The 126,032-nt window shown below is 38.3% G+C and overlaps 2 protein-coding genes and 1 pseudogene across 3 annotated transcripts; all 3 read left to right on the top strand.

The window, feature by feature from the left end:
- The first annotated feature begins 14,701 nt into the window (after positions 1-14,701).
- LOC120525077 (C-type lectin domain family 10 member A-like) lies at positions 14,702-38,637 on the top strand. The gene is made up of 11 exons (XM_039747053.1): positions 14,702-14,802; positions 15,102-15,183; positions 15,434-15,556; positions 20,242-20,313; positions 20,410-20,493; positions 26,406-26,516; positions 28,730-28,828; positions 28,908-29,056; positions 33,054-33,163; positions 36,427-36,479; positions 37,466-38,637. Exons 2-11 carry the CDS (start codon positions 15,117-15,119, stop codon positions 37,477-37,479), a joined length of 882 nt encoding a protein of 293 aa, XP_039602987.1. The 5' UTR covers positions 14,702-14,802; positions 15,102-15,116; the 3' UTR covers positions 37,480-38,637.
- Positions 38,638-44,790: 6,153 nt separating this feature from the next.
- On the top strand, positions 44,791-80,755 carry LOC120525078 (C-type lectin domain family 10 member A-like). 2 transcript variants are annotated; one of them, XM_039747054.1, is made up of 9 exons: positions 44,791-45,267; positions 58,042-58,123; positions 58,402-58,518; positions 61,066-61,146; positions 74,181-74,300; positions 74,450-74,545; positions 74,650-74,792; positions 79,362-79,474; positions 80,276-80,755. In XM_039747054.1, exons 2-9 carry the CDS (start codon positions 58,057-58,059, stop codon positions 80,412-80,414), a joined length of 876 nt encoding a protein of 291 aa, XP_039602988.1. In that variant the 5' UTR covers positions 44,791-45,267; positions 58,042-58,056; the 3' UTR covers positions 80,415-80,755. The 2 variants fall into 2 exon arrangements, with proteins under 2 accessions (XP_039602988.1, XP_039602989.1); XM_039747055.1 differs by lacking the exon at positions 58,042-58,123 and having other exon boundaries at positions 44,801-45,267.
- A 24,102-nt stretch (positions 80,756-104,857) lies between these two features.
- LOC120525074 lies at positions 104,858-107,429 on the top strand (annotated as a pseudogene).
- The last annotated feature ends 18,603 nt before the right edge of the window (positions 107,430-126,032 follow it).

Genomic DNA, 126,032 nt, shown 5'->3' with positions numbered 1-126,032 from the left:
ATCACTCTTAATCAGTACTTAAGTGGCTAGGGTCTGTGTGTTTGTTAAGCTTAAGGTGCAAGAGTAGGCCAACCTATAGCTATTTTGTCATGGAATGCTTAACAGAAAAATATTTAAATAAGGGACAAAAAAAAAAAGACACGAGCCAAAAGACAATTAAAGACTACTGGGAAGTCAAATATACACTGTTGTCAAGCCAAAAAACAAAACCCTGCATGGTTGCCATGTTTTTGTTATTTCCCTGTAAACCCAGATGAATAAGATGTGCATGTGGTGAACTTTAAACTCACAGAGTGATGATGTCACTGGTCACACACTTCTGCATCAATTACCCGTAAATGCACAACAACCGCCCTCTATAAACAAAATGGCAACAAAAGTGATTCAAAGTAATTCAACTATGTTAAATAAATTCTATTTTAATTAATAATGGATGATTTGAAATCCTCCTATTCTAAAAGACCAGACCAAAAGTTTGATCAAAAAACAAAAGCTAAGCAATAAAATATTAAAATTGTAACCATGTAAAGTAATAATAATAACAAAATGTATTAGTTCCATTGTTGTAAGAACCAATCTTAGAAAGGTAAAGCTTTGAGTTAAACTCATTTTAATGTTTTCTTCATTTGAATAGAATATAATTTTCTTTCATAGTCATAGACAATGGTATAGCCTTTTCTCCCTGTAAGTTAGTATGAGATAGAACTTTCTTGCTATAACTAAGATACAATGTGTTAATTGAATCAATTGTTGAGACAAAGACAAAAAAGACTGGCCACGGAACATCTTGTAGGGACTGTAAACATGAGACTTGGTGCCAAGAGATTGTCCCAGGGCCGTCTCGCGTAGACATGGAACATGAGATTCTTGAAAGACACGTCCTTCTTATCAAATAAGAGCACAGCCAGCACACACAGATCCTGTGCTCTCAGCAAAGAAGAAAGAGCAGCACGGAGAAAAGAGACCTTTGGGAGAGAAAAAAGGCAGATAAAAGATTATGAAAGCAGTGGAATTATAAAGGCTCAAACAAACGATGGCGCGATAAACATGCAGAGAAAGGTACAGAATATGAAAGCAGTAAAATTCGAAAGTATTGTAGTGTCCCTGCCAAGTTGAAGCCTTTTTTGGTTTAAGTCACTGATAGGTCTGATTGATGGAGGGCAGAATACGGCATGGAAGACTGATAGTGGGGTACTGATTGATGCGGTAGGGGGCGGGTGCTAGAAAGTTGTGTTTGGGGTTACGAAGACGCCGATTGTTCAAGTAGAACTTTTGCGACACTTTATTACGTCAGTCGCTACAGTATCAAATAAAAGATATTAGAGATCGCATTAGCGCAAAGGTAATTAATCATCAGAAACAGGTGTGATTGAAAAAATAGCAGGACAAATTGAGGTCAGAAATAAAAGGAAAAGAGTGGAAAACAATGTCTTTTCACATTTGCATCATTCAATGCATAAAATGTGGATTTACACAATAATGGACCATACTCTATGAGAATCTGTGCTCCCGCACAAGTCAAAGCAACAACATTTTTCATTTCAAGGAACACACAATTTGGTCAGGTGTATATTTATGATCACGGAGAAGCAATGTAAATTTTAACAGGCGACAAGAAAGGTAATGTATATATTCCACGAATAACAATAGACACCAAGGGAGATTGTGATATGACATTCGTATAAAATGTTTACAGTTTACAGTAAAAATAGCTTTTGCTATGACAATTAACAAATCACAGGAACAAACATTAGAAAAAGTCAGATTATTTATTAGAGAAACAGAAACAATATTCACTCACGTGCAGTTATATGTTGCGATGTCACAATTTGTCTCCAAAGACAGAGTCAAAATTCAATGCGATATGGAAGAAAAGGTAATTCCAAAGTATTGTTTTTAATGAAGCTTTAAAGTAAAAGCAGCAAACTTCGAAAGTATTGTAGCATCCCAGCCAAGTTCAAGCCTTTTTTGTTTTAAGTGACTGTTACGTCCGATTGAGGGAGGGCGGAGTACAGCACGGAAGACTGATAACGGGGTATTGATTGATGCGGTAAGGGGGTGCGAGACCCGGGGAGGAGGGGTTGGAGAGGGTGCTAGAAAGATGTGTTTGGGGTTACGAAGTCGGCTATTATTCAAGTGGAACTTTTGTGACACTTTATTACGTCAGTCGCTACAGTATCAAAACAAAAGATAGTAAAGATTGCATTAGTGCAAACAAAAGGTAATTAATCATCAGAACCAGGTGTAATTGAAAAAATAGCAGGACAAAGCGACATCAGAAATAAAAGGCAAAGAGCACAAAACAAAGTCTTTTTGCCTTTTCATCATTCAGTGCACAAAATGTAGATTTACACAATTATGGACCATACGCTATGAGATTCTGTGGTCCCGCAACAGTTAAAGCAACGATTCCAAAGAAGAAAAAAAAAAGCTTTTAAAATTGTATATCCGATTAAACAAACACAGGGGTTGGAGAGCGAAGCGAGCAGGGGGTGGAGCCCCCTAGTTTCTTAAAAAGAACTTTTCTTTTTTTTGCTATTTTAATCTTCTCTTTTTTGTGTAAACTGTTTTACTTTTAACTAAAACTTTTAAAAACGAAGATATTTTGTCTGTGGAATCATTTCAGCGTGTCAGGCTTTTGTTGAATCCCATTTTTATGCTAGAGCTGCTGAACTTTTGTAATTTTGGATAAATGCATCTACATTTTCATATATGATGTAACTAATATATTCCATGTATGCGGTCAGCTATTTTAAAGCTAAGGTGTGTGCTTTTTTAGCACACAGAACAATTAAATAATCTACTAAATGTTTATTACTCAGTATTGTTGATGTTATTTCTGATGCTAAAGCATCAAGCAATTATTGCTTTATTCTTTCTAATGTAAAAGAAAACAAGGGAGAAGCTAATGAGTTGGGACTCACAGTTTCACAGTGACTACCCCATTTAATGATAAGATAAAAAAATAACTGGGAGTGGGATTCAAAGTGAAATGAATGGACTGAAGGGGCCTGAAATTTAGAAACAATCACTTCTGATGAGTAGATGTGTAGTTTTAGAGCGGAGGAACCAGAAGAGGTGGGACCTTCCACAATCATAGAGGATGCAGCATCATTGCTCTCCTGCTGAATCCTGGTCATGTCTATGTGCAAAATGGGAGAAGAAATCAGCAATTTTGCCCCCTCTCAGTCAGGAGTATGTATGGCACTATCAGCATAATACTTCATTTACCCATAATCACGCATGTGTGACACTAAATTATTATGTGTTTTTTTTACCGAAGATAGTATTTTTTTAAGAAGGAACAACCCACATCTTTGCAATGCTTGAGGAATTTTCAGATAATGTAGTATGTGTCGAGTTTGTAACTGACCAATACATAGGCCTTAAAGCTCTCAGAAAAAAAGTCTCTCAAGTTTTTCAAAATTGAGGGAGATTATTAATTTGCCCTATCTCAGTTTGTTCTAGGCCTTGCTTTCCTTTATAACTTCACAAGAATCAATGTTGATTTTACTTGGTTCATAATCATCCAAGCTTTCTTCTTAAAATCTTGAGCATGGTACAGTCACCTAGGTTGCTTTCTTACTTGTGGATTGTATTTCATCATCCTGAAACAAATCAACAATTATAATTTAATCTAATTTTAAACCACTCACTCACTATTGATACCTGATAAGTGGCATTTAGAGGAAGGTTTTCCATTTGAATAAGACAATGTAGAAAGTAAGTCACCAGATGGGCCAGCCTCCAAAATGCCTCTGTCATAGCTTCACAACAGTTCTTAGAAGTTTAATTTAACCTTTTTAAAATTTTTTGTTTGTCAATGTAGTTTTAAATATGCATCTCTTACCCCTCCTCCCTATAAGGTAACACACTCCTTCCCCAACTATCACAAATCACTGCAGATGATCTTTAATTTTCTCTTTTTTCCCCACAGTTATGTTTGCAGAGCATGTCTGCCAGATTTCTTCTCTCCACTACAATTGCAGGTCTCTGGACCTCTCTGGAGTCACTCCATAAAAGCTTTCTACCTTAAGCCCTCCTAAAGTCAATAAGTGACAGCCAATGGCTTTCCTGGGTATTCTTCTCACCATTGCAGGTGCAAGCTAAAAAGACATAATGGACAGCTCAGCTGTATTCTTCTTCAAGGCACGCTGTCTTTTTAATGGAATCATCCTGTCTAACCACATACACATAGTATGCTAAAGCATTAAAAACAATACCATGTAACTGTCCATATGGTGTAGAGAATAGCACTCTGCCAAGCTAAAATGCAACACTGCACTGAAAATGTCCGGAGGAGAACACTGGTGTTAACAGCAAAGCATAACGGTAAAGATTCAGTCAAGGTGGCTGACCCAGCCTCAGGAACCCCAATGCATCTGCCTCACCTGAACTGCCTTTAGTTACATTACTGGTCCTATTTACTTTGATCTACCTGAGACTGTTCACAACTTAAAGTGTGAGATCTTTTCTGAATTTGCTGAAAACACGCAATACCTAAAAGTTCTTGTTTTCATCATTTTCTTTCCAATAGACTTCTGTCTGCTGTTATTAAAAGGTAGTATAAGCAATCAGTACAAAAGAACTGGCACCATGGCTGAATCATGACATATTCAATTCAATTTGTTTATTTTTGCGTAACACTCCTCACTGAGTGCTGACTCAGATCATTGTAACAAGCACACTATTAAAATGCAATTACAGTTTTACAGATTACTAATTACATAATGAATATGTATAAAGATGCACATTTGTTTAAATACAATATACAACAATATCTGCCTATTAATTAATTTTTAAACTACGGCCATTTGGCAACATTAGAACTTTAGAAAAATTTAGATGAGAACATTTAGCCCAACAAAGCTCAAGAGTCCTACCCACTTAATTCCTCTAAAATAACATCAAGTCTACTTCTGAATGTACCTAGAGTCTTACTGTCTACCACATTGGTTGGTTACTTATTCCATATATTCCAATAGTTTACATTTACTTACATTAAATTTTATCTGACACAAATTTTCCCAAACCTATATGCTGGGAAAATACCTACCTGTATATACTATATCCCAAGCCCCTGAAATGATTCAATGAATTCTAAATTGTGTAGCAATCCACCTAGTTTGGCATCATCTCCAGACTTAGCCAGCTTGTTTTTTATATTCCTATCCAAATCATTTATGTATATTAATAACAGCAGTGGCCTCCAGCACTGACCCCTAAAGGACACCACTGTTAAAAATCACCCAATTTTGTCCCTTGCACCATATCTTTTAGTTTCCTGTGTTTTAGCTAATTTTGTACCTATCTACATACTACATCCTGTACACCCATTTCTTTTACCTTGAAGTCCATCCTCTCGTGTAATAATGCTTTTTGAAAGTCGAAATAATTAACATCATATGCACAACTTTGATTGTATCCTTTTATTGCTTCCTTTTAGAATTCCGACATGTTAGTAAAATGTCTGAACCCATGCTGAGTATTCAGCAAAATGCCTGATCTTACCAAGTGTTGTTCAATTATTTTCTTAATAATTCCTTCAATTAATTTACTTGTGATATATGTTACTCTAACTGGCCTATAGTTACTTGGATCTGCTCAATCATCATTTTATATAACAGGATAATATTTGCCATTTTCCTGTCCACTGGAATTTTCCCATTTTCCCCAGTGTGTAGTGACTCCCTAAAATATGGGCAAAGGGATTATAAATGGACTCATTAACTTCCATAAGCACTCAAGAATAAATATTATTTGGTCCTGGAGCCTCATTTATAAATGGTGTATACACACAAAAATGCTCTGTACACCCGTTTCCACGCTCACATCATGATGTATAAAAACTAAACTTGGCATAAAGCCACTCACATTTTCATGCCAGTTCAATCCCTTGCATACGCAAGTTCTCCGCTCGGTTTTGCAAACTGGCGGCACCCAGCGTCAAAGCAGTGCTACTGTTCCCATGTGGTTTCCCTTTCATGTTTAGATCCACAACTTTGATGCAGCTTTACCAAATGCACTGAAATTAACCACATATCGTTTATTAGTTTAAGGCATCTGATTGTAATCAACTCGTAGCTATACAATGGTGGGCAGAATGGCCAAAGTATTCAAAATACCATTGCTGCTTTAGTGTTGCACCACTCAGAGTATTTAATCCACTGTATCTGAATGTGGAATCACAGCTCTACAGCAGCTGATCGGATTATTGGGATCTAGCACACGCTGCCTCAGCCATACACAGAGTCTATCTGAACTTATTCCATACAGTACGGCAAACTCTTTAGATCCTTTCCTGTAGGGACCTTGCAATTCAGAAACAGTTTCATCCAAAGTGCTCTAAACACACTCAATCAATCCATCAAGTGTTCCTGGTAGAACTGGTTGTACATGTAAGTACAATCACCTCACTGTAAACTTGCACTACAGTTATAATATTACACAACCTGAGCCACTTTATAAAGCATGTACTTACATATGATGATGAATGGCTTGTAAGTCGATTTAGATTTCCAAGCACTATCTTCTTCGAGCTCTTGATACAATTTTTAAGATGAAATTCTGTAAAGTATGTATGCTACATTAGACAGATACATTTTTAACTTAATTTTAATAATGTATATTGTTAATAATTAAGCATGTGAGGACAACGAGTTGGCGCCCTGTTCAGGGATTGTTCCTGCCTTGTGCTGTATGCTTACTGGGATTGGCGCGACCCTGGATGGATAGATGGATGGAATAATTAGACATGCACTATGAAGATAACTCAATGTTCCATAGAAGTTTTGAAGAATCTGCGTTCTAAGCTTAAAGATGGCTTGACATCTATTACAGAGCTGATTGTGTGTCAGTTTGTTACTTGGGGAAAGAAAAGGAAGGACAGGAATTGTGGGTTAGTACGTTTGAGAGAGACAGTACTGCTGCAATATATTATATCGAAGGTCGTGCATAGCGCATCAAGTATCTTAATGGAGGCAAGAACAATCTCTAGACAGGGCACCAGCTTGTCGCTACCACTACTCCATCATGTCCTCATGTTAAACACATGACTTAATACCTATCATTATGAAAATGATATCAAGTATACATCTTAGTATTTAAATTATTCAGAGAGCTGCAATATCATGAATGTAATGTATTCTGTGTCCTGTCACCAGAAGAGAAAGCCCATTGAAGAAGCACATGGTGATTCACACACATAGAATATATAGAAGAACACATAGAATACCAAGTATTTAACATGCTACTTTAGTTAAGATGGGATTTGAGAAACTAGTAAATTAAACAATTTTAAGATGAAGTTTATAACGTTCCGCTGTAATGACAAAATAAACTATGAGATTAAAGTGGAAATTTCGAGATTAAAGTTGACATTTTTACATTTTTTGGATTGAACTTGAACTTTTGAGTTTCTCCACCACTCTGTCACTCGATCATCTTCCATTTGTTGTTCGTATCACTGCATAAGCCAACAAATAGTACGTTTTTCCTTTCCTCTACTTGGTATTCGCTGAAATTCTTCTTTTCCCCTTGTGTTTTTGCCATTGTCTTTTCACAGAACCCAAAACATAAGGGGATATTTATATTGATATGAATATTCAAAGAGACATAATTCTGGAATGAGTCTGGGTGGGGTGACAGATGCACGCACAAGCGATTTATGGAGCTGAAGAACATAGAAGTTGACATACGCACAGATTTATCTGGATTTTTTTTTGCATACACACATTTCCACTTTTGTCCATACGCCATGTTTTAGTGTGAAATCTATGCCTGGCGTTATGCATGAGGCCCCTGGTGATTTGTTTGATTTTAATGCAGTATAAGCCACTGCCTTGACTCAGGACACCCCACTTCCAGTCCCAGCACCAAGAACGACATCACTTCCCCCAGACTTCCTATAAAACCTCACACCTTTTCACTGGAATTCAGTTCTGTTTTAGACTCAGTCTTGTAAACCTGACTAAAACTAAAAAGCATTCACTTTTGCAGCCAGGAAACTGAATTATACGGGTGACTGCCCCAAACCTTGCCATGTCTCTTGTCCCTTCATATTACACTATCTATCTATCTATGTAGACCAATTTGCAATGACCTGTTTTGACTTTGACATTAAAAACTATTTTTTTCTGTTTATCAGTGTCAAAATGCGAAATTATATCCACTCTGATTTAATGTTGTACAAAAATAAAATGAGACAACATCCAAGAAGGTGAATACTATTTTCGGCACTGCATGTCATGTATCTCATTGATCATGATAACTGCATGGAGTACTTTTTGACCTCTCTTTGCTTCATCTTCATTCTATCTCACAAATTATATTTGTCTTAGTGTCAGTCACAACGAAAATTGCCTTTGCTTCTCTCTGGGAATCTTCTAGTATATTTTCTGTCTCTGTCTGTAAATTTTCCTCTTTCTTCCTCTTTCCTCCCCCTTCAGAACTCTCAGCAGTAAGGACAATAGGGCATATGGGTAATACATTGATCACTGGTCAAACAGTTCACGTTTAGAATGTGTGTGGGTGCCCAGTGTTCTTCACTACAGTTCTGATCCTTTGCTTTTTACCTCCTTAGGAGGACTGGAGGAGAGCTGCTCCTCACTTGTGACTCCACTCATTCTCCATTCTGATGCTTGCCAGGTACAGGGGTTGTTAAATGTTGATGCTTAAAACTTGATTTTGCTTTCTCTAGGATGTTGGCACTTTGTGTCTTTACATAAAGATTTGATCAAAAACAACAATTTTGCTTTGGATACAAGCACACTGTGAAAAACAATCAAATCACACCAATATTTTAAGCTCAGCTCTTAATTTAACAGGCTTATTTCTGTAGTGTTGGAGGATCACAGACCATCTAAGAGATCTGAATGGAAACAGAAAAAAAGACAACAAGAACAATGACAACTGTGTAGTTACTGTGTCACTCAACAGTAGGTACTGTACAAGACACTGGTAAGAAACAGGAAATCCTTAGATCACTTAAAGCATGTGTCTATTTGTGGTTGGTGTCAGAGAGATATTTTGATCAAACTCCCATACTTCAGGTCACATGTAAATGTCCTGAGCAGAAACATTTGCTAGTTAATTTAACTCATAACTACTTTAAGAAGATCTTTATGCTTTTGTGAGATTGTTGCATTAATGATGAAGATATTTTAAATTAATGATATTTCATGAGGTGTAGTTTGTAAGGTGATAACCCAGCCACAGGGGAAGATGGATGAGTTTAAATACTTGGGATCAACATTATAGAGTAATGGGGATTGTGGAAAAGAGGTGAAAAAGAGAGTGCAGGCAGGGTGGAATGGGTGAAGAAGAGTGTCAGGAGTAATTTGTGACAGACGAGTATCAGCAAAGAGTGAAAGGGAAGGTCTACAGGACGGTAGTGAGACCAGCTATGTTATATGGGTTGGAGACAGTGGCACTGACCTGAAAGCAGGATACAGAGCTGGAGGTGGCAGAGTTAAAGATGTAATGATTTGCATTGGGTGTGACGAGAATGGACAGGATTAGAAATGAGTACATTAGAGGGTCAGCTCAAGTTGGATGGTTTGGAGATAAAGTCAGAGAGGCGAGATTGCGTTGGTTTGGACATGTGCAGAGGAGAGATGCTGGGTATATTGGGAGAAGGATGTTAAAGATAGAGCTGCTAGGTAAGAGGGAAAGAGGAAGGTCTAAGAGAAGGTTTCTGGATGCGGTGAGAGTGGACATGCAGGTGGTGGGTGTCACAGAGCAAGATGCAGAGGACAGAAAGATATTTGAAGAAGATGATCCGTTGTGGCAACCCCTAACAGGAGCAGCCAAAAGAAGAAGAAAAAGTGGGTAAGGTAACGTTGGAAGGTGAATATATTATTATTTAGGGACAAACGTGGATCAAAGGGCAAACTCTTTGACCCTGCAGAAGTAGGAAATTTCAAGAACACTTTGTCAAGGACTGCACAGAAATAGATACTGTTGTGGTATTATGGTCCAGAATCCCCTGTGATTGTCCAGGGGAATGACATGTTGTGACAAAATAAATGTTGTGGTGCCAACCCAGCTGTCCCCATTTACTTCCAAAATAATATTAGAAATAAAAACACAATGGTGATAGGATACCAACAAAGGATAGCCTCCTTATTAATCAGGGCAAAGTAATCTTGTTTCAAGTGATAAAGGAGCCCCTTTCTAGTCGGTTGCTCGGTAATGAATTGACACATCTTTCTGAGTGGTCATGCTTTATGGCTCAAAGGCCGGAAGGAGCTGAGTCAGTTGCCCTCACTGGGGTTGTTTGTTGGTATTATGGAGGAAAAGGAAGATAACATAGTTGGGAGGCTTGGGTTCAAACAACATACTTGTGAGGAACTCGAAGGGAGGCCCTCTGACACGCATGTGTGACACCTACACCAGTAAGTAGTTTTATGAATAAAGAAGTGCATAGAACACAAGCTATTATCTGCTGAGCAGTGGAAAAAGGTAATCTGATTAGACAAGTCATCCTTCACCTTTTTCTTAACAATCACTGTTGTGGTAGACACTAAGTCTATAGACCCAAGTGCTTGCGTCTCATAGTGAAAGGTTATGGTGACTATCCAATGGTTTTGGGTGGACTGTTTATATTTACTTGTTCTCAATATAAATGACAATGAAAACAAAACAGTTTTGAATAATCACTTGAAGTCAATGGTGAAGTCCTAATGGTAGTAGAATTTTCAAGAATGCTAAGAGACACAAGGGGTCAATGAATAGTTCGAAAAGCACGTTAACAGTGTAACCCATATACCATTACTACATTAATTCAGGGTTTCTACTTGTGGGGTCGGGTGTGGTTTGGTCTGGGCACTAGTCCACCAAAGGGCTCACTCAACACATAATCAGATTTATGCTAAAAGAGGGGCTGAAATATAATCTTCTTTCAACCTAACTTTTAAGTGTTTGGTGGTGTGGGAAGAAGTGCTATTGGAAAACCGAGACAGACATAGAGAGAATGTGCCAACTCCACCTGGACAACAGCTGGGTGCAAGATTCAAATTCTGAATGCTGGCTCTCTTAAGCATGACTGGGTGTGTTCCTGCCCAGATCATAATTAATGACTTAGAGTCTAGTGTGTCAGTTAAACTGTGTTTTCTTCATCCCTGTGCCCATCCTTTCCCACTCATAACCTCTTATCTACACATTTGCTCTAACATTGCCTCCCAGCAGTGTTATTCATTTAATACATTGACGGCTGACTACAGCTTGGGAAACTCTACTGTTCTATTTGCCAGTTTTTTCAAATTTTAAAGAACACACATTTCTTATTGTGTGTTTTGCTCAATAACAAAATTCATTTTATCAGTATATTAAAATAACATCCAAATTTTATATTGACATCAGGAACAAATTGTCACTATTGCCGTCAATGTGTTAAGGGAATTTCCACTATTTTAAGGCTTGCATACCAAGCAAAGGCACTTTCTACACCTCTTTTGCTAATGCAGAGTTATAAGTAGTTGCTATCTATCCTGGATTGAACTGGCAAAAGTAGAGGTTATGTTAATATAGATATGGCATTCTCATTGTGTGTTGTGACCTCCCTCCCATGCTTGTATCTGCTCTACTGCCATGTTTTTATAGATCTCTTTGCTGCAGATTGATACTGTGTACTGGTACTCTGATATTCTCTGCTGTCTTTTCTGGTTCTTTTGCGATGGCGATTTGTGCCACCACCACCTGATCAAGGCAGCATGAAGCCCCCTGAAATAATGGAATTAAGGCGGATGTCTCAGCCGTCCACAAGGCCAACTTCAACATATGAAGCATGAAAACAAAAAAGACTGATTTTGCAACTTTCATGTTAGGTAGAATGCCCAGTGGAGCCCAGCTAGGTGGTCTTTTGACCTTGGAACACCTGCAGATTTTTTCTGGATTTTTTTTTCTGTTCTCCCAGGCCGTGTGACGTTACCTTGTTTTGTTGTTAGTTATTCTTTAATATTATTGATTAATCTTAATTGTTTTTCTTTTCTTGTAACTTTATCTTTGTTATCTTGGAAAACACTTTGAGCTACATCATTGTATAAAATTATGCTATATAAATAAATCTTGTTGTTGTATGTTCACACACCCCCATGAAAGAGGTATACTCTAGACAACATAAACCTCCCATGTTGTGTGTTTGTTCTCGATCGACATGCTCCAAAGCACTCTAGGCAAGCACTGTATATCATCTGGGACAGTGGAAAGTCCTGGGTACAGTGCAGGAGCCAAGATTGTATGTCACTGGACAGTGGGGTCAGTTATTTGACCAATTATCTCCTTAATTGAATCAAAATAAAAGCCATATCGATGAACCTTCCCAATTAGTGAAGCCACTGAAGCAAATACACATTTAGTGGGGACAACAAGTAGGAATGTTTCGTCATGATATTTATTCTGGCACACAATCACCTATACAATTATAGTTAACCATAATAATAACCATACCTTAATGTATCAAATAATATATGTAAAACCATTTCAAAGCAAATTTAGTAGACTATACTATGCCCTCAAAATAATTTTGTCCACTCTGGGGTTTACACCCCTGTATCAAATCCAGTCCTAAGGAGGGCCTATGCAGAATTAATCCAAGCAGCACAGGATCTACGACAGGATCCAATAGTGGACAAAGTGCTAAATGATACGTGTTTTACTTTATTGAAGTTTTCATTCAGGTTCAGAACTAACTGCATGAGCTTGTATCAAACTATATGAAAAGTTACAACATAAAAGGGAAATAGTACAAAAATATTTCCTGTTTTTGTAAATAAATACAAGCTCAGCTTCTTTAATATTATATGTCATTTAGCATGAAACAGACAGAAGAAACATAAAGAGAAGTGCTCTTTGTAATAACAATTTATTAGCTGTTCAAGATGGCAACAAGTGAGAGAATCATTGCACATTTTAGGAAAAGCACAGCACAATCTCCTCTGTAAAAAGTAATGAATTGAATTGAATCTATTCTGCATTTTACTGAGATTTAAAAATCTAATTTCTCAGTAAAATATAGAAGACTAGGGGGCTTCACCCCCTGCTCGCTTCACTCAGCAACCCAGGACCTGTGCTATGTGCCACCCACTTCACGTCTCTGCCACTCGCATATGTGGATTTTACTTTCACTAAACAACAAATCTTTTAATTCTCGTGGATACGCCTCTTCATTGGGAAGAAACACTACTTTTCCCTGATGGCAACACGAATTGGACGATCTAGAAGTCTACAGGTTCTACAAGTTAAATCCAAACAATATATTTAAACTCTTTTCACTGTTCCGTTATTTCACCAAATAATAATTTCCATTTGTTTGCGCTAATGTGATCTTTAATATCGTTTTTTTGAGACTTTCGAATTTTAGTACTTTCATAATCTCTAACCTGCTCTGCATGTGTATCATGCCAACATTTTAAAATTCTTTACGATGTTCTACTTTGTAATCTACTCTTAGACTTTTATTTCTGGCCCCGGGCAGGGTTAAATCTCTTGGCACAAAGTCTCGTCTCGCGGGATGTGAAAGTATCTCTCTGAAAAAGTCACGTCTCGTCCCAGGTTAAAAAGTCTTGTCTCATCCCAGGATTTTTTTATTATAATAGGAAGACATTGAAGAGCTATACATGCTCTTGGTGCGCTCAATTGTCGAGTGCAACTTAAGATTCCTCAAATGCAGGTGGCAGAGTCTCTTTTGTGTCAGATGAGGGGCTGTTCTACCAGCCAATCAGGTTTTACAGCATTATGGCTGCCTATGCATGAGGTTGGTCAGCATGATCCATAAATGGATGTTTTAGACCGGCGTTTGAGGTGTGTTCATATGTGCACATTTACAAGGTAACTGATTTATGAAAGTTAAAATTCCATAGAAATGTACATATGCCAGGTTTTACTAATCTGATTTTATTTTTGTTTCTGTATTCACCTCTTCATTTGGAATGCAGATATTTGTATGCTTGAATCCACATAAGGTTTGATAAATGAGGCCTCAGGAGACAAAACAGAAAGGGGTGGTGATCTCAAGATCAAACATGCTAGTTAGACCCCTGTAGGTCCTAAGAGTCTTAGGCTAGTTGGATAGCTGTTTAATCACCTCAGTACTGCCCTCACCACTCCACAGAAGAATCACCCTGTGACAAATCCACTCCCTTGACCCCTGAGACTGCCATGGGTCCTACTCAATAGTTCTGATAGTTCTGTCTCTTATGTGTTTCCTTAATCTGATCTCAGTCTGATGAGTGGTGGTTTAGAAGATTCCACATATCCATTAATTTCTTGAGCTCACTGAACACATTGTACCATTTCCTCTGCTAGTGTTTTAAAGGCAAAAAGGATGAACTGTGTGAAAAAAGGCAATATTATATACTGTAACCCATATGGCATTACTGGAGAGAGCGCTGCAGTTGTACAGTCATTACAATGTGAAGATATTCCATTCAGCAGGACACTCTCACAAAAAATAAATGTGCTAAATAACCAGTGGCCATTACAGGGAGCATTGTTATCCATGTAGCAAATCCATGGTCTTGAATTACTTGTTATTCCACATAATAATCCACAAGGATTATGTTAAAACATGCAAATCTGGATGCCAAAATGACAGAGTATTAAATAAACGGGTGGGCATGAAGTAAATGTTTAGCTCCAAGTCCATTGTCTGTAAAATGAAATTCAGCAAAAATAAAGAAATTTCAGTATCTACAGGGGAAAACAGGAAAAAGAGGAACTTTGCCAGCTGAATTAAAAAAGACTGTCTGTTCTTTACAGCCAGACACTCACGACTTTCCCATCCTTCACGAGAGGACACCACAGGTCTGGCTGGTCTTTTCTTTTTATTTCTGGGGGAATGATTATTGAAAATAATATGCTGTAACATAGAAGACCAAGTAGGGGCACAGTGATGGTTTTGTGGCCATCATGTGTGTGCTGGTATAAGAAAACTGCAAACCTCGAAGGACAACCCGTCTACATTTTATATAGCACCTTAAATAATAACCGATATTACCAACAAAAATAGAAAAGATTCTCATTATATCAGTTGGGTTAATCAAAAATGAGAGAGTGGGGGGCATATTTGATTAATTCCTTATTTCTACAAAAAATTGTTTTAGGAATCCTGTCATAATATGGATCAAGAGCATCATGAACAGTTTCCACTGGATGTTGAAGACGAAAGAGTTTTCAAAACTAAAGGTATATGTTTAATTCCTTTTTATATTGTGAGACATAAAAAATTGCTTTATGAATTGCCCACACTTCACTAAACTGTAAATTAAATGGATTCAAGATGACGGGACAATCTTATCTGCATTATTTGCCACATGTAAATCAACCTGAATTTATTCATACTGATCATGCTAAAGGAAGGAAGCCTAAAGAAAACAGAATCTTCTAAATGTTAATTAAAGTGTGGACATGAAATTTGAATCAATTGTTTTTTCAGCATGGATACCAAGCAGGAGATTTTTCAAGACAGAATCTAGAAGAGGGATTAAAGGCCATTGGCTTTTTATGGGTTTCTGTGTCCTTCTCACTGGAATTATTGCTGTCACTTTGGTGCATCACTGTGAGTCCCTCTTTTGTTTATTATATATTCAATAATTTTTTTTTCTATGTGGTAGTCTATAGCTTGAAAGAAAAATGTATTGTAGTGGACTTGTCACTGTCCATATTCATATAATGTACCGAGGCTAATAAGATGTTGTGATACACATCAAATCAAATCAAAGTTATACACAGTATGTCCAATAGAGTATGTTGTAAAATTCTTAGGTGCTCGACTCCAAGAATATAAAAATGCAATAAATAAATATACAACTACTATATATAAAAACTATAATAATACATATTAACATATACTGTACAAAGATAGGAGTTGTATGTATTTTATTAATAATGTAAAAATGTATAATACATAAATTAATTATTTCATTAATATAAGAATACACATGGCAAATGAGAGAACTGATGATAGAGAATCATGTAGCTCTAGACACCATCCTTGTCTGGGATGCAAATGTACTGTGGGCAAAAGTTGCTCCACAGTCTCTCTGAACTGGTCTTCAGGCACCACAGGACAGAGAAGTGGCCATTTTTGCAATTGGAATGGCTGATATCTCTGAAAATTTTTGTTTTCCTGGTCCAACATCACTTGGCATAGTGGAAGTTAGAAAGTGTATACCAAGTGATGCTTTCAGATGACTGTAAATCTCCATGTAATCCCTTGTGGCCCTGCTGCATGATGTTTCCAAACCAGGCCTGATACTTCCTGTGAGGATACCGTCAATGGTGGATTTGTAGAATTGTTTTTGTATCACGAAGAGCAGCCAAAAATCCCTCATGCATCAGGTGTGGTAAACATGATTGTGAACCAATGTGTCAATGTGATGGACCATATTAGGTCCACTGTGTCCTCTCTGTGTTTACACCAACGTGTCTGAAGACAAGCACCTTCTCCATCTGGGTGCTGATAATACTGAGAGTGCTTCTTCTGTTTTCTCCCAAACTCTGTAATCAGCTTTTTTGTCTTGTTGACATTCCAGAGGAGACTTTTGTCCTGACACCAGTGTGACATAATCCACTGAATTGCTAATTTCCCAGCCTCACATATGCAGTAAATGTTGTGGACTTTCTTAAGCAGATGATATTTACGTGGCCATGCCTCTTAGGGTTCCACCCACAAAACACAAGGAATACAAGAACACGTAAGGACACAGAACATAAATATTAGATAGTAACAGAAACTGTGTGAAATACAATGCCAAACCAACAAGAAAAAAACTGCACACAGGCCAGGGACTGAACTCTGGCTGTAACATAACAGTTAGGTCTGAGAGAAACCTGACTTGGTTAAGATGGTTTTCTCAAGCAACTATTGCATGTGACTTGTTATAGTAAATTGGTAGTGCTACATCCATTTAGGTCTAATAAAGTGAAGCTGTTGTGAGTTCAGGGCTGCACCAGTCTGTGAAGTCAGGTTGTGGTCAAGGGTCCGCTTCCAGGTGGGAATATAAGAAACAGTTTCTAATTCTAACCACTACTCCTTCCTATGCCCATTTTAAATCTGTCTTCATCAACCCAGTGGACTGATCACATTCATGTTCGTCTTTTTGGCTATATCTAAGATATGCCTTCAAACTTTTGTCCAAAGTGATTAATATTTACAATACCTTTAATTTACCACTAAAGGCATTCCAATGAAAACACAAGCCTCAATAAATAGATTACATGTTTGAGATGGGTTTTAAAGGTAGAATTTAATTAATTTGTTATTATAAATTAATTTAGTAATGAGAGTTTCCTTTCTAAACAAAGTAATAGTTGAAAATGTAAAATGCAATTGATTTTAATGTCTCAGAGGAACATTTGTATGCTGCAGTAGTGTATAAACATAAATCACTGTTCCACGGATACATATTCTTATATAATACGCTACCATGGCTGTCCATTTGTCTGTCCAGGATTTTAAATTACCTGTAGTTCAGAGACTGTTTGACCTACTGACCTGAAATTTGGTACACATATACTACAGTGCATCCGGAAAGTATTCACAGTGCATCACTTTTTTCACATTTTGTTATGTTACAGCCTTTATTCCAAAATGTATTAAATTCATTTTATTCCTCAGAATTCTACACACAACACCCCATAATGACAACATGAAAAAAGTTTACTTGAGATTTTTAATTTAGAAATTTATTAAAAATAAAACAATTCAAAAAGCGCATGTATTCACAGCCTTTGCTCAATACTTTGTCGATGCACCTTTGGCAGCAGTTACAGCCTCACGTCTTTTTGAATATGATGCCACAAGCTTGGCACACCTATCCTTGGCCAGTTTCGCCCATTCCTCTTTGCAGCACCTCTCAAGCTCCATCAGGTTGGATGGGAAGCGTCGGTGCACAGCCATTTTAAGATCTCTCCAGAGATGTTCAATCGGAGTCAAGTCTGGGCTCTGGCTGGGCCACTCAAGGACATTCACAGAGTTGTCCTGAAGCCACTCCTTTGATATCTTGGCTGTTTGCTTAGGGTCATTGTCCTGCTGAAAGATGAACCGTCGCCCCAGTCTGAGGTCAAGAGCGCTCTGGAGCAGGTTTTCATCCAGGATGTCTCTGTACATTGCTGCAGTCATCTTTCCCTTTATCCTGACTAGTCTCCCAGTTCCTGCCGCTGAAAACATCCCCACAGCATGATGCTGCCACCACCATGCTTCACTGTAGGGATGGTATTGGCCTGGTGATGAGCGGTGCCTGGTTTCCACCAATGTATTGGTATTATTTTCATGATGATTGGAATGAAAGCATGTTATTAAACATGGAAACACAATGGCACAGTGATTGTTCATGTCTCACACAAGATGCTGCTGTGCCATGCGCGACCTATGATGAAATAATTTATTGTAGCAGTACTGTCTCTTTCAAACGTACTAACCTGCAATTCCTGTCCTTACTTTTCTTTCCCCAAATACCCAATCGCCACACAATCAGCTCTGTAATAGACATTAAGCCATATGTACGCTTACAATGATGATTCTTCAAAACTTTTAAGTAACATTGAATTATCTTCATAGTATGTTTTTAATTATTCTATCCATCTATCCTTCCAGTGTCGCACCAGCCTCAGCAAATATACAGTGCAAGGCAGGAACAATACGTGAACTTGCTAGCGCTGCGGCACCGTGTCCTCATATATTTAATTATTAACAATACAGATTATTTAAATGTTGGCACCCTGCCCGGGATTGGTTCCTGCCTTGTGCCCTGTGTTGGCTGGGATTGGCTCCAGCAGACCCCCGTGACCCTGTGTTCAGATTCAGCGGGTTGGAAAATGGATGGATGGATTATTTAAATGAAGTTAAAGTTTTATCTGTATAATATAATCAACATATTGTAGTTTGCTGCATTTCATCTTACAAATGATACCGTCATCATATGTAAATACGCGCTTTATAAAGTAACGCAGGTTGTGTGATATTATAACTGTAGTGCAAGTTTACAGTGGGGTAATTGTACTTATAAGTACAAACAGTTCTACAAGGAGCAATTGATTGAGTGCGTTTAAAGTTCTTGGGATGAAACTGTTTCTGAACCGTGAGGTCCGTACAGGAAAGGCTTTGAAATGTTTTGCCGTGGATGAGGCAGCATTGGCTTGATGCTGTATACTGATATTTCTCTTTCCAATCAGCTGGTGCTGTGATTCCCCACTCAGATACAGTGATATAAATACTCTGAGTGGTGCAGTGAGAGTAATATGGAAAAAGATGATCCACTGTGGCAACCCTTAAAGGGAGCAGCTGAAAGAAGAAAAAGAAGAAGAAGAAGATGGTGCAGTGAGAGTAACAATGCTAAAACAGTTATGGTATTTGGAATACTATGGTTATTCCCTGGACCATTATATTGTTACAAGTTAATTACAATCAGATGTATTACACTAATTAACAATATGCGGTTAGTTTCAGTGTAGTTATAAAGTCGCGTCAGGAAAATAAGGAGTAACCACACAGGAACAGTAGCACTGCTTTGACGCTGGGTGCCGCCAGTCTGCAAAACCGAGTGGAGAACTTGCGTACGACAGGGAATGAGGTACCGTGGAAAAGTGCGTGGCTTTACGCCAAGTGTAGGTTTTATACATCGCGATTTGAACGTGGAAACGTTCTTACACAACATTTCTGTGCGTATGCACCGTTTATGCATGAGGCCCCTGGAGTGTTATATTTATAGTCAGACGTGTACAGAGTAAAGAGAAAAGAAGACAGGCCTGTCCCTTGTGATGTTGCAATGTTGCCCACATATGTATCAGAAATACAGTCCTTATGTTTAACAAAAATACAGTCTGCCTGACAGATACTCCATCATCCAGGACACTAAAGGCTTGTCCACCAGCATATCTCTGAGCTTACCTTTTAACAGGGATGGTCAGATGGCAATGAAGGCACTGGAGAAATCAAAAAGCACAATCCTCAAAGTACTGCCAGCTCAGTCCAGTTAAGAATAAGCCTTGTGGAGCAGACAGATAATGGCATCCTCCACTCCAGTCTTAGTCTAATAGGCAGACAGCTAGTCTGCTTTACTTAGATCCTTCATATGCAGCTGCCCTCTTTGGACACTTAACATTAAAGAGAGAAATTAACTAAGTACCGATCTGCATTCATCATATTATTATGTGGTAATCAGTACCGGTCCTTTTTTTTTTATTGTTTTTTTTCTGTTTCTCACACCAGCATTTCAATTTTGCCTTTTATTTTCTTTGCAGCCCTGTGGATGAGCCGTGAACTGAAGACAACCCAAGAGTATGTCAGGACCCTGAACATCTCATTAACCTCAAGTCAGTCACAAGTTTCCAAATAAATCATTAAAAAAAGAAGTTGTCAAACCTGCTTTCTTGTCTAAAATCCCAAATTATGACAATTTGTGTCTGCAGACATGGCTGCAAACAGAAATGGATTACAAGAAAAGGAAGAATTTGCTAAACTCATATCCCACCAGCAAACTTCAAAGGAGAATGGTAAGATTTCAGCAATTACGTGTTTACTCAATATATTGGCAGAAATTGGATTTAGCATTCTGTTTTTGGCGCTTTCACTGTCAAGTGTAAGCGAGCACCTTTCTGTTGGGTGAGCCTTTCTCAGGGATATTGAGGGTGCACCACAATAACTAGCCATCTCATTTACAGCTCCCACTGGCAAACTCTACAGAAAAAAACTGGACATTCTTTGTAGCTTTAAAATTTTTTCTCCAAAAAAATGACTTTGAATTCAAAAGACTATGATGATATCAAAGAATTTGCTCAAGCATAAAAGAGAGAAGTGTCTTACAAATCTCAATTGGCTCGGCAACACAGTCACCCCGTACTAGGCTGACCCGGCTTTTAAGGCAACTGACTTTGAAGTTGACCACTTCTTAAGGCAATTCAATATGTATATCAATTTGATTTGATATTTTAAACAAACTCATTAATTTGGTTATATTGCATTTGAGCGGTATTACTTTAATACTCGTAGTTTCTGTTATTTTTGTGATGAAATTTAAACTTTTTTTCTATATTGAGGTCGCCCTTTGACCCCCTGATATTTACTACGCGGTGAGGCATTTGTACTCCATCAACATTAATTATTTCCAGAGACATAATTTTGTCTATTTTTCTAGCACTTCACGCACAAAAGCAAGGGAACTATGGGAGCACCAGAACTCTGCTCACATCATGTCGTTCGTACCGCAAGCTGCAAGTAGTAAGTCTGTGATAAGCGGAATACCGCTATGCTTTCTACTCACGGGACGGAAGGACAATCCCGACCACTTTTATATAGTAAGAAAGAAGAAGAAGATATCGCACAGTCTGGAGTAGAAAATCATCTTTTACCTGGAAAAACGAAACTACGAATCCCATCGTGCATTGCAAAATGGACAGGGCGTGTGTGAAACTCTGCGTCTGCGTAGCGCTCACGGGATGGAAGGACAATCCCGACCGCTTTTATATAGAAGGATTCTACACTTACTTATGTAAAATTACCCACTCCTCCTGTATTGTTTTGTTGTCATAGTTATTGTCTAAAAACTGGCAAATGTACGTTTATACCACTGTCTAATGTACCAAGGTATGCATACAGATGCTATGACGACAAAACCCACTTGACCTGACTTGACTTTTAACTCCATGTCTGCCTCCCATCAGGTATGCAGACATGCCCTACTATTACTAATGCAAATGTTTTCTCTATCCAAGTGGCCCATATTTGATCCTCTCAATTACCTTTAATTTGCCCTTAGTGCATTTGATTCCAGAGAAGCAATTCCTTACAAATATATAGATGCATGTGTATAGATCAGAAATATTAAAATGGATATAGACTGCATTATATAAAAGTTATGACAACCTTGCTGTGGCATGGTGCTTATTGTTGTTACTACATTGATTCAGTGTCCAGTGGATTTAAATCCTATACCCACTCATTGTCCATGTGGTATCAAAACATCTCCCTGTGTTGATGTGTTTTTTTTCTCTGAGGACTGTGATTTCCTTCTATACCCCCAAAGGTGTATTGGATAGATTAACTGGCAATGCCAAATTGGTCCCAATGGAATGTGAATGTGGTCATGTGCATGTTCTGGAGCCATTTCCAAGTTTGGCTCATTTTATTCAATTCTGATATGCTAGGCTGAAACCCCCATGACCCTGATTTATATTAAATATTATTATACTGTCACTAGCTGTGTAAGCCCATGCTGCAAAAAGCCCGGGGTACTAGAAACTATTGAAATCGTCTGAAAAAAAATTGAAATGTAGAGATAGATGTCAAGTAATTGAAAAGAACTACTCTGGGCAGCTCTCTCCTAGGTTTCACTTTGCTGACGTGCTTGCCTCGTGTATTAGCGGTGGGAGGAAAAGTAAAAGGGATACCATTTTGCCGATGTGCTTGTCTTGCTCGTGTAAGAGTTTCTCTCTTTTCTCTGTGGTTTTACTTTGGCAACAGAATCGCTTTCTTCTTCCGACTCGTTAACTTGGGGCCACCTTGCTAGCTCTCTGAGCTTCATGCTGTAGTAGCCTCTCAATTCCGGGCCAGACAGACAGACACACACACACACTTCCATGCGTAGACATTTAGTTTTCTGTTTCCTCAGTGGTGGAGCCTTTACCCCGACTCCACTTCTCACTTCCAGGGCAGACAGAAACACACATTTCCACGCATAGACATTTATATATAAGATGTTATGCTATAAACATCCATCCATCCATTATCCAACCCATTATATCCTAACTACAGGGTCATGGAGGTCTGCAGGATCCAATCCCAGCCAACACAGGGTGCAAGGCAGGAAACAAACCCAAGGCAGGGCACCAGCCCACTGCAGGGCACACACACACATACACACACTCATACACTAAGCACACACTAGGAACAATTTAGGATTGCCAATGCACCTAACCTGCATGTCTTTGGACTGTGGGAGGAAACCGAAGTACCCGGAGGAAATCCACACAGACACAGGGAGAACATGCAAACTCCACGCAGGGAGGATCCGGGAAGCGAACCCGGGTCTTGCTATAAACATTCTATGTGTAAATTATGTAGAAAGGTAACAGATGGAATAAAAGGAATAGTAATAATAATCAAGTAATAAAGTTAGTTAGCAACTCAGTAATCTTTTCATAGGCCAGTATTGCTCAGAAATTGAGCATTCTTCTTGAATACAATACAAAATATTTAAAGGTATCAGTTGTAGAGAGGGATGAAAAATCTTCCTCCCATAAACCCAAGCATGCCTCACCTAGCAAAAAATCACAATGCCGCATTAAATATTTTTGGTGAAAGGTTTGGCTTATTAGCTGAGCAGTGAAGCCCACAGCTTCTCAGCAAAAGGCCAAATGCATCTAGTGATGCAACTTCTGCAAAGGCAGTGGCATTGTCTGCTAACTTAAGCCGATGTCACTTTACAGGTGTTTTAGTCTTTACTAACTGCAGTCGCTGATCTTGTCACTGCAGAACATGTCAGTTTAAATGACAGATAAACACTGTGTGTGTCTAATTTACTGACTGCTTGGTTATTTTTGTGATAGACAATCATGTGCTGAATGACAGAGCTGCCACTGTACGAAGGGGTAACAGTTACAGCAAGTTCAGTCACAGTCTCTGCCCTTATTTTTCTTTTATCGATTCTATCATGGTACATAAAACACAAGACATGAGACAGATAAGTTTCTCTTTTGTTTTGGAGGTCCAAAACATGAATGTTCTTTATTCCTCTTTACTGCATTCTATGCATTGTACTTCTGGATGAGCATTGATTGGCTGTCAGCTCTCATGTACACAGAGCCACCCAACAATATCAAAAATTGATTTTGTTGGGGTAAGTTGTGGGCTAGTTAGAGTGACAATCTGGGCATGTTAGAGTACAGGACTGATTTCATGAGAACACACCTCCATTTCACTAAACTTATATAATGGCTACGAATGAAAATTGCTGGAAAAGTCACTCAATGTGATATGACCTTTAGTCCTACTAAACCTGTAGAAAATGGATCTCAGGTTACAAATGATACAACACCACATATTTCTGAACCTAATAGATAAAACTGGCTTTTGTCTTTTCATCATGCTCATGCACACCTTGCCAGGCTTCGTTGGACTCCTGAGTCAGGTGGCCAGAGGTGAGATTTCTCTGTTGTGTAGAGCCACTGCCAAGTCTGCAATGTTAGCATGAGCTGAAGTTTTTCCAACTTCTTCCATCCCTCTTTTGGGTTTGAAATAAAGTCGGGAGATAAACTATGCATATACTGTATATGCTAATTTGATATTCCCAAAATACAGCAAAATTTGAATATTTAAAATTCTACATACATAAAGTTAAATCTGGGCAACACAATGACACGATGAGGTTAATAATATTTCATCAGCATGATTCATGTTATATGCTTTATGATTATCTCTCAATTATAAAATAATTGTGGATCAGGTTGATTAACTACTCTGAATTGTGTGAGTGAGCAAGGGTGTCCCGTGTGGTAGAAATCAACATATGAATTAAAAAAAGAACCTTATCTTGTACCAGGACAAGTTTGATAAAAACCTTTTTGAGTCACTAATCAGGCACGAGAAAGCTTGTCCATATGTGTCATTTATTTACTCTTGCAAAACCATGCTGAAGAGGGAGCATTCATCACAGCAGTCTGTTACAACATGGTCAGAAAAGTCAAAAACTACAGGTAGGTGGTTATATTTATGGACAATTAAATTTGCATAACACTGCTGAATTAATGCTTACATATCATACTCTGATTGACAAAAAGACACGAGGTGTTTTAACATCAGTGTAAAATAAAAGTCTTTCTCTATTATATCTATGTTCTTCAATATCTCTTAAATCCAGCTCTTCTTTTGTTATGAAAGTCTGAAAGAACAATATATCAAAGCCAGCTTTTTGAACCATCCCTCTGGAACATTCTGCTTGTTTACTTGGCCATTTAAGCATGACATTTTCTTCATGACATTAGAAAAACAAATGCTATGCAGGTAGTCCCCAGGTTACGGACATCCAACCTACGACTATACGAACGGGGCCACAGCTGTGATGCATGCTCCTCAGTAACTGCTGCTCCGTCTTCTTCTGCCTGGGGACGCTGCGTGCGGTGGCTGGACGGAGGCTGGAGGGGGGCGATTTCGCTGCTGGTGCAGAGTAGTGTCCCTCGGGTGGCTCCCGGTGGCAAGCGGTTTCATTAATCGGCCACTGAGTACAAACAGGGCAGCCATGTGTGGTAATGCTGCAAGCAGTGACCCGGTTGTGGCTGAATGGAGGCCATTGAGGCTGAATGGAGCAGCTTGGGGGTAACATTGTAGTGTGCCTCGGATGGCTGCCTGTTGAATGGGGTCGGTGGCGGGCGATTCACTACCCGCGTATGGCCGCACCATCTTCGTTCTCGGTTAGCAGACACTGCAGGCAGCATACTCTAGTGGAGGTGACTATGAGGTGGGCTGGTGATGAACCGCCCCTCGCCTCCCCTATTCATTCTCAATAGCAAGCCTGCTTGTGCTGTTACGCACATAGCAGGAAGTTGTCTCTTGTCAGTACATCAGACATTTTGACGACGGGTGCCATCCTGCTGTGATAGCGTGTACAGTGCTGTGCAGAAGAGCTCATCTTAATCGTTTGTCTTCACCCTTCAAGAATGTCTCTGAAACACAAATCTGATGGAAGTGCCGGTGATACAGTAAAGAAGAGAAAAATCATCACTATTTAAAATAAAGTAGAAATATTAAAAAGGTCACAGAGAGGTGAAACTCCATCATTCATTGGCAGAGCACTTGGTTACAGTTGGTCAACAATAGCATTTATTAAAATAATGTACCTGTTCCGACTTACATACAAATTCAACTTAAGTACAAACCTACAGTCCCCATCTAGTACGTAACCCGGGGACTGTCTGTATTTCAATATGCATTGCAAACAAAAATGCGTAACTACTGTTACACCTAAATTATTCGCTTACGTCTGTGATGGACTTGTCCCATGATGGACTTGTTCCTGGAGTGGGTCCTACCCAATGCTGCTGAGACAGGCTGTGGCCTCTTGTGATCATGAACTGGAAATAGCAAGCTCATTAAATTAACAGAGAGAAATCTGTTAAACATGATGTGATCATTAAGATGTAAAGTTAAAAATATTCAAAATTTAGTTTGTGTCTCAGTTGACTTTATGTTTTAAATGTTTAAATGTATTTTACGTACTGTGTGTCACATAATAAAAATGACTGGTAATTTCTGCTTAGGTGAGGCAAATCAACATTCAATATGAGGCCTGGGTTGAAAAGGCTGGTCTTTGCATAGTCTTTCCTTGAATTCCATAATTCAAATGTTTCTGTGTGAAAAGTGTCTTTATACATATTTCTAAACAAGATATTTTTGTTTCTCCTTATAACATTAGATTTTAGGCAGAAATTTGAAACATTTGAGCTGCTGGTGAGAAACTCTAGCACTGAAGAGAAAGACCACTACATGAAACTTCATACTGAATTGCAAGCCTTAGAAGAAAAGGGTAAATCTAGTTACCAATACTAATAGTTTTGTTAAATATTAAGTAAATCACTTATACTTTTAGAAGTAAAAATTGCTTATTGATGTCTGTAATGGTGATCTGAGGTAACAGAACATGAGAGAGCTCAGCAAACATTAATTTAATTCAGTTCAGTCAGTCTCATTTTTCAACCCATTATATCCTAACACAGGTCACGGGGGTCTGCTGGAGCCAATCCCAGCCAGCACAGGGCTCAAAGCAGGAACAAATCCCGGGCAGGGTGCTAGCTCTCTGCAGGACACACACACACCCACACCAAGTACACACTAGGGACAATTTAGAATCGCCAATGCACCTAACCTGCATGTCTTTGGACTGTGGGAGGAAACCGGAGCACCTGGGGGAAACCCACATAGACATGGGAGAACAAGGAAGTGTACCCAGGTCTCCTAACTGTGAGGTAGCAGCACTACAATTGCGCCACCATGCTGCCCTAATTCAGTTCAGTTATTTATTTAGTTACTAGGGGGCTAAAGTTTAAAGCTGAACAATAACTACAAACTTCTATCATATCACCTATGTCCATATATTCAATCTCTTTTTGTTGTTCCGTTATTTAACCCAGTAATAATTTCCGTTTGTTTGCGCTATTGCGATCTTTGCTATAATTGTTTTTGAGACTTTCAAATTTTAGTACTTTTATTATCTCTAACCTGCTCAGCATGTGTATCGCGCCAACATTTTTGAATTGATGATGTGATGTAACAAGTTCACAAGAGAAAAAACAATGACATACTTTATAAATTATTATTTAAGTAATGCATGCATTGTAAGAAAGACCAAGACAAGGCATAAAGGGTTGGGGCACATATAATTACAAATAAAGAAAATCATGATAAACAGTGATTAAATGTCTCTCTAGATGGGAGCCCAAGGTCAGACTGACACGATGCAGTGTGCCAGGGTTCTATATGGGATCTAGGCAGGAAGGGGCCGGTCCAGGAAGGTGTATGAGGTGGAACAGGAAACAACCTTCTGTCCTCTAAAGGGAGGAGATGGAAAGGCAACAGAGCCTAACCCTGATTTGGAGCAGACTTACAGTCGCCCTTCAGCTGTCCCCGAAACACATTCATGTGACAACATATACAGATATGCAGTAGATTACTTTACGTATAAACACTCAGTGAAACAAAGGAGTTCCAAACTGATTAATGTGAATAAATCCTAACAATGTCTGTCCACTAACTGACTGATGAATTATGGCCAGTTGACAATGGAAGCGGGGAAACCCAAAACTCCATTTAGCAGCATCCCTGAAGAAATTCTACTTTTGAGGGGTTGGTTATAGCACAAAGACAATGTCAGACAGAGTCACAGTCTTAGAGGCATAGAGAACAGTCCTGATTAATCTTGGCAAAAGACAAAAACATTGAAGAGGCCAAAGGAGGAAGAAGAAGAAAGATGGTGGAGGAGTGTAGTGATGACAGTGGTTATTGCCTGGCAAGGCACTTTTAAAACTAACACTTACAAATTAGAAAGATGCGTTCCAGATGGAAACAATAAACAAAATGAATTACTATTAAGAGAGTTCCTCAAACCATCTACATGAAAGAAAGCATCAACTGTCAATGAAGTAAATTACGCTCACTTTACATAATTCTTTTTGCATAGGGAGTATTGTTGTACAGGTACAATACATGAAGACATCAATTATGATGTTGCACAGATAAAAGATAAATAAACAAGTGTAGGCATTATTTAATGATTTGAGCTCATTAGGAAGTTCTGACTGAGGGTCATGGATCTCTAGTCACCAAGGGTGAGAATTTGAAGGTAAGGCTATAATTTTCCCAAAACAGGCAAAAAAAATAATGCAATAATAATGCAAACATGGCAAAAATAATTGAAAATTTACCAGGAAATCTATGATTATTAATATATATATAATCTATTTGAACAAGTACAGTAAGTTTATTTTTGTTTCATAAATAATCAGCATACTGTGCTAAATGTGCATAATTTCTGGACTTAACATTTATACTGTCTATTTTTTTTTTTTACGTAATTAAGCAAAAAAGCTGTCAAATTGATTTCATTGGCACCTTAGCATTTTTATTTATTCAAGGAATATGGCAGGCCATTTCAGATAACAGCAGACCGGATATTTTCAGAATTTTTGCCTTCCGCTTTAATGTCACATTAAATGAAATTGAATTTTAACCTTTCACCTCCAGTATTTGAACATTTGAAACAAGTCCGATCCTCACTGGATGTCTTGACCACCGAAATCAAGATCCTAAGTAGGAAAGAAGGGAGCCGTGAAGGAAGCGCAGGTGAGACAACCCTAATCAGCCAGCACCTTACATTTTACTTTTTTATCTGGGTTAAGATAATATTTAAACTGTTTTTCAGAGCCCACTGCTGACTGCCCCCTAAACTGGCAGAAATTCCAGAAGAGCTGTTATTATGTCTCCTTGATTCAAAAGAGTTGGAATGACTCTCGGGCCTTTTGCTTTGATATGCAGTCTGACCTTGTAGTGATCAACAATAAAAGAGAAAATGTAAGTATGAGAAGGAATTGATTTATTTGGCATTAAAACAGAAGTTGGTTCAGTCAATGTACAGTCATTGCATGGTTGGACTTGTTATGACTGGCACATCTTGGGCAATTTCCAATACTAATAATGCCAGTATAATCTCTATCTCCGAGACTCCATGTAATGGAAAACATGGGATAAAAAATTAACAGTTGAACAATTTAATAGTAGAAGAAAACCGACAAAAATATGAGGAAAGCATGCAAACTTCACAAAGATAGTGGCTGGTGGAATCAGAATCTTGGTGCTTTAAAGCAACAATTATTCAGCACAATAATAATAATTAGTCAGTCAGTTATTTTCCAACCCGCAATATTCTAACACAGGGTCACGGGGGACTGCTGGAGCCAATCCCAGCCAAAACAGGGCGCAAGGCAGGAACAAATCCCGGGCAGGGCGCCAGCCCACCACAGGACACACACACACACCCACAAACCAAGCACACACTAGGGACAATTTAGGATCACCAATGCACCTAACCTGCATGTCTTTGGACTGTGGGAGGAAACCCATGCAGACACGGGAAGAACATGCAAACTCCACACAGGGAGAAAACAGGAAGCGAACCCAGGAATAGTAATAATAATTATTATTATTCTTATGGTATGAGTGGAGCTCTAATCTCACATCCTAAACTTCACACACACAGTAAGAAACTTGCAAACAAACTACAGCATGAACAACGACCTTATAATCTAGATCTAAGTTTACCTTGTTCTGCAAGAATGTTGTAGACAATGAGATACTTTCAAAGTGTCTCTGGATTTAACCCAAAGGCTGTTACACCTTGGTCCCTTAGAAAAACCTAGATGCATCTGTTCTTTCTGTCAAAAATCCAAGTTGTCTTCCATACCTCTTAATATTACACTCATTAATTGGCTAGCTGTCATGGTGATGGTTGGCTCTTCCCAAAACTTTCGATCCTTGTACTTATCTGTGGAATCTCTTGCTGTACCCCAGTCTTTTACTTTTAAGTTTAAAATTATCTGATTATTTTAAACTAAGACAACCATAAATTACTTAGACAGCAAGAAAGGATGAATGCAGATATAGTTCAGTAAATTGCCTTCAAGGATCTCGTAAGTTACCTTTGTAAATTGTCAATTGTCTTCTTTAGTTTATCACAGTTCATTTGAAAAAAAATTAAACCGTATAATAAAGGCAAAATCATATCATATACTTTGCTTATTCATTGTCTGTGTAGAATTTGCATTTTCTTGATGTATCCACATGTGTTTCTCCGAACATCTAACAGATCAGTGAGGTACACTGTTTGGCATTTATTAATTGGTCCTACATGATTGTGAGTGTGAACTTGATTGGGTCCTTTGATGGGCTTGTGCCACATCCAGCCTTGCCTCCACACGAGCACCCAATGCTACCCAGATACTCCCTTAATGCACATGACCTTGAATTGGATTAAACAAGTTTGGAGATGTTGAATAAATGACTGGGTTCTAAGTATATTCTGAAATTTGTAGATCATTTTCTTTTATTTTTTAATTTTATATAACAAGTGATTAATTTTGAAATGCTTACTGTAAAAATAAAGCATTATTCTCATATTTCACAACAATACCAAATGCTGCACAAAACAAGGGAGGTGGAGACACATACTGTTCTGAATTGGTTTTGTTTGATTTTATTCTCTTTTTGTTAAATTTTATTTGGGTATTTATGCATGCAAGAATAGGTTTTGCAGTTGCTGAATCCATTTGTGGTGGGGTTTTTATTTAGTTTCAGTAGTTTCTGTGGACAGTGAGGGTCAGGAACGACAGGAGACCGTTGGATTGAAAGAAGCTTTTTCATTCTTGGTGAGCAGGGAGTTTCTCTCTTTTATACTAGATCTGTTTACATGTTCAAAGCAGGACTTATAGCAAGCTTTAGTGATCAATACCTTATTGTGCTTAGTTATGCAATGTCTTTGCAAAACAGCCGGGAGGAATTAGCTACACATCCAAATCATTAGCAATATGCTCAAAATAGTTTAAGCAAGAATTCAGAAACCGGTCACAGCTGATTTCGTAATACCACAGGGTGTTCTGCTATTATCAAGAAGTCAGCAGTTTCGTATAAAAGCAAGCAAGTTAGTTCCTTACTTCTGTGTACAAGCTTATATTTTTCTGCATAAATGAGGAACAAATCATATAGAAGTAATAAATCATATAGCTCTTTGCAGCATAATTAACACAACATATAGTCCTTGGTATTGTGAGTTAAATACTTGTATTATTAACTGTAACTAATCATAACAGTTAATAATGTTTCTTTCTCATTTCAAACACATTTTACAAGATCTGTAAATATTTTGCATCTCTTCTAATGCCATGACCAGGGATGACCAGAGGTCTCAACCTGTGATGTCATCAGATTAACTGTATAAAGGTCAGCCTCACTCACTTATTGATCCAGAGTGTTGATAGTGTGTGTGCTTTGCTTCATTTTTGACCTTAAATAACAGACCTCTGAACTTTGTTTTTCTGCCCAGGGTTTTTGTTTAACATTTTAGCTTCGATGAAAGATAGGACTGATTTTGGATTTAGACTTGGCATACCTACTTTCTCTTTTCTCCTGGTGCCATCATATACATTTCTGTGTCTCTTTTATATTGTTAAGTTTGTGTATTTTTGTTATTCATTTTTGTAATTTTCTTGTTATTTTATAATATTTATGTTTTTTCTTGGTATTTAATATTTTATAGGCTCTAACTTGTTATGATTAACAATTTTTATAAAATTTTGCATTGTTTTTATAGATTAATGAAAGCTAAAAGGCACTTCTGAGAAACCTTTAGACATTTGCTTTGCATTTTGCTTTTGTTTCTTGTATTTTGACATTTTTATTTTGCCAGCTTCTGCTCAGTTCTGTCATCTGCTTATTTTTCTTACCAGTCCAGGCCACACACATTCTCTAAGTGTCATTAACAAAAGTAAGACCAAAAAATAATCCTTCAAATAAAATATAAAAACAGAAGTACAGCATTTGAACTAATTATGTCATTTTTTACAACAAATGGAAAGTCTTAGATTTATGCAAAAAACTTAAAAATGGAAAGGTGAAATTAAATTCTGGCACTCAATGTTATGATTTAATCCAAATAGGAAAGGCCAAAAACAGTCGAACTTCCTCAGCCTAAAGCTTTAATTATTCAAATGAATTTATTAATTACATTTAAAAAGAAGAACTCCAATTGCAAGCACTTATTTCCAAAATACACATTTGAAATATAAAACAGTAACAAAAAATAAAAGTTGCTGAGTACAAATTTTTTTTAAAACGAAGAGCTAGCAAATAAGTGGAATTTAATAGACAAGAATGAGAGCCAAAACTATTACTCCAAAAATCCAATAAACGATACAAAAATTAAAAAGGCAGAAGAACCGAACATCTAAATATTCAGAGACCTACAAAGCTTACAAAGAAAATCACAGAGCAGAGCTACTTAGAGCTAATGCCACAGCAATGTGTTTAAGGCAGCAGGTGCCCTGCGTAGGATTATTTGGTAATTGAAAAAAGCCTAATTGAAAACCTGACAGCTCTAAGCAAGTAATTCTGAAGAAAGGGACAGGGAAAAAATCATAATTTTACAAAGAAAAGAAAAGAAAAAGAAAAGGCAGGTAGATGGCAAACAAGGGAGCTCTGGAAAATAACAGAAACAACTAAAAATAAAGACTAAAAAGAGAAACCCAGTCCTACCATTAGAACTCAATGGGATTTTACCAGTAGTTCTTAAACAAATGAAAATCATTAGTATAGTTTCTGAGTCAATTCCAGCAGTCATTGCCATTCAAGATGAAATTAAAGACCATCAGTCCTATTTAACATATTACTCATTTTTTTTCCAAGAAAGATTTAATGTTATCCCCATCCTTTACTCAGCTGTGCTCCTGACAGAGTCATTGATGTGAACACAGTTATGATAATCAATAAGAGATTTTGTTTGTTTGTTTTATTTTTTCAGGATTTCATCAAGCAGAACAACTTAATGGGTGCCTTCTGGATGGGCCTAGCTGAAACAGACAAAGATAATTGGAAGTGGGTGGATGGCACCGACTACCAAACTAACTTCAAGTAAGGCATCCCTTTTTTAAAATCATAGTTTGTTAAACTGGCATGAACTGCTAAGGTGTACCATGATATTTTGCTTATAGATATGCTTTATTAAGAAGTCTTTGCTTCTATCATTTTCCAAGATATTGTGCTAGTGGTGTGAAGGAAGCTTTGTGCAAAACAAGAGGCACCTCATGAATGGTCAAAAATCCATGACAAGATTCTTTTATGCACAACTGTATACTCACTTGGAGTGGGCTCATTTATGGGCACAAACTAACCTCAGATGTACGCCTTTCGGAAATGAGAAAAACTGGAAACAACAAACGTAATTTACAAAAAGCTCACCGCAAAGTAGCATTCTTGAGTTTTAATCCATGCTTCAGCAGGTGTTAGACAACAACACTAACTGCTGAAACACTGTGTGGTTTGAATGCACAAGTAGGTAGGGAATTCCATTTTTTGTATAATTAGATTTCATTGTATTAGATGCTTTTTGACTTTATTATTTAGAAAAAAGAAAGGAAATAAGGTAACATCTTCAGTTAATAGCATAATATTTAAATTGGTTAAATACTGTATGCACTTTTGCTGCTCTAGGCTAATGTTGTACCCTCCAGTTCCAGACCCGCTAAGCCAAATTGAGAGTTCTAGGATAGAGAGTTGTGTTTAGGCTGCAATGATCCCAAAGCAGGAGCCGATCGTGAAGGGGACATTATCACATGAAAATTCTGATAATTTAATAACAATTATCTAGATCCTTGATATGACGCTGTTCATTCTGTAAATATAAACTATAAATCAATCAGTCAAAATTTAAAATTCAAAATATGGTATCTTTTAGTACAATTTCATAAAATAATCATTTTTGACTCACTAATTGATGTACTATTAATCATCTTCTTCTTCTTTTGGCTGCTCCCATTAGAGGTTGCCACAGTGGATCATCTTCTTCCATTTCTTTCTGTCCTCTACATCTTGCTCTGTCATACCCATCACCTGCATGTCCTCTCTCACCACATCCATAAACCTTTGCTTAGGCCTTCCTCTTCTCCTCTTCCCTGGCAGCTCTGTCCTTAGCATCCTTCCCCCAATATACACAGCATCTCTCCTCTACACATGTCCAAACCAATGCAATTTCGCCTCTCTGACTTTGTCTCCTAATCTTCCAACCTGAGCTGACCCTCTAATGTACCCATTTCTAATCCTATCCATCCTATTCACACCTAGTGCAAGTCTTAGCATCTTTAACTCTGCCACATCCAGCTCTGTCTCCTGCTTTCAGGTCAGTGCCACTGTTCCAGCTCATATAACATACAGTATATGGTGTCTGTCGCTCTCAGTTATGATACCATCACAGTCAATGTGAGGCTGAAATGAATGTTTGCAGCTATGTTTGCAAAAAGATTAACTGTAAAATTTTAACTAAATAGTGTGCTGTCACACAGAAGGAAATAGGAGATGAAAAGAACTGCTGGTAAGCTAGTTTGTTAAAGAAGAACCACAGCAGATGTCATTTTCAGTCTTCAGTACACCCAAAAACAGTCAATCCACCAAACGGCACTGACACCACTCCAGAAGGACCACAGATGAGGCTGCACAGTACCCAACAACTCACTACATGTCTAAATGAATGTCTAAAGTAAGGTAACATCACTGCCTAATTGGGAATGGCAAACTCGCCATATATATAAAGAAAAAAAGAAACGTCCTCTGACTTTCAACTGTTTTTACTTTCAGTAAACTTAATGTGTAAATATTTGTATGAACACTAAAAGAGTCAACACCATAAGACATAAACTAAAAATGTTTCACAATGTGTCCCTGAATGAAGGGAGGCTCAAAATCAAAAGTACCAGTCAGTATCTGGTGTGGCCACCAGCTGCTTGAAGTACTGCAGTGCATCTCCTCCTCATGGACTGGACCAGATTTGTCAGTTCTTGCTGTGAGATGTTACCCCACTCTTCCACCAAGTCACCTGCAAGTTCCTGGACATTTCTGGGGGGAATGGCCCTAGCCCACACCCTGCGATCCAATAGGTTCCAGACGTGCTCAATTCCTTCGACAATAAACACGAATCCGTCCATCACCCCTGGTGAGACAAAACCGTGACTCATCAGTGAAGAGCACTTTTTGCCACTCCTGTCTGGTCCAGCGAAGGTGGGTTTGTGCCCATAGGCGGCGTTGTTGCTGGTGATGTCTGGTAAGGACCTGCCTTACAACAGGCCTACAAGCCCTCAGTCCAGCCTCTCTCAGCCTATTGCGGACAGTCTGAGCACTGATGGAGGGATTGTGTGATCCTGGTGTGACTTGGGCAGTTGTTGTGGCCATCCTGTACCTGTCACGCAGGTGTGATATTCGGATGTACCGATCCTGTGCAGGTGTTGTTACACGTGGTCTTCCACTGCGAGGATGATCAGCTGTCCTTCCTGTCTCCCTGTAGCGCTGTCTTAGGCGTCTCACAGTGCGGACATGGCAATTTATTGCCCCAGCCACATCAGCAGTCCTCATGCCTCCCTGCAGCATGCCTAATGCACGTTCACGCAGATGAGCAGGGACCCTGGGCATCTTTCTTTGGGTGTTTTTCACAGTCGGTTGACAAGTCTCTTTAGTGTCCTGCGTTTTTAGAACTGTGACCTTAAATGTCTACTTTCTGTAAGCTGTTAAGGTTTTAACGACCATTCCACAGGTGCATGTTAATTAATTGATTATGGTTAATTGAACATGCATGGAAAACATTGTTTAAACTCTTTACAATGATCTGTAAAGTTATTTGGATTTTTAAAACATTATTTTTGAAATACACAGTCCTGAAAAAGGGATGTTTCTTTTTTTGCTGAGTATATATATATATTGTGACAGATAGGGGGCGCTCTCGCTCCCTTGAACCCTGTCCACGACTCCAAACCCCAGGTAAAAGTCCAATACTTGACTTTATTAAATCCCCACAGTGCACAAAGCACCCACTCCTCCACTATACTCATATAATCACAATAATACAAACAATAAGCCAATCCTCCACTCCCAGACGCGTTGCCACCCTTACACCCAGCTCAGCTCACCGTCTGGGAGCTCCCATAGTCCTTTTATATTCCCTGACCCGGAAGTGTTCTCAATCCCCAGTCCATGTGATCTTGTATTACTTCCGGGTCAGGTAAAAAGTCCTCTTCTTCACCCCGGAAGCATTCATTTGAACTTTGATTATTTATTCATTCTGAAAATATTACATTATCTTCAGTCTGATTTAGACTCTTTACCTTGTTATGTTCTCTCTTGGGGTACAGATTGTGGGATGAAGGACAACCAGACAACTGGAAAGGACACCGTCTGCTTGGAGGTGAGGACTGTGTGTCACAAGTGTGGAATGGACAATGGAATGATGATCACTGCAACAGACTGTACTATTTCACTTGTGAGAAGAAGGCTGGGAATTAGTCTTAGTTACAAAAGAAATGGCTCCTGATTAAAACAAAAAATATAAAAAAAGAGCACTTAAATTTGGGATATACAGTAGACATAATATGTTCTCAATGTATTATTCATTCAGTGTTGAATTCATTTAATCCAATGCAAACTTTTGAGGCAAAATGAGGACTAATGCAAAAACCAAACCTCCAACCAACTTGCATGCTACTTAGAGTCACCAACCTTTGCAAGTTATTACCAGGATTCATCTTGGTTTAATAATAGCTTTACAACACTAAGAATAAAAATGGTAGATCTGGGCTTTAGGACTAGATATCAAACAAACCTATGCTCCTGCTACTTACACATCGGGCTGGAGCTCTTTGGATATACTCTCTTATGTTATTTTCTTTTTTATTTCTGGGAATATTTTATGCATACTAATCTTTGCATGACATGCTCATCTTTTCTCGGTGTGCTGGTTGAGAAGATCATTTTCAATTTGCAATATTTATCTTTAAAATTTTTTGTAATGGAGTCTAGGAGCTGGATGCTATTTTGATCTTGCTTTGTGAATTACCTTATATAATGCTGTTGTTTCAAAAGCTGTTCTTTTTAATCTTGAAATAATTATTCTTATTTTAACAAAGTATAAAGAAACAAATTACCATTAACCAGTATTATTTTAACATAAAATGGTGGTGGACCCCATGGACCTGGCAAAGAGACAATGTCAGAAAAAAGGGGGTCATCCTGAAAAAATACCTATTAAAGGGTCCCATGCAGAAGGGTTGTATGCATGTCTCACGGATAGTTGAGAGAGAGATGATTAAGCACTTCAACAGCAGCACTTATGAGCCTTTCTCCTCTGCTTAAATCCTTTGGCATGGGTACTTGGTCACCTGCTGTCTTGAGAAGGTTCCTGGCTTTGATCGACTCAAGGAGTTGTTCCATCTGACCACAAGTGAGTGTTGTGAGAGGAAGTCAACATCATGAATGTGCAGGCAGTGAATGTGGCAGAGAAAAAATCATTGGAGCCACTTGGAAAGAGACATGGAAGATTGGAGTGGCTTTGAAGGCAGCCAAGAAAGGAGATGACCTCTAATAAACCTCACATGAATGAGCAAGGGAGTGTTGCTACATTTTATAATGTGTTGGGCTACCAGCATCAGTGATAATAATATGTCAGCAGAATAATGCAATAAAAAAAATCTCACAAAATGAAGATCTAGCAACATTTTGTCATGTGATACAGTAAAAATATTAGAGGACAGTATTAAGGGTATATGTCCTCATCCTGCCAGATTTCTTCTCTGCCTTTGACATGGTCAGCCACCAAATCCTCCTCCCAACACTTACTGGCTTTGGCATCAAAAGGGACTGCCTTCAGGTGGGTTTCAGTCATATATCTTTGATGGATCCTAACATATGTCCTGTCTTGGAAAGATTTAAAAGATTCAGCAGGCAAGCACTGGGGATCATAAGTACACAACTTGATAGTTTATTCCAGTGTCCCACAACTCTTTGCCTAAGGAAGTGTTTCTCAGATCTTAAATGCATTTCCCATTAATTTCCACTGATGTCCTCAAATATGTGATTCACCCATAAGCTGAAAGAATGATGTTGTATCCACTTTATCAGTGCCTTTGAGGATTATAAATGTATGGATTAGGTCCCCACACAGTCTCCTCTTCTCCAGACTAATCAGGTTTAACCGTTCCTTGTATGTACCTGTTTGCTCTCCTCTGCACAGCTTCCAGTGCTGTTATGTCTTTCTTGTGCTGTGGTGACCAGACCTGCACACAGTACTCCAGATGCAGTCTTACTAGTGCATTATATAGTTTGAGCATAATATCCCTTAACTTAAATTCAACAGTTCTTATGATATAACCAACATTTTATTTGCCTTTTTAATCATTACTGTACATAGCTTAGTCAATGAAAAAGTTGTGTCAACATAAACCCCTAAATCGTTTTCATATGTTGCTTCTTGCAGACAGTGTCTCCCATCTTGTGTGTATAATTGATGTTCCTTTTCCCTACATGTAACACTTTTGTACATTAAACTGCAATTTGCAGGTGTTCACCCAGTTATTTGTTCAAGTCTTTTTCAATTCTTTTTGCCACCTCTTCAGTGTCTGCCATCCCACCAATTTTAACATCATCTGCAAATTTAACAAGTTTACTAACTACACCAAAATCAATGACAACATAAATGAGAAAAAGTAATGGTCCAAGGACAAACCCTTGGTTTGCTCCATTGATGACATTCCTCCATGTGGATCATTCTCCTCTTGCCTGTACTCTTTGTCTCCAGTTTTGTAGATTACCACTGAAGCCTAAAGCACCTAGTTTCAGAATTAATCTTTGGTGTGGGACTGAATCAAATACTTTTAATAGTGTAAGCAAATTAAGTTCAATCAATCAATCAATCAACATTTATTTATATAGCACATATTCATACAAAAAAATGTAGCTCAAAGTGCTTTACAAAATGAATAGAAAAATAGAAGACACAATAAAAAATAAACATAAGTCAACATTAATTAACATAGAATAAGTGAGGTCCGATGGCCAGGGTGGACAGAAAAAACAAACAAAAAAAACTCCAAGAGCTGGAGAAAAAAATAAAATCTGTAGGGGTTCCAGACCAAGAGACCGCCCAGTCCCCTCTGGGCAATCTACCTAACATAAGTCAAACAGTCCTCTTTGTATTTAGGGTTTTCATGGAAGGACCTGATGATGATGGTCACGTAGACTTCTGGCTTTCAGTCCATCAATGTTGGTGCATCATGATGCTTTGAGTAGGTGGTGGTGGCGCAGGCCGCCACCACAAAGAAACCGGAAAATGAAACAGAAGAGAGAGTAGGGGTCAGTACGGATTTTAGAGCCACCATGAATAGTTATTATGATGAATTGAACATACAGAGTATCAGAATTTAGTTAAAGTGAAGTTATAAAAAGGCCATGTTAAAGTAATGTGTTTTCAGCAGTGTTTTAAAGTGCTCTACTGTATTTGCCTGGCGAATTCCTATTGGCAGGCTATTCCAGATTTTGGGTGCATAACAGCAGAAGGCCGTCTCACCACTTCTTTTAAGTTTAGCTTTTGGAATTCTAAGGAGACACTCATTTGAAGACCTAAGGTTACGATTTGGAATATAAGGTGTCAGGCATTCCGATATATAAGATGGAGCGAGATTATTTAAGGCTTTATAAACCATAAGCAGTATTTTAAAGTCAATCCTGAATGACACAGGTAACCAGTGTAGTGACATCAAAACTGGAGAAATGTGTTCGGATTTTCTTTTCCCAGTTAGGATTCTAGCAGCCTCATTTTGCACTCGTTGCAAATGATTTATGTCTTTTTTGGGTAGTCCTGAGAGGAGTGCGTTACAGTAATCTAGTCCACTGAAAACAAAAGCGTGAATTAATTTCTCCGCATCTTTCAATGATATAAGAGGTCTAACTTTTGCTATGTTTCCTAAGTGAAAAAATGCTGTCCTAGTGGTCTGATTAATATGCGATTTAAAAGTTGAATGCTTTGTTTATGTCAACTATTCTGGTTGTTTCTTCAAAAAAATCTAAAAGATTGGTTCAGCAGGACTTTCATCTCATTAACATATGCCAGCTGTAATTTAGAATACTAGTTCCATCCATCCATTATCCAACCCGCTATATCCTAACTGCAGGGTCACGGGGGTCTGCTGGAGCCAGTCCCAGCCAACACAGGGCGCAAGGCATGAAAAAATTCCTGGGCAGGGTGCCAGCCCACCGCAGGGCAAACACACACACATCAAGCACACACTAGGAACAATTTCGAATCGCCAATGCACCTAACCTGTATGTATTTGGACCATCTGAGGAAACCGGAGCACCCGGAGGAAACCCACACGGACACGGGTAGAACATGCAAACTCCAGGCAGGGAGGACATGGGAAGCGAACCCAGGTCTCCTAACTTCGAGGCAGCAGCACTACCCACTGTGCCACAGTGCCACCCAGAATATTAGTTTCATTATGTAATTTTAGAAATTGTTTCTTATTATAGTTTCCATAACTTTTGCATGGCACAGAAGTACAATTTATTTATCTATAGAATCCATTTTGTTTCCCTTCTTAAAGATTTAGAGTCACATTTACAACTTTCAGATTACTACTGCGTCCTCTCCTCCCTATACACCTCTTGACTGAGTCTTTTCATCCACTGCCATGGTTTTCCTTACCAGTACTATGCTGAAGAAAGCAGCTGTACCAATTGTTCCATCCAAAGGCCATATAGTATCAACTAGAATCTCTGCATGTTTCAGTGATATTGCAAACCGAGTAAAGATTATTTAGCAAATCCTAGAACTATATGAGTTATGCTTTTAGATCAAATATTTATATTTTTAGATATTTTTATATGGAACATATTAACTGCTCTGATACCTTGGACAAATAAAACAATTGTTTCACATTTGTCACAAAACTATATAATCTACTATTTTTAGTAGAATTATGAACACCTTTTGTTTGAGTAACAAAGAACATTTAATTCCTCGTTCACCTGAGTTTTTGAGTTTAGTCTAACTGGAAAGATTTAAAGGCTTAAGGAACACTTCGGGGTGTCAAGGGTTTATGTCCTTGCTGGCCAGCACATCTCCAAACCCATGGTCCTTGCTGCTTTCACACTTTTTTTTCTCTGTACAAGCCCCCACAGATTCAGGTCCACCCCAGATCTCGTCCTGGACATTAACAATTGCTTTTAAAAGATACGTTGCAGCAGCCAGGTTGAGATTTGATAAAATAATGAGAAAGTACTGAATTTCTGCACAAAAAGAAGGGGTGGTTACTTTCAGTGAGATGTGCATAATGGAGGTGAGTCCAGCCAAGAAATGCTTTTCAAAACTTGCAGTGCTGTTGAAAATGACACTTATGTATGATAACAGTAGATGAGAAATGTTTGCAGGAAATGAGACCTTTGAGAAAGTATCAGCCTTTTTCAGCAGACGATCTTGCAAGATGTTAAGCGGTAAGAATTTCCTAGACAACAAATGCACTTACACTAAGGCAAGCAGTGAACTTTTCCACATTTATGAAAGAGGCAGGGAATGCACAGAGTAGCTAATGCCTCAGGAATCAGTTATATATGATGAAGGGGTAAAGGGACAGCCAAAGGAGTTATTTTTTTTTTTTTTGAGATAAGCTCTGAGCGTTATAATTAATATATTGAACTAAACAGTGCACAAGAAACCAGGAAATATAATTTGATTAAATAAATGTTTCCTGTTTTTTTAAGAAGTAGATAACTGTCAGAAATAATAACCAAATTCCTAAAAAAAAGCCTTTCCTTCCTCTTTATTGCAACTTTATGATAATAAAAAAAAATGAAACAATTTAACCTATGGAAACCCATTTGGACAAATGCAAACTAGGTGAAGCTTTTTTTCTCAAATAGTCACGGTTAAGTAAGATGTTTTATATCTGTTTACATTATGTCAAAAGAAAATTAGTGCTAAAACATCACAACTTTTTGGCATTGTTTTTATTCAAATGTTCGTAATTTTAAAATTCTTTAAAGTGGAGAGGGCAGGTTTCATCCTGTTTAACCTCAGAAATATTGTGATGACAGCTTCTCAAATGTGAGGTCAATGTACACATCAGCAGCACACTGTTCTCCATTACTGATCTTCTCTAGATTTACTAATCCACATCACACTTGTAGTTCTGCCATATTTATACTCTTTTAAATGTAAGCAAATGCTTAAGAAAACACATATAAGATGTCTGGATTTTTTTTTCTTAGCACCTCAGGGAACCTTACCTATAGTAGAAAAAATGCTAATCAAGGCTATACAATTCAAATAACAATATGCTCTGCTATACTCATATTCCCTTAAAAAGGGGCAAAGCACTCTAATGTTGTATGCTGGTGTGTGATTTTGTGATGTAAAGTGAAGAAAATTCATTTAAAAGAAATACTGTTGTGGACAATCTTCTTTATCATTTAGGTTCATTTATATAACATATCCAAATATATTTTAATTTGCAACAATAAATGCAATAGTATACAAAAACAAAATTTCCAATAGTATACCTACAGTGTTCTCCATAATGTTTGGGGGAGAGACTTGTTTTCTTGATTTAGCTCTCTTTTTAAAATTATAATTCAAACAATTCAGATGTGATTAAAATGCACATTGCAGACTTTCATTTATGGGGATTTGCAGACATTTTGGTCACACCATGTGGGGATGACAACACTTTTTCTATATTGTGGCCCCATTTCAGGGCACTATGACATTTGGGATAATTGGCAACACGGGTGCTAGTGATTCCTCAGGTGGGTTTCATTGCTTTATAAGATACCTAGGCTTGCTTCTACACTTTAGATAATGCAGTTGCTATTGTTCAACATGAGGACAAGAGCTGTGCCAATGAAAGTCAAAGAAGCCATTATGAGGCTGAAAACCAAGAATAAAACCATTAGAGACATCGGTAAAACTGTAGGATGATCTAAATCAACTGCCTTGAATAACATTAAAAAGAAAGAACGTACTGGTGAGCTCAGTAATCACAGTGGGACTGATAGGCCAAGGAAGACCTCCACTGCTGATGACAGAAGAATCTTCACCACAGAAAAGAAAAGGGCCCAAATGCCTGTCCAACAGACTAGAAATAGTCTTCAGATCTTGACAAACATTTGTTGTGTAAGATGATGCAGCTATTATTATATAATCAGCATAAAAAAAATTAATTGGTGATGTCCCTGGTTTAGTAATGAATAAGAAGAACTCAAATCCCAAAATTCAGTGCTGCTGCGTAGATTAAGCTATCCATAGCCATAACACACTATTAGAGCAGTGATACTAATGAACTGTTCTTTTCTGTCAATTTGTGTAAATATGGCTGCATCTTCTCACCAACTTTTAAAGCCTTCTTCACTCTTAAAAAAGAGAGTGCAGGCAGGGTGAAGAAGAGTGTCAGGAGTGATTTGTGACAGATGAGTATTAGCAAGAGTGAAAGGGAAGGTCTACAGGATGGTAGTGAGACCAGATATGTTATATGGGTTGGAGACGGTGGCACTGACTAGAAAGCAGGAGACCGAGCTGGAGGTGAAAGAGTTAAAGATGCTAAGATTTGCATTGAGTGTGATGAGGATGGATAGGATTAGAAATGAGGACATTAGAGGGTCAACTGAAGTTGGACAGTTGGGAGACAAAGTCAGAGAGGCGAGATTGCATTGGTTTGGACATGTGCAGAGGAAAGATGCTGGGTATATTGGGAGGATGCTAAGGATGCTAAGGATAGAGCTGCCAGGGAAGAGGAAAACAGGAAGGCCTAAGTGAAGGTTTATGGATGTGGTGAGAGAGGACATGCAGGTGATGGGTGTAATAGAACAAGATGTAGAAGACAGAAAGATATGGAAAAAGATAATCTGTTGTGGTAACCCCTAACAGGAACAGCCGAAAGATAAAGAAGATGGGACCTTCATGTGGTTGGGTCTTTTTGGAACCAAGAATGATTCCCCTATGGCATCGCTGGAAAGAAACACTATGGTACGTTTATTTTCAAGAGTGTACATAAAAGAACACTTTTTGCTGTTAAAATATAGAAAATCATGACGATTCAACTTGCAGCCTTTAAAATTAACACAATGACTACAATGTCTATAGTGAAAGAAGAAAAAACAACTTAAAAATACATATTGTGAAGATATATAAGAGAGTAAAGAATTGGGGTCTCCTAAAGAACCCCAAAACATAAAGGGAAAAGAAACAAAAAGCAGTTTTGAGCTAGTTTATTTTTAAAACAGTCTCAGAGAAAGTGCTACTGTGGGCTAATGTGGCTCCAGGGGTTCAATAATACACGCTGCCTTCCAGCTGGCTCTGTTCCTTTACATATTTGGGACAGGAAGAGGTGAGACTTACCAGTCAATTCAGAGGAAGGTCACTGGTATTCTGTTGGCTCGTCCTCAGCTCTGGGGTGGGAAAAGGAAGAGAGGTTAGTAACTGCATTTCACTCAGACTTATCCCCCATTTTAAGTGCTGGGCAGAGCCTCCAAGATAATGCTGTAGTGTGTGACAACGGAGAAATTATTTCAGCATATGATATTTTTTTTTATTTCAGTTCAATTTAATTCCATTTAAGAAGCAGTCATTAAGGCATTCATTCCCTCAGTCCTCTTCTGTAACCACAATTGCTCCATGGCTTAAAAGTGTTTGCTCCTCCTCATGCCTTCTGTCTTTTGATTGTTTTTTTCCAGAGATTCCCAGCTTCAGTAATTGTGGCCATGATGTTCTCCCTAGCTTCTCAAAGGGGGACGACAGGCTACTAGCTCATCTGGAATCATCCTTCTCTTGAGCTTTTTTTAAAGAGCAGGACCATCCACAGAAATAGCCCAGCCTTTCATGTGGGCAGGATGTGGGCAACTTGTGTAATAAACAAAGCAAAAAGCACTTTGAACTAAATTCACAAAACATACGAGGATTAAAGATATAAAAGCTAAACAGGCTAAACAAAATACTTAAATAACAAGAAAACAACACTTCACCCGCCTGTTGCTGCAGGACTTCTTCCTTTTTCCAAATACAAATCTCAATAACAGCTGTCAAAATGCATTTATAAGCAAAACATCTGAACTATGAGGAACTGTATGGGAAATCACCGCCTTTTCTTCTCATTTCCCTAGATTGACTGGGACGTAAAAGAGTAACGGAGCACCAGGAGGGAATCTCACAGGTCTGATATTTTCTTTATTTCCAGCTTAGCACTTTAATATGTCAACTTTAAAATGTTTGCATTTAGCTGATCAGTAATGCTTGTTGCTTCTTTTTGAATGATGTTTCATGGGCTTTTCTAATTTTTTTATATCAATCTCTTGTGATTTTATGTTACTTTCTGTTTTATTATTGTAAACTTGTGCTTTATTTTTTAACAGTGATTGATTAGTTGATGCATTGTTTTATGAATATTGCTTTGGTCGCTTAAAAAGTGATTTGAAATAAATAAAAGTGGCATTTTACCATGGCTCTTGTTTCCCTTTATTGGACAAATATATTATTAATTTTCCAATGGATTGCCTCAATGCTTATTGTTTGATTCTTTAAAAATAGTATGTCTAAATGTTTGCAATGTCTTCAGTTTTTGCTTAGATTGTTGCTTTTCATGTCTGGTTTTAATTCTCTATTAGAATCATTGTAGAGATTATTACATATCTGTATATTCAATATTAAGGCCAGTTTAAACACCCCTTTTTGCACTGCTGGCACAACCAGAGAAAGGGTGAGAAACAAATCAGGGGACAAGTCAAAGTCTTAAGGCAGAAAAACAGATGGGAAACTGGAGATTCATTACTGTGTTGACTACCACAGTGTAAACAGAAAAAGGATTTTCTGGTGCCAATGTAGAAGCAGGGTGTTTACTTTAATATTCAAATTTAATGCATTTTGTTATTGAGCAAAATTTGTTTCCTCTAAAAAATTATTTGAGTTACCTCGTATTTAGCATAATTAGAAGAATGCTTTGTGCACTGTGCGTAACTCAGCTGAGTCTAATACGTTACAGTAGATCTTGCACAATTCATTACAATCAAATGATGCAATTTCCATTTAAACTTTATAGTGGAGAGATTCTAATCATTCAGAGATATTCAGATGGTCGTGGTTATACTTACCTAAATTATTTTTGTGAAAAATAAATGTTATTCAAACTATGGCTAATATTAATAAAAACAAAAACTGAGAGTGAAATGCTGAGTTTTCATTCTTATTCAGATGCCCACTATTCTTTATTTATAGTATATGTATTACAAATGAATTTACTAGTTTTTGGTTACAACTCTTGTCTGTTCTGTGATGCCATGCTGGTTTATCACTCTTATTTCAGATGCCCACTATCATCTATTAACATGTGTTACCCACAAAGATGCTAGTATTTGATTCTATCGTCATCAATACATTTAACAAGATAAGTTATAGGTGGCGTCCATCTATAGATTGCCTACTATGAGTTAACTCATATCTAAGCCGGAGTGCACTATAATAGCACACGCACAAATCTTCCTGTGTGGAATGTCAAACTCTGATCCTGGAGGGCCAAAGTGGCTGCAGGTTTTACTTCCTGCCACTTTCTTCATCAGAGACCAATTTCTACTGTTGTTGAACTTTTTTCATTTTAATTGTGCTGTTTTTTAATTGCTTATTTTTTCTTTAAATGGCAGCTAAACAGAAACGAAATATGTTGTGAGCCAATAGATGACCAGCTAAGCTGGGCCCTCAGACTCCATCAATTTCACTGTAACCAGTTTCTTAATTAGAAACTGAATTTTGCTATTAATTAAATCCATTATTTAACTACATGGCTTGTTGGCGCTCTCATTCTACCACAGAAGACATTTCCAATACTTTTGCTTTTCTTTTTTCTCTCAGAACACCATTAAAGTGTTTTGTGAACCTGAGCAGATCAACATTATTAAGCGCTTCACCTGTCTTTATTTTCAGATATTGTATGATGGACATAGGCGAGATGGTGTTGTACTTGGCTCGTTTTATATCTCATTATTGTTTGGCTGATAATTAAGGAAAAAATAAACAATTATGGGGTCTGAGTCTTAAATAGCATGTTAATTTAAATTTAGGCAAATTAAGCAAATTAGTAGCAAACATTGGTCACTTATTAATAAAAGATCTGGGCCAGTAACTTGAAGGTTGCGGGTTCAAATCCTGGCAGTGACAGATGGAATGCTGTTGGGCCCTTGAGCAAAACACTTAACCTGCAATTGTCCAGGGGTGCTGTAAAAATAGCTGGCCCTGCACTCTGACCTCAAAACTGTGTGTGTGTCTCTGGAGAGTAAGTTGGGGTATGTGAAAAATGACAAATTCCTAATACAAGAAATTGAATATGGTGAGTAAAGGATAAAAAAAGACAAGGATTTGAATGAAAACCTGTAATTACTGTGCCCATCCATGATCAGTGTTGGACACCTCTCCTTAAGGTTATCCACAATATTGCAATATTGAATAGAGCGAGAACCATCACACTGATATTTAAAGTATTGTATAGATGATGCCAGATGGCGGACTATACCCCCTAACAACTGGGAGCCACATGTACTAAGCGAGAATCCCAAAATGGTGGCACCCATCACAAAATCAAAATGCAACTGTGCTAAATGGTAAAAAAAAATTCCATAAACTAAAATAAAATTGTAAACACCTCCAACTGACCATGTAGTGATTAGTGATGAGTGAACCCCATGAAGTTTGCTTTGCTGTGAGTTTGGCAAAATCATTTGGATTTGTCTGTGCAAGGACCTTGTGTTTTTCTTCTTCCATTAAGAAGACAGAAAAGCCCTGTAAATATTCAATCTTTTGTTGTTATGATTATTTACACAGGGTCTCATTCTGGGCTCCTTTAAAGCTTGTTTTGACTCATAAGTGGATCAGCATTATCCAGCCATTAAGTACTGCGGGAGACATGAGGAGTGCTCAGGGATCTGAGTTATTTATTTGGTGGCAGTGCTCATAATATTCTCATTACGGTCAGCTAATGTGCCCCTCAAGTATATGCAAATCTGATTGGGCAGCGACCTCTTAGTGTACATGCATGAATGTTCTGCACATGGCTGCTACAGCTCTGTGATGTCACAGTGGCCTGTAAAAAGTGTTTTGGAAAATTTCATAAATCTACACTAATTGTGATGAGACTATAATCTATGAAATTCCAAGGATCCAAAAATATCAGTGAAGGGCTTATCCAATGTATTGTATAAGTAATACACTTTTTAAAATCACTCTTTACTTAGTATCCAAAACCTTTTTATGACTTGTTTGTTATGATTACCTAAAGAATGAATTCTAGTGATAATAGAGAAGAAAATTTCAGAAGGATCACTGGAACAGTTCTGGGTTTGAATGAACTTTATTTGTTCCCAGGGATAAATAAATAAATATATATATATATATATATATATATATATATATATATATATATATATATATATATATATATATATATATATATATATATATATATATATACACACACACACTATGGTCTGAACACGCATTAGAATGACTAAAAAGGAAGAAAATTAAGATATAAAACTACTAACTAGCTGTCACAGTCATAGTGAGGCATTAGGCAGACATATTGCTGTTGGTATAAAGGAGCCCCTGTAGTATTCCTTGACACGCTTTTTCTGAATAATTTGTTGACTGAAAGTCCTCTGTGTCAGTCAGAAAGAGGATATGCAGCATTGTTCGTGATGGTACCCAGTTTTGTTTAAATTCTCTCCTTTGCCAGCATCTCCAGAATGTTAGTCATTTCTGCCCTTTTAATTAGCTTGTGTATTTGGCAGAGCTCAATTGAAGTGATTAGGTTCAAGAACTGCTCAAGAGCAAATCTTATCATGTACAACAGAATGATACAGACAGGCAGCCAGTCTTACAGGAGAGTTCTTATTATACCACATGCAGTACAGTAATAGATTGGCACAGCAGCATACTGATCTTCATTCACAGCTCCAGCAGTGAGTGTGTGTGTAAGTGGATGTTCTGGTTCCCTTGTCTACATTTAGTCTTTATTTCCCACAACCCTGAAATGAAAATCTTATGATTATGTTTCAAAATATATAAATGGGTGGAAAAACACTTTGCTGAAATATTAAGAAAACAAAATGAACAAATTGCCTTCTATTTTATTGTATTATATATATTATATATTGTATTGTATTGACCCCCTACTTTTGACACCCACTGCACGCCCAACCTACCTGGAAAGGGGTCTCTCTTTGAACTGCCTTTCCCGAGGTTTCTTCCATTTTTCCTTACAAGGTTTTTATTGGGAGTTTTTCCTTGTCTTCTCAGAGAGTCAAGGCTGGGGGGCTGTCAAAAGGCAGGGCCTGTTAAAGCCCACTGCGGCACTTCCTGTGTGATTTTGGGCTATACAAAAATAAACTGTATTGTATTGTATTGTATTGTATTATTCTTCCTTCAGAATGTGTAATAAATATGAGGTTTTATTTATATGCAATGTAATAGTATTCATCTTGCAAACTCCAAGCACTGGAAAAGCTCTTTCAAGTGATGGTGGTGCTGGATTTAGTGGAGTTGGTTAGCTAAGTTGTACATTCCATTTTGAGAGTTTAGAAGGCTGCAGTGGGCTGGCACCCTACCCGGGGTTTGTTTCCTGCCTTGCACCCTGTGTTAGCTGGGATAGGCTCCAGCAGACCCTTGTGACCCTGTAGTTAGGATATAGCAGGTTGGATAATGGATGGATGGATGGAGTTTAGAAGGTCATTAATGAAGGTGGTAGGCAAGGCACTGCATGTAAAATGGCTGGAGCAGAAAATATATGAATGGATTTCAATTACCATGCAATGCTAAAATGACATAACAGTGCAACTAAATCTAAATATTAATGCTGCCTATATTCTGGAAAACATACCAACAATACAGTGTTCCAAAAACTGATAGCTTTAGAGAGTCAAATAGTTAAATACTGGTGCCAACATAAACTCTGTATACTATGATTATTCAAAAGCCTTCACATTTATGATATGAAGAAAGTCAGTAAATCTACAAACATCAATTAAATTAAAATGATAGTCAAGTCAAGTCAAGTGGCTTTACAATCATACCAGCCATGCACAGTGTTTCATCATACAGCGACATGAAATAACCTTCCTCAGGTCTCTAGTGCATAATATACATAAAGAGTACCTACAGTACCTTACAAAATACAGGTAGAGTGTAAGACAAAACAAAAAATGGTACTATACTAAACTATGCTCAACTTTACTAGACAACACTATACAATACTAATAAACAGGCAAATGAATTGATAGTAACACATTGAAATAGATACAGTAGTAGTAAAGAATAATAACAACAGTAACAGCCATCCTATATACATATAAACTACTAGGAGCTCATCTGGGGGGAACGGAGGGCAGCAGAACATTCTGAGTCTGGACAGCTAAATGATAAAAACTGTTGCAGAACCTGGTAGAACTGGTTCAAATGCTACAGTACTTCTGCCAGATGGAAGTAAGACAAAAAGACCATGGGAAGGGTGTTAGCAGTCTTTCACAATGCAGTAGTCTGAAATACTTAATAAATATGTCTTTAATGGAGCGTAGAGAAGCCCAGTGATCTCTTCTGCTGTAGACACTCTTCATTGTAGGACCTCGTGGTCAGAGATGCTGTGGTTTCCAAATTAGAAGGTGATACAGCTGGTCAGAACACTCTCGATGGTGCCCATGTAGAATATGTTAAGAATGAAAGGAGGTAGGCTTGCCTTGCTGCTCTACCTTCTTAACAATGGAGGTTGTACTGTATTAACTGTCCAGGTGAAATCAGGAGTCTTGGCTCTGCTCTGGCTCCTCCTTACACACAGTTTTCCCCTAGCTATCTATTTGTATTCAGTAGAAATACCTTTTCATTTAGAAGTCATCTGAAAGGAGGTCTAGAAAAGTGAAGAAGGAGCACTGGCTGCCACTGGTCTAGGATTTTGCCTCTTGGTGTTCCACTGCTTTTTTGCCAAGGCTTTTTGTTGTATTTGATGCTTCAATCTGTGCTTTCATATCCATGTTTTCATCTTCTGCCTGTGTTTGTTTTACGCTTTTTGGATAAAAGACAATAAATGTACATTTTTAATTTCAATTTTGATTTCTCATGGCTTTTTTTAACTCTGTGTGTGTCATGTAAAGTAGTATGATCAAAATACTGCATGCTGGAGGAGTTCAAATTATTCTCTGCCTTACTCCTATATGTTTATGATTTAGCTATATTTAAACAAAAATAAAAAATAAATCCTAAAAAATCTAAAAACGAATTTCTTAGAAAGCAATGATTCAAAAGCACTCCTAGATAATTAGTTGTGTCAGATTCAAAGGCTTTGCATGGGCCTATAGATCATGCTTATGCAAGTACTCAGTGAACTGAACCTGCATTTTTATTCCTTCATTTCTATTCAGTATGAAAAAAAAACATTCATAGGGTGACTAGTGAGGGTTCCTAAGGCAAGCTAACCTCCTTGATTTGTTGCTGTATCTAAAGGGTTATGATCATTAGGTGAGACGAGTTTTCCTTTCTTCAGCATTACTCCTGGCACATACTTACAAGATCCCCCCACATCAGCTTGACTTTCTGTCCAGCAAGAAAGAGTTTCCTTCAGATTATGAATACATAAACAGACATATAGATGATGAGCTAAGAGAAGGACAAAACACATTCTCCTTGTAAATCTGGTTATGATTCATGGAATACTATGCAGTTGTGGTTTTACCAGATGTTCAACACATTTTTACCAAAGTGAATCACATTGGTTTGTAGTTAAATGGTATCCATTCCACACTGCCTTGTCTCCTCCCAACATAATGTTTTTCCTACTATTAGAACCTGCACCACGCACTTTCCTTTTTTCACTGTAATTATCTATAAAGTATTGCAGTGGTGTATATCTTGGAAAGCCCTCACACAGCCTGGGACACTTTTCTTGCTAAATTTAGTTGGCTACCTTCACTCAGCCCCATGACATGAGTGTAGTTAAGATTTGCTGGTTAAACTTTGAAATTCCATCATGTTATACTGTAAATATTTGATTGATTGGCATCTTACATTTTTTGAACGGTGAAGACAAACTTTAAAAATCCCACAGACTAAACATTATCATACAGTATAGTGTCTTGTAAAAGGCCCATGCAGTATTTCATTTCTTTTACTAACTTATTTATTGATTGCTTAAAGTAAAATAGTATTCTGTGATTCACTTTTGTTTTGTTTTTTATGTTAATGAACTTCAGCAAATCCTTAAATACCTTATAAATATGTTTGCTCAGAAACAAATGCTCAATTTGTTTGTTAAGAAAGAAAGAAAGAAAGAAAGAAAGAAAGAAAGAAAGAAAGACCAGTAATGTTTTTTTCACCATATTTTCCAGAAAGTGTTGAACTGCAGCACATTGTGTTAGATCTGCACAGCACAGAGTTTGATCTTCACAATTTTTTACATTCAATAACTCTATTTTTATGAGATCTACTGTACTATATGAAACAATTTTCTTTCAGATACCTTGATCAAATTAAACTGCACAAAGTTTTAAAATTTCAAAGTCTCCCATTGATAAGCATAGTTTATTTGGGAACTTATCCACCTTAAAATGGAAAACTTTCCGCATGACTTTAGCTACAGATTAGTTTGCTGTTTTAATTTCACCTTGAAAGTGGTTGCTTGAACTTGTATATTTTGCATATTTTCCTGTTATACTTATCTGATAGCTGCTTGGGTGCCCACTGCAAGTGAGTCAGATGTCAGGGAGAGTGTTCACGTGCAAACAGCTGACACAACAGTGCCCTCCTACTGCTGCTTTAAGCAAGTTCATTAACAGAGTGCAAAAAAGTCACTTCTCTGGAAATGAGTAGAAGGGGAAAACAATTATGTAAGCATATGTAAGAGTGGATTGATTTAACAATATTATTTCCAAATTTTTATGTTAAAGAACCAGCATTGTCAAACTGCAGCTTTAATGGTATTTGAAGTAAGAAATAACATGGGAAGGGTCAGCTTCCTTGACTGAAGACATGGAACAGGTTCAAAACATCGAAGTAAAGAGGTCGGGACTACACTGTCTTAAGCCCCTGATCTCTGGTGTCAAGCACCTAACCCTTCAGTCCCAGATGTACTTGGCTCCTCAATGTTGCAGCAACCCTGACACCATTACAGCAAAATTTGCTAAACCGGGTCCCACTTCCCTACTCTTCACAGTAGATGAGGTGAGGAGGGAGGAGCTGAGGAAGCTACGCCTTGTCTGGATGGTGTGTGTCCCAAACTGCTTAGAGAGTGTGTATATCAACTGGCTGGGCCTCTACAGATATTATTCTGTATGAATCTTGAAGGTGGGAGGGTCCCAACCGTGTGGAAAACATCATGTCTTGTGTTTCCAGAGTTGGGCGGCCAACTGAGATAAATGACTACACCTCATGAAGACAATGGAGTGGCTGCTCCTGCGTCACCTCAGACCACAAGTTCAGCATGCATTGGATCCCCTACAGTTTGTATACCAGGAGCACATTGGTATTGCAGACACAATCCTCAACCAGTGTTTTGTAGCAGTTAAGGACTTCAAAACCAAAGTTTGTGACTTCACATCCTGCTACTGACACTATGTGACTATAAGCAAATCACTTGATCTGCATGTGCTCCAATCAGAAAACCAAAAAAAAAAAAGAAATGTAACCAATTGTATCATATGTGTTGTAAGTCTCCTTGGATAAAGGCATCAGCTAAATATGTAAATCTAATCCTCTACATGTTACATGCTCCTGACCCACTACTTTTTGTATAAAATGGGGTGTAATGTGAGGATTATGCTTCTTGATTTTTCAAGTGCATTCAACACCATCCAACCTTTCATTCTTAAAGATAAACAGGAGAGAATGGGAGCGGATTCCACCTTCACCTTCTGGAGTCATAACTACCTGACTGGACAACTGCAGTTTTTCAAACTGAGGACATGTGACTCCGGGACAGTAGTGAGCAACACCGGGCCTTAGAAGGGACTGCTCTAGCCCCATTCGTTTTCACTTCAAACATTAAATATAAGTCAGACTTTTTTTCTGATGATACAGCTATTATAAATTGTAGGAATGGGCAGGACGACAACAAAGACCAAGGAGATAATTGTGGATTTCTACAGGTCTAAGCTCCCCCTTCAGCCTGTCAACATCCAAGGGGAGTACAGTGAGTTGGTGAAGACTTATAACTATCTAGGTGTCCACCTTGAAGATAGACTTGACTGGTCTTTTGAACGAAGATGTCTCCTATAGGAAGGGGCAAAGCAAGCTCTTTTTCCACAGAAGACTTGGATTATTCAATGTATGTAGTGAAATGCTGCCTTTGTTCTATCAGACAGTTGTTGCCAGTGTCCTTGTTTTTGCTGCTGTTTGTTGGGGGGGCAATATGACAGATAAAAACACTAAGAGTCCGGACAAGCTGGTGAAGAAGGCTGGCTCGCTGCTGGGCAGGACTGTGGACTCATTGGGAATTGTGGTGGAAAGGTGGATGGGGAAGAAGGTACAGGCCATCACTGACAATAGCAGTCACCCTCTCCACAACATTTTGGTGGATCAGGGAAGTAAACAGGGAAGCTTTAGAAGTTCATTAGTTCCAACTGCCGTGTGATTTTATAATGCTGTTGTCAATACAAGTAATTCATGACCTGGGGCCTCATGCATAACGGCGTGCATAGATTTCGCACTATAACATGACATAAGCACAAAAGCGGAAATGTGCTTATGCACGAAAAAATCCAAATGCATAAATACGCCATCTTCCATGTTTTTCTGCTACGTAAATCCCAGTCAGCATGAAAAGTAACGCACATGCATGCACCTGCTGCCCCACCCCAACTCCTTGAAGAATTACACCTCTTTGAATATGCAAATCAATATAAATAGAACTTAAGCTCAGCCTTCTGTGAAAAGGCAATGGCAAAAGCACAAGGGAAATAGAATTTCAGAGAATACCAACTGGAGGCAAGGAAAAACATACTATTTGTCGGTTTAAACAGTGGTATAAACAACAAAAGGAAGTTGATCGAATAACATAGCATGTCGGAGAAACTTGAAAAGTCGCACAGTGCCCGAAATAAAAAAGAAGTTGTCAGATATCAAAGTCGCTATGAAAAGGCGAGTCATATTCCACAGTCTGAGTGTCATATGAAAGCTTATTAGGGTACAGAGAAAAAAAAAAGTCACACAGTGGGAAAAAAGCATGAAATGTCAACTTTAATCTTGAAATTTCCACTTTAATCACATCATAAACTTCATCTCATAATTGTTTAATTTACTAGTTTCTCAAATCCCATTATAACTAAAGTAGCACGTTAAATGCTTTGTTTTGTATTTGGTCTTTTATGTGCTCTATATGTGTGAATCACTACGTGCTTCCTCTTCCTCCGACAGTGCACAGAATCCATTACATTCGTAATATTACAGCTCTGTGAATAATTAAAATACTGAGATGTATACGTGATATCATTTTCATGATGATAGGAGTTAAAGCATGTTATTGAACATGGGAACACGGTGGAGCAGTGATTGCTCATGTCTCACGCAAGATGCTTGCTGCGCCATGCGCGACCTTCGATGAAATACTTTATTGTAGCAGTACTGTCTCTTTCAAATGTACTAACCTCCAATTCCTGTCCTTACTTTTATTTCTCCAAATACCAAATTGACACAAAATCAGCTCTGTAATAGACATTAAGCCATCTGTAAGCTTAGAATGCCGATTCTTCAAAACTTTTAATGAACATTGAAATATCTTCGTAGTACATGTTTAATTATTCTATCCATCTATCCTTCCAGTGTCACGTCAGCACCAGCAAGAATACAGTGCGAGGCAGGAACAATCCGTGAACGGCACCATGTCCTCACATGTTTAATTATTAACAATATGGATTATTTAAATGAAGTTAAAGTTTTATCTGTATAATATAATAAACACATTTTTCTGCATTTCATCTTAAAAATGATATTGTCATCATATGTAAATACGCGCTTTATAAAGTGGCTCAGGTTGTGCAATATTATTACTGTAGCGCAAGTTTACAGTGAGATGATTGTACTTATAAGTACAAACAGTTCTACAAGGAGCACTTGATGGACTGATTGATCGAGTTTTGAGCTCTTGGGATGACACTGTTTCTTAACCACGAAGAAAGGCTCTGAAGTGTTTGCCGTATGAGAACAGTTCAATAGACAGCATTGCTGAGGCAGTGTGTGCTTGATGCTGTATACTGATAATTCTCTTTCCTATCAGCTGCTGTAGAGCTGTGATTCCCCACTCACATACAGTGATATAAATACTCTGAGTGGTGCTTTGAGAGTAATATGGAAAAAGATGATCCGATGTGGCAACCTCTAACGGGAGCAGCTAAAAGAAGAAGAAGGTGCAGTGACAGTAGCAACGCTAAAGCAGCTATGGTGTTTGGAATAGTTTGACCACTCTGTGGACCATTATATTGTTACTGATTATTTACAATCAGATGCATTAAACTAATAAACAATATCTGGTTAATTTCAGTGTATTTATAAAGCCGCATTAGGAATGTAGATCTAAAAAAGAAAGGGTAACCACACAGGAACAGTAGAACTGCTTTGACGCTGGGTGCCACCAGTCTGCAAAACTGAGTAGTGAACTTGCGTACGCCAGGGTTTGAGCTGCCGTGGAAATGTATACCAAGTTTAGGTTTTATACATTGCGATTTGAATGTGGAAACAAGTTTACGCAACAGTTTTGTGCATAGGCACCATTTATACATGAGGCTCCTGATCACCACTCTACTTTCTAGTACTGTAACAATTGACCCATTTTAATTTTTTTTTTTATTTAGGTTTGTTCTCTTTGCTTTTATAATCATTTTTAACAAGTTTTACTGATGTGTTTGAGCTACTGGAAGCCTGAATTTCCCAGAGGCCATCAATCAATCAATCAATCAATCAATCAATCAATCAATCTATCTATCTATCTATCTATCTATCTATCTATCTATCTATCTATCTATCTATCTATCTATCTATCTATCTATCTAACAATTGCAGCAAGCCCCTAATCTTCTTTCCTATCCTGTATCATTCATATTCCAATCAGTTCCTCTCCAAGTTCTTATTTATATATTTTTAACAAATTACTGTTTTTCACTAATATTAATAGCTAGATAGGAAACTTATTTCAGTTCCGTTTCACATTTCATTGACTAATGTTGAAGCTGATTTTATTCTAATATTGGGAATTTTGTATTATTAGATATTTTTTCAGTTGCTAATTATTGTTCTATTGGGTATACTACCAAAAATGTTATATGTAGGAAAACTGAAACACAATTAGTCACAGACCATAAAACACATCAATTGATGCCATTTTCCAGTCACTTCAATTGCAGCCTGCTGTGTATGAAAGCTGTTGAACCACAAGTTCATTTGTGCTCTGTTGTTAACTCCATTGTAAAGTGCTGTTTAAAAACATGTATTTAATATAGTCTATTAACACATGGAATTTTATTCTATAATGACTATTACTTTTGAATATGACTCATTGTTACAAAATCATTTAATAATGTAAATACTGACTCTTGTATGAATTAAATAATAATGTGAAATGCTCCAATTCATCTGTATGCTACTCCAAGTACTTGTTAAATCTTTGTCAAATTGCTTCATTATTATCTGCCTCACTTCATAATACTTTGGATCTTTCAACAAGCAACACAATTTAAATCACCATAACTCAAGCAATATTACAAAAGAAAAAGGAAGTAGTAGATTTTAGATGGCATCTGTTGCAATATCTTCAAAGTTAGTTGCTGAAACAGCATAATAGACTACAAATTAGTTATTTCTTGTTATTACTCCATATTAAGTATTTGATGAGCAATAAAATTCATTAACTGCCTGAAGCTCAATAATAATGATTTATGTTTGTGTGTGAGAGTATATATCTAAACTGTTTTAGGAATTTGACAGCATCATGGCACATGAGCCTCAGGTACACTATACCCTGGACATGGAGGAAGACAGCTTTTTCAAAACAAAAGGTACTGTATGTTTTATTTTGAGATCTCTACATTTCTGATTTGCCTTCTGGGTTCAAAATATTCATTCCCGTATGCCTTCACACTGAAAAGAGAAATCATAAGCAGAAAGAATAATTCACAAGCACTTTGAGTAATGAGAAAGTGCTATATAAATGTAAAGAATTATTATTATTATTTATTACAAGGTAACTTAGCACATGCATTTTTATGTTACTCATTCTGATGGTGTGGCTTAGTGAAGTGTCTTCATTCTGTGCGTTCAAATGTTTCTCTTTTAGGTCAGAAATCAAGCTTGGGATTTAATATGGACTCTAGACTTGGAAAGATCAGCCTTTATTTTTTAATGGGTATCTGTGTTCTGCTCTTTGGAACTGTTATCACCTTAGTACATCATTGTAAGTATTCACCTCAAATCTTTTTAACTTAACTTTGAATTTTACAGCCAGGCAACCAGGGCTGGCATCACAATTAAAGTGAATCAGACATTTAACTAGGGCACAGATCCTAAGGGGGGGGGAAAGCCCAGCCACACGGGTTAGGTACCAAACAGTCGGTTGGCACATTAATAAGCTTGGCCTAGGGCACAAAATAACCTAGCACCAGCGGTGCAGGCAACATAACTGCTAGGAATCCCTCTTGGTGCTCTAGTCAAACACATAACAAGGTACAGTAAATGCAATTAAAAACACAATGTACAACTTATTACACCATCACAATATTATATACAGGAATAGTAAAAAATATACTGCATACATCACAAATATATACAACTATATAGTGTGGTCAAATAAGACATGGCAAGATCCCACAGATAAATATTGTAGCGCTAACTCAGTCATCCCTGTTTAATTCAGTTACCAAAATGTAATTAAAAAGGGCCATTATTTCCGTCAGTACAAGTAACAAAAGAAAAGTCAAAATAAGGAAACCATCTAGCTAAGTTGGCGAGATACGTCTCTCTCTCTCACCATCTTCAGGTGATTGGGAGTTCTATTCTGTGGTGCACTGTGTTCACAACTGACTGCCTCCTTCTGGCATCGGCTGGCTTTATAAGTGGTGAACCAGAAGGGGCAGGGTCAGTTGTTCTATTGGGCATCTTTTCTCTACTCCATAGATAAGAAAAGAGGAGAAGGTCAGTGTGAGCGCCCCCTCTTGACCTGGAGTGTTACTACCTGCTTCAGATGAGTTCGGAGGATAATCCACACATGTGCATATGTGACAATAGTAAAATAGAATTTCAATCCCATCCAGTAATATATCAAGTAAGTTCTTATAATATAAACACAAAATTAAAGAAGAAAAATTAGATTGGATGGAGGAGTCTGAAAATCAGCAAATGACAGAGATGAACCAGAGACTGTGTTAAACCAGAGTGACTGCAGCTTGTCTATCATTCAGCCCTCAGACTTACATGGTACTCCCTTTGTGTCTGTTTATAGAGATTTTTTGATCTAAACTTTTGATTCAAATGTTTTTACATTAGATTCTAGTTGTGTGTTTTCATGCTACTAAATTTTGCTTTTATTTTCTTTATTTTTACGATTTCTATCATATTGTGATGTCATGAGGAGGACATGATCACACATGGTGGCCATGTTTCTCCTATATAAGGGTATCCACATAAACAGCAAAGATCCTCAGCTCTTCTTGTCTAATTAGAAAGAAAGACCACAACTATTTGAAATTTAAAAAATGTTTTATACACTGTTTAGCATTTTGCTTCTTTTGTTCGCATCTTTTTCCAAATGACTGCTATATTTGAACAGAACTTATAGCATATCCTGTTGATCCGGATGTTGATGATGAGTGGAAGAAATCAAAAGAAGTCTTTCATTAAAGGCAAATCTAAAGGATTGTTTGTAGTTATTAGCAAAAAAGACTTTAATTCTGAAAAAGTCTAAACAATTACTAAAGTTTTAAGGACAAACAAAAGTTAAAGTTAAAACAAAGCACAAGTCAAAAACAAAATGTCCTAAGTTGGTTTCTAGTCTCTAGTTTCTAGGCTTTTTCTTTATCATGGTATTATGCCAAGGTGTGAACGGGTGATATTTTACTGTGCTAACTGGGAGAAGCATATAAAACAATAGAATCACCAAAAATAAAAATAAACTTAGCTACCAAATCCAATAAACTAGAATTGAAGTCAAGAAAACCAGTAAAGAGGTCAAACAGAAAGGGAAGAAAGAATTTTTTTTAATAGTTTGAATCTGCAAATTATCCCATTGCACAGTTTACCTGTGGGTCACGACCTTTGAAACCACACCCCTAGAAACAGGGAATGCAGCACTAAATAACCTCTTAAATTGGCAGCGAATAGCAGTCATGATGTTAGAATTTACAAAATGAAATCACATGAACCTAATCAGTTCACAAGGTTTGGACATCACATTTTAAAGTCAACAGGGGGCACATGCCCTTGGAAATGTGTTCTTTTACATTTCACCCAGAATATACCACCACCTCCCTCTTCAGTAACCACAGTGGACATATTAAGACAAGGAAAAATGGTGCTAACGAAAAGGTACATTTCACTTGCTTTTAAATATTTTAAATAAACTGAAACAGTTTAAAGCAAGAAAAGATAAGTGAATAATGCAACAATTTTATGTATGTTGGTTGATTAATTTCTTCGCTGCTTTAGCATTTAAAGACTTCTGCCTTAATTATGTATTTTGGGTACCTTTGCTGTTGTTTTCTTACTATGCCACAATCATCATTGCTGTGAACTTCCTACTATAAATCAGAGATTACTATAAATCCACATTTCTTCTTGAATAACATTTATTTTAAATTATACATGTATTCTCAGTTTATTTTTCAAAATAACTCAATTATTTAATGTCTGAGTCATGCTCTAAAAGGCCCAGATTAGACACATTTGCAGATCAGGTCCCTGTTTTGGTTAGAAAAACATTCAAATTTTCCTCTTACTCTCTTTACAGCTCTCTGGATGAGCCGGGAACTGAAGAAAACCCAAGAGGGCATCAGGACTTTGAACATATCTGAAACATCTAACGAAATAGGTGCAGTAAAATAAAGCTAAAAATAAAGACAAAATGAAGTTCACATTGGAAATATATGCAAGAATAAAATAATATTGATTACTTGAATATATTATTCATATATACAGTACATACAGTATGCAGTATGTACTCTATATATATAAAATCCTAAGCCTAAAAGTGCAACGATTTTGTACAATGATGTTATGTGACATTTTTATGTCCCGTTTTTGTCACACTTTAAATCAGACTTGTTTTAAAACCTACATATATATGTTTGGTATCATTCTTTTCAGAACTTATCAAACTTTAATGTGATGTTGTTAGATTTTCAGATTCTTATTCCGTTTTATAATTCATAAACTAAAAAATATAAAAACTCACGTCCCGCGAGATGAGACTTTGTGCCAGCAGATTTAACCACACCCAGGGCCAGAAATAAAAGACAAAGAGTAGGACAGCTGCTGTGCAGGCTTTTAAATGTTCAAAGTGCTGCATGAGATGCAGATAATAATAATAATAATAATAATAATAATAATAATAATAATAATACATTTTATTTATTTAGCGCCTTTCCCATGCTCAAGGTCACATGTCACAGCAGCAGCATCAGCAGCTGATCGAGCAAAGAGGATGTAAAAAAACTATATTTCTTTCCTATTGTATCACCGTTTAAGAGGGGGTTTCGGAGGAGCAACCGCATCTCCTTGGGGTGCGTTCAGCCCCCCTTTTCACAACGCGAGTGTCAGAGACGAGAAGTGGCTGATGCATAGCGCAGGCCAGGGGTTTGGTGAGCGAAGCGATCAGGGGGCAAACCCCCTAGTATACCATTCAAATAGGTATATAGACATCTAAGTTTTAGGATATCCCCATTTTTCCAGTTTTTATTGAAATTTAAGCAGCTCAAATCCAGTGCATGATCTTAAATGGTGCAAAGATAAGCAGAAGTCTGCCAGAGGTTAAAAAAGTTTAGGTTACTGAAAAAATGAAAAAAAAAAAATTTCAGGGGACATTTAATGAGTGTCTACTCTTCTGCAGAAATGGAAGTTAATTAAGCAAACAATTCCTTCAAGTTTTCCAAATTTTGTTGAATACTGACAAACCCTTTATCTGTATAAAAGTGGTGTTAGAAGAAGGTGTGTTGCTACATCCTCTGAAACATTATTAGGACAATATTGCACTGTATATTCATATTGATGAGAAAAGGGAAATTAACAAAGTAAGCCAAACAGATGATTATCAGCCATGAGAGAAATTGCAGAGAAAGATAAGCTGTCAGTGAGTACAATGCTCTACACCATCATAAGGAACTTTGAAACTGGAGGAAACTCTGGCAGCAGCAGGTTAGGCAGCCAGCCCCAAACCACAACAAAATCAGAAGACAAGCTTCTGAGAGTCAGGAGAGTCAATGAAAGGTGCTTCACAGGACAGTGTCTGAAGTAAGTGTAACCTCCCAAGCACCCCTCACTGCGTAGTAATTTATTTTATTTTGAATGTAAGATGGAGGCCACACAATAATTTGTCCTTCTCTCCTGTGAGTTTAATTTACCAGCTGTAACATAAAATGTGAAAAAGGGCCTCAGTACTTGAACATCCTTACAGTGGCCATCAAAGAACTTATGAAAAAAAACTTTTAAAATATTACATTTAACAAATACCTGTAGCATAAAATGTGAAAAAGGGTTTCAGTACTTGGACACCCTGCAACACAAAATATATTACATTTAAATATTTAAAAATTATAATTATTATTAAAGTAAAAAAAATAAACATTACAAGAAACTAAAAGAAAAACCCTTACCTTACAGCAGCCATCAGAGAATTGAGAGCATGCCCATTCTCGCCCGCTTTTCCATTCCTTCTGAAAGCCTCACCCACACAGCAGGGGTGTTGATACTGCCCAGTTTTGTAATGGCACCTTTTCCCACTAAAATAAAAAAAAAAGAAAACTTAAAGAAATATATACCCTTTGCTTCCTTTTATTACTGTAGCTCTTACAATTTAATAAACATTAAAAAAAACTATATATACAGGATGAACGTCAATGGAATGCTACTAAACCTCTGTTATACAGTATAAGCATGTGTCACTTTCAACTACGAAGAGAAGACTTCAAGCTTCGGGTTTGAGATGTTGTGTGGTTGTAACAAAGCCATTGTTAAAACTTCAAAGTAAGCAAAAAAGAGTCTTGTCTGAGCCAGGAACCACCACCAGTCACAATGTACTCTGAAATTAAAACATAGATCTAATAAAAAATTGGAGATATGGATGCCACACAGCTGTTAAGCCGTTGTCCTGTAATGCACCTTTCAAGCAAGCTTTTTACTCATAGAAGATTGTCTTCTGATTTGGATTAAATTAGATTAGAATCTTTGCTAAATTTATCTAAAAGGCTCCACACTTTTTGCAAATTTATTAAAAAGCTAAAAACTAAAATCTCTTGTTCATATTATTATTGAGGATCCTTACTTCAGCATTTTATAGCACAGTTTATAGAAATTGAGTCTTCTTGGGTAAGTCTCTGCAAGGTTTGCACACTTGAATTTTAGCAGTTTACCCCATTCTTCCTGGTAGATCCTCTCAAGCTCCATTAGCTTGGATGGAAAGCATCTGTAAACTGCCATCTTCAGGTCTCTCCACAGATGTTCTATGGGGTGAAAGTCTAGGTCCCAACACCACTCCAGCATTGTCTTGGTTGTATGCTTTGGCTCATTGTCATGTTGAAAAGTGAACCATTGCCACAGTTTGAAGTTGCATGTACTCTGGAGCAATTTTTCTTCAAGGACCTGTCTTTATTTGATTGAATTCATCCTTCCCTCAATTCTTACCATTCTCCCTATCCTGTTGCTCTGAAGCACCACCATTGCATGATGCTGCCACCACCGTGCTGCACCATAGCGATGTTATTAGCCAACAATGAGCAGTGTCTGGTCTTCAGTACACATAATTGAGTTCAGTTTTTGTCTAATCAGACCAGGTCATCTTTTTCTTATGCTCTTAGATTCCTTTAAGTGACGTCATATGCCTTTTACTCAAAAATGGATTTCATCTAGCTACTCTATCATAAACATTTAATTGAGGAAGTGCTGCTGAGGTGGTCAATCTTTCAACAGGTTTTCCTATCTCAGCAGAGGACTTCTGAAGATATATTAGAGTGACAACTGGGTCCTTAGTTACCTCACTGACCAAGATGTTTCTTTCTCTGCATCTCGGTTTGGTAGGACAGCCAACTTTAGGAATAGCATAGGTGGTTCCAAATCTCTTCCATTTCACAATTATTAAGGCGCACTGTGCTCCTGGAACCACTCAAAGCTTTAGAGATGTTTTTACCCCCTTTGCCCTGATCTACAGTATGTCTCATCACAATATGATTGCAGAGGTCTAAAGAGAGTTCCTTTGACTTTATGGCTTGGTTTCTGTCTTGGCAAGCAATGTGAATTGTGGACTTTCTATACATTAGTTTGCGCCTTTCTCAGTGATGTCCATACAATTCAGTTTGTTAAAAGTGGTCTCCAATCAAGCTCTGGACACATCTCATTGAGACTTAAAACACACAGCATGGACCAGACCACAATTTGGAGTGTCAAAGCAAAGGATCTGAATATTTGTATAAATGAGAAATTAGGTTTTTTGATGTTTTAATAAATTTGCAAAACTTTCTAAAAACATTTTCACTTTATCATTATGGGTTATTGGATGTTGATTGATGGGTAAAATGGCAAATGTATCCATTTGAAATTAAATCTACAATTCAATAAAGTGTACTAAAAATGAAGTGGTCTGGAATCCACTTTTGGAATCTACAGTATGCAGTATTTACTGATGGCAAAACAAACTGCAACACTTTTCATTAGACTAAAACTTAATCCTTTATTGCTGAAATAAGAATGAAATTATAAAAATAGCAGCAAAATAAAACAGTACAACAACAAAACAAATGGAAAGTAAATATAAACATGAACAACAGTTCTTGCTTCCCCTACTGCTTGACACCTCTGGTGAACAGAGCAAATGACTTCTGAATGTGCAGTTGTCGGATATTATCCTGTTCCTGAAGAAAGGAAGATGGCTGTGACTATAGATGTTACAATCTAGAACATCCCAAAGGTGCCCCATTGAATTAAGATTAGAGGAAATGACAGGAACTGCACACCAGCATCCATCCCTTAGCACAGCTGAAACCACAGTAGCTGTGTGTGGCCTAAAATTATACTGCTGTATGGTCACATTGTGGATGTGAACAGAGGGCTTTTAAGAGGCCATTTTGTTCTAAGGCTGGCAGCATGGAGTCTTTATTTTACTTTCCTATTACTGATAGGGGGACTGTATCTGTAGTTCAGGGGGCAGATCTAAAACAGACCACATGGACCAGTCTAACATGTTACACCTTTTCCAGTGCGACCACTTCGGGGTGACTGATCTTGGATGGTCATCAGTTCCGGCAGTCTGCTAAAACCTTGAAAAGATGTGGTAGACTGGCTTAATCCAGAGTGTCATGCTTTGCGGGAACAGAACATGCCTACCTATAGAGGGCCAATTGCCCCCTCTCCTGTTTCTTGTGACATTTCTGGTAGAAATCAACATCTTAATTAAAGAAAGAAACTTATCCCTTAACAAGATAAATCAGTAATAGGCTGGGGAAAAGGTTGTCCATCTGCATCATTTATTACTCTTCAGCTAATGCTTGAACAGGGAGCACTCTTCTACAACATAACAGGATGGTCAGAGAGACAAAGGATACAGGAAACTATTCAATTCATATACAGTGTCAATCAATACATACATTTATTCTGGTTAGTTTGTTGTTTTACATCCAAGTGATCTATATAAAATAAAAGCCATGTATTTATTTTTTTTGATTATTGTTATATAATTTGGGTTGAACCATTACACTTGAAATGTCTGCATATTTAACAGCTGTTCAATCTTGTTGAATACAGGTCATCTGATCTCTTTGTCATCTTTCAATACATGTTATGTATTACATTTTTGCCTCTGTTGTTAACTTGACCTTTATCTGGTTTCCTGTTTCTGACATTAACCCTTTATTCTATTTCTTCAAGATGAGTTCTATGTATATGGAAAGCATATCTAAACACTTTATCTTAAATGATCATGTGACTCCTGAGATTATTTTTTTCTTCCACACATTCAAGGCATTATCTAATGCACAAAAAATCAAACAAGCATGGCCTCTGGCTTGCTTGACCTAATTATTAATTGAAAGTGAACTGATTGGTCATTGGTCCATTTGGACTTGTAAAAGAGCATGTGACAAGTTTTTGGCAAGTTGCAGTACCTCACTGCAGAAACTGGATTGCTGGTCAGAGGACTAAAACAAATTGACAACTTTTTGTTAAAGTACGCAAGCTAAAGCTATAGTTTTCTCATTATAGAAAAGGTCCTGTTTCTTTTTTTTCATCAGTATATGTTTATTTATGCTAGAACAGTTTATTTCTGTTTCTTGCTTCACCAATGCTAACCTTCTTTTTCACTCTGTCTACTGGCTTAGCTATGAATGTCAGTTTACCTAAAATATGGCTATGGTTTTTATAAAATACTAGCCAACCCGCGGTGTACCATACGCCGCATAATCAGGCCGGTTTTTAAATGATTTTTAAGCACAGGGAGAAAATTAACATTTGAAAAATCGTTAATGTAATAATTCAGCAAGAAAAGCAACATTGTAACAATGCACAGAAAAAACCAACACACAATCGTCCGTGCACGCTCAGGCGCAGAGGGTGGAACAGGAGGAGAGGAGAAAGACATCCACTCCGCTCCCTCCGTCATGCTAGTCTGCCGATTTCTCGTGCAGTATGCACTTCCTGCTCATGTGCCCACCTCAAACTCGTCACTCGAGTCGTTGTCGTCTTTGTACAGTCCAGATGCAGCTGTGACTCATGTAGACGTTTCATTGCTCTGTGCGGTTTTGGCTGCTTTTCTATATATAATCCACTAAGACACCTGACCACGGTAATAGCGAGGTGGGAGGGGGATGTGTACAAAGGGTAGGGACGTAATGAGTGGGAGTGTATGAGTCGCACTTAGTGGGAATTCCACGCTTTGCAGCCCGAATGGGATTCAACGGCTTACCCACGCCTCTCTGCGCTGGGTAGACATGGTCAATCTCATGCATAATTATTTATTGAATGCTAAACACTTCTGGAAAGACACAGTTGTCTAAAACGGGTTGGTGTGAGAATACAACAGTAAGTGAATGAAAAGATGGAACTCTGGAGAGAGCAAAATACAACACAAGAGTGAACCCGCGGCATAACAAACGCCGCGTGGCTCAGACGTGCATGTGGACTCTTAGCACAGACGAAAGGGACTAACTGAGTGCTCGGTGAGGTTTTCACGTCCGGGCAAATGGGCAGGCAGTGTGAATGCCTAGAGAGCAAGGGTAGATGCCGGCCAGTAATAAATGAGTGTTGGTGAGTGGGGAAACGTCTTCCGTGTTCCTGCAGGAGCATCTAAGAAGACGCATTTTGATGCAAATAGCTGTATGTAGCGTGTAAAACAGTTTGCTATGGTGTACGCGGTCGTGCGTCGTAACCGAAAACTCGGTTTTTAAAGACTGCTTACTTCATTGTGCTTTAACCTCAGTTGTAAAGGTTTGTTTTAAGAATCCCATGGGATACCCCTCGCAAACTGTTTCACACACTGCATATGGCAATTCACCTCCGTGAGAAACATGCCTCTATGAACAGTCAACGTAGTTCGGAGGTGCATGACATGCACATGACATTAACCTCACCTGCACTGCATGTGGCCTCTACGACAGACGAATATAAATGACGCCATTTTTTCTGTGTCGTCGCGTCTGAGTTGGTGGGCATGGCCCTGCGAGTTGTCGTCGTATCCAATGGTCTTGGAGTTGGTGAGCGTGGCTCCTTCCTGTGTGCGCCATAGGTGTCTCACTTGTTGGCAGCTTAGTGAATCCACGCCCCTTCCGCCGTGCTTTCCATGGTTGTCTTGCCTTAGTGAGTTATATATATATAGATTTTGAAAACATAGAAAGTTGCTATTTGGCCACATTTGCATACAAAGTCGATTCTTTAGTAAAAATGAGTTTCAGATTTATGTCTTCCATTCATTACAGCTCTGCTGATAGCCCAAGGGCTAAAGAAAACCCAGGAGGACACCAAAACATTGAATATCTCCCCCTACTCAAATCAGACTAATATCCCTAAGGAGACAGATACAATAAAATAAACTAAACAATGAATTTAAAATAAAAAATGAACATAGGTATGAAAACAGGTCAAAGAAATTGCAAATTTAGTCTATATAAGGGATGGGTACAGAACCTGCTGCAGGTGTGCTGATGGGAGGAGTGTGTGGGGCAGTGGAGACTAAAAGATATCTGATATGTTGTGTGGGGACTGTAAAAGTACTAGGTTTGATGTGCTTGTGTCTAAGTAAGAAACCATGAAGGATTGTTTCATCCACCAGCCTGTGAGTGTGTTTGCCTTTGCTCCCTCAATATCTTGAAAGTAAAATACCTTAGGCTTAAAACTGGCATGACTACCTGCTACTGCTCATGCAGAATGTCACTACCCGTTGTTTCACCCACACTACTCATCTGCTTTGCTTTTAATAATTCTAGATCTCTGTAATAGCAAAGTTCCACTTTTAAATTCTCGACTTGATTCACAGGTCTCTCAGTGATTTTCACTTTCTCTATCACATAGAGTCTCTGCATGCTGTCTAAGAGGGACCAGGATATACTTGATGGTATGCGATATGTACGCTTGCGGGCGCTGCTGCTATGCAAGCAGTATACTGACTATACTTGCGTGCTTACTTGATGTAAATCCAGAGGATTCCAGGAGGTAGCAGTACAAAATGCTGTTGCAAAGCTGCAAAAAAAGATGACAACAGCAACACTGAAGATAGTTTGTGAGACTTTTAAATGTATAGCGTCATTGCAATGGGAATATACGATGCTTGTTTTGCCTATGTGAGAAATGGATGAAGTTAAACAATATTAATAATTTCATATGTCAGCATTTAAGTTTGATGATTTGCTTCACAGCCTCGAATCATTCATCAAACATAGAATAACGCACATTCATCCTATTGGAGCTATAATGCGACTAGCCGTCACACTGGATTATCTTGCAGCAACTGAATTCCCATTTCTTTTCTCTGACATTTTGCGCTTTGCATGGACACATTTGTCTCAAATTTGCTTCCGTTTTATCTTGCACATTTCCACATCCACTTTCAAAGAGCTGGCGTTTTGATGGCAGTTGTTCTGACAGGCATGTTTGTCACTATGGAGTTTTTGATGGTAAATACCGATCTTGACATCATATACCAAAACCTGAACAGGAATACCAATCAAATTTTTGCTGGTACTGCAACTCGCACATTCATTCGTGACGATGTACTCAGAGGATGCATCAAAAGAGCACTGGGAATACATGGCAGACATGATGTGCGCACGTAAATGTTCTGAAACTCTTCTCAAGTATAAGCCCAGTTCTAAGAAATCTTCTATTTACTTAGCCTTCATAGTTTTGGTTTATTGGTATATGACGTTAACATCGTAAAATCCCCTCCTCTCTCTCTCTCTCACTCTCCAGACATACTTAAAATGTAAGCGTTTTCAATTTCTATTCTACACGTTCAGGTGGAAATACACCTCTTCACTAAGTATCATTTGGGATGCTTTAGCTTTCTATGCCTCTCTTCTGATACCTTGGTCTGACTTCATAAACTGACAAATGTTGTTATCTTTCCAGACTCAGCTATATGCAATATATTGATTTTGATTGTGTGGTCTTGATAGGGTCATCTACTAAACAGAAACTAACATCATAGAGATCAATCCATTAGCATAGGGACCTTTCAGCATTTTGCACCTGTTAATGATTTTCATTTTTCTTTAATTGTATATGCCTTTTCAAGATATCTTCTGAATTTAGTTTGCTTCCAGAAAGTGTTATTTAAAGTTATGTAATTTTACTGCCTTTTCTGTGAAGCCATTTGAAACCATTTTCTGTTTGTGGGCACCACCATTTTCTGAAGTTCATGTCCCTGCATTGCGAATGTAACAGTCCCATAGTGAGCAGCTGTGACATCACATGGTTGGCTAGTATAAATGTCATAATGAAAATTTCCCATTCATCTGAGTTTTCAGATAACCAACAAAAGATTACTATGTGTTTAGTTAGGTAGTGTTCCTAGTAAACAACAATTAAAGGTTTTGATTTTCATTTGATGTCTACGTTACAAATCTTTGCTTGTCTTTCGGCTCACATCTCTTCTTCGGTACTTTAACTGAAAATTCTCTGTCATCTTCTCACTGTCAGCACATCTCTTCGGACAATTGCAAGTATGTTCCATAAAGCATGTGCTGGACATTATACTCCATGCTATCTGTTAAACACCAGTCACTGTTTCAATCAGGGCATTAGGAACTCTTGGAAATTAGGCTCTATTAAGAGAGTAACTAATAAAGGTGCATCATTGTACGTATTTTCCTCAAGGATAATGAAACTTTAAATTCAAAGATTTCTCTCTGTCAAATGAAAATAAAATTCTACATAATTAAAAATAAAAATTTCCCATAGTATGAGTGCTTACAACTACTAATTGAAGAAAGGCCCATTGGAAACCAGATAACAACAGTCTTTAAGTCTTACTTTCAGAGTTGTATAAAGTATTGACCAGCCATATTTGAGTAAAAGTAGAGATACCTTTTTGAAAAGTTACTCAAGTGAAAGTAAAATTTGAGAATGAGAAAACGACTAAAGTAGAAGTTGGAAGTATCTGTTACTAATTATACTTAAGTTAAAGTAAATGTGGGATTGCTCCTCATTTTATATTAATCCACATTCAATAGGCTGCCATCTGAACACAGCAGCATTAGCTTTGGGAAATTACAGAAACTGGGACTGTAGTTGATTAGCTGTTAAAGCTATTGATGAATATTTGAAAATCCTACCAGATTCCTCCTATATGTGAATCTTTCTAAAGTTTTGGAATCCTGCATTTTCAAGTAAAGCATTGTGTGTATTTGAGTAGCCCCTTTATTTACTGGTTTAATATTGCAGCAATAAATGTGCCTAACAAAATATATTGCAGTGAAAGTGGCCATTTGCCATTGAAAATGTAGTGAAGTGCAAGAGAAAGTAAACAGGAAATTTTATCTCTCTATTATAATAAAAAAATCCTGGGACGAGACAAGACATTTTAGCCTGGGACGAGATGTGACTTTTTCAGAGAGATACTTTCAGGTCCCGTGACATGAGACTTTGTGCCAAGAGATTTAACCATGCCCGGAGCCAGAAATAAAAGACAAAGAGTAGATGACAAAGTAAAACATCGTAAAGAGGTTAAAAACCATGCAGAGCCGGTTAGAGAAACTACTAAAATTCAAAAGTCCCAAAATAACGATAGTAAAGATTGCATTAGCACAAACAAACGGCAATTATTACTTGGTGAAATAACAAAACGGCGAAAGAGATTGAATATATTGTTCGGATTTAAACTTTAAGTCGGAAACTTGTAGATTGTTTAATTTGCGTTGCCATCAGGGAAAAGTAGTGTTTCTTCCCAATGAAGAGGCCTATCCGCGAGAATTAAAAGATTTGTTGTTTGGTGAAACTGAAATCCATATACGCGAGTGGCAGAGATGCAAAGTGGCTGGTGTGTAGCGCAGGCTAGGGTGGGTGGTGAACAAAGTGAGCAGGGGACACAGCCCCTAGTATCTAAGAAAGGTAGAAATATTATGAAAACATACTCAAGTACAGTAACAAAGAATGTCTTCTTTAATACTATACAACATTGCTCTGAATCCTTAATTGATTAAATCAAGGAGCAGAAACTGCAAACCAGAGAGGTAAGGAGGGCAGTCATGGTGTCTTCATAGTGATGTTTTTCTCTGGTATGCTACCAAAATCTTGCAGGATCCCTTCCATATGTACTGTATTATATGTGTATATTTTTCCACCTTTGCCTTAAAATTGAGCAGTCTATTCTAACTGTTGGTGAAGGTGTACAGTTTCATTTGACTACAGCCTAAGACTCTTAGAATGTTCATCTCATTCCCAGCCTTATTTCAGCTTTCCAACCCCTCATGTTATTTTTACAAAAGTTTTCCAGTATTATGCCCTTGAGAGTTCCCAAGCACAAAATCCCCAAAACTTCCAAAAATGGCAAATAGAGAAAGCTATTACCATCACACCCTTGCTAAATATAAGAGCAAACACAGTATCTTTCTAAAATAAAGATTTATTCTTAACAAAAATGCTCAGGAATAACTTGAAGATCTGTGGAGCACAGAAAGGTAAAAAGGAGCTGCCAGTACAGAAATAATCACAACTAAATTCTCACCAACTCCCATGTGCGTTTAAATTAACTGTAAGGGACTGTGCCATTTTGTAGATTTTCTGTTTTGTTATAGTGTTTCTATGCAGAGGTAGCTAGGTGTGAAGGGTGCAAGATGTCCCTGTTGTGTCAGTGTAAAGGTCAACATCTTGGTTATGTAAGATTTAGGATAAAAACTGTAGGGTAGTAAAAGGCTTCCAAATCAAAAGCTAGGCTGAAAGGCTCCGAGATGGTCCAGAGCAGGGCTGCTCATTTCCTGTCCTGGAGTTCTGCAGTGGCTGCTGCTTTTCATTCCAACCTGTTTCATTATTAGAAGTCAGGCCGAGCAGATAATGAAACTTGGTATTTATTTTAGATTTTTCATTTTCTGAGAACATTATCCATATGTTTTGTAGTCTATATTAGATTTGTACCTCTTGCTCCTTCCCATCTCTCTGATTTATTTCATAATATTGTATTAACACAGATACTTCATGATGCATATGTTCAGGTTTAAATGAAAGCACCTTAGCCAGAGAGCTTCTGGTTCCTTTGACATTTGGTCCTTATTATTAACTAATGACTGGTTAAGAAAACAGGTAGCAATTAAAACCTAAAAAACTAAAATAGGCAACTAAGTGTTCTAAATCATAACAAATATGTTCACTAAGGCTAACTCCAAAAACCATGTGGCTTTAGTGGTAAAAAATTCAATTTGAATTAAAAATTTGGTTAAAGAAAACACCTGCAGCCACAGCAGGCCTCCAGGTTTGGAGTTGAGAACCCCTGGACGAGAAATAAAAATCAGCCTGACCTTAAACTCAAGAGGCTGGCTTTTGGGCCAAAACAGGGGCAGAAGTTTGAAAAAAAAACACCTTCAGTTTGAAGGGGGTTTGAAATTATATTAAAAAACAAAAAAAGGTGCCTTAAATTAATTTCATTTAATCATATAATATCAGAACTAACCAAGAACTCAGAAACTATCAAACATGACAGACGGATTTCAAAAATCAAGAACAGAAATAGATTTCCAAAAAATAAAAATGCTAAATACTAAAAAAGTGAAGAAAGGCACTTCAAGAGAAAGAAAAGTAAGTTTGCAAAACCAAAAGAGGGAGAAAAACAGTGACAAAAGCAAAAGGCCATAGTCAAAAAGAGAAATACGAATAGGGACAACAAATTTGCAGAATTTTTAAAATTGAACTTTATTACACAATTTACAGCAATTCCATGAGTCACCGTCAAAATATTCCCCTTGAGATGCAATACAGTTGTCCATCTGCTTCTTCCATTCCTGGAAATATTTCTTGTACTCCTCTTCTGTTACTGTGTTTAGAACCCCCAACAAATTGTCATCGTTTCACTTCAGTCTCAGTTTTAATTTCAGGAACTAAAACTCATCACAGAGAGTGCAATCTGGTGAATTCAGAGGGTGCAAAGCAATATCCACATTGGTCAAAACCTCCTTCCCTCAAAAGTCTTGGTAGTCTCTCCATGGGGATAAAACTCTTTATTAACAATTTTGTCAATGTCAAAAAAATGTGTTTACCATTGACTTGATGTTTGATATGACCTGACGTGCTTCTGATGAAATGCGGTTTTCTCAAATTTAGCTTTGCAGACATTTACTTCCTATAATTGCCACAATCTGATAATTGACTGGAGAATGCCTGGAAAATTGCACATATCAGGATTTAATGTTGCTTGGGTACGCTTTTCCCTTCTCTTTACAGACCATGATGACATCAAGCAGACTCTAGCAGCAGTTCAGACAGCACTATTGAATCTGAGCCAGTCTCTCCAGACAGAGGACACTTCCAGAAAATTACAGCTACAAACATTACAAAACAGTGGTATGAAGCAAAAAACATGACAATATACATGGCTGATAACGAATTGGACCAATGAGAATGTTTTTCTGCATTGAAGACAGACTCTATTGGGCAACTAAATTGAATTTTATACTACTGGAGTTCTGACCCTTTACTTTTTCTTTCCATAGTTGGCCAGGGATCTGAAACTCTAAAACTGGTTAAAGTCTCTGTGGATGTCTTGGCTACACAGTTCCTGCAAAAAGCAACAAAAAATGATAGTAAAGGTGTGGTCAGTCCCGTTAAACAAATTTAAAAGCTAAAATAAAACAAATAAACAGCTTAGAATTGACAATTTCTAACTGAGAACATATTTTAATTTTATTTTCAGAAGTGCAGTGTCCCCTAAACTGGCAAAAATTTCAGACAAGCTGCTATTACTTCTCATTGGCTCAGAAATGTTGGAAAGACTCTCGAGAACTCTGCTTATACATGAACTCTGACCTTGTGGTGATCAACAGCCAGAGTGAAAATGTAAGTTTCAACAGGTGTAAGCAAAGGGCGTTGGGAAGTCTCTTGGTTCTAGGATCTGTTTATTGATTAATTGTCACGTCCTGGCTTCTCTTGGCATTAATAAGCTATTTGGAGGTTTCTGAATAATGAGTGACATTGGTATAAAATGAATTAAATTGACAGTCATTTCTAAATATAATATAAAAAGACCTCTTTTTATGATTTATTTATTGGTATAAAGCAGAAATAAAAAAAACAGCAGGCTAATTACAAAAAAGAAAAGTTTTAGACTTCCATATGCAAAGGTCCCTTTATATCACAGCTACAATAGCTGCACATTTTTAATATTGATCTTATCATAATGTCTTGTCTCAGCCAAGGTTCCTACTCTGGCTGGACTTCAAATTCAAACTTGATGCCTCGTTTGTTCATTTTGATTCATTTTATGTTGATTATGCACATCTTTCTTCTTCTTCTTTTGGCTGCTCCCATTAGGGGTTGCCACAGCAGATCATCTTCTTCCATATCTTTCTGTCCTCTGCATCTTGTTCTATTACACCCATCACCTGCATGTCCTCTCTCACCACATCCATAAACCTTCTCTTAGGCCTTCCTCTTGTCCTCTTCCCTGGCAGCTCTATCCTTAGCATCCTTCTCCCAATATACTCAGCATCTCTCCTCTGCACATGTCCAAACCAACGCAATCTCACCTCTCTGACTTTCTCTCCCAACTGTCCAACTTGAGCTGACCCTCTAATGTTCTCATTTCTAATCCTGTCCATCCTCGTAACCCTTAATGCAAATCTTAGCATCTTTAACTCTGCCACCTCCAGCTCTGTCTCCTGCTTTCTGGTCAGTGCCACAGTCTTGAGCCCATATAACACAGCTGGTCTCACTACCATCCTGTAGACCTTCCTTTTCACTCTTGCTGATATCCATCTGTCACAAATTACTCCTGACACTCTTCTCCACCCATTCCACCCTACCTGCTCTCTTTTTCACCTCTCTTCCACAATCCCCATTACACTGTACTGTTGATCCCAAGTATTTAAACTCATCCACCTTCTCCAACTCTACTCCTTGCATCCTCACCATTCCACTGACCTCCCTCTCATTCACACACATGTATTCCGTCTTGTTCCTACTGACCTTCATTCCTCTCCTCTCTAGAGCATATCTCTACCTCTCCAGTGTCTCCTCAACCTGCTCCCAACAATTGCTACAGATCACAATGTCCATCCTTTTGGCAAAATCCACTATCCTCTGACCTTCTTCATTCCTCTCCTTGACACTATATCTACCCACCACCTCCTCGTCTCCTCTGTTCCTTTCACCAACATGTCCATTGAAATCCACTCCAATCACCACTTTCTGTCCCTTGGGTACACTGTTCATCTCTTCATCCAACTCACTCCAAAAATCTTCTTTCTCATCCGTTGCACATCCAACTTGCGGTGCATATGCACTAACAACATTCATCATCACACCTCCAATTTCCAGCTTCATAATCACTACACTACCTGACACTCTTTTCACCTCCAAAACACTCTTGACATACTGTTCCTTCAGAATAACCCCTACTCCATTTCTCCTCCTATCCACACCATGATAGAACAATTTGAATCCACCTCCGATCCACCTGGCCTTACTCCCCTTCCATTTAGTCTCTTGCACATACAATATATCAGCCTTTCTTCTCTCCATCATATCTGCTAACTCTCTCCCCTTACCAGTCATACTGCCAACATTCAAAGTTCCTACTCTCAGTCCACTCTCTTTACTTTCCTCCTCTCGTTCCTGCCTCCAGACACGTCTCCCCCCTCTTTTTCCCCTTCTTCCTTTTCGGCTAACAGTAGCCTAATTTCTGCCAGCACCCTGTTGGCTAACAGTACTGGTGGCGGTCGTTGTTAACCCGGGGCTCAACTGATCCAGTATGGACATTTGTATTGTTGTCCGCATATTGATTTGGCAAAGTTTTACACTGGATGCCCTTCCTGACGTGACCCTCTCCATTTATCTGGGCTTGGGACTGGCATGAAGAAACACACTGGTTTGTGCATCCCCTATAGGTGGGACCATTTGCCAGTCACCATCAGGAACTGCCTTCTGCCCTATAAATCAGGAGGGCCTTCCAAAGATCCTGGCGGTTCATTGTGAATTTGCTCTTGGGTGGTGAGTTCTTGTGCTTTTGTAAAATCTTATGCTTTGTGTTTTTTGTTTTTTTTTTGGATTTTATTTTCAAACTTCTGCTTTGTGTTTTCACTTTGCTTTCTAATTCTGTATTGGGACTCTGTTCCCCTTGGATTTCCTTCTTGTCACAGGCAGCTCTATTCGATGGAGCTTCATTGTGATTTGAATACTTTTTTGGGTAGAATTAATCTTCTATTTTATAAAAATTCTGTGTCTGCCATAATGGTGATTATTGGAAGTGTTTGGAACTATGTGCTTTGGAACTCTTTAGTGCTTGGGATTCCCATGTAACAGCTTCTGAAATACAATTATTTTATTTAGGATTAGATTATTTGTAACCTATTCACAATATCATATTCATACCAATGTCCACTTAAAGGAATACTTAGGTCTGCCAGTGAACAGCATCTGGTGATGCCCCCTCTGCATGGTATCAAGTTTCAATCTAGACTCTTTTGTTGTGTACTTCTTAGTGGGTGGAGTGAACTGCCCACCTTCATCTGTACTTCTGAATCCCTCAATGTATTTAAGAAGCAATTGGAAAACCCACCTGCCCTGCTAATATTTGTCTAATTGATTGGGAAAAAAAACTGTGCTCTGTGATCATTCATATTGTTGGTTGATTTGTTGTTATATTAAGTTTAATTGTTTTATCATTGTTAATCTGTGATTGCAGATTTATTAGTTATTACAGCTTTTCACTTGTGGCAATCACCTTTTGTTGCCTGTGCTACTACACTTGCTGAACAAACAGGCCCTAGCCTAATGCTACTCAATTATGTTTACCTCTTGTGTAAGCTGCTTTAGATAAAAGTGTCTGGCAAGCAAATAAATAAGTAAATACGCAGTAAATACTCCACCAAAAAAAAAAAATTTCTAACCTTGTGTTTTCATGTAGAACAGAGATTAAAAAAAACCAACTTTCTTATAGAATAGGCATCAGCAAACTATATCAAAAACATATATGAAAAAATCCCACTGTTCTTGTGTCGCATAAACCACATGTGAAGTTACAGTAACTTGTTGTATGCTCACAACATACAACAAACATGCAGTTTTACAAAAATATTGTTAAACAAACAACCTTCACAAAATATGCTCGCGTGAGCAAATATAGAATGTGGCCTAGCAATTGAATTAAAGATAAATGTTATATATATTTAATGACTTTAAAGAAAAAAGAAAATTAGGCAAACCATTTTTTTGCTGATATTTATTAATATTATGCTAACACAAATGCTCTGCATGGAGATGTAGTTTTATGCAAACAAAGGCCACAACAGAAACGATTGAGGGATCACACACACCTAGCACCACTAACCAAAGGATGGGTGGACAACTGGAGAAGGGGCTGTTGTACTGGACAGCAAAAAAGAGATGTAATCACATTTGGCTTTGGTGAATTTGGTGAAGTTCAAGTATGAAAGCTCATTGGTTGGCAAGTGCACAATACTGTAAATCTCCAGTGAGTATGCCAGGTGTGGTGGCTATGAGTGTAGGTATTGCTTTACCAGAAGCAAAAAGGGAGGTACAGAGAAGTAGAGGAGGAGGTGGCACCCTTGAGGAGTTCAAGACAAGCTCAGACCAGCTGGTTTAAATTTAACAGGTTCCCCCCAAGCTACTCCATTGTAATATGCATTTGCATCTATGGAATATGAAATAGGACCACCACCCTTCCTTCTGAAATCATTTGCATTTATTTGCATGTCTGTTTACTTTGAATGGGGATACTAAACCTCTTTCCCTCATTTCTAAAATTCTTTACATACACATTCACATCTTTGGACTTTGAAGCAGAACCACATACAACTAATGAAAAACACACAAAAAAATTAAGTAAACAAAAGAAAAATCTTTGTCCTCTTCCTCTTTTTCTTCTTTTGCCACTTCTATGTGTTTGATCAACTTTCTCCAAACAGCTTGGTCCTGCACCTTCCTTGATAGTCAAGCCCTTTTCCTTCAGATATTCTTTAATTTCATCCATCCAAAATATTGTACACAGAACAGTACTTAGTTACAGTACATAGCACTTCTGTTACACCCAGTAACAGATATACACCCAGTTAACCAAGAGCACTATAACTGTTGTCCATTGTCTTATGAAAGTTTTGCCAACAAAGTTAGGTAACACTACTACCAGTACTTTTTTTCATATGTTTATTATCCCTTTGTTCACATTACCTTATTTGATTAGCCTCTTTTTCACAGTTGAAGCCAAGAAAGGTTATGGAACTTGCTGAGGGTCTCACAGTAAGTCATGGGCGGATATTAAACTGGCAGTCATCATGTTTTGAGCCTAATGCCTTAACTGCTCCTCTACATTGCTGCCACAATAGTTAATCTTATCTCTCGCAATGTCTGAATTTTGATTCTATTTTCCTGTTATCTCTTATTTTTCAGGATTTTATTAAAGGAAAACACAACAATGATATTTTTTGGATTGGCCTGACAGATGAAACGATAACGAACACATGGGAGTGGGTGGATGGAACAGACTATGAAAGCAACTTCAAGTGAGACATCCTTGACATTGCATCACATTGTATGAAGAGAATATCATGCCTGGTTTCAATTTCATTAGCAGATATTCAATCAAGCATTAAACTTAACACTTAACATATTGCCTGTGTTCCCTGGAACATTGAGTAGTGGTTAGTACTGTTGTCTCAGGTCACTGGGTTCATATCTTAGTTTACTCAGTGTATGTATGAAACGTGTACATCCTCCCCATGCTGTAAGGGCGTTTTCTCTGGGTAATTTGGTTTTGCAACCATACCCCAAAAATCGTTGGTGAACTGGTAACTTTAGATTGTCCCTTTGTAAACAGAGCTGGATTTATGAATGAGTATCCTCTGCAGTAGTTCTATGTTCGTTCCACCACCCAATGCCCATCACCTGGACTAAAGAACAGATGGACATTTACTCTACACATTTACTCTAAGGAAGTTAACCAGATGTAAAATGTGCTGCTTTTATGAATCTCACATAGCATTTAGTTTGAATCTAAGGACAATCAACAAGCTTTATAGATAGATAGATAGATAGATAGATAGATAGATAGATAGATAGATAGATAGATAGATAGATAGATAGATACTTTATTAATCCCAAGGGGAAATTCACATAATCCTAAAAATGCAGACAAACATTTTTGTTAATTTATTAAATACTGCAACAATTTTTGGATACAGAATATCAAAACGATCTCATGACAATTGTTAACTGTTATGATTGTCAATGTAGCTAAAAATGGAAATGTAATCATAAATAATGTGTTAATCTTAAATATTCTCCTCTACTGTCTGTGGCTGCAGGTCATGGAGTCCTGGTCAACCAGACAACTGGACCGGTCATGGAATGAAGGGTGGTGAAGACTGTGGGGGCCATTTAGTAACTGGACTCTGGAATGACGATCACTGCGACAGATTATATAATTTTGTGTGTGAGAAATAGTCTGGAGAGAAGTGAAGATAAAATCCCATTGCTCTACCACACTGCTCCATCACATTGTCTTTATTGAGCTTCTGCAATCTGAAGCAAGGATTAACAGCTGGCTTTAAAAATAAAAGGAAAATGTTATTGTTAAATGTGTAGCTAGAGACAGCAAGGGCAAATAATTATTTTTGAATCTGATTTATAAACAATGAACTTTTACAGTTATTTAAAAAATAATTCAAACTGCTTGTGTATCTACAGTTTCAGATATGAAAGAAGTTGAAAAGCCTCTGATTAAAAGTGTCAGAACTAATGGAAGAACTTCTAAGTATTAATAAACGAAAAGGCACTTCTATTGATCTTTTTTACTATAATTGGGGTTCTCATTTCATATGAGGATTGCACTTGTGGAAACTGCCCGACTCTGATGCAACAGGCACAGCCCAAAGTGCAGCACAACACAGTTTTTTATTTTTACTCTTGGGTACTGCTTCTCATTGTTTCCCACCATCACAGCACAGTATGTCTTCTTTGTTCTACCTTCACTCCCTCACTGGCAAGCTTTGTCCCAACTCTGGCTTTTTGAATGGAGTGAGGCAGCTCTTTTTAAGCAGGTCCTTTGAGTGCTCCAAGTGGCTCATCAACGTTACCTGGAATCACTCGCTGGTGTAGTGGATGTCCACTGTAGGGCTCTGCAGCTCCCCCTGGCGGCCCCCATGGAGCCCTTCAAGGTTGTACCAAACTCCAACTCCCAGTGTGCCCTGTGGGAATCCATGATGCCATAGCCATCCAGGATGGCTGCTTTCTAGCATCCTGGGTAAGGGAATGCCCTATGGATACTCTCTCCCCGGGTCCTTCCATCCCAGCTGGGTAATGGCCATGGCCACCGGTCACATACTGTATAATGAGAGTCATTTTGTTACTTCTGATTGTACTGGATTGATTTCAGCGAGAGGTCAGAAAATAAAAGATGAGGTTTGAAACTGAAGTAAATGGTCAAAACCGAAGATCAAAGAGAGAAATGGCCAAACCAGAAATGTGCCACAAAAACAAAAGTTAATCCCAAAAATCCTCAAAATAAAAAGTGTACTGTAGTTCACAAATAACAAATCTAATCTCAGAGGATGGGTAAATTTTTGTGCTGGTTTGACCATTTCTTTGATAAGTTCTGTTGATATATATCAACCTTATGTGCTATGAGCACATTTATTCATGCAGCACACGGTGCATTAAATGTGGGGTTAAGAAAAGAAACACATTTTCTGAATCAAGGCATTTCACAAAGCCTTGTACACTTTCTAGTTTCAATACACGGGTTTATTATGGCTTCTTCATGTTTTTTTTTTTCATTTTACTGAGTTTACTTCACAAGCTGCTGCTCTCTGCAGACATTACATAAATGTTTGTTGCCTTGTATTATGTGGATTTGAACTTGGAGGTATTGTCCATATGTGGACAGCCAACCCTAACACACATTTGGTCATGAACATGAACAAATCCTTAACTTACTACATATCCAGAGTACGGTTGTAGGGCACCTGGAGTCTATGCCAGCAAGCAATGAATACAGGCTGGCAGGAACAATCCCTGGCTAGGATACCAGTCAATGTGAACACACTCACAGCAAAGGGGGGCAAGATAGCATCACCAGTCCACCTAACTTGCTTGATTTTGGATTGTGAGAGGAAACCAACATGGACACAAAGAAAATCTCTATATGAGGGGGACCCACGATATGAGCCTCAGTCTCCTTACTGTGAGGCTGCAGCTCTACCACCTCACCGCCCCTTATTGGTGACTTCTTTTAATTTTTTTTAGTGTTAAGTTGTTCTTTTAACAATTAAATAATGTGTGATTAAGGTAGGGTGACTCCCCTGTTGCGAAGCCCGATGGGAGAAGCAGGGGAGCCGCCAGGTAGAAAGAAGAAAGCACCGTGCTTTGGAGTTTAAGAGACCACTTCCAGCCATTGCTTTAACCTCGTTTGCATTGTTTTTAAAGGACTTGTTTTTTTACTAATGGATTTTAACCTCCACTAATTCACTCATTTTAATGGATTATTTATTTAAAGAAGACGTTTGATACACTGCACTTTATTTAATTTGAACACTGTTTTGATGTTTGCTGGTTTTAAAATACCTCTCACCTTCCAGGAAAGAAGGAAGTGCATACATATAATATAATGAACAACAATTTAGGATTTAAAAAAATCTATATTTTATTTTATTTTAACAGGCGGGTTAATTCATCAGGCGGTCAATGCGAGGCCAGTTAAGAGGGATTGTACTGTAATAATAAAAGGAAAATAAAAATACAATGCTTAAGTAGTATGAACAGCAGGTGGCACCACTGAGCCCACAAACCACAGATATACAGGACCCAATACAACTCCGGGTTCAAATATAAGGATTTGTAATCCACACAAGTTCTAAAGTGACAATGAATATAGACAAATACAGACTTTAATTAATAATTCTCTCTCTTTCTCTTCTCTCGCCTTCTCTGCTCCCGTCAGTGTCTGACTATGACTTGTTGAAAGCACTTACGGGTGATCTGGAAACCATGAATGACCTCCCCCAGCAGGGCCCATTCCCATGCAGCCCTGGAAGTGTCCAAACAGGGACCATTGACAAGGAACACTATTTACCTATTTATTTGGGAGGTATTTGCTGAACTGCTCCTGGCTTCCAGCTCTTCTCAGTCCATTATTCCTTCCAGTATTCTAGCTAGGATGGAAAATTATCCATCCATCCATTTTCTAACCCACTGAATCCGAACACAGGGTCATGGGGGTCTACTGGAACCAATCCCAGCCAACACAGGTCACAAGGCAGGAACCAATCCTGGTAAGGGTGCCAACCCACTGCAGGACACACACAAACACACCAAGCACACACTAGGGCCAATTTAGAATCGCCAATCCACCTAACCTGCATGTCTTTGGACGGTGGGAGGAAACCGGAGCACCAAGAGAAAACCCACGTGGACACGGGGAGAACATGCAAACTCCATGCAGGGAGGACCCGGGAAGCAAACCCAGGTCTCCTAACTGCTAGGCAGCAGTGCTACCACTGCACCACTGCACCACTGCGCCACCGCGCCGCCCATGGAAAATTATAAGGGCAAAAAATCTTCTTCAAACCTGACAGGGATGCCTGTCCATCCTCTTAGACACTTACAGTGGTTTTAAACTATTTATTCTTCCAAAACATAAAATGCCTTTGAATTTATTGGTACTAGTCTAGATTTTCTTTCTTTTTTTTTTCTGCATTGTTACAACCCAGAACATTGAGATTAACGGAAATTTTACCAATAATATGCACCAATACTGTGCAATTTTAGAAAATATAAAAACAACACTTTAGGAATTGTTCAAATAGTTATTTATTCTTCTGCAATTAAAATATAAAACACATTGAAAACATTAGTTCACTGTGTTACTTAATGTGTGACAACATTGCCAAATGCGGACCTAAAATAATGATAATATCTGTGTTACCAAATCATCACTAGGCCAATGAGGGGCTTACTGAACTGGTCATGTTTGATTAAAATATTTTAAATTTATAAATATAGTAGCTATTTTATGGTGTATTACAATAAACATGCTGTAAAGAGAAGTGAATGATTGATTGATTGATTAAATTTAATATTAAAATATAATGATAAACATTGTTTGTTGCCACACTTACCATATTAATTAGTGATTCAAAGATTCAGTGATCCCTCGCAGAGTCATTCAACGCTTCGACTTTCGATTTTATATGCAAGCATATCTAAATATATATCACAGATTTTTCACTGGTTCGCGGATTTCTGTGGACAATGGGTCTTTTAATTTATGGCACATGCTTCCTCAGTTGCTTTGCCCAGTTGATTTCATACAAGGGACGCTATTGGCGGATGGCTGAGCAGCTACCCAATCAGAGCACGTATTACATTAAATAAAACTCCTCAATAATATAAGATATGTGCTGTGCTTTGCATACTTAAAGCCCAAACAGCACGTATTGATTTTTGATTGTTTGCTTTTCTCTCTCTGTCTCTCTCTGACATTCTCTGCTCCAGACGGAGGGAGTGTGAGCAGAGGGGCTGCTCGCACACTGGCCTAGAGGATACGGACGCTCCTATAAAAAATGCTGAAAGACTACCTTCACATTGCTCCCTTCCTTGCAGCTGCTTTATCGGGTGGTGCTTCACATGCTTAAAAGAATGAAAAGCACCTATTGATTTTTGATTGTTTGCTTTTCTCTCTCTGTCTCTCTCACTCTCTCTCTGACATTCTCTGCTCCTGACGTGCACTCCTTTGAAGAGGACGATATGTTTGCATTCTTTAAATTGTGAGACGGAACTGTCATCTCTGTCTTGTCATGGAGCACAGTTTAAACTTTTAAAAAAGAGACAAATGTTTGTTTGCAGTGTTTTAAAGTCATTGTTTCTATAACCTCCTGTGTTTCTGTGCAAATCTGTGACCAAAGCGTGACAATATAAAAATAACAATATAAACGTATGGTTTTTACTTCGCGGATTTTGACCTTTCGCGGGGGTTTCTGGAATGTAACCCCCGTGATCGAGGAGGAATTACTGGTAATATGATATTTGTAACGTCTAATATGTTTTATTTTCTCTTATTTTGTCTAATATATTGGATAATACAAGTGTAATGGTGGCTAAAGGGTGTTATTTCATGCCTAGAGGCTCTAATAATGTTAAAAAAAACTTATATAGAAGGACTTAAACAGGTTTTCTATGCTCTAACTGTGAAAATATTCGATTTATAAATAAAGAATACTACTTTGCGGAAATTCATTTATCGTGGATAAGTCTGGAACTGATTAACCGTGATAAACGAGGGCCAACTGTACTAGGGTATGGTGGGAAAAGGATTTTTTAATTAATACTTCAGAAAAGGAGTGGAAGGCCGCCATGCATAGAATAGCTCTATGTGTGCTGAGTCATTCAACTTTAAATCACATTTACCTCAGGGCAAGGTTTTGTATTCAGGGCAAGATCCAACTTGTAAACGTTGCAATTTCGACATTTTCCCTTTATATTTTTCCCCTCTAACTATTTCTGCCCCTGCTCTTGACTCTCCTCTCTTTTTTCTTTTTTTATTAGATTTTGTCCTTTTATTTATTCCTGTTTTCACTTTTAACTTTCTGATTTTTTTTCTTTTCTTCTTTTTTCTAGTTTGACTATGAAGTCATTTGATTTATAAGTTCAACTTGATTGCACGCAATGTGATTTATTTCCTTCAAATAAAAAAAAAATAACTAGTGAAAAATCCCATCTGGCTTTTAGAACCCCTTAATGAGTCTTCATCCAAGAGAGCAATCTTTCCGCAGGTAGCAAAATTACATTAAGCATATTCCCAAAAGTAAATAAAAGACATTTGTCACAGTTGCATCTATGCTCATCTTTTCTTTTCATTAATGATTGCTTTTGCAAGCATTGATGTAGAAGTCTTATTTGTTTTTGAGTAACAAATACTTCACTGAAGACAAGTCAGAATAAATTAAACAGTCCTAAGGGTCACCTCTGGGAATTGCCATGAGACCCAGCAGGAAGCTGGCAGGTGACACTTGATTACCTTGGGGGCACATAATGAAATTAGTGGAAATCCTTCCGTCCGCCTTATTTTCCTTGAGGATGTTTTGCTGTTTATCTGCCAGAGGGGATGTTGTGAAAACCTGCAGGATTGCCTCCAGAAAGCCTTACAGGTAGAAAAGTTTTCCGGATGATGAAATTGTGTTGGGATCAGGTAACAAAAATTGCTGCATTTTTTATGCCCTGAGGCCACTGTTAAGGATGTTAAAATAAATTGCATTTCTGTTTTTCAGATTATCGATGGTTGTTTGAACATCTATTTAATGCCACTGTTATAACTGATGTGACAAAAAGTTCAATAAGTATGATTCTAAACAGGCCTGCGACAACTAACAAGAAAATATCAAAGATGGGATTTTGATTTTTTTTTTCCAAAAAAATATAATGATGCATTACATATAGTAATAGCTTAAGTTATTACAAACATGAAATGTTTTCATGATGGTATTAATGAAAATGGGTGCCAGGCTAACGCAAAATGCTAACACATTAGTACAGAATGCAGAAGCAGGAATCTTAACCAGAAAAATGCACCTCACCATTTTTAGCTGTTATGTTGCTTATTTGTGTCATTTATAATTGACTTTAAAATACTACTGATGGTGTATAAATCCTTAAATAATCTCACTCCTTCTATTATTTTGGTGTGCCAGTCCCCCTACACTCCAAGTCATAACCTTAGATCTTCTAATATTGGTCTGTTTATTATTTCAAGAGCAATCCATAAAAGAAGTGCTGAGGGGGCCTTTTGCTGTTATTCAGTAAAACTCTGTAATACGTTACCAATAGAATTTTGCCAGTCTAATACTGTGGAACTCCTAAAAACTCACAGTTTTAATTTGTTTTTTCCATAGTTACATTTATGTTGTACTATTAATAAAATATATAGTTACCAAGTGATCACATTCTTCAGAGAGGTGCAGTCTTTATTAACCTCTACTTTTCTCTGCTTTCCTTTCTGGTTTTTCTGCAGTGGTGTTTTGCGACACCACCATCTGATCGACACATTGTGTGCCAACCTGTGATGCTGGAATGAAGGTTGGAGCCCCAGCTGTCCACAAGACCAACTGCATAAAATACTCAGGGACAAAGCCTGACGACAATGAGCAATGATATGAGCATATTTATGTTAGGTAGAATGCCAAGTTGGGGCTGGGTGGTCTTTTGACATTGGAAACCTTGCAGATTTTTTTCTTTCTCCAGTTTAACTGGATCTTTTTGTTTTGTTTTGCTTTTCTGTCTGACCTTATCATTGTACTCTTCTGTAGAGACTTACAGTACAATAAGATATTTGTACTGTATATAAGGATGTTACTTTTCTACTAATTTTACCTATGCTATATAAGCTTATAAGGATGTATTTATTTACTTTTCTTTTGTACTAGAGTGTTGTACCGTGGTAGCCATTATGAATGTAGAGAAAAGCCAAGCAAAGTGACACCTTTTATTGGCTAACTAAAAAGATTACAATATGCAAGCTTTTGAGGCAACACAGGCCCCTTCTTCAGGAAAGATGTAACCTGAGTTGCCTTGAAAGCTTTTTAGTTAGCCAATAAAAGGTGTCATTTTGCTTGACTTTTTACTACTTTACTTTTCATTATCATTGTACTAATTGTATTTATTTTTCTTTTCTTGTAACATTCTTTTTGACATTTTGTAAAGCAATTTCAGCTACATTCTTTGTATAGAAATGTGCTATATAAATAAACGTTATTGTTGTTATAGCACACACCCATGTGATCCCCTCTTACCATTTAGAGTCAGAGTTTTACTGATAACAATGAGCCTTGGAAGCATAAGAGCAGAAAAACACCACTCTTGCCTGTTTACCAGCTCCTGTAGGCCAGACATTGGTCTTAAGAAGCAGAAAAAAACTTAGTAAACTACACAACTCTGGATGGAAACATTACCCTAGTAGGCCATCACACGTACCATTTCAATAAGGTTCAGTAGGAAAATATGCATGTTTTCAAATAAAATCTATGTTTAAAGCTAAAGAGGTCTAAGTTAGAAGATAGCTTTAGCCTCTGATTAAAATCTTTTGCAATAAAAGTTCCATTGTATTCAATAGATAGGTGTTCCATCAAGGAAACGTTCCTGAACTATATATGATGCTGGCCAAGTAAATGAGTGGAAAAAGTTCAGTGGCAGGAGACACTGTGGATAATGCGGCCACCTTACTGTCCTTGGCTTCTGTATTTCAATCCCAACCTTTCTCTGTATAGAGATAGCAAGTTCCTCCTTTCTGCGTGAGTTTTTCTATGCGTACTTTGGTTTTCCTGTCATACTCTAAAAATATGCAAGGTAAGGTTAAACAATTGTAATTTTTAAGAACTTTAGGACATTAAAACAGTTTTGATGACAACAGCCCATTTAGTGCCACAAAGCTTGCCAATCCCATCCACTTAATTTCTACAAAATAACATTGAGCTGAATTTTGAAGCAACTTTTCCTACTCTCCTACTATCTACCACACTACCTGGTAACTTATTCTGTGTGTCTATGGTTCTCTGCGTGAAGAAAAGCATTGTAATCTTTATATTTTGCAGTTCTGGAATCAGCCTATTTGTTATTTTTCTGTACATTTTCTAGCACTGCTATGCCTTTTTGTATCTTGAAAATGACAACTGTACACAATAAAACAGATTAGGCTTTCCTAGGGAATTATAAAGATTCACCTTGATATGTAGATAACACATTGTGCTACATAACCTAAAAGCCTATTGGCCTTCCTAAAGGCTTCTGTCCACTGTCTGGATGTAGATAATGATGAGCCAACTATGATACTTATATATATATATAAGTTTCAGACTCCCACTTGTTTATTCAAATCCAATGAGTCGTCATGCTAAGGGTAGTACTTTACATTTACTTATATTAAACACAAAATAATCTGTCTGTAAATCTGCTCAGGCCCATCTGTAATTATTCAGTTGATTATCGATTATCTGCAATTCCACTTAGTTTTGTAACATCTGCAAATTCAAACAGCTTATTATTTACTTTCCTGTCCAAATCATGTATATTTATTGAAAATAGATAGATAGATAGATAGATAGATAGATAGATAGATAGATAGATAGATAGATAGATAGATAGATAGATAGATAGATAGATAGATAGATAGATAGATAGATCTGATACTTTATTAATCCCAAGGGGAAATTCACAAACTCCAGCAGCAGCATACTGATAAAGAACAATATTAAATTAAAGAGTAATAACAATGAAGGTATAACAGACAGACAATTTTGCATAATATTAATGTTTACCCCCCGGGTGGAACTGAAGAGTCACATAATGTGAGGGATGAATGATCTCCTCAGTCTGTCATTGGAGCAGGACGGTGACAGCAGTCTGTCGCTGAAGCTGCGCCTCCCTCTGGAGATGATCCTGTTCAGTGGATGCAGTGGATTCTTCATGATTGACAGGAGCCTGCTCAGTGCCCGTCGCTCTGCCACGGATGTGAAACTGTCCAGCTCTGTACCTACTATAGACCCTGCCTTCCTCACCAGTTTGTCCAGGCATGAGACATCCCTCTTCTTTATGCTGCCTCCCCAGCATACCACTGCGCAGAAGAGGACACTCACCATAGCCATCTGATAGAACATCTGCAGCATCTTATTACAGATGTTGAAGGATGCCAGCCTTCTAAGGAAGTATAGTTGGCTCTGTCCTTTCTTACACAGAGCATCAGTATTTGCAGTTCAAAATGGCACGGGCACGGGCACTTATTCTAATTTGGCCCAATGTAGCAAAACACAACACATATGACCTTTAAATGGAGTAAATGGATTTGAAATGGAATGGATAATATCAGTTGTCGGCACTGAATAACCTCTGGTGCAAAAAAAAAACCAAAACATATTTTACTTTATATAGATTTGGGTGTGCAGAATCCTTTTCTGGAATTGGAATTTGTCTACCAAAAATCATTTTGGGAAGGGATCAGATTCAGTGATTAAAGCCATTTTAAAAATAAAAAAATGGTTCTTCATTTAATCTTCAGCTAATTCCAACTAATAACGCAGAGGCTGGAGTGAAAGCAACAACTGTATTTTTAAGCAAGTTGAACAGTACAACACCATTTACTATCAATCCTATGTATCCTTCTTCCAAAACAAGTATTTTACCTTTCTAGAACCAAACTATAACATCCGGGATAATCCCACAACCTAGTAGAATAGTTAGAGTCCCACTAGTGAATTATAATACATACTGTAAGTAGTACTTCTTGTGATATCATAGTGCATCAATTTACAAGACTCCTCCTCCCTCAAGCTTTCAAACTGCTTTTTTTTTTTTTATAAAGTTTGTTCTATCCAACCAGAAAATAAACATAATTCCTAAACTAGGAAATTCAGGGCAGACTACCTGACTAATGTGAGATCAGGGCCTTTTCTTACCCTTTATATTAGAAAGTGACCCCTCAACTAACTAACAGAGTTATTTAATTAGGCGGGTGACTTTCTCTGTCATGTAGAGCATCATACAGAGGGTGCATCAGGCAAGTCTCCACTGTTCAGAGATGACCTATCTGTTTCCCTGGGTGTCACAGCAGTTCCATGTTCTGCATCAGGCCTAATAAATCCTACTTCTGGAAGAGGTTCCAGCAGTTCTTGAAAGTCTTCATCGCACTCTTAAGCATTTTTCTGGTGGGGAATTTGTATCTACAAAACATCCTCTGACTTGATCATTATGTCTCCGCATTTTATGTCCATTTCTCAAGAACACTGTGTATGACACAGGACTCGAGCATTTTTTTGACGGTAGCAGGTATCCATTTTGGTCACAAATTGTAGTTCCAAACAAAGACTGAATCTCTTATATAAAAACTTCTCATTTTGGCTGTCTTATCATTGTCCCATTTCTGCTTCATATGTTTTATTCCTATTTCAGTTTTTAGTCTTCAGTAAATCAAATGCAGATCTTAGTCTCCCAGGCATCAGCATTTCTTCAAGTGACAATCCAATTGATACATCTGATGTAATATGATAACTGAACAAGAATCTGGAAACTCTTGTCTCAATTGAATCCACTTGCATTTTGCATTCCTCATTGAAAGTCTGAACAGCTCTTTCTGCCAACCCATTAGAAGAGGGATGGAAGGGTGCTGATGTTACCAGATAGATTCCATTTTGCTTCATAACTCAAACTTGGGACTTGTGAAACACGTGCCATTGTCGGTCACCAATATCTGTGGTAGTCCGTGAGTACTAAAGCTTTGTCTAAGTTTTCCAATTGTTGCCTGTGTTGTAAAAGTCTTCATGGGGCAGATATCCATTCACTTGAGTGAACATCAATGCTCACCAAAAACATCTGTCCCAGGAAAGGTCCTGCATAGTTCACATGAATTCCTGACTATGGATTTTCAGGCCATGCCCAGGGTTGTGACGGCGCATTTATTGGTACTTTCCTGTTTTTCTGACATTCATTACATTTATTTATCTCCTTCTCTCTATCCTGACTCACATTCAGCCACCATAAGTAAGATCAACCTAAGCCTTTCATCTTGGACATGCCTGGATGTGACTGTTGCAATATTTTTAAAAGTACAGACTATCTCTGTGGAGGGATGAATACTCTTGCTCCCCAGAGAATACATTCATCATACACTCAGAGCCAGCCATCATGAGTAGTAGAGTGTGATTTGAGGATCTGTCACACAAGGTCATCCTTCCAAGATGTATTCATGCATTTGCATGAGAATGATATCCTGGGCTGTCCATTTTTTATTTACATCATGTTTACTGGTGTACCATTCATTACATTGAACATTAGCATTAGTAATTCTTCCTCTTCGACCTTTTCTGAAACAGGAAGTCTACTAAATGCATAAGCTTTATTAATTTCTTTGCTGGGTTTATAAAAGATTTAGTAGTCTTAAAATTGTAGTGATATGGCTCAGCACTGGATTTGGGGTGAAACAATCTCAGGAACTGGTTTCATCTCATTAAACATTGAAATTAGAGGTCTGTGATCCATAGAAATAGTAAATATTCAACCATATAGGTATTTGTGAAATCTTTGAAATCCAAAAATAACAGCTAGACCTTTTCTCAGCAGGAGTCCTAGCGGATTTTCACTTCTATCTTCCATCTTATGCGATAAGATGACACCCACTCGACATGGTGAGGCATCACAGGAAAAAATCAACTCTTTATCTGCAGAGTAAAAAACCAAAATGTTTGTGGACTGGAGTAGTTCCTTAGATTTCTGAAAAGCTTTTTCTTGTCTTGAGGTCCACTTCCATTCCATATCCTAAGCAGTTTGTGCAGTGGTGTTGGTTGCATGGATCAATTTGAAAGGAAACAACTTTAATAATTGAGGCTTCCTGGCTAAGCCTTAGGCTTAGTAACATTGGTGGATTAGGGAGCCCCAACAATGGCTTTTACTTTTACCTTTAAAAGATGCAATCCCTTGTCATCCACTTTGTTCCCTAAATCATAGACTTCCTTCTCCATTAAGAATGCATTTGCTTCTTTTTAAGCGTAATCCCGCTTCCTTTAACCTGCTAAGCACTGCATTAAGATTCTTTAGGTGCTCACTTGGAAAATGGCAGGTATGGAGGACTAAAGGCCAGAAGTCTACATGACCATCATCATCAAGTCCTTCCATGAGAACCCTGAATACAATGAGGACTGATCATTTATGTTAGGTAGAATGCCTAGATGGGGTTGAGTGGTCTCATTGCCTGGAACCCCTGCAGATTTTATTTTTTCTCCAGCCGTCTGGAGTTTTTTTTGTTTTTTCTGTCCTCCCTGGCCATTGGACCTTACTTTTATTCTATGTTAATGAGTGTTCTCTGAATTTAATTCTTGCTTTGTCTTTTTTCTGTTTCTTCATCATGTAAAGCAATTTGAGCTACATTATTTGTATGAAAATGTGCTATATAAATAAATGTTGTTGTTGTATGTTGTGACTTGCTGAGTGGTTGTGTAGTGTGGTGTATGGCTGGCCGTTCACCCCGGCCAATACCCCCAAGCAGCCAGGAGGAGCCCTCCCTGCAGTATGGAGATCCCCCGAAGACCAGCAGGGCATCATGGAGATTGGAGTTTTTATACACAGCCCTGCTTGATACCATGGGGCCACTAGGAGACGCTGCCGTGAGGGACGATGGTTATTTGCCTTACGCCCCGGAAGTACGCCCGAGTCACATGGACAAGGGGAATGATGTGCTTCCGGAGTGAAGAAAAGGACTTTTTATCTGACCCGGAAGTGATAGGAGATCACATGGACTGGGGATTGGAACACTAACCGGTTCAGGGAATATAAAAGGATTGTGGGAGCTCCCAGACGGCGAGCTGAGCTGGGTAGTAGGAGGGCAATGCGTCTGGGAGTGGAGTATTGATTATTAGTGATTATTGTGATTGATTTGATGAGTATAGTAGAGAGGAGGGTGCTTTGTGCACTGTGGATAATAAATAAAGTCAACTTTTGGACTTTTATCTGGTGTCTGGAGTCTTGGACAGGAGTTCAAGGGAGCGATAGAGCCCCCTATCTGTCACAGTAGGTAGGGCCCCAGTGCACTGCTTTGCCTGGGGGCCTATAATGCTGTTAAGATATTATGTTAACAGGGGACAGTTCAACTGTAGGTGCTGGCTATGGAGTAAGATTGCTGTCAAAATTAAGTTAATCATTTGAATCAAATTTATATTTCACATGTGTGAATTACGCTTGCACTTCTGAAAATTATGTTTGCTTCTGAAAATTATGAGTACAATTCTCAGGCAAGAACAAACTGTCAAAAATACATCATTGGATGCACAAGACATTCGCCATCAAGGAAGAAATGATTTTTGTTACTACACATCTGCCCCAAAGGTAGAATGCTGGAGTTATTTTTGACAGTGATCCTACTCCATTTATAAAGGCTAAGGCTTTGGTTGTCAGTTCAATTGCCGCCTCGGTGTTGCGTGTTTGTGATCTAACTGGGGGTCTTGGGAGTGGAGTTTTCCCTAGCAGCATTTAGTGAGCAAATAGTGGGGGAAAACATCACCATTAAGTGTCCATATCCTCAGCAAGATTAAGGCAATTGCTAAATGTGAGTGGGAGCAGAGGCAACTTTTAGTGTACTGAGTTTTCCTGTGGTAAACATTTACATGACATTTACTTTCTGACACCTTTATCCAAAGTGACTTACAACATTTGAGATGCAACAGCTTAAATTTGTCTTTGTCTTTCCAGTCGGAGTACAAGCAGGTGAAGTGACTTGCTCATGTTCACACAGTATCAGCAACAGGATTGGAACCCATATCCTCGAGGTCTGAAGTCCAAATCCTTAATAACAATGCCACCCTGCCAAAAATGGTATAATTTAGTGTCTCCTTGTGTAAGCAGCATGTCACATTGTTAAACTACAGCACTTCTCTGTGGTGACGTAAATGAGAGGCATGCACAGAATTGATTTTACGAGTGTGGTATGGATTATATGCTGCAGAAAAGAGCACAGGTTAACAGGGAGTGTGCATGAGCTTTTATGGAACAGTACTTTAAAACCCCAAAAAGCTCTTGAGTAAGTTTAATGTTTTGCAATTTTGAAATCATTTTAGTGTCAGTTTCACAAAACTGTATGAAAGTATTTGTATTATTAGAATTTCATAAACAATGGTAAATAGAGGGGCAGCACAGTGGGTAGCACTGCTGCCTTGCAGTTAGGAGACCCGGGTTCGCTTCCCGGGTCCTCCCTGTGTGGAGTTTACATGTTCTCCTCATGTCTGGTTGGGTTTCCTCAGGGTGCTCTGGGTTTCTCCCACAGTCCAAAGACATGCAGGTTAGGTGTATTGGCGATTCTAAATTGTCCTTGGTGTGTGTGTGTCTGTCCTGTGGTGGGCTGGCACCCTGCCCGGGGTTTGTTTTTCTGCCTTGCGCCCTGTGTTGGCTGGGATTGGCTCCAGCAGACCCCCGTGACCCTGTGCAGTGATACCTTGAGACACGAATTTAATTCGTTCCATGACTGAGCTCTTAAGTCAAAATGCTCTTATCTCAAATCAGTTTTCCCCATTGAATGAATTGAAATGCCATTAATCCATTCCAGACCCACATTACATGTTACATGTTTTTAAACAAGAAGAATGTACTTATAAATAATAAATATTGTAAAAAAACACAATACAATAGAATGTACTGCAATAAATTGGTTTTATTAAGTACAGTATAATGTACAGTATTTACCTTGGAGATCAGATGAGTTAAAGATGCTGACGGAGGTGGTGGAGAAAGGCTGAACTGAATAACTGAATGTTATTCATTGATTTTTGCCCTTTTCGCTGCACCTTCCTCACTTTCACCTGCAGGGGTTTTCGATAAAAACCTGTCCAATGAGGTCTGTTTCATCCTCCATTTGAGAATTTTTCTAAAATACGTTAGGCAAGTGTCATTAAATACAGCCTCTGCGTGATCAGTTGTAACTTTATCGTGATGTTTCTTTTCAATAAAGTCAAGTGTTAGGCAAGTGTCATTAAATAGCGCCGCTGCCTCCTCCGCGATACCGATCTCCTGCAGAACCTCCATATGTTGCAGCGTCTGTAGTACCGTCAACTCCTCCGTCGTCAGTTCCTCGGAATGCGTGGTGACAAGCTCTTTGATGGCTCATATTTCAAATTTTGGCTCGTAACTCAAGGCAAAAAATTGACCTAGTGACGGCTCGTATCTCAAAAAACTTGTACGTTGGGGCACTCGTATCTCAAAGTACTACTGTAGTTAGGATATAGCAGGTTGGATGATGGATGGATGGTTAATAGAGCACTAATCAGAAGATTTGGAGGATCAAAGCATTGTGATATCTTTCAGTATGGGGGCTACAGTGGTGGTGCATAAGGCACAGGTGTGGTATCAACGCAGTACATAGAGGCAGAAGTCATCATCCTCTGAATATATGAATACATTCAGGTAGTCCACCTGAAGATAAGCATTTTTGGACCAGTACTCAGATTGGAGAACATCAAGGGTGTTTACCTTGTAGATTACAATGCCCAGTGCATGATGGGGACACTGTGCTGTAAAAATTGGCTCTGTCCTTAAGATGAGAAGCAAAACTGAGGTTCTAACACTCTGTCATCATAAAAGATCTTTAGGCAGCTTTCAAAAAAGAGTAGGATCTTTCCTGGTTTCCTAACTAAATTTCTCATCACAGCTGACCCACTAAGTATTCCCTGTCCCTTGCTGGCTATCTGTCTGACCCATTCACCACCTAATATCTAATGTGTGGTGAGAATACTGGCACAAGAATGGAAGAATGGATGCTATTGCATTATCTAGATGGATGCTACAAATTGGTGGTGGTTGAGTGGTGTGGTCCTACGAGGCATTACACTGGACGCAGATAAATGTTGGGGCATCGACACACATTTGATCAACAAAACAGAAATAAACCAGGCATCCAGTGAGCCAAGAAGCCTCTGAGACCAGTCATCATTCAGGGGAAGGAAGTGGAAATGGTGACAAGCTACAAGTACCTGGGGGGTTCACATAAACAACAAACTGGACTTGCTTGACATCACAGTGGTGCTGTACAAGAAGGACCAGAGCAGACTGTGCTTACTAAGGAGACTCAGGTATTTTGATATGTACAGCAAACTGCTGAAAATGTTCTGTCACTCATTGAAGCCAGTGGTATTTTAGGCTGCTATCTCCTGCAGAAGCAAATTGAGCTCAAAAGACGCACAACACCTGAACAAACTTATCAGTAAAGTCTGCTCCATCACAAGGCAAACCCCTGGACACACTGGAAACAGCTGTGGAAAAGAGGATGATGACAAAATTAGATGCCATCTAGAAAATTCTTCTCTATCCCCTTCAGAAGGTGCTTTCTTGGAGAACTTTTAGCCACAGGCTAATTCCACCAAGGTGTGCTAAGGAGCACATCTGAGGGTGTTTTCTATTAAGAAATTCAATGTTTCCATCCAATGTACTTGTTAAGTTTATTTTTATTTATTTACTTATGAATTGATTGATTGATTAATTGGCTGTATTATCTGTCCTGTAAGTCTGTATCCATGTTTTTTATGTTTCTGCTGCTGTATGTATCTGAATTTCCCCATGATATTAATAACGTTGATCTAATCTAATCATCTAATGTAAATCAAATAAAGGGTTGTTTAGCTGTCTCATAATGCCTTTCAAGTATTGATTGAAGCTCCACGTTCAGAGTGTCAGTCCATAATAAGACGGCACCTTCTGTGATCGCCTCAAATATATAATCCTCTGATTGGAAGGGGTGGAGCCAGTTGCCCTTCTTGGGTGTCTTCTCTGTACTGTTGAAACAGAAAGAGACAACACCATTAGTGACAGCACTTCCTCTTCCACTTCTTCCTAGGGTGGCATTGCTTAGCTGGGAAGTGCCAGTAGTTTGAGTAGGTTAAAGAGGCGCTGCCACCGTAACTTATAAAGTAAAAGGGGTGCAGACAGTAAAGGGTCTCTCTTCATCTAGTAGAAGACTCAGACTGTGGACAAGCCCAGATCAAGCAGGAGATCCCGAAAATATATTTCCTAATTGTTTTCAGTGTAATTAATTACTTTTATAAAAACTTTTGTAGAGGTGTGTTAATGAAACATTGTATTGCTTCTCTTCTGATTATTAGATTTCCACACCCTTATCTTCCCATTTTAAGAACCAATGGCTTAGACCCCTAAGGTTTAGGTTAAATACCATTAAACTAACTGAAGCACTTTCTGTTTTTGTAATGACACAGATGTCCTCTTTCAATTTAGCATGGTCAAGAAAAACCTCTGCCAGTCCACACACCTACACAGGAATCAATTTGTAATTGCCAATCCACCTGGGGCCTCATGCATAACATCGTGCATTCAAATCACACTGTAAAAATGGCGTAAGCACAAAAGCAGAAATGTGCTTACACACAAACAAATCCAGAATCATAAATCTGTGCGTTCGCCCATTTCAACGTTCTTCTGCTACATAAATCCTGGTCAGCGTGAAAAGAAACGCACACGCCTGCTGCCCCGCCACGTCTCCTCCTAGAATTACACCTCTTTGAATATGCAAATCAATATAAATAGCTCAGCATTCTGTGAAAAGGCAATGGCAAAAGCACAGGGGTGAAAAAGAAGAAGTTCAGTGAATACCGAGTGGAGGCAAAGAAAGACGTACTATTTATCGGTTTAAACAGTGGTATAAATAACAAAAGGAAGTCGATCGAGTGACATAGAGTATCAGAGAAACTCGAAAGCTAAAGTTCACAAAGTTGCACAGTTCCCGAAATAAAAAAGAAGCTGTCAGATATTAATGTCACCATGAAAAGGTGAGTCATAGCCCACCGTCTGAGCTTAATATGAAAGTTTATTAGGGCAGCGTTTCTCAACCTTTAAGTGTTTGTGACCCAAGTTTTCATAACAGTTTTAATCGTGCCCCCCTAACATTTTTTTGAAATGTAGATGCATATTTTATTATACCTACTTAACTTTTATCGACATTTATCTAACTCTATATTTATTGTTCTAGTATCAGAATGTAGTTTAAGTTCATTTGTTTTGGTTTCAACAGATGTTTTTCTTTTTTTTACATCTTCGCGCCCCCCTTTTTGTTACTTCGCGCTCCCCTAAAGGGGCCCGCCTCACAGGTTGACAACCACTTTATTAGGGTACAGTGAAAAAAAAAGGCACACATTGGGGAAAAAGCACGAAATGTCAACTTTAATCTCGAAATTTCCACTTTAATCACATACTTTATATTGTCATTAAAGCAGAACATCATAAACTTCATCTTAAAATCTTTTAATTTACTAGTTTCTCAAATCCCATCATAACTAAAGTAGAGCGTTAAATGCTTTGTTTTGTTTTTGATCTTCTATGTGCTCTATGTGTGTGAATCACTAAGTGCTACCGTTCTTTCTCTTCCTCCGACAGGACACAGAATCCATTACATTCGTAATATTACAGTTCTCTGAATAATTCAAATACTGAGATGTATACTTGATATCATTTTCATGATGATAGGAGTTAAAGCATGTTATTAAACATGGGAACACGGTGGTGCAGTGATTGTGCGCAACCTTCGATGAAATAATTTATTGCAGTAATACTGTCTCTTTCAAACGTACTAACCTTTGATTCCTGTACTTACTTTTCTTTCTCCAAATACCCAATCACCACACAATCAGCTCTGAGATCTGGACAGGAAAGGTTTTGAAGCATTTGCCATATGAGAGCATTTTAACAGACAGCATGGCTGAGGCAGTGTGTGCTTGATGCTGTATAGCGAAAATTCTTTTTCCGATCAGCTGCTGTACAGCTGTGATTCACACTCAGGTACAGTGATATAAATACTTTGAGTGGTGCAGTGAGAGTAATAAGGAAATAGATGATCCGATGTGGCAACCCCTAACGGGAGCAGCTGAAAGGAGAAGAAGAAGGTGCAGTGAGATTAACAACACTAAAGCAGTTAAGGTATTTGGAATAGTTTGACCATTCTGTGGACCATTATATTGTTACAGTTCATTACAATCAGATGCATTAAACTAATAAACAATATGCGGTTAATATCAGTGTATTTATAAAGACGCGTCAGGGATATGGATCTAAAAAAGAAAGGGTAACCACACAGGAACAGTAGCACTGCTTTGACGCTGGGTGCCGCCAGTCTGCAAAACAGAGCGCAGAAGTTGAGTACAACAGGGTATGAGCTACCGTGGAAATGTGTGTGGCTTTATGCCAAGTTTAGGTTTTATACATCGCGTTTTGAATGTGGAAACAGGCTTACGCAACATTTTTGTGCATACGCACTGTTTATACATGAGGCCCCTGGCCTGCACATATTCTGAGATGTTATAGGAAACCTGTAGCACCTGGGAAGAAACCACTAACTCCACACAGGCAATGACTGTAGGCCTCATTTATTAAGCTTCTGTACCACACAAAAGGGACACAAAATGTGTGTACACAACTTTCCATGCATACATCTGGATTTATCAAAGAAAACTTGATGAAAGGAATAAGCATATATTTACAGCAACTCTGAACCATTTGCAACCTTTTGATGAAACTGAGAAGTGACACCTCCCTTGATCAAGTAGGAAAATGCTGTCAAATCAACTAAATGACAACTCACATGCAAAATAATTCATATCACAAGACATTATTATAATGTACATTGATGTGATAAACATATTGCTATAAACTGGGCTAATGCTGCGCATTTACACTAAAGAACTTTTTACATTTTTGGTCAATTAGGACTGTTTCATTTATGTTAGGTAGAATGCCCAGAGGGGACTGGGCGGTATCATGGTCTGGAATCCCTACAGATTTTATTTTTCTCCAGCCGCCTGGAGTTTTTTTGTTTTTTCTGTCCCCCCTGGCCATTGAACCTTACTCTTATTCGATGTTAATGTTGATTTATTTTTTATGATTATGTCTTTCATTTTTCTATTCTTTAATATGTAAAGCACTTTGAGCTACTGTTTGTATGAAAATGTGCTATATAAATAAATGTTGTTGTTGTTGTTGCTGTCAATTATAATGGCTACTTGTTTTCAGTTCTCAGGAAACTGGCCAACATGGCATAAATACCTCAGCTTCATCATTCCTGCTGTGATAGAAGCTATAAACTAATCAGTGAAGCACTATATCAAGTGTTTGTGTGGTGTGGGTGCAGATACTGTACATAAAACATAGCATGTTTTGGCTAACATAAAAAGGTCGATTTGCAGCAGTGTCCAGTTCTCCTAACATAACTGGAGAAGTTTACTGCACTCATATTCAGGGGCAGATCTACTATCGACTAGATTACTGTAACGCACTCCTCTCAGGACTACCCAAAAAAGACATAAATCATTGGTAACGAGTGCAGAATGCAGTTGCTAGAATCCTAACTAGGAAAAGAAAATCCGAACACATTTCTCCAGTTTTGATGTCACTACACTGGTTACCTGTGTCTTTCAGAATTGACTTAAAATTCTGCTTATGGTTTATAAAGCCTTAAATAATCTCACTCCATCTTATATATCAGAATGCCTGACACGTTATATTCTAAATCGTAACCTTAGATCTTCAAATGAGTGTCTCCTTACAATTCCAAAAGCTAAACTTAAAAGAAGTGGTGAGGCGGCTTTCTGCTGTTATGCACCTAAAATCTGGAATAGCCTGCCAATAGGAATTTGCCAGGCAAATACAGTAGAGCAGTTTAAAACACTGCTGAAAACACATTACTTTAACATTGCCTTTTCATAATTTCACTTTAACTAAATCCGGATACTCTGCATGTTCAATTCATCATAATAACTATTCATGGTGGCTCTAAAAACCGTACTAACCTCTACTCTCTCTTCTGTTTCTTTTTCCGGTTTCTTCGTGGTTGTGGGCTGTGCCACCACCACCTACTCAAATCATCATGATGCTCCAACATTGATGGACTGAAAGCCAGAAGTCTACATGACCATATCATTAAATCCTTCCGTGAGAACCCTAAATACAAAAAGGACTGTTTGATTTATGTTAGGAAGATTGCCCAGTGGGGACTGGGCGGCCTCTTGGTCTGGAATCCCTGCAGATTTTATTTTTTTTCTCCAGCCGTCTGGAGTTTTTTTTTTGTTTTTTCTGTCCACCCTGGCCATCAGACCTTACTTATTCTATGTTAATTCATTTTGACTTATTTTATTTTTTACTGTGTTTTTTATTTTTTTATTCTTCATTTTGTAAAGCACTTTGAGCTACATTTTTTTGTATGAAAATGAGCTATATAAATAAATGTTTTTGTTGTTGTTGTTGTTGTTGTTGTACTATGAAACTAAGGACGCTTAAGCTTCAGGGCCCCTAATCCTAGGGGAGCCCCAGAAGTGACTTTAGACTACATTGCTTAAATATTTGGGATGTCTACTGTATAAAAAAGGGATTCTAAAAAATAACATTATTAACATATTGTATTTCAGTATAAAGTAATAGTTAAAGTAAAATTAAAATGTTATTAAAGTTTCAAAAAAGAAATACAATTTATGTTGATCTGTCTTGGAATAACCACCTTGAAGAAAATAACAGTGGTTACCCAGACCTTGTTACTGGCTGCGAAAGGAGCCCCATAACAGTTCAAGTTTCACGGTCCCAAAAATGTAGATCCCCCACTGTGCATATTGCAATAAGGGAACCTATTGAGAATGAAGCTGCTTTTGTTAACTATAAGCAGTTACATTCCATTAACACACAAGTCATCTGTGATGCTAAAATGTGGCGGAGTAGCACTGTGTATACATGGCTTTGGTCAGCACAGGATTCATTTTTTCTCAGGCAAACTTGCTTTTACCCTTCAAGGTTATTGTTTCAGGATTTTTGTCTTGGGAGACAAGGCTGGAGAGATGTCAAAAACAAGGCCTGTTAAAGCCGATTGCACCAGTCCTTGTGTGATTCTGTGTTATACAAGAAAGATGTTGCTGTTGTTATGGTATTGTACTTGGTGTCTGGCTTCTTAGTAAGGAAACTTTCTGAACCCACAGTTTTTCATATGGTGTGTGCTATTCTTTGTACCAGAAATCACATCATTACATGTGTCAGGTGGTAGCGGCTGCCCACCTTACGCCATTCTCTGATCCCCAGAGTGTAGAGGAGAGGTGCTATAATGCTGCTTATGAACTTGCGCTCTCAGTTGCAGAGCACAGACTGTTACTCTTGAATGCAGGTGGTCTCGATGTGTCAGGAGCAAAGCTGCTCTACCAGCCAATGAAGTTCTGCATCATCATGATTGCACATGTATGAGGTTGATTAGCATACTCCACTTCTTTTTCTTCTTCTTCTTCTTTACTTGACTGCTCCTGTTAGGGGTTGCCACAGCAGATCATCTTCTTTAATATCTTCCTGTCCTCTGCATCTTGTTCTGTTACACCCATCACCTGCATGTCCTCTCTCACCACATCCATGAACCTTCTGTTAGGCTTTCCTGTTTTCTTCTTGCCTGGCGGCTCTATCCTTAACATTATTTACCCAATATACCCAGCATCCCTCCTCTGCACATGTCCAAGCCAACGCAATCTCGCCTCTCTGACTTTGTCTCCCAACTGTCCAACTAGAGCTGACCCTCTGATGTTCTCATTTCTAATCCTGTCCATCCTCATCATACCCAATGCAAATCTTAGCATCTTCAACTCTGCCACCTACAGCTCTGTCTCCTGCTTTCTGGTCAGTGCCACCATCTCCAACCCATATAACATAGCTGGTCTCATTACCGTCCTGTAGACCTTCCCTTCCACTCTTGCTGATACCCACCTGTCACAAATTACTCCTGACACTCTTCTCCACCCACTCCACCCTACCTGCGCTCTCTTTTTCACCTCTCTCCATTACTCTGTACTGATGATCCCAAGTATTTAAACTCACCAACCTTCACCCAATCTCCCTGCATCCTCACCATTCCACTGACCTCCCTCTCATTCACACATTTGTATTCTGTCTTGATCCTACTTACTTTCATTCCTCTCCTCTCTAAAGCATATCTCTACCTCTCCAGGGTCACCTTAATCTACTCCCTACTCTTAGTACAGATCACAATGTCATCAGCAAACATCATAGTCCAAGGGGACTCCTGTCTAATATCATCTGTCAACCTGTCCATCACCATTGCAAATAAGTAAGGGCTCAAAACCGATCCCTGATGTAATCCCACCTCCACCTTGAATGCATCTGTCACTCCTACAGCAGACCTCACCAGTGTCACACTTCCCTCATGCATATCCTGTGCAATTCTTACCTACTTCTCTGCCACTCCCGACTTCTTTGTACAATACCACAACTCCTCTCGAGGAGTCATATGCTTTCTCCAGGTCCACAAAGACATTTTGCAAGTCCTTCTGGCCCTCCCTATACTTCTCCATCAATACCCTCAGAGCAAACATCGCATCTGTGGTGCTCTACAGTCAGTCAGTCATTTTCCAACCTGCTATATCCTAACACAGGGTCACGAGGGTCTGCTGGAGCCAATCCCAGCCAACACAGGGTGCAAGGCAGGAACAAATCCTGGGCAGGGTACACGCACAGACACACCAAGCACACATTATGGACAATTTAGGATCACTAATGCACCTAGCCTGCATGTCTTTGGACTGTTGGAGGAAACCAGAGCACCCAGAGGAAACCCACGCAGACACGGGGAGAACATGCAAACTCCACACAGGGAGGACCCGGGAATCGAACCCAGGTCTCCTTACTGCTAGGCAGCAGTGCTACTACTGTGCCTGTGGTGTTCTTTCTTGACATTAAACCATACTGTTGCACACTTGATTAGCATACTCCACATATACACACATTTGGAAGGTAATTATTATTTATAAATGGAAAATTGCATAGAAATGTGTGTACAAGAAGTTTTATCATTCTGATTTTTTATGTATTCTTTTTTTTTGTTTTGTTTTCAGTCATGCACATATTTTCATGCTCAAACCTATGCAAAGTTTTATAAATAAGACCCCAGGTGTAAGATTTTTACCCAGGATGTCCAATGCAGGATGTGGCAGCACTACCCATCCAGTGTACCATCAAATCACTCGAATTATGTATATTAATCAAAACATGAAGAATAAAAATAGAAAATGTAATTGGAAAACGTGAAATTCTTTTGAAGAGTTAAAAAGAACTGCGCTCTCGCAAAGCAGTTACATTTAATTTATTGTAGTCAAAGCACAAATTAGACGTAACGTACATAATAAATTAAAATTGAGCTGTAAGCTTAAAACTGCCAAATCCAGAGGATAATTGACTCAATGAACACAATGAACACATGCAGATCTGAAGACTTTTAATTGTGGACTTCACCAATGAATGAGCAGGACGTATCTTCTAGTAACGAGGTGCAGGTGTCCTCTCAGGTGCTGTCGAGCAGCGCGCACGGTGCGCAGTAAGTCGTAACTATAACTGGACAGGCGCAGGCATCTTGTGCTTTTACGGCAGTTTGACTTTTTTCTTTTCTGGGTCCATCATGGGACGCAACGCTGTATGTCAACTGCTCTCTTTTGGGCTGCTTTATTTTGTTGTCTTAGATGTTTCTGATTCCACAAGAGAACAACAGCATCAGCAGGCTGTACTGAATTTTGACCTGCCTTCGTCGGTTCAGAGAGCGGTGTCTACGCAAACCGTATCTGCTCAATGCACGGAGATGGCTGTCCTCGTGTCTATCGACCCTGATCTCCTGGGTATTCAGCATCCAGTCCAGCCGTCTGATTTGTCCATCGGAGGCTGTGGAGTAACCAGACAAGTTACGTCGCCCCCGGAGTTTGTGATTGAGGCTCCATTGCAGGGGTGTGGTAGCACCGTCACGGTGAGCCTGTCAACTGGCTGTTGGTTTTAATAATCCTTCTCCTTTTGTGTGTTGTGTTTTTTATTAAAAAAAAAAAAAGCTGCCTAGTAGTCTAGTGCTACATTAACAAATCGGAAAGTGTCCTAGAATTTCACTCTGAGCTTTCCAGTATCCTTTGAACTTGATGCAAAATGCTTAAAAAGCTAATCATTTCTTCTCTGTTGCTGTGGGTTTGAAAAAACAGATGCTTGCTGATGACATCGTGTACAGCTTCACACTTGTATACAACCCCTCTCAAATTCCAGGGATTCCCATTATACGAACCAATGCAGCTGCAGTGCAGATTGAATGTCATTACCCCAGGTAAGATGTGACTGCTATGCAATCGAATTAGGATAAAAGCCTTTATACCAAGCAAACACAAGAGGCCATATTGTCCCATTTTTAACTGTCATAAAGCATTTTGACTTGTCTTTCATATAAAATTGCATGTTCTAACTGTCTTTCCAGTAAGCTTAGTATGGTCATAACCACTTGCCTTTCCCATAGGCGTCACAACGTCAGCAGTAATGCACTTAATCCAACTTGGATCCCTTATACTTCCACCAAATCTGGTGAAGATTTGCTCGGCTTCTCTCTGGTTATAATGAATAGTAAGATTACCTTGGGTAGCAGTTTTGTACTTGTTTGCAAGTTTCTGTACAATGGTTACCTGTAGTGGACTTTGCATTAACATTTTTGTAGGTGACTGGAGTGCGCCAAGGTCTACTAACCTATTCTACTTGGGTGATCTCATCAACCTTCAAGCCTCTGTAGGTAATGGCAACCATGTGCCTCTGCGGCTGTTTGTGGACAAGTGTGTGGCTTCGCAAGCTTTGGGTTTTCCTCCCAAAACTACACTTTTATTGGCAACAGTGGGTGAGGAAGCTTTTTTCCTCTCATCTCCCACTTGGTTCCAAGAGGGGTATTCCCTTTGTACTTCTACTAATTGCCTTGCCTTTTCAGGTGTTTAACTGACAGCAAGCTGACCGGTTCCAATTCCCAGTTCATAACTCCCAGAAATACTCAGTCTACCCTTCAGTTTGAATTAGATGCCTTCCGCTTTTATGGAAATGGTGGAAGTTCTGTAAGACTGCTGCATTTGGTTGGGTTTATTCTCTCCACAGAAGTATTTTTATAGGTGGCTTAATGTATGCTGCCTTTCCTGTTTTGTGATTGCAGATCTACATTACCTGCCATCTGAAGGTTACCTTGGCTTCTCGGAATATTGACTCCTTGAACAAGGCCTGTTCTTACATTCAAGGACTGAATCAGTAACTAGCTTGATTTTGGTTTTTTTTTTTTTTTGCTGCTTTTTTCCTAATGCAGATCTTTATTTTAGATGGAAGTCTGTGGATGGGAATGACCAGGTGTGTAGTTGCTGTAACACCAACTGTGCTGCCAACCTCCCTGGAAGGAGGTATTTGGATCAGTTTAATATAAAGCAGAGAAGGAGTGGTATGTGATTATTAAGACTGGCTTTTTAATATGCTGCTTAAGGTATTAATGTAATGAGTGTGTTATTTTGCTTAATAGTTAAAATGCCAGCCGAATGGGATGACACCATTGTGGTGGGCCCACTGTTACTTAAAGGAGAACCTCAGCCAATAGAGTCCAGGTACCTGACAAATGCTGAAGAAAAGTCCTCAGGCAAGTCTTTTCTAATCTGAAGTTGTAATTCTTTGGTTCTAAAGCATGATGGGATTCAATGATTGACTAAATGTCTAATGGGGTCCGTGCACTGAAAGATCTCCATCTTAATGGAAACTTGACTGGCTCAGATGTGGTTTAAAAGCAAGCTTCTGGTTCTTGCTGTAAGAGCAGCATGGCTTACCAAACATTTCTCTAGAGAAAATGGAATTAACAGTATTTTGTCTAAGCTTGTGTTGCAATAGTATCCTTTTACTGTTATTTGGTAATCTAGCAATAGTAACCATCTTGAAATGATATGGCTAAAATTTTACCAATCCTGGGTTTAATTGTGTTTTTAGGTTCTTCCCTGCAGGCTGAAGTTTTGGGTGCAGTACTAGGTGTTCTTGGATTAGCATGTTGTGCCTTTCTTCTGTTTCTTTTGTACAGAAAACCTAATTGAAAATTTTGTTAAATGCATTTTTGTTTTGCTATATGCTTTAACAATAAATTGCTGTTAACATGAACTTTTTGTAGTTGTAATTTTCACAAGCCATTTGTAGGAAGTGTAGTCTGCTGTTGCATGTTTAGAGACGTTACAGACCCAACTGGTTATTTTGGTGCTGGTATAAACCATATCCAGCCAATAGATACACAATTGGTGTTTAAACTTAACGCTTTAGATAAAATCCAACCACCTGCAATACTGCCTTGAACCGGGCTTTGCCATTTCACTTTAATGACTGGCCTGACAGCAGCAGATTACATTAAAACTTAGTATTCAAGGAAAACATTGGTTCCCTTCATAGGGACATGAGCTAAAATAGCAGGTCTCACCTGTAGGGACAGGTAATACAAGAGGGGTCTGGGTTTAGTTGACAGCTTAATTTTTATTAAACTTTCCCATCAGTCTTGGATCTTGGCCCAATATAGTTAACCTTTCTCAGCCTTCCAGTTGAGAGGCAAATTGTCGGGCATCATTACTAGGCAATGCCTTGTATTGAGGCCTCTTTATAAAATTTTTTTTTTGTTTAAATGCTTAATCATGCAAGACCTCTGTAAATTAAGCAAAGTTTTACTCGGTTAATGTTGCATTTAGATGAATCTTTAAAAATGTATACAAGTTCTTTGCAGAATTTTTTTTGTTTAAAATACCAGCTCCATTTTGCTGGAGAATTAAGTGAATTGCAAGTCAAAGTATTCAGATTGACTTAATCTCACAGGTAATTGACATGCTTGAAGACAGCTGTTTAAGTGTATCATTTGGCATTATTGGCTGTGTTTGTGCAGCCTATTGTCTATACAGGTGTTGTACAACTTAACACTGCCATTGCTGGTAATCTTTGAGGATATAGCTAAAGGCTGTGTGTGTTGGGTTTTTCTTGCCCTCCCCCTTTCTCACAAAGCCTCGCACGCCTTTTGGAGTTAAGGGTACAACTACAGCCTACAATAGACCATCCAACAAAAATACCACAACTTGTTCAGGGTGAGCAAAGGATCAAAAGTTTAATTTACAACATGAAAAGTTTACTTGAGACTTTCAAGTTTATCAAAAAAAAATTGAGAAATCACATGTAAATAAGTACTTGCAACCTTTGCCATTGAGCTCAGGTGCATCCTGTTTCCACTAATCATCCTTGAGGTTTCTGCAGCTTAATTGGAGTCCACCTGTGGTAAATTCAGTTGATTGGACATGATTTGGAAAGGCACACACCTGTCTATATAAGGTCCCACAGTTGACAGTTCATGTCAGAGCACAAACCAAGCATGAAGTCAAAGGAATTGTCTGTAGACCTCTGAGACAGGATTGTCTCGAGGCCCAAATCTGGGGAAGGTTACAGAAATTTCTGCTTGGAGGCCACTGTGCTCATTGGGACCTTCAATCATCCATAAGTGGAAGATGTTTGAAACCACCAGGACTCTTCCTAGAGCTGGCCCGCCATCTAAACTGAGCGATCAGGGGAGATGGGCCTTAGTCAGGGAGGTGACCAAGAACCCAATGGTCACTCTGTCAGAGCTCCAGAGACCTCCTGTGGAGAGAGGACAATCATCTCTGCAGCAATCCACCAATCAGGCCTGTATGGTAGAGTGGCCAGACGGAAACCACTCCTTAGTAAAAGGCACGTGGCAGCCTGCCTGGAGTTTGCCAAAAGGCACCTGAAGGAGACTCGGACCATGAGAAACAAAATTCTCTGGTCTGATGAGACAAAGATTGAACTCTTTGGTGTGAATGCCAGGCGTCACGTTTGGAAGAAACCAGGCACCGCTCATCACCAGGCCAATACCATCCCTACAGTGAAGCATGGTGGTGGCAGCATCATGCTGTGGGGAAGTTTTTCAGCAGCAGAATCTGGGAGACTAGTCGGGATAAAGGGAAAGATGACTGCAGCAATGTACAAAGACATCGTGGATAAAAACCTGCTCCAGAGCGCTCTTGACCTCAGATTGGGGTGATGGTTCATCTTTCAGCAGGACAACCCTAAGCACACAGCCAAGATATCAAAGGAGTGGCTTCAGGACAACTCTGAATGTCCTTGAGTGGCCCAGACTTGAATCTGATTGAACATCTCTGGAGAAATCTTAAAATGGCTTTGCACCAATGCTTCCTATCCAACCTGATGGAGCTTGAGAGGTGCTGCAAAGAGAAATGGGCGAAACTGGCCAAGGATGGGTGTGCCAAGCTTGTGGCATCATAGTCAAAAAGACTTGAGGCTGTAATTGCTGCCAAAAGTGCATTGACAAAGTATTGAGCAAAGGCTGTGAATACTTATGTACATGTGGGGTTTTATTTCTTATTTTTTTAATTTGCAAAAACCTCAAGTAAACTTTTTTCAAATTGTCATTATGGATGTTATGTGTAGAATTCTGAGGAGAAAAATGAATTTAATCCATTTTGGAATAAGGCTGTGACATAAAATGTGGAAAAAGTGATGTGCTGGGAGTACTTTTCCGGATGCACTGTATATTGAATGGAAAGAATTCTTGCAACGATGTTTACTAGGCAAAATTTTCCAAGCTTATCTAACTTGGTCTGTGCCTACATCAATTCACACTGTGTACTGGTGGCAGTTTGCCACCTGGATGGTGGCACACTACTATTCTCACCATGTAGCCTCCATAGTGCCCTGAAAGTTTTTTTTTGATTCTCCACCTCTTGAATATTCAAATTTACTTCAGTTTCATTTTCTGCCTCTTGGTTCCTCTGCCATGGGCTTTTAGCAAAGATGACACTTAGAAACATCTGCATCTTTTATAGGCTCAGTAGATTGAGTATTCAGAAAGGATTGTTTTTTGCTATGTGGTTACTGACCAGCCGGGAATAGGATTAGCTAAAAGGATGTATATGCACTCCTACCTGATCAATTTGAGATTTATAAAAACATTTTTTGACACTATTAGGGGAGGCACACCCACAGAAGCCTCAAAACTGTGTTTACACAAAGTGAATTGGAATCTATGCAATGCTTTGTACAGAAGGGCCCACATGCCTTGATTTAACCATTTCATTTTTAAATGGTGCAATTAAGCATTAACTGTATCCCTTTCAAATAACTAGTATGTCAGTCACATGAAAACTCAGTTAAAGTCCTTGGTCACCTTCTGTTAGTCTCCTTAAAGGCTTCTGTACACTGTCTGGAAGTTGATAATGAGTCCACTATGACTCCTAAATCCTTCTCATGCTGTGTACTTTAAATTTTTAATCATCCCATTGTAAATTCATGCCTAACATTGTAAATTCATATGTGTAATTTTTTACTTGCATTAAGTTTACTCTTCCAAAAATCTGCCCATGCCAGTATGCTGTCTAAGTCCCTCTGTACTGATTCAGCAGATCCACCTAGTCTGGCATCAACTGCAAACTTAACCGACTTATTTATATTCCATGCCAACTATTCAGTAAAACTCCCATTCTTTCAATGTGTTGCTCGATCCTTTCTATGATTTCTTCCATTAATTTACCTGTGATGCACATTAAGCTTGTTGACGTGTAATTGCTTGGATTTGCCTGATCATCCGTTTTATTTAACAGGATAATTGCCATTTTCCAGTTTATTTCTTCAGTGTGCAGTGACTTCCTAAAATATGTACTTGGTAACCTTCCTAAGGACCTGAAATAAATTAACTCCTGTTCCTGGTGATTTGATTTCAGCCCATTTAATCTAAGCAGTACTTCTCCCCCTACAATTTCCAAATCCCTCAGTACCTCCTTAGTAGTCCCTTTTACCTCTAGGAGGTTATGAGTTTCCTCACTTGTAAAGACTTCAGAAAAATTTGAGTTTAGAGCATCTGCTTTTTTCACTTCCTAAATTTCCATTTATTATTCCTGATGTAAGTTATCTCCCTTTACTGTTATTGTGGGGTTATCTTTTGCCTTCTCTGCTATATTCCTCTTGAAGTGTCTCTTAGCTTCCCTATTATCCTTCCTAATGGTTGCCCTCATGCTCTTATATACCCAATGATTAACACTGAAGTTATGAGTCTTATACAACTTACACAACTTTTTTTTTTCTTTGCTGCAGCTTTTTCAACGTTTTATTAACCCACTATTGAGTTTTTTTTTCCTTACAAATTTAGGTATGTACCTGTCCTGCGTTTCGTGTAAAATGTTTTTAAATTTGTTCCAGTGCTTCTCAACTGCCTCCATTTTAAAAGCATATCTCTGTCTATCCTCCTTAGACTTTACCGTATCTGCTCAGTTTTCTCTACCAACGTTAATTTTAACAGTTTGTCTTTACATCCACACTGTTCCAAAACACTGAGAACTGAATAATGTTAGTTACTTGACCTCAGTGGTTGAGTCACCTCTACACCCTAAATTCTATCCTGATTATTACAAAATACTAAACTGTGCTAATGAACAGTCACTGATAACTTCTAAAAACTCCTAATCTTTTTGGTTCACTGTTTGCAAGGTTTTCCCAGTTAATATTTGGGTATTTAAAGTTCCCTATGTCTATAATATCTGCCTATAAATTTTGCAGATGTACAATTAAAAAGTTTTGCAATTAAATTACTGTCTGCATTGGGCAGACTTTCACACTCCTAAACTATCACCTCTTTCCCTTTTGCTTTCCAGTCAAAGCCAGATGTCCTCACTAAGGTGGAGCTCACCTTCCAACTTAATAGGATGAGCATTTGAATTCTGTTAGAAAGAATCAGAAAAGGAGGCAGGGGTTGCTATTTATGCCAATCCTTCCTAAAACACATGTGCATCCCTCCGTGTTCTATTCATTCCCATCCTTGTTTTGCCAATTTTATTGCTATAATATCCTAATTATGCTCAGCTACATACAACTCCAACTTATTTGTTTTATATTTAATTCTTCTAGCATTAAGGCAAGCTATTTTTAATGTTACATTTTATTTTTGAACCTAAATTTTGAAGTATAATTTACATTAGTATGCATTTTTATTTTTACACTCTTTTTTTTGTTCCTTCATGTACAGTTCTAAACCAGGTCTTTCCTAAACTCCCTGCCCCCTCCTGTATCTTATTTTAAACAAGCCTCGAATAACTTATTCATACGCCTCCCCAACACATTGGTCCCCAGGGGTTCAGATGTAATCCATCGCGGCGGTTCCATCTGCTCCAAAAAAAGTCCCAAAAAACCTATACCCTTCTACCCTACACCAAGATTTAAGCCATGCATTAAGCATTCTGATCTCCTTGGTCATACCTGGACTGTCGCTTGGCATAGGCAGAACTTAAGAAAAGACTGCCTTGTCAGTTCTATACCTCAGCCTTGTAGATCACATGGACAATGACAACTAGCTCCTCCCCCGCTTTAGCCAATATCCTATCAAACCTTCTATGGATGTCTAGCACTTGTGCATTTGGAAGGCAACACACCATGCAAGATGATCTGTTCAGAAGCAAACCTGTGCTTCAATTCCCCTAATGTTTGAGTCCTCAACTATCACTACCTCTCTTTTTCTGGGAACTGTTTTTGAGGTGGCCTGTTGGGGCTCCTCATCCCTGCCTTCCACCTCAGAATCTTCAGAAACACCATCCAGTTCTCTACGAACCTGACAATGGTTTAACACTTCCAATTCTGGGGTTTATGCCCCCAGACTGTGTGGACCCTTTAGCATGTGCTTTGTGACACACCTCTAACTACCTGTCTGGTCTGGAGTCTCCTCCATTGGGAAATTAGAGAAGCTGCCAGTAAATTCTTTACACACTTATTCCTTAACAGAAACCTGCTTACTGAATATCCACTGCTAGTTAATTTCTTATTGTCCTGTCTGTTTCTACAGCCACTTGTGCCTGATCGGCATGTTGACCGTAGTCACCTGCCTACATACCGCTTTGAAGTCAACCACCTGCCAACATGTGCCCTCGCTTTTCTACTAGTATTAATATTTAAATCTAAGACACTTAAATGGTGCTGTATCCAGTGTCACACATGTGCGCATGGGAGGCAGCTAAAGGGCTTGAATGAGGGTAATTCCGAGCCAGACTGGGATGGGACAGAGTGCACTGACTATTGTCTACATATCCTGGACAATCCTCACATACTTCTCTGGTACTTCTTTCTTTCTCATGCCTCTCTTGAAGTGGCTGTCTATTATAAGCCTTCTCCAAATCAATAAACACCATATGCAAGCCTTTTTGGTTTTCTCAAAGCTTCTTTATGAGCTGTCTCAATGAAAAGACTGCATTAGTTGCTTCTCCCCTAGGGTGGTCTCTACCCTAAGCCTTCGCTCTATAACCCTTTCCCAAATTTTCAATGTGTGTGACATCAGCTTTATGCATTTAGAGACTCCACAGTCCTGAATATCACCCTTCTATTTATAAATTGATCCAATTAAACTGTTCCTCCACTCTCTTGTTCATAGATCTTCTGATTTAGATCTCACATCATGTCTACTCCCTCTTCCCCTAAACTCTAACTCCATTGGTATTTCATCCAGTCCTGTTGCCTTTCCATTTTTCATTTTTTTTCAGTGCTGCCTATATTTCCTCCCTCCTTATTCTTGGTACTAGCTCATCATTTGTTGGTTGCATCTCTAGATGCTACCCTTGCATTCTCTTCATGTATTTAACAGATTATCAAAGTACCCCTTCTGTTTATTCTTGATCCTATCATGGTATATTCTTTGTTCATCTGCTTTATCTGACTAAAATTCTCCCCAGCCTTGTTCTTAGCCTTTGCTATTCTAAAAATCATTTTGTCTCCAGTTTCTCATACATGTCCTCCAAACCTTGTGCCTTGTCTCTTGCCACTGCCTTCTTTGCCTCCATATTTGTTGCTGTCTATTTATTTCTGTGTCTTCCTCCTTCCCTGGCTAGTACCATGTTTTCTTTGCCTCCTTCTTAGCCTTATTCACGTCCTACATCTTTCTGTTCCACCAACACATCTGTTTGTCCACAGGTAATTATTTTCTGTCGCCCTACGTAACACCTCCTCACATACTCTCAATACAGCTTTTCTTTTCTCCCCCTATTCTACACACTTTTAAATGACTGCATCTCATATGAAACATTCTCCCTACTCCTGTTCTTAAGACCTCTCTATTGTAATCTCCACCACTGTATCCTTGGTGTTGCTTGCACTGGTTTTGTTCTCTTGCTGATTCTGATCTCCGAGACCCTCACTACCACTTTATGCTGCACTGTCACACTTTTCCCATTGATGACCTTACAACTCTTAGTCTCTTTCAAATGAAATCTTCTGTATGTTGAAAGTCTATTTGGCTTTTTCTATGTCCATTACTGTAAGTCACAAGCTGATTTGCTTTCTTTTCACTAAAATTAATAACTATTACAAATCAGTTGCCTTGGAAAAATCTCCTTCACCATTTCTCTCCATTGTTCCCCATCCTTCATATAACTTCTCTATCATCTCTCTGCTCTTTCTCAAATGCTCATTTAGATCACCACCAACAATCTCCTTTTCTCTCATCTTCTTTACAGCTTACTTGAGGAGCATATGTACTGTACATATGACACAACTACAGTCTCACCGAGACTCAGCTTGACACCCATTTCCCTGTCGCTCTTCCTATTCACACTGACAAAACTATCCTTAATGATGGAAACAATCTTGTGCTATCATTCAAAATTCAGAACTAAAATTCTGACCTCATAAATTGGACCTAATAGCACAGCATGTTAAAGAGGCAAAAGCGTGCCAATGAGACACCCAACGAGAGGTCCTTACGATTGCAAAACAACCGTAATAGACAAACTCCTATAGAGAGAGAGGACACATTACGCCGTGATCGCCAAAGAAAGAGGCAAAAGCGTGCCAATGAGACACCCAATGACAGGTCCTTACGATTGCAAAACAACCGTAATAAGGACACTATGATTTTGAATGATCTTATTATTCAGAGATTAGAAGGTGTACAGAAAACCTATCTCAGTGTTGATGAGATTAAGGTTACACATGATGGGGATGACATAAACTATCCTGTAGAATTCCTACACTCATTATGTCCATCAGATTTACCACCACATTCACTAAGTCTGAAGGAAGGTGCACCAGTGATGCTACTACGAAACCTAGATACGAAACAAGGACTATGCAATGCCACTAGACTCATTATAAACAAAATGCATAACCACTTACTTGAAGCAAACATAATTACTGGTAAACACGTCTTCATCCCCAGGATAGGTCTCGATACTATGGATGACTTTGACCTGCCTTTTGACATGCACAGAAGGCAATTCCCACTCCGATTGGCATATGCTATTACAATAAATAAAGCGCAGGGTCAAACACTAGATCTTGTAGGTATATTCCTACCAGAGCCTGTCTTCACACATGGCCAGCTCTATGTTGCCTTCTCCAGAGGAAAAGGCTTTCCAAAAGTGAAAGTAAAAATATTGCCTTCAAAAAGTCAAGGGAAATTACTACAAGATACTAATAAATACTTCACACAGAACATTGTTTACCAAGAAGTACTCGACTCTGTCCACTCGAATGTCACGGGATTTTGTGACTCCATAGACATTACTATGTGCAATGAAGGTGATGGACGCGATGACACAGTGCTGCATGTCACTGACGAAGTTAATGAAGACTACTCAAATGACCTACATCGCTTTGCTCTTCAGAATGAACTACCACTACATGCCCCCTCAACAAGCACAGGATGTCCTCAACGGTATCATCCTCCTCTTCCTTACAACCTTTTATACAACGTATACGATTCTCATTAGTCTCCGTCCCACACTTCGTGAATCATGGGTTTTGTTTTAAATTTAGTTTCCCATGCAAAAATCAAATGTGGTCCGATGAAGGACCCAGTTCACGACTGGCAGCCGCATTTAAACAGAGAGTCCTTCAACTGTGGTCATCCAACACACAGCGTAGTGCGTGCCAAGTTGCTAGTATATATATATATATATATATATATATAATCCGACGTCTGTATGTCTGTCTGATTTTCACGAGAGAACTGCTAAACAGATTTAGATCAGTTTTTTTTATAATTTACTTGAACATTTTATGACCTCTTTCATCGTGCTAAATATCATAATTCGCTTACGGTACCGATTTATTTGACAAGTTTTAGGGATCTGATTTACCATTAGGAGCTGTTGTAAAATGACTAAAAAGAGGAAAATATACAAAAAACATACTTAAAGTGGCCTTGTGTAAGATGCATTTGAAACTGTAAACTAATCTGAAATTGAAGTTTCCAAAAATGTTTCTCTGCTTTAAAACAGGAAAGTCTGAAAATGTTTTTCAATGGAATATTTAAAAAAATTTTAAAGATTCTGAGAACTTTTTACAATATGATTGAAATTTGTTAACATTATGAAAAAAAGAAAATTATATTATTTGTCAATATTTTTAAATATTTATTAATATTATGCTATGCATATGCTCTGCACTACACTGAGAATTGGCTTTATCAAACAAAGGATGCAGCAGAAGCAGGTGACTGGCCACGTGAATAGCACTGCTAGCCAATAGGGTGGATAGATGGCTGAAGATATGGTAGTGTGTTAGACAAGAAAAAAAAATCACATGATCACATTGTGAAATGGAAAGAAAAACTTCATTAAAACTTAAGGAGCATACAAAGCTCTTTGGTTAGCAAATGCTATTTTTGCTGTTCACAACCGGCTCTCATCTTAGTTTTAAATTTAGCTCTGTTGACCTCCAGCCCCCACTTGTAGTGCAGAAAAGCAACCAATACCCCTTTCCACTCCCAGTCTCTCCCCCATTACCCACAGTCCTATCCCCACTTATTTTGGTTGTGTTGTTGCTCACTTCAAGGGAGAACCATTGGTCTTAGATAATGACACTTGAATTTCTAATGGGGAAATGCTTTACTCTTCTTGATCAAAGAGATGTTGTGGTGGATCAGAGAGTTGCAGAATGTGAAGGCTAAGAAGGAGGGAAAAATGACACCAGTCAGGGAAGGTGGAAGATAGAAAAATGTATAGGCTGACAAATAAGAAGGAAAAGAGAGCAGTGGCAACAGCAAAGGCACATGTTTTGGAGGAGGTATATGAAAATTTGGAGAGAAAATAAGAACAAAGAAAGGTTTTTAGAATAGCAAAGGTCAGAAAATATGCTACAGTAGGAAGGATGTTAATCAAATAAAGTAGATAAAAGATGAACTAAGACGAAGTCTTTAGTGAGCATGATAGGATCAAGAATGATTGGAAGGGTTTTTTTGAAAAGCTATTGAATGAAGAAAATCCAAACAGAGTATTTTAGTCCTACATGAATGCCTAGTACCAAGAATAAAGAGGATGAAAGTAAAGGAGGTACTGAAAAGACTGAAAAATGAAAAGGCATCAGGACCAAATGAATACCAGTGGAAGTGTGGAAGAGTTTAGGAGAAGAGGGAGTAGATATGTTGTGGGATCTAATTCAAAAGATCAGTGAACAGGAGAGAATACCAGAGGAGTGAAGAAACAGTGTGATTGTACCCATTTATAAGGAAAAGAGTGATATTCAGGAAGGGTGGAAACTCCAGAAGGATAAAACTGATGTCACGCACAATGAAAAATTGGCAGAGGGTTACAGAGAGAACGCTTAGGGAAGAGCCTGCCATACAGTAGGAGCAGTTTGGTGTTGTGTCAGGTACAGGAATAACTCAGGGAGAGGAACGACACAAACTCAGCCTTTACATTAAGACAGGTCATAGAGAAGCATTGAGAAAAACAATAAGATTTGCACAGTGTGTTTATTGATTTTCAAGAAGGCTTATGATAGAATGCCACATCAAGAGGTCTGGAGGTGTATGAGTGAGAAAGAAGAACCAGAAGAGTATATGAGGATTGTCTAGGATAAGTATAAAGGATTAAACGTTTTCTTTGAAAGCATTGTTGAGACAACAGACGAACCTAGTTGCAGTAGGTCTGCAACAGGGATCTTCTTTAAGTCCTTATCTGTTTGATTTGGTTATAGATGTGTTGAGTCGTTGGATAAAAGACGAGTCCCCCGGTGCCTGCTTTTCTTAAAAGGCATTGTGTTGTGTAGCACCAGAGAGGTAAAGGCAGAGAGGAAGCTTAAAGAATGGAGAATGGCTTTGGAAGATTGAGGATTGAAGATAAATAGAAAGAAAGCATAAGATTTGAGTTTTAATGAGGATCAGGATTCAGAAGTTAGCCTGCAGGGAGAACTATTAAAAAGAATGGATAAGTAGTAATATCTAAATTGAGTGGTAGCCCAAGATTAGTTATTAATTTGAGATAACCCACAGAGTGAAGTGTAGATGAAGCAATTGGAAGAAGGTATCAGAATTATTGTGAGATTGAAGTTGAAGGTAAAGTTTTTATGACAGTGGTAAGACCATTAATGATGTATGGAGCTGAGACATAGGCAGTAAAGGGAGCACAAGAAAAGTTGAATGTGATACAAATGAGTATGTTGAGAAGTATATGTGATGCTTCAAAGAACAACAGAATAAGAACCTAGACAATCAAAGGTACAACAAAAGTGGGAGAGATTTCTAAGAAAGTACAGGAAAGTAGGTTAAAGTGGTATGGACATGTAATCAGGAGTGACAATTACTATGTGGGCAAACAAGTGATGGGAATGGAAGTTCAGGAGAAGAGAAAGTGAGAGAGGCCAAAGTGGAGGTGGATGGATAATGTGAAAAGGGCTTATCTGGCAAGGATGTGCAGGACCAAACTGTTTGGAAAAGATTGATCAGGCACAGGTGAAGATTGCCAAATTCATAAAATAAGCAAAAATACAAAGTTCATAACATTATGTAATCCTACAGTTACTGAATTAATATTAAAAAAACTACATTATTTCTGCAGCATTTTACATGGGTTAGTTACCATGTTGGTTATGCCTGGTGCCAAACAGAATTTTAATCTTGATTTTAGACTTTAGCAACTAGACTTACTTGTTGAAAGTAATCCATTATATTTTAAAGGGCCAGAAGAGAAAAAGTGGCAGAGGTCTCAAGGCACATACTTCCCAGATAACTTGAATGGATGACTGGTGCATAAGTTCAGAAGACTTTAATAGTCTCTCAGCGGAGTTTGTGTCATAGGGGTTGTGGATGTTTTTGCTCTTTAAGATAATTTCTCTTGAAGTGCCTTTGTTGTCAACAGCATTTATTTCTATAGCACATTTTATATGACATGTTCCTCAAAATGTTTAACAGGATGCAGAACAAAAACTGAAAGGAAAAATGTAATCAATATACACTACTAATATATTTAACAAATTAATCCACAGAGTTAGCTTGGGATATCTCTATTGGGTTGGTATTCCAGATTTTTGGTTCATGACAACAAAAGTCCAACTCGCCACATCTTTAAAGTTTAGCTCTTTGAATAATAAGCAAACCAGTGTCTGAGGATCTAAAGTTATGACTGGGAATTTTACAGTATAAATATTGAAGTTTTTTATGTTTTTGATTTGAAAGATTCTTAGAGTTAAAAGTTCACCTGCTACTTGATGTAGTAAAACAGTGGCTTTGGGGAATTGACACAATGGCCCAAACATTGTTTAACATTGATCATTACATGTCAGATGTCCCATATAGTTTATATCAAATTACATATAATAAATTTAAGCCACATTTACATTAATGGGGGTTAAATCAGAGGCAAAAATGTATGTGGTACTGAATTAAATTCTGGTCATAATAAGGTTTAAACAGTTGGAGCAAAATGTTTGCTCAAGAATGTAATTTACCTTTTTGTGCATAGCAAATCCTGTTAAAATGTCAGAGAAATGTGTGCATATATTTTGAATAAGTTCAATAGGTGTTGGGATTTATCTGTGCAATTAACAATACTGTCACACTATTCTTGATGCCTGTTGTGTATCTACTGTATATTCTCTGAATGGAAGTTAAGGAAATTGCTGAGAAAAAATGTCAAGGCCCTCCCAAAATATGGAAGCTAAAAAACCTCAATATATAAAAAAAACATGCAGTTATCTGTGCTTATACTTTAGTTGTGTCAAAACACATGTCAAGTGCATACATTCCATAAAAGCTGGTTGTATCTAAATGCTTGGTAATTTCCTAAAATATGTAATATGAATAGCACAGACACTGAATGTAATTTTCTTCAGTTCCGATTTGGGAATTCAAACCTGAAGTGTAAGTGTAACACACGTATAATGTTATATAGACATGATTTAATTGGTATTTGGTAAGATTAGCATGGAAATTGTTTTCCTAGCCCAGGGGTCCTCAATCCCAGTCCTGGAGAGCCGCGGTGGCTGCAGGTTTTTGTTCTGACCTGGTTGCTTAATTAGAAAGCAATTCTTGCCAATAAAGCACTAACAAGCTATGAAATTAAATTAACTCTGCTATGTCAGGTCCTTCTCATATCCTAGATTTTCTTTCCCTTTCTATCATGCAAATGATTTGAAGGCTAAAATGGACGAGTAATTCTCAGTCCTTCACTTTTTTCTCTTCATTTTTCTTCCAAGTATTTAATTAAACCCAACAGTGCAGATAAATACACACAGGTGTAAATGTAAATAAGCTAAATGGAGAAATGCTGCTCTCTCTTGTCATTTGCATGTTATTGATAATAAGGAGCAATTAAAATAGCTGTTTAAGACAAAATTAAGCAATAAGGGCTCAAAATCACTAAAGTGAAGCAGAAGTGTTACTTTAGCAATAAGTGCTTTTTATTAAGCAACTGGGTTGGAGCAAAAACCTGCAGCCACTGCGGCTCTCCAGGACTGTGATTGAGGACCCCTGACCTAGAACAAAGAAGTCTACCTAAATGCTGAAAACCCCTTGTTAAGCTGAGTCATGAATAACAATTTCTTTTAAATTGAATTCCTCTAAGATTGCTTTCCTTTTTGTAATGAGTTTGCTCAATAGCATTTTTGTTTGCTTGCTTTATTTTGCCTTCTCTTGTATACTCCAGTCCGGATTACTGATTTTTTCTTTTTCATCCAGATTTATCCCACATTCACCTCAAAAATTCAAAGATACAGACAAATTTAGACCTCATTCTAAATTGTAATTCTTTATGAAACACCACTACAGAACATGAGACACAAATAAGAATATCAGATTAATGTCTCTGATATGTAATAACCAGCCCTCATAATGAATTCAGTTGAGGGGAAATGTTACAGTAATTGTTTCCTGTCAAGTGAAAAAGACTTAGGGTTTCTAAAAAGATCTAATTTATATGAAACAGCTGAAATTCATTACTTATTCTGGATGGAACAATTGGTAGTCATAAACCTAATTTGCGGTAAGGCCACAGTTCTGGAATATATCTGAATGTGGCATGATTCTTGACATACAACCCCAAAGAAGACCCTGACATTGTGCCTAATACTTAGGCATTTAAGTTTCATATAAATTTTGTCCATTCTTAAAAAAAATACTTTTTTTTTTAAGTTAGCCTCTTCAGGACGTAACATTTTGGGGTGGGAACTTGTTAAATAGTCAAATCCGTGTGAACATCCTTTAGGCCCAGCTGAGCAGACTTTATGTCTTGTCTGAACAATGACACCTGAAGTTTTCACTTTTTTGGATATGATTCGTCTCCTTCATTTCCATTTGCTGGCTGCTCCTTAACATGTGTTAGGTGTATCTGGAGTCGCACCATAAGCTGCTGTAATTCAGGTCCAATTTGGTCTTCAGCCACACCTTTTTTTGCTGTTGCATGATGTAGAAATCATTGTTTCAATGCTTCTTCTTACCATTTATTTGCAGTTTCTTGGTTTTCACAGCCATTCAATTACTGAAAAGAACTGCTAAGACTGACCTTTGGTTGTGTTTTCTTTTATGTTTTTGACCTCTCACCTTTTTTTTTTGCTTTTACCTTATATTTATTTTTTGCTTAGAGTGTTTTTCAGTGTCCATGTTCTTGACTCTCTTAAATACACTGTTTTACAACAGTCTCTGTTTTCCTTATATTGTTTCTTCATAGGTTACCAAATCCTTTTTTAAGCCAATATTGCTGTTATTACAGTAAGTACTAGCCACCACATTCCTGATAAGCTCACTTCACACAGTTATGTCAGCTGCTTAAAGTAATTACTTCATTTTAGAGATATATGGAAAATTCCAGGACGGTGTGTGGCAAGCACTACCCTTTAACCCACGTCAATGAGACACCAACCATCACTTGATAAAAACGGTCAAACACAGCTACAGTGTATTAAACATCTAGCATCACTTTATTTAATATTATATATACTGTATCATGAACAGACTTAGACTTTTCTTTTCTCTTATTTTTTTTATAATATTATCATCAGCTGTAATGATTATTTGTTACAAAAGTGCACAGAAAGCAGTGGCCACTCATTTGCTGTAATCTCATTGAACTACAAAACTAGACAATTAGACTCAAAGCTACAGAGTTTCACTTGACTGGACAATTTATCTGTTTTGCCAAAGCATAAAGTGCAACATGATACCCTACCTGCATGCAATATTTGGCAGGAAGAGTCCCTGTTGAATAAACTTAATCAAAATTCTCTTCCCTTAAGGCTCCTGAAGGCTATAAATGTAATTATCATTGATGGCTTGGGGGGATGCAAATCAGCAATGATGCAATTGTTGCAGCATATTTAATTGCAAAGAAATAAATAAATAAAATAAAAATAAATCTGGTCCTCGAATCACAGTAATGAGATCAACTTTCGAATATTAATTTCAATTCTCTTTGGATTCTGATTTTGAAAAATGTAATCGGTATGTGATCGCATGCACACAATTTTTCAGATTTAAGTGCTTTTATTCATTTAAGTTTCCATATCACATAAATAGTTAGGATGAGCAACTAATGCTTAAAGCAAACAAAACTTTGACATTTTAATGATAAAATTCACTAGATTGATATAGAAGTTTAACTTCACTTTAATTTTCATATTTATGTGTAGGCAAATCTAAATGAAACAAGATAATGGTACATGAAATATCCCAGATATTGTATATTATTTACAGATTTAAAGATGCCTTATGGTCTAAAAGCCTGCAGCAGTTTCTTTACTGAGAAAACATGACTGAAAACCTTTTATGATAAGCACTTGAAAACTCAAGAAATTAAAGATTCACCTTTTATTCAAAAACTAATGATAGATAGATAGATACTTTATTAATCCCAATGGAAAATTCACAAAATCCAGCAGCAGCATACTGATACAAAAAAACAATATTAAATTAAAGAGTGATAAAAATGCAGGTAAAAACAGACAATAGCTTTGAATAATGCTAATGTTTACTCCCCGGGTGGAATTGAAGAGTCGCATAGTGTGGGGAGGAACGATCTCCTCAGTCTGTCAGTGGAGCAGGATAGTGACAGCAGTCTGTCACTGAAGCTACTCCTCTGCCTGGAGATGATCCTGTTCAGTGGATGCAGTGGATTCTCCATGATTGACAGGAGCCTGCTCAGTGCCCGTTGCTCTGCTACAGATGTTATACTGTCCAGCTTCATTCCTACAATAGAGCCTGCCTTCCTCACAAGTTTGTCCAGGTGTGAGGTGTCCTTCTTCTTTATGCTGACTCCCCAGTGCACCACCGTGTACAAGAGGGCACTCACCACAACCATCTGGTAGAACATCTGCAGCATCTTATTGCAGATGTTGAAAAATGCCAACCTTCTAAGGAAGTATAGTCGGCTCTGACCTTTCTTACACAGAGTATCAGTATTGGCAGTATTGGTATATTTCGCCTACATTATATTTTCTGATATCCCCACAACACATTCTTACCACTTTTATTCCACATTTACATTCGTGTTTGTGCCATCATGTTAAATTAAGAAAACATAAGAAATTTGACAAATGAGAGGAGACCATAGACCGTTTGTGAAGCTTGTTTGTTTAGCTAGTAGCTAAGCTGTTCAAATATCTCATCCAGATTCTTTTTATAACTTGTCAAGATTTTTGCTTCAACTACCTGTCCCAGTAGTTTCTACCATAGTCTCACAACTCTTTGCAGAAAGAAGTGCTTCCTGGCCTCTGTTTTACATGTACTTACCCTTAATTTCCACTGATGTCCTTGAGGATGTGAATTCACCCTTAAGCCAAAAGAATCTTGATGGATCAACTTTATCAAGACCTATGAGAATCTTAAATTCCTGGAGTAGGTCCCCATACAGTCTCCACTGCTCCAGTTTAAATATGTTTAATTGTCTGAGCCTGTCAAAGTCCGAAATGCACTTAAGCTCTGGCATGCTCTTGGTGGCTCTCCTCTGCATGGCTTCAAGTGCTGTTATATCTTTCTTGTACCATGGTTAGCAGAACTGCACAGAATACTCCAGATGCGGTCTTATTAGTGCATAAGTTTTTATGATATAACCTAACATTTCATTTGCCTTTTTTATCGATTCTGTGCATTGCTTAGTTGATGAAAATGTTGCATCAGCATATTCATAACATACTTACACTTGCAGTACATAAACACAACTTTTCCTATCAATGATAATAATTTTTTTACTTTTGAATTTGTTACACTTACCCAGCACCGAGAGCAGTGTTATCCCCCTGTAGTTGCTGCAATCCAGGCAATCACCCTTCCCTTTCCAGATAGGGACGACAAGTCCTGTTTTCCAGTCAGTTGGGATGATGCCAGTCTCCCAAATGGAAGCAAGGATTGCTTGCAATGCCAGGAGGACAGCCTTACCACCAACCTGGAAAAGTTCACCCCAGATACCACAGATCCCTGCAGCCCTTCCCCCCTATCAGCTGGTTCACCACCTGTGCAATCTCAGTGAGACTGTGTGGTTCAGCTAATTGGAGGATCGGCCTCAAGAACCGTGGACCCAGACATATCCAAATTCCTAGCTGGAGGATCAGCATTGAACAACTGCTCAAAGTAGCCAGCCCAGCAGCTCACAACTACAGTGTCATCCGTAAGGACCATTCCATCAGCTACCCTGACTGTGACTCTCCGAGGAACAGATTCAGATGTGCATAATGCTTTGATTCCTCTGTAAGCAGGACGTGGGTCGCTAGACCACAGATGGTGTGTCACATGCTCACAGATTCCTCTAACAAACGCCTCTTTATCTGCCCTCAGAGCCCTCGCAGCCATCCTTCTCAGTTCCCAGTACAGACCAGAGTTGCCATTGAGCTGTGCACTGCGACTTCTCTTGATTATATCCAGGGTGCCCTGCAACATGAAACACCAACACAATCCTCAGCAACCTTTAGGGTCTTGTCACGGAAGGTCTCCCACATCACATTAGAATCGGCAGTCGTACCCAAATCTGAAAGTTCCACACACAAACTGCATGCAAACTCATTAGAAACAGCCTGGTCTTGGAGTCTGGTCAAGTCCAGGCACATTTTCCTAGTAGGGGGTAACCTACTGGACCTAAGCAGGATCCTAAGAGTAGCAACAACAAGTCTGTGGTCAGAATTCACAAACTGGGCACTTCTGTAGACCCTGCAGTTTTGCAAGAGCCTCCAGTGTCTGCCAATGAGGATGTGATTGATCTCCTTCACCGCACCACTAGTATTGGAGTACCAAGTCCAATGATGCAGTTCAGGGTGCTGGAACCAATATCCAGCAATTCGAAGCCCCTGAAATATTGCAAAGTCAAGGAACATGGAGCCACTTTCAACGTGGTCACCAGACCCATGGGGACCGAGACTATCCTCATAGCCAGCCCTGTCAGTGCCAGTGGCTGCATTGAAGTCGCCCATGACCAGAGGAGTGTCACCTCGTGGGCACCCATCAACCACTGAGCAAAGCTGCGAATA

This window comes from Polypterus senegalus, chromosome 3, assembly GCF_016835505.1.
Source record: "Polypterus senegalus isolate Bchr_013 chromosome 3, ASM1683550v1, whole genome shotgun sequence".
Taxonomy (NCBI): Eukaryota; Metazoa; Chordata; class Cladistia; order Polypteriformes; family Polypteridae; genus Polypterus; species Polypterus senegalus.
Note: the sequence above shows the minus strand (reverse complement) of the source record. Positions and strands in the feature narration are given on the sequence as shown.

Bases quoted from the DNA above. Each gene is read 5' to 3' on its own strand.
- LOC120525078 (XM_039747054.1), top strand. From the start codon at position 58,057: ATGGCACATGAGCCTCAGGTACACTATACCCTGGACATGGAGGAAGAC. The intron at 58,124-58,401 runs GTACTGTATGTT...TTTCTCTTTTAG, and splicing joins CAGCTTTTTCAAAACAAAAG to GTCAGAAATCAAGCTTGGGA. The intron at 61,147-74,180 runs GTGCAGTAAAAT...TTCTCTTTACAG, and splicing joins TGAAACATCTAACGAAATAG to ACCATGATGACATCAAGCAG.
- LOC120525077 (XM_039747053.1), top strand. From the start codon at position 15,117: ATGGATCAAGAGCATCATGAACAGTTTCCACTGGATGTTGAAGACGAA. The intron at 26,517-28,729 runs GTAAATCTAGTT...TTTCACCTCCAG, and splicing joins GCAAGCCTTAGAAGAAAAGG to TATTTGAACATTTGAAACAA. The intron at 29,057-33,053 runs GTAAGTATGAGA...TTATTTTTTCAG, and splicing joins TCAACAATAAAAGAGAAAAT to GATTTCATCAAGCAGAACAA.